Below are 114,895 nucleotides of genomic sequence, written 5' to 3'. Positions count from 1 at the left end.
AGGGAGGGAAAGAGATGCTGAGGTGGGGGAGGGAATGGGTTTTTGGACACAGAAGGCATGGACTTGGGAGAGAGGAAGGGAGGGAAATAGATGCTGAGGTGGGGGAGGGAATGGGTTTTTGGACACAGAAGGCATAAACTTGGGAGAGAGGAAGGGAGGGAAAGAGATGCTGAGGTGGGGTAGGGAATGGGTTTTTGGACACAAGGCATGGACTTGGGAGAGAGGAAGGGAGGGAAATAGATGCTGAGGTGGGGGAGGGAATGTGTTTTTGGACACAGGAGGCATGGATTTGGGAGAGAGGAAGGGAGGGAGAGAGATGCTGAGGTGGGGGAGGAAATGTTTTTTTGGACACAGAAGGTAAGGACTTGGGAGAGAGGAAGGGAGGGAAAGAGATGGTTGTGTACACGGGGAATAGAAGAAAGGAGAATTTTTGGCCATAGGGAGGGAGTGAGGTACAGACAGTGGCATACCAAGGTGGGGGCGGTCTGCCCCGGTTTTACGCCCCAAGGGGGTGCACAGCTGGCCACCTTCCAGTGTTCTCCCTAGGCTGGCAAACTGCGTCTCTTTAGCCACTTGAGTGCCACCGCTGCCATTGGGAACAGGCCGGTGCCAAGTTCTCCCTGCTTTTCCCTGTGGGGCCGACCAGCTCTCGCCACCCGCGTCAATTCTGATGTCGGAGAGGACGTTCTGGGCCAGCCAATCGCTGCCTGGCTGGCCCAGAACGTCCTCTCCGATGTTAGAATTGACGTCGAGTGGCGAGAGTTGGTCGGCCCCGTGGGGAAGAGAAGCAGGGCGAACTCGGCGCCGGCCTGTTCCCGATAGCGGCAGTGGCAGCCTATTCCCCAGTGGCGGTGGCAGCATTTTCCCAATGGTGGTGGCATAGGGGAGGGCAAGGAGAAAGAAAGAAAGGGGGGGGACAGGGAGCCAAAAAAAAAGAAAGAGGGCTGGGTGAAACAAAGAAAAATGGGGCACGGAGAGAGAGAGAAAGAGAGACATACAGAATGAAAGGGGGTATGGAGAGAGAGAAAAAGAAAGAAGGGGGCAGGGTGAAACAAAGAAAAAGTTTGGGGAGGGAATGAGGTCTGGAGGAGAGAAAGCATACAGGAGGCTGAAAAAAGGGAAGAAATATTGGATGCACAGTCAGAAGAATAAAGTGCAACCAGAGACTGATGAAATTACCAAAGGTAGGAATATAATTTTATTTTCAATTTAGTGATCAAAATGTGTCCGTTTTGAGAATTTATATATGTTGTCTATATTTTGCACTATGACTCCCTTTTACTAAACCGCAATAGCGTTTTTTAGCGCAGGGAGCCTATGAGCTTCAAGAGCAGCGTGGGGCATTCAGCGCAGGTCCCTGCGCTAAAAACCGCTATCGCGGTTTAGTAAAAAGGGAGGGGGAATATTTGTCTATTTTTGAATAGTTGTTACTGAGGTGACATTGCATAAAGTCATCTGCCTTGACCTCTTTGAAAACCCGCGGAATATAAATGATAATTAACATTTTCTCTGCGTACAGCGTGCTTTGTATTTTTAAAATTTTATTGTTGGTAGATCATTTTGACTTGGCCACAAAGGTAAGGGGGAGGGAGGGGAGCTGCTGAAAGAGTCTACCTTGACGTGGTTGCAGGCTTACAAATCTTTTGGTCAAAGAGTGCGGCGACAGAGAAAAAAGTATGTGTGTATTCGGCCCATGAATGAAATCATTAAAACATTATAAATTGCCAATAAATTGAAATGAAAACCAAAGGATTGTGAATCAAATTGATTCCAACCTTTAAAAATGATGTTACATAGTTCAGGCAACTTTATAAAGAGTTTTTAGATACTAAAATCTTGTTATTAAGGTGTAATTGACGTGCTGGCACTTTGAGGAAATCTTTGGTTTTGTGCGGCAGTTTGGGCACTCGGGCTCAAAAAGGTTAGCCATCACTGGTCTATTCTTACAATACAGGAAACTTTTTTAGTGCCTGATAGAATCGGCAGTCAGGTAACAAGTCCAATTGAAATCACAGCTTCATAGGGTCCCAGATAAAGATGCTCCCAGTAAGAACAACTTATCACTTTTATTTTCTATTTTGTGATTACAATGTCAGATTTGAAATGTATATCCTACCAGAGCTGGTGTTAGTGAGCCTGAGCTAGGACCTAACAGAGAGGAAAGGAGAAATTCTTTTTCTTTTTCCACCAGGATGGGGAAAGCATACATCTAATGAGGGGTAGCTGGAGGCAAAGGAGGACATGATGTAATTAATTTAATCCATTTTTCTAGCTAATTTTAAAGCTGTGCCACAGAAATTGAATTGAAATATCGATTAAATTGGCAAAATTGAATCAAAAATTTTTTCCCTGAATTGGACAGTTCTATTTTGGATGGGCTTTGGGCTGGCTTGCAGTGATAATTTGGGGGGGGGGGGGGGGGTCAGTGCTCAGGAGGGGGATTTGGGGGTCATTGTGGACAGTACACCAAGGCCTTCCACCCAATGTGTGGCAGTGGCCGGGATGGCAAACAGGTTGCTGGTAATTATTGGAAAAGGGACGGTTAACAACACTGAGTGTCATGGTGCCTCTATGATGCAAACTCACCTTGAGTATTGTATTACTTTCTGGTTGCCTTAGTGGTTAAAGCTACAGCATCAGCACTTTTGAGGTTGTGGGTTCAAACCCCTCGCTGCTCCTTGTGACCCTGGGCAAGTCACTTAATCCCACCATTGCCCCAGGTACATTAGATAGATTGTGAGCCCACCAGGACAGACGGGAAAATGCTTGAAGGATCTGCATGTAAACTGCTTTGAGTTTGGTTGTAAAACTACAAAAAGGTGGACTACAAGTCCCAATCCCTTTCCCTGATGTCATAATGCCTCATGCCAATAAGAGCCAACCTCATCAGTGATGTCACAATGGCTTCATTGTTCTATACTTGTCTCACTTCTGATATTATATTAGAGAGTGTGACGCAGTGGTTAAAGCTACCGCCTCAGCACCCCCACGCTGCTCCTTGTGACCCTGGGCAAGTCACTTAATCCCCCCATTGCCCCAGGTACATTAGATGGATTTTGAGCCCACCGGGACAGACAGGAAAAAATGCTTGAATGCCTGGATAAATTAATGTAAATCATTCTGAGCTCCCTTAAGAAAACGGTATAGAAAACGGAATTATTACAAAAACATAGAAATATGATGGCAGATAAAGGCCAACTGGATCCATCCAGTCTGAACATCGGCAGCATCAACTTTCTCCTCCTCTCCCTAAGAGATCCCATGGGCCTGTCCCATGCTTTCTTGAATTCAGACAGTCTTTGTCTCCGCCACCTCTACAGGGAGCCTATCCCATGCATCTACCACCCTTTTTGGGAATAAGCATTTTCTTAGATTACTCCTGAGCCTATCACCTTTTAACTTCATCCTATGCCAGTGGTCTCCAACTCCAACCCTTTGCAGGGCCACAATTTTGGGATTTGTAGGGTACTTGGAGGGCCTCAGAAAAAAAAGAGTTAATGTCTTATTAAAGAAATGACAATTTTGCATGAGGTAAAACTCTTTAGAGTTTATAAATCTTTCCTTTTCGCCAAATCTTAATAATAATATTGTAATTTATAGCTAAAGAGACATATGATCAAGAAACTGTGTTATTTTACTTTTGTGATTATGATAAACATATTGAGGGCCTCAAAATAGTACCTGGCAGGCTGCGAGTTTGAGACCACTGTCCTATGCCCTCTCATTCTAGAGCTTCCTTTCCAAATGACTCGCCTCATATGCATTTATGCCAGGTAGGTATTTAAACGTCTCTATCATATCTCCCCTCTCCCGCATTTCCTTAAAAGTATACATATTGAGATCTTTAAGTCTGTCCCCATATATGACTTATAACAAAGTCCATGCACCATTATAGTAGTCTTCCTTTGGACGAACTCCATCCAGTTTATATCTTTTTGAAGGTGTGGTCTGTAGAATTGTGCACAATATTCTGAAGGCTCCTTTTACAAAGCCGCACTGGGGCCTTAATGCGCGGAATAGCATGCGCTAAATTGCCCCATGCGCTAGCCATTACTGCCTCCTTTTGAGCAGGCAGTAGATTTTCAGCTCGCACGCTAATCCAGTGCGTGCATTAAAAACGCTAGCGCACCTTTGTAAAAGGAACCTAAATGAGGTCTCACCAGTCTTATACAGGGGCATCAATACCTCCGTTTTCCTACTGGCCATACCTTTCCCTATGCATCCTAGTTAACTGAAAACCCACCTTTTTGATATAGCTTTCAATCCTTAACCCTACTCCTCTCCCCTCCAACCCAGCCAGCTGATTAACCATTCCCCTTAACTGTATCCATGACATCCTGTTTGTTTAGATTGTAAGCTCTTCGGAGCAGGGACTGTTTTCATATTCTTTGTGACTCTGTCAGCTTTGCATGTGTCTGGTAGCACTATAGAAATAATTAATAGTAGTAGTTATCCAGCTTTTGCCATCACCTTTTCAACCTGTTTGGCCACCTTAAGATCATCACATACTATCACTCCCAAGTCCTGCTCCTGTTTGTGCACAAAAGTTGTTTACCCCGTAAGCCTAAATTGTACTGTTCCCTCTGGTATTTGCAGCCCTAATGCATAAATTTAAATTTTTTAACATTAAATCTTAGCTGCCAAATTTCAGACCATTGTTCAAGCTTCGTTAGGTCCTTTCTCATGTTATTCACATCATCAGGGACGTCTACTCTATTGCAGATCCGCACCAGCTACAGCAAGGGTCAGCAAATATTTCAACACTGGAAAAATAAAATCAGAGATGCAATTCTTTTTCTGTTGGAACAGAATACAAATGAAGTTCCAAAGAGAACCTAAAGGAAAACGACACGATGACAAAAAGTCCAATGAAAGAAGAGTCTTGAAGAAGAAATGCTTCAATGGGGAATGATTTTTGAAATGCAATCTTTATTCATATAGAACTCTATTTGTATCTTTAGGTTTAATATATTTTTTGCAACATGTTTTTTTAAAATTTTAATATTTGTTTGTAATTTCATTTGTTTGAGGTTTGTAATTTCATTTGTGCCATCAATTCGTACTCGAGTCCTAGCGACTTGACGACATTTGGTCTTTTTATTTATTTATACAGTACTCCCCCGGAATTCGCGGGGGTTCCGTTCCAGGAACCCCCGCGAATTTCAAAAAACCACGTATACGTTTTTTTAGGCAGGGGAGACAAGAGAGGGCAGCTGGAGAGGCAGGAGAGAACAGCCGGAGCGCCGGCGAGTGTATGCTCCCACCGCCTCTTCCTGTACTAAAGTAGGGCCTCACCAATCGGGAGCTGCTTTGACACCAGAGGCGGCCGGAGCGTACGGCGAGTGATTTCCTTCCCTCGCCGGCGCTCCGGCTGCCCGGTCATTCCTGGTCGGAAAATACCCCGAATGACCGGGACCGCGAACCGCAAATTTGCGGGGGAGCACCGTATTCCTACAAATCTATGCGGATTACAAATTATTCAGGTACGCAAGCATTTTTCCCTATCTGTCCCGCTAATGTACCTGGGGCACTGGGATATAAGTGACTTGCCCGAGTCCCAAGGAGCGGTGCAGGTTGTGGCTCTAACCCAGTGGTCTCAAACTCAAACCCTTTGCAGGGCCACAATTTGGATTTGATGGTACTTGGAGGGCCTCAGAAAAAATAATGAATGTCTTATTAAAGAAATGACAATTTTGCATGGGGTAAAACTCTTTATATTTATAAATCTTTCTTTTTGGCTAAGTCTTAATAATAATATTATATAATTTATAGCTAAAGAGGCATGTGATCAAGAAACTTTTATTTTACTTTTGTGATTATGATAAACAGACCGAGGGCCTCAAAATAGTACCTGGCGGGCCGCAAGTTTGAGACCACTGCCCCCCCCCCCCCCCCCAATTCAGGTTTGTTTCTGTGCATCTCTGTTTCTTTCTCCCTTTTCTCTTCCCTCCATCCCAGGAAGCAGCAGCTCAGTTTCCCTCCCCTCCCCCCCACAACTGAGCCGCAGCCAGCACAGCAGCTCCTCTTGCGTCAGAGGAGCGAGTCTCGCGCGAGTCCGGGCGGCCGCCTTTGCCGGTGCATTGTGGGAATTCCTTCCTTTCTCTGTCGCCGGCCATCTTGGAGAGGCGCGCGGGTGAGTGGTTCTCCTCGCGCCAAAGGGCTTCCGGCTCTCCTGCGGCCGCGTCTAACCGCTTCTCTCTGTCTCTGCTCCTAGCTCGGCGCTTCGGGACTCTGGACGAACCATGGTGGCTGCCAAGAAGACGGTGAGTGAGCTCGGTTCGGGCCTCAGCGCGTGCGGAGGAGAAGCGGCCTGATGTGGAGCTCTGACTACCAAATGGGAATCCTTTAGGGGCCCGACTTCGGGAACTGCTTAAGATCCTGTTAAGAACGTAAGAGTAGCCTTACTGGGTCAGATCAGTGGCCCATCTAACCCAGTATCCTGTCTTTGCGGTGGCCACTCCAAGTCTGAAGTACCTGGCAAAAAACCTGAACAGTAGCAACACTAGAGAATCCCAGAGTTGCAACATTATGGAACCCTGAAGAGTAGCCAGATTCCATGCGGAATCCCCAAAGAGTAACAACATTCCATGCAGAATCCCCAAAGAATAGTAACATTCCATGCGCAATACCCAAAGAGTAGCAAGATTCCATGTGCAATCCCCAAAGAATAGCAAGATTTCATGTGGAATCCCCCAAAGAGTAGCAAGATTCCATGCGGAATCCCCAAAGAGTAACAACATTCCATGCAGAATCCCCAAAGAATAGTAACATTCCATGCGCAATACCCAAAGAGTAGCAAGATTCCATGTGCAATCCTCAAAGAATAGCAAGATTCCATGTGCAATCCCCCAAAGAGTAGCAAGATTCCATGCGGAATCCCCCCAAAGAGTAGCAAGATGCCATGCAAAATCCCCCAAAGAGTAGCAAGATTCCATGCAGAATCCCCCAAAGAGTAGCCAGATTCCATGCGGAATCCCCCAAAGAGTAGCCAGATTCCATGCAGAATCCCCAAAGAGTAGCAAGATTCCATGCACAATCCCCAAAGAGTAACAACATTCCATGCAGAATCCCCAAAGAATAGTAACATTCCATGCGCAATACCCAAAGAGTAGCAAGATTCCATGCGGAATCCCCCAAAGAGTAGCAAGATTCCATGCGGAATCCCCCAAAGAGTAGCAAGATTCCATGCGGAATCCCCCAAAGAGTAGCAAGATTCCATGCGGAATCCCCCCAAAGAGTAGCAAGATTCCATGCGGAATCCCCCAAAGAGTAGCAAGATGCCATGCAGAATCCCCCAAAGAGTAGCAAGATTCCATGCAGAATCCCCCAAAGAGTAGCCAGATTCCATGCGGAATCCCCCAAAGAGTAGCCAGATTCCATGCAGAATCCCCAAAGAGTAGCAAGATTCCATGCACAATCCCCAAAGAGTAACAACATTCCATGCAGAATCCCCAAAGAATAGTAACATTCCATGCGCAATACCCAAAGAGTAGCAAGATTCCATGCGGAATCCCCCAAAGAGTAGCAAGATTCCATGCGGAATCCCCCAAAGAGTAGCAAGATTCCATGCGGAATCCCCCAAAGAGTAGCAAGATTCCATGCGGAATCCCCCCAAAGAGTAGCAAGATTCCATGCGGAATCCCCCAAAGAGTAGCAAGATGCCATGCAGAATCCCCCAAAGAGTAGCAAGATTCCATGCAGAATCCCCCAAAGAGTAGCCAGATTCCATGCGGAATCCCCCAAAGAGTAGCCAGATTCCATGCAGAATCCCCAAAGAGTAGCAAGATTCCATGCACAATCCCCAAAGAGTAACAACATTCCATGCAGAATCCCCAAAGAATAGTAACATTCCATGCGCAATACCCAAAGAGTAGCAAGATTCCATGCGGAATCCCCCAAAGAGTAGCAAGATTCCATGCGGAATCCCCCAAAGAGTAGCAAGATTCCATGCGGAATCCCCCAAAGAGTAGCAAGATTCCATGCGGAATCCCCCCAAAGAGTAGCAAGATTCCATGCGGAATCCCCCAAAGAGTAGCAAGATTCCATGCGGAAACCCCCAAAGAGTAGCAAGATTCCATGCGGAATCCCCCAAGGAGTAGCAAGATTCCATGCGGAATCTCCCAAAGAGTAGCAAGATTCCATGCGGAATCCCCCCAAAGAGTAGCAAGATTCCATGCACAATCCCCAAAGAGTAACAACATTCCATGCAGAATCCCCAAAGAATAGTAACATTCCATGCGGAATCCCCCAAAGAGTAGCAAGATTCCATGCGGAATCCCCCAAAGAGTAGCAAGATTCCATGCGGAATCCCCCAAAGAGTAGCAAGATTCCATGCGGAATCCCCCAAAGAGTAGCAAGATTCCATGCGGAATCCCCCAAAGAGTAGCAAGATTCCATGCGGAATCCCCCAAAGAGTAGCAAGATTCCATGCGGAATCCCCCAAAGAGTAGCAAGATTCCATGCGGAATCTCCCAAAGAGTAGCAAGATTCCATGCGGAATCTCCCAAAGAGTAGCAAGATTCCATGCGGAATCCCCCAAAGAGTAGCAAGATTCCATGCGGAATCCCCCAAAGAGTAGCAAGATTCCATGCGGAATCCCCCCAAAGAGTAGCAAGATTCCATGCACAATACCCAAAGAGTAGCAAGATTCCATGCACAATACCCAAAGAGTAGCAAGATTCCATGCGGAATCCCAAAAGAGTAGCAAGATTCCATGCACAATCCCCAAAGAGTAGCAAGATTCCATGCGGAATCCCCGAAGAATAGCAACATTCCATGCCACCGATCCAGGGCAAGCAGTGACTTCCCCCATGTCTGTCTCAACAGCAGTTTATAGACTTTTCCTCCAGGAACTTGTCCAAACCTTTTTTAACCAGCTACATTAACCACTCTCACTACATCCTCTTGCAACTCATTCCAGAGCTTAACTATTCTCTTGAGTGAAAAAATATTTCCTCCTATTGGTTTTAAAAAGTATTATTTTAACTTCATCGCAAATCCCCTAGTCTTTATAAATCTTTATGCAGTAAAAAATCGATCCACTTGTACTTTTTTCTACACTACTGTGAAACTCTTCTGCTCACTAAGGGGAGAACATGCCCTACCAAACGTTTCTTTTCAAATTATATTTATTGACTTGGACAATGCCTCAAGTTTATAATTGTTAGTGACACGATTGTAATAACTACCATTATCCATGCTTGTATATTTGCCACGCTATGCTCATCATGCTGTCCCATCTTCCCATGTTTGCTTGTCATACTGTGTTTTTGCCATCTTTGTCAGACAATGTCAAGCGATGCCATGTCTGACATCACTTAGTAGAAATACACTTTATTATGTATGTAAACTTGTAACCTGTTCTCAGCTGTTCTGGGAGGACAGCATATAAAACCAAATAAATAAATATGACTAGATACTACTTATGTTATATTCCAGTAATGGGAAGAAGGCTTCTAATATCGTTGGCTTAAAAGTTTCCGAGATATAAGTGGAGCATAATCTTCATCCTAGCCTGGCAAAATGAAAATCCCCCAGCAAGTCTGGAGGTAAACTGAAACCAGCTATCCTGGGATGCTTATTATTTCAGCAATGACTATGGCATGTATAGAGGTGTGCTTGGTTTCCTAGTGAAGGCCATTTTATGCTGCCTGTGATACTTTTAGTATAGGTTTTGTGCATCAAGTTTAATCTGAAAAGAGCAGTTTGGGATTATGTGCACATTAATGTTGTCATAATATTTTTCCAGAAAAAGTCGCTCGAGTCTATTAATTCGAGGCTCCAGCTGGTTATGAAAAGTGGAAAATATGTGCTGGGCTACAAACAGACCTTGAAAATGATCCGACAGGGCAAAGCCAAGTTGGTCATCCTTGCCAACAACTGTGCTGCACTAAGGTGAGTAGAGGGCATAGGATGACTTGGGGAAATTATAATATTACTAGTGTTTAAGCCCATTACATTAACGGGTGCTAGTAAAGCCTCCTTCCCTCACATGTCCCCAAATTTTCAGCCCCAGCTCCAAACCCAGAGCATTTAAAGGCCCGCGCCTTCCCCCCCTCCTCACAGCGAGGCGAGAAGCAAAGGGGGCCGAGCACCGTATCTGCGTTCAGCGGGCTGACGAAGGCTTCCAGCAACGGGGCGCTTTCTTGCGTTCAGCGACCCACCTTCGGGCCCACGCCAAGAGCCATGGCCAGCTCGTGCCCGGGCTCTAAGGCGCAATGTCCTCCCCCCCCCGGTCCACTGCGGGAAGATTAGAGACACTTCTCCTGCAACGCCTGGCAGGAAGGACTGAGAGCCGCCTGAGCCGCTGCCGAATACAGCCACAGAGGGCAATCGGGACGGCCAGGACGCATGCAGGGAGAGAGCTTGCCTGAGCTTCTCCAGTGGTTGGTGAGTGAGGGCAGGAGGAGGGGAGTGGCCAGAGTGTTCCCTGCCGCCGTGTTCCAAAATAGAATACGGCCATGGATCAGAAAACACGGCGGCAGGGAACACGAAACCCTAAGTGCGCATGCGCGCTTAGGGTTTTATTATATAGGATTAGTTTTTAACTTCCAATTTGCAGGTTACCTTGCTAAGATCTCTAACAGTGAGGTCATGTGTATGACATGAGTGTCTGGTCTTAGTGTGACTCAGTGTATTGCAAACTGTGTGCCATGAGATGCTGGGGAGGAGGAGAGGCGTCTATAGGATGTATCTCTCGCGGCGAGAGGCACATCTTGTAGGCAATCAGCCAGCATTAGCGCCTCTCCACGCGTCTACCCTGCTGCACTCCCCTCCCCCACTGGTAGCTCAGGGCCTGCCTTGAGGGCCTGCACATGTGCGGATGTCAGCACGATGACGTCATGAATGTACGCAACATCATCGTGTCGACATCCGCACACTTCCAGATGCCTCGAGCCGTGGCTCAGCAACGTTTGCGGGACACTGGTGTAGCTCAAGGGGTTGTAGCAGAAACGCTGTCATGCTCACAGTTTTCCATAAAAATTGAGTTTTTCCAGAAAAATCAAAACAGATCTGTGTGTGTATTTTTGTGATGACTTGCTTTTCCCTTAAAAGTACCTTTGTTGATTTATGCAGCTCTTTTATTAAGAGAAACAAATTAGCCTAATTTTGAGTATCATATTTGTAGCTACAGTACTGTATCCTTGTAAGTGTTTCTGTTGAATTGCTTTCTTCTGATTACATTTTATTGTGACTTTGTTTTTTTTTTGCATTTTATATTCTTTTGTATAGATATTTTATCTTTTAAAGTGTGTAGGGCATTTTGGGCACCACCTAGGTTTGTAGATGGTGCAGGATAAAAGATTTGGTATATATTCTGCCAGGTTAGCTACACGAACAGAAGAGGCAAGTGAGATGTCTAAATCAACCAGTGGAAATTTTATTGAGTACGCAAGCTAAGCTTAGCCACAGAAATAAACAGAGGGCCTTCTCAGTATATGTGTGTACTCTTATCTGCTCATAAGTTGAGCAATAATCATCACTTTATCTATTTAAAATAGCTTTTGTTATTGCCCTCATTAGATGTGGTGGTAGCTTTGACATTATATCTTGGTTCAGATATTAGGATATTACAGTGATAGTACAAAGCAGTGGCTCTGACCCCCATGCCCCGCCCACTACCAGGGTCATGTTTTTGTTTTATTTGGAGGGAGTAGGGAAGGAGTCTGTAATATGAGTATTGTATGTGCATAATGATGGTGGCAGGGAAGAGGAAGACCAGAGACTTGAGTGCAATCTTTGGCTTTGCAGAAGGCAAATGCAAAAAGGGATGGAGATGTGGTAGACCCTGATTGATTTTCAGAGATTGTGTTCATGAGGAGCTAGCTAAACTAAAGGTGGACAAAGCAATGGAACTGGATGGTGTGCATCGAAGGGTACCAAGGAGGGAAGTTCTGGTGGCTGTACCTTTTCAATGCTTCTCTAGAATCGGACATGATACTGGAGGATTGGAGAAGGACAGATGAGGTCCCTCTCTTCAACAGTGGAAGTAAGGAAAAAGTAGGGAACTACAGGCCGGTAAGTAAATTAATGGAAACACTTTTGAAATAGAGAATAGTGATGTTTCTGGAATCTAGAGAGTTACAGGACCAGAGGCAACATGGATTCACTAGAGGTAGGTCTTGTCAGAAAGATCTGATCAATTCTTTGACTGGGTGACCAGAGAACTGGATAGAGGGAGTATGCTAGATGTGGTGTCTCAGGATGGGTCCCAAAGTGACGGCCTGGATCAATAACTGGTTGATTGGAAGGTGACAGAGGGTAGTGGTCAATGGAGATCGCTCTGAGGAAAGGGATATTACCAGTAGTGTGCCTCAAGGTTCAGTTCTTAGGCATGTTCTTTTTAACATGTTTGTGAAAGATATTGCTGAAGGGCCGCCGGGTAAGATTTGTCTCTTTGAGGATGATGCCAATATCTGCAAAAGGGTGACTGACCTAGTGAAGATAAAGTTAAACAAGTTCCTGCTGAACCAGAAAGTACGCAGGTCAAGCTGGGCTCAGGGCACTGGTTTTTAAACCAAGGGCCGCCGCGTGTGCGGACTGCTGGACACGATGGACCACTGGTCTGATCCAGCAGCGGCGATTCTTATGGAACAATACAGTTTAGGGGGTGAAGAACTTATGTGCACAACAGAAGAGCGGGACTTGGGTGTGATTTTATGTGATGATTTTAAGGTGGCTAAACAGGTTGAAAAGGCAATGTTGAAAGCTAGAAGGATTCTAGGGTGCAGAGGGAGAGGTATTGATGCCCCTGTATGAGACTGCTAAGATCTTATTTAGAATATAATTCTAGAAGCTGCATCTTAAAAAAGATATCAAAAGGATGGCGTCGGTCCAGAGGAAAGCTACTAAAATGGTCTGTATTAGTCATAAGGTGTATGGGGACAGACTTAAAGATCCCACTTTGGAGGAAAGGTGGGAGAGAGAAGATATGATAGAGATGTTTAAATAGCTATGTGGCATAAATGCATATGAGGAGAGTCTTTCATTTGAAAGGAAGCTCCGGGATAGGAGGGCTTAGGATAAAGTTAAAGAGGTGTTAACATTTTTTTTTACAGAAAGGATGGTAGATGTGTGGAATAGTCCTGGTAGAGGTGGGGGAAGACTAGAGAATGACAAGGTGATAGAATTTGTCACCATCCCTGTTCCTGTGGATAACCACAGGAAACAATCTTGTGTCATTCCTTAGTGTCCATCTCAACCTCAGTCCTTCACCAGTATTCTTCAATGTAAGGCTTGAGGATCATTGGTTGTGTCCATTCACACTGTGATTCTTTCTCTCTCCTTAAAGAATGATAATGGGGATGGTTTCCCATAGTAATCTACAAAGATAGTGACAAATTCTGTCATTTTCTAATGGAGACAAAGACTGTGCCTGAATTCAAGAAAGGATGGGACAGGCCCACGGGATCTTTTCAGAAGAAGAGGAGATGGTGGATGGGCAGACTGGATGGGCCATTTGACCTTTATCTGCCCATGTGTTTCTGTGATTGGGTGGGCCAAATAGTTCCCTCCTCTGCCAAAACTTTTTCAGCTTTTTTTGCTCCATGTAGCAAGGCAGGAAGAGTACTGGGTGCCCATAGCTACTGCTTGTGGAAGAGGTGCTGCTACCAGTGTCCCAGGACCACCTCTAAAGGAACCAGCTGGCCAGTGAAAAGACACAACTTGATGAGGAAACAGGCTGGAGAGAAGAGAAAAAGATTACAAAAAAGACTTAAACTTTAGCAATAGGTTGATCTCTGTCTTCTTCCCTATCTCTCCACTGAAGAGGAAAAAGGGCTTCTGTGGACCCAAAAAGCTGTAGTTGCTGCCTGTGTTTTCAAAAGAGTTCAGTCCTGCTAATGAGTATATGTAGTTTTCATCATTTATGTATTTCGTTTTAGAGCTCATAACGGGTTACAAGGATACGTACACAGGAGTTTTCAGGGTCAATAACAAGCTACAGAAAATTCAGATGGTTTTCGATAACATACATGCTATGGGGAAACTAAGAACACGCATGCTATAGTGAATCTACATGCTATAGGAACAGTACACACATGTTACAGAAAATTGAGACGATTTTTTTTTTTCTTTTTTAAATATGGGGGGGTTGAGAACACCTATGCTTTAGTCGAACTAAGAGAATGCAAACTCTATAGAGTCTCAGAATGGTATCTGCTTGGCTGTAGTAGATAAGAGCACAGTATTGGCTGATAGATTCAGGTGCCCCGGGTTACGGTGTGCCGGTTCCTGGCCAGTTAAAGTTTGAGACCAGGAGCGAGTTGGTTTGTGAACAGTAGCGTCTTTACTGGCTTCCGGAAGGGCATTAGGTTGCCAATTTCCCTGATAGCAGGAGGGAGTTGGTACCATAGTTTAGGCATGCTGTATTAAGGGGTAATTTATCGAGGGGTGCTAAAAAGTGGGCTTTTATATAATTTACCTTGATTTTACCTTGGGAGTCACCAACCTGTGGTATCTCAATATTGCAAGTTGCTGACTCATGTAAAAATAATACCTAATTAAACTAAACCTTAAGTTTATATATCGTATCCTCTCCATAAAGATGAGAGCTCAGCACGGTTTATAGGTACTTTAATTAATGAGGGAACAACATAATAAGAATTAGTGGTTATAAAGAGGGTAGTGAGCTTTAAATTTTAGAGAAAAGCCAGGTTTTCAGATGCTTTCATAATAATTGGAAGGAGCCCAGATTCCGCAGCAGGGCAGGAAGGTTATTCCAAAGCTCAATAATTTTGAAGAAAAGAGATTTCCCTAATTTTCCTGCATAGATGACACCTTTTAACAAGGGGAAAGATAGTTTAAGTTTTTGGGTGGATCTGGTAATGAGTGTCAAGTCTCGAAGAACCAAGATAGTGGAATTAGGAGAGGAAGAATACCATGTAGGATCTTGAAAATTAGGCAGGTACATTTAAAGTGAACCCTAGAAATCACCGGAAGCCAGTGAAGTTTTGACAGAAGCGGGGAAACATGATCGAATTTACTTTTTGTGAAGATCAACCTAGCCGCAGTGTTCTAGATCAGCTGAAGTCTTGGAAGACTGTTTCCGAGCCAGCTCACAAGCAATGTTATTCCATTGTCCCAAGAGCATCGGCTCTCTTGTGTCTGTTTATTTGGTGTGCTATCTGTACTCTACCTAGTATTGTGTAAGTGGATTATAAAGACTATGAAATGTCTAGCATGACACTTCTGAAGCTGTTTATTTTGTTCTTTTTAGAAAATCGGAGATTGAATACTATGCCATGCTAGCAAAGACTGGTGTACACCATTACAGTGGTAACAACATTGAACTGGGAACAGCATGTGGAAAATACTACAGAGTATGCACATTATCCATTATTGATCCAGGTAAATGCAGATATGATTAGCTATCCATTGGAAGGGGAAGAGCACCATGTCAAAGCTGAAAATCTATAACATGTAACTGTTTTTCAAGTCTTTCTAGATGGCTTAATTTAATCAGGTGATGTACAAATTTCAGCATTCTTTTTGTATACATGCAAACTTACCATGCTACAGTGAAGGATTGTGTTGCTATGTTAGGGAGGCCAAACAAAATATCTACTATATCCTGTAACAGCTCTCAGATGTTTGTTAGCATTTATATACACCACTCGTCATTACATCAGTGCGGTGTACAACAAATTAAAAGGAAAAGAACACCAATATTTATAGGACAGATAATAGAGAAGAAAAAAAAATTAATAGTGTATTAGTCGCAGTGTGGTCTGTTGCCAGGGATCAAAAATTGTAAGCTTAAAAAATCATATAAAATAGCACTGTTGTCAAGTATTACATAGGGTTTAAGTTCAAAGTCAATATATTCTTTATTGTCCCAGACTGAAGGGTGTACACTCCTTTGCCAGCAGGTGGAGACAGAGAACACACTGAATTCTTACAGTACAAGTGGGCTGTGCAGTCCCTCATAGAATCAGTCTGTTCTTGGGCGGAGGTGGTAAGCCTGTGCAGGGTCTGTTGGAAAGGTTAGGCAGAGGCCTTTTTATCGTGTGTTGGGACTGAACTGGGGTCCCTTCGGGGGCATCACACTTGGATGGTCGAGTCCCTTCCCACTTTTTTTCTCTAGAGGAGCCTCAAGGTATGCCTTGCCAAGGGGGGCAAAGACTACAGCTTTGAGTGCCTGTGTGGTCTGCTCCATTAATTTAAAGTTTAATTTTTTTAAAAATCCGAGGCAGTGCTTTTCTTTCTGTGCCAGTTTGTAGGGACTGTTCATTCACATTTTTTCTCGCATTCGGCTGCTGGTTTCATTTGGCCTGCCTCACGTTTCCCAATATTGTTTGGTTATAGTTTATGAACTCATTTGTTTTTGTATCGTCTTGTAGTTTGTTTCAACAAGGCTCTTCTTTTAATTCAGGGTTATAAAGACACTTAGATTTTATCTAGCATGTCTCATGTTTCATTGGAATTGGCTAACACTCTTATTCTCTTGTGTTCATTCCATTATTGTTTTTTCCTCTCTTCAACAGCAGTGTAACTCTCCCCCCCTTTTCCCCTCACGACTCATGTTAGTTTTAATCTACAAAATGTCAGTTATTTTGTATGTCGGCACCAACTATTTGTTTGTATAGTTTTATTATATTGTACATCGCTTAGTAAATTAAATAAGCGATTCATTAAATACGAATAAAAACTTTGAAAAAAGGAATGCTTTAAATAATGGTCATGAAATTGAACACGAGGGCTTGTGGGCTCAGGCAGTAACTCATAGGTGACCAGCACCAGACATAAGTCTAAATGAGAACTGCCTTGTACATCATTTAGTCCAGTTTTGTATAATCAGATAAAATAAATAATTTTCAAACATTCACACCAGGGGAAAAGGAGCAATGAAAAACTAATAAAAGATAAGAAGTGTAATAGGAATAAATAAGTGAGCTCCCAAAACATCACAGTGTTAAAGTGCAAATACTGACAAAAAAAATCGATGCTAAAAAGGTGCTTTGATCCGTGACACACTTCCTTGTATTTCATAAAGATTCATAATGCTACTAGATAGGTTGAATGCAAAAGTTGATAAAAAGTTTGTGATTCAGTAAATAGGTATGCAGTTCATCCACTGAGTCAAGAACAGTGCTTGACCCATTTAAAGTTCACGTTTCATTCAACATATTATAGTTTTCCCCTGTTGTACATTTATTCAATTCAATTTCTTGAACCTCAGTGACACCCCTCAAAACTCAAGCTACCATTGCTTTAAGCTTTATGTATCCAATCTTCATTGGTTCGTTATTATTTAATCAATTCCTTATCTTTTATCATATAAATATTTGATATCTTTTAAATAAAGTGTTTAGTTATCTTAAACTTAGCTTAATATCTGTGGTTTTTACAGTCGGGGTTAGAATGTAGCCAACATGTTTTGCATACGCTTTTTCAAGGCTTTCCCCTAAAACCAAAAACACTATTAAACGCTTTTGTCTTTATTTAAAAGATATAGAATATTTATATGAGAAAAGATAAGCAATTGATTAAATAATAACGAACCAATGATTGGACACGTAAAGCTTAAAGAAAAGATAGCTTGAGATTTCAGTGGTGTTGCTGAGGTTCAAGAAATTGTCTTGTGGTTTGTGACATCGTAACTCACTCAGAATTGTTGGATAAATAATTAGACCTGCACTGTGCTCTGTCTCTATTCGTTATCCTCATTGAACATTGGCAGTTGGAAATGTGTCATGCCAACCAGATGCGATGCAATTGCTTTATTAAACCAAGAATCGTGCTAACATTTTTTCCTCTTTAATTTCAACCTTTAGATGTCCCATCCTTGCACTCATGGCATATGTGTTTATTATCACAGATACGTTACCCTGTATTTAAAAAGTATGAGTGTGATAATGATTTAAAGGGTTTGGACAATTTCCAGGAGGAAAAGTCCATAGTCAGTTATTGAGAAAGACATGGGGGAAGCCACTGTTTGCCCTGGATCGGTAGCATGGAATGTTGCTACTCTTTGGGTTTTGACCAGGTACTAGGGACATGGCCACCGTGAGATTGGGCTACTGGGCTTGATGGACCATTGGTCTGTCCCAGTAAGGCTATTCTTATGTTCTCTATATGCAAATATTCTGGCCAGCTTCATCTTCCTGGGTTTAAATCTTTATGTGCCATTTTCAGAACACAGTGCAAAAGTTTTAAAGCCTGCTGTATATTCTTTTTTTGTTTTGTTTTGTTTTGTTATAAAAGACTAATAACTCATTATGATAAGGTTTTTGATAATGCCACGTCCTTACTAGTAAAATAAGAACATAAGAAGTTGCCTCCGCTGAGGCAGACCAGAGGTCCATCTCGCCCAGCGGTCCGCTCCCGCGGCGGCCCATCAGGCCTATTGCCTGAGCAGTGGTCCCTGACTATTTCTATAACCTACCTCTACTCCTATCTCTATAACCTACCTCTACTCCTATCTGTACCCCTCAATCCCTTTGTCCTCTAGGAACCTATCCAAACCTTTGAAGCCCTGTAACATGTAACGTGAAAAAAATAAGCATCTGCTATGATACATTTTAAAGAGTTTGGTTGTCGGCACTTCAAAAATCTAGGCTGTGTTTTGGCGCTGGGCAAGGAGTTTCATTTTGTAGAGGTTGCTTGTTGTTGGAGGGGATCTGCAATTGCTTTTTACCTGGTTTTAACTTTCCTATTTTTCTTTCCTTTACAGGTGATTCTGACATCATTAGAAACATGCCAGAGCAGACCGGTGAAAAATGAAACTGTGCTAGAAATATTTGTTATAAATAAAACTGGTTCTAGAAAACAAAAATATTTGTGTTGCACTTGATGAGCTAAAGAAGGACTCTTCAATGATGATCTAACCTGCCTGATGTCAAAGTATTATTCCAGAAGAAACCTTAAATCACCTTTGCTGGAAATTTTTCTCAGGGATGGCGATATTGCAGTCGAGATCTGGCCATTCCTGATGTTACCAAGCAGCATATATTGTCCCCATGGGGGATTAGAAGGAGCACATGATATCGTGGTGACTTTTTAAAATTAATTGTCCCATACTCAATTGAAATGTTATACCAGTGCAGACATAGAACCTCATTCTCCGTTTATAACTGCCCTCCTCAAACTGCTATAATGTAGCATATACATTCTGCAATGAATATGCATGAGATCAATTTGCATGTACTGCTTTCAATGCATATTCATTGGGGAAATCCTGAAAACCTGATTGGATTCCGGCCCTTGAGGACCGGAGTTGCCCACACCTGGATTAGAACCTAAACTAGTGAATGAACAGGAAAATAAGTGTCTGTTGGAAATGCCTCTTAACGCCAGCAATGATGGGTGAATGTATTCCAGTGACAGTAAAATGCTGGACACATGATGGAAGGGTGTTGAAGGTGGTAGAAGTTGTAAGGATTAGCAACTGCCCAAAATGTAAGTTTTTGGAGGGGTAATGATGAAGCAAATAAGCCCCAATGATATAATGTGGCGGCCTTAACAATCCGCCAGGCCCCGGGTTCAATACCCTTGTTGAAGATTCAGTAAAAAGTGAAATTACTGACAATGACACCCAGAGTGATTGCATGAAGAATATATATTGTGTAGAAATAGGCTTACTATTACAGAAAGGCAGTGTTACAGAGTTATACATCCAGCATATACTGGGTTACAAATGTACAGAAAGAAATAGACATAAGCTTTACAAATACAGAGTGGATTCAGAGACTGCTTGTGTGTGTGTGTGTGAGAGAGAGAGAGCAGTTCACCTGCATTACAGAGTCGAGAGAAAGGGAAGGTGGGAAGGGTTGGTCCAGGCTTCAGGGAGAAAGGAATAAGCTAGAGAGAAGGGAGGGGGTGATGGTCCAGGCTTCAGGTTCCAGAGAGCGAGAGGGGGGTGTTGCAGAGAGAAGGTTGGAATCATTCTAAAAATAGAAACTATTGTATTTCCCAAATCTTTAAAGTGTTTGACACAATGGTTAGTTTAATTGATAAGGAAGGTGTAACACTTACAGGAATGGTAGATGGGATTAGTCTCTGGCTTATTATCCCATTCAAGTAGCCTATCTTCTTGATAAGCAATCCAGTCTGGCCTGATGCTTAATGTATGTGAATTCTGTGCAGGAGCATTTAGCTGGGGCTAATGTTCATCTTAAGTGCCAGACCTTAATCACTGATACTTTAGATGTAATTTTCTGAGGCTGTCTGCAGTGACATGCCCCAAGGTCAGATGTAACTGAAATGATCTCCCATAGGCCTTTGCTGACATTGATAAGGCCAGCAAGTTAAGGTTGGGCTTACAGAAGTCTGATCAGAAAACAAGACTCTTGTTGCCATATCAAAGGCAAACAAAACACAAATGATACCATTTAACAGTGGTTCACATAAATCTAAAAGCTTTTGCAGCTTTTTTAAATCGTTGAATTCAGTTGCCAGTTGTCTATGTGTTAAATTTTTACATATTGATACTAGCCTCAAGTTTTTAGAGAATGACATGGGGACAAAGTTTGTCCCTCTCCCCATCCCCACAGGCCTTGTCTCTGTCCCTGCCCCACAATTAACCATGGGAAGCCATCCCTGTGCCATTCTCTACTTTGTACCACACTTTGACTAGAACAGTACAGGAGCCTTTCCCCTGAGTTCCCTTTTCATATGGCAACTGAAAGTTGCTGCAGAGGGAAGGCCAGAGAGCTTGGGTGACTTGCTGCTGAGAAGATGATCAAGTTTTTTAAACTGTCAGTGGGCAGGCAAGGAGAGATGCTGAACCCTTGAAGTGGGGCAGAATGGAAGATGGGGAAAGAGAAAGACAGACCGGACTGGTCAGAAGGGGAGGAGAAGGAGAAAGACCCAACATTAGGAACATGCAAAGTTTATGGCCTGTATCCTGCAGCAAAAATAAAAAATAGAAGCATCACACAGGGACCCAGGAGGTCCCCAAGGGCTGCCATTGGCTTGCATGGAATACTATAAGAATGCAGAGAAATAAATTCTTATCACTAAAGGTGGTTCCTTAGTTGGTAAGGGCAGTACCACAGGTGCTGTGATTGAGATTGCCTGCTAACAGAAATGGTCCCCTGCCAGAGATTTCATTTATCAGTCTTGGAACCTGGCATAAAATTGGTCTTTGCATCACTATTCACTTTTGTTGGGGTGTATGCCAAGATGATCATAACTGGTGTGGTTCCATTAAGCAGTAATATGGTCTGACACTGCTTTAAAGGACATCGCTGATCTTTTAACATCATTCATGAATGAGGACTCCTAAACTTTGACGATGGTGCTCTCCAACAGAGAAATACAGGCCCATGAAGCCGGCATGTTGAACTTGCACATTTCTATAGTACCGTATCCAGGTAGTCGATGTGATATTTCAGTAGCTCACTGCAGATTTGTTCCATTAGGCCAACTTGAGCACCAGTCAGTACATTCTAAGTTGCAAAACTGAGTTGACTCTGGTGTTTTAATTTTCTCAAGTTTTCCAGAAGCATTACTTCTACATGCCACTGCTAGACAAAGGATTGCAAATGTAGGTCCTGGAGCTTTACGCTCAAAATGGCTGCCATGACCTCTAATGGCAATGTGCTGGTATAATGGCCACAATGTAGTATCTGGACTCCTTTACCCTATTTTAGCAAGAATCTATATCATATTTGTCCTTTAATTAAATACAAAATGCAATATCTCTGTGCTGCTTTCTCATGTAAGCACAGTTTGGGTAAGCATGAGTTTTGGGTTTGTTTTTTTTACATGTTCTCACAAGGGTCTGATACGATATTTATCTACATCCTCATTGACTTGTGAACCTACATATGCCAAGCTTGAGAAATATTTGTTAAATTGGCTCTCCGTTGTCAGCCTGTGCGTGCAGTTCCTGGGAATCATCTGTGTGTTTAGCAGAGGTCTGACCATCTCCAGTGGGCCTCGTTGGTTTGCATTCACACAACCAAACTAGTCGTCGGTTTCAGGTTCAATCGAAATCAGGTGATAAGTTTTGGTTGGCTTCTAGGGTGGGTCTTAGTTTATGTACTCTACTCTGTAAGGCAGCCCTGAAACACAAGCCATCTTATTTCAACCTCAAGTTCCTGGGAGAAAAAATGACAGCTCAAGTTATCTTCCCCCCCCCCTCCATATTACTACTGCTACCGTGATTCCCTGAAAATAAGACACTCATTAATTTTGGGCTCAAAAAAGGCAGTAGGTCTTATTTTTTTCATGTAAATGATCATCTCTCCTCCACCCCAATTCTTCCTATTTCCATTCTTTCCCCCACACGTGCAGTATCTTTCCTCCCCTCTCACCCATCCCCTTGTGCAGTATTTTTCTATCCCTCCTTCCCATCCCTTGTGCAGCAGAACTCTTGCAGCTTCTATCCCCCCTTCCACCCCCTGTGCAGTATTTTTCCCTCCCATCCCTCCTACTGCCGTTGATGTGCACCCCACACCTCCCCTGCTGAGCCTTTCATCTTTCCCATCTGAACCCTGACTGCGAGCCGAAATACCTGGAAACAAACGGCAGCACGGTCTGAATCAGAGCCTGCACTTCTCACATCTGGGTATTCCTCTGCTGCATCACTGATGATGTCATCAACAACATGGAACAACCGGGGGTGAGAAGGGCAGGCCGCGATCCAGCCTGTGCTTCCAACACTGCCGTTTGTTTCCAGGTATTTCGGTTCGTGGTCGGGATTCGCATGGGGGAGAGAGATGGAAGGATCTGCGGGGGGAGGGGGGGAAGCGCTGCTGCTGGCGACTAAGGCTTATTTTTGAGGGTAGGGCTTAGATTAAGACCTACCCTGAAAATCATGCTAGGGCTTATTTTTGGGAAAACACGGTATTCATTATTTCTATAGCGTTCCCAGATGTATGCAGTCTTGTGCATTAAACATGTAAGAGACAACCCCTGCTCAAAAGAACTAACAATCTAATTATCGTACAACGAGTGGTGGGCACTTGGAATGCTCTCCCGGAGGAGGTTGTGATGGAGACTACTGTTCTGGGTTTCAAACACAAGTTGGATGCATACCTTCTTGCTAATCATATTGAGGGATACGGGAAATCCGGGTCTCCATAAAGGAGTACCTAAATGGGCCTCCACGTGTGCGGATCGCCGGACTAGATGGACCTAGGTCTGATCCAGAGAAGGCATTTCTTATGTTCTTATCACACACAGTACAAAAGGGTGAATCTACACATGCTGCTCAGGTAAGGAATTGCAAAGGGAATGATGAGGTAGATAGGGTTAGGGACTATAGCAGGAGTGACAAACAGATAAGGGTTTGGATTGGGTTAGGACAGGGGTAGGCATTTCTGGTCCTCGAGAGCTGGGGCCAGGTCTGATTTTCAGGATGTCCACAATAAATATGCATGAGATAGATTTGCATCTGAAGAAGGCAGTGCATGCAAATCCATCTCATACATATTTATTGTGGATATCCTGAAAACCTGACCTGGCTCTGGCTCTCGAGGACCGGAATTGCCTACCCCTGGTTTAGGATATAAACACAGCTTGAAAAATGTGGATGATGATAATGAATAATGCAGCTTGGAAAGTTTCAACACAAGATACATTATTCAAGGCAGATATGCATTATTCCATTCAAGCACATTAGTAATTCCTCCCCTTTGTCTCTTAGTACAAAAGCAGGTAAATGGTGCCATGTAGCATTAAACCAGGGGTCTCAAAATCCCTCCTTGAAGGCTGCAATCCAGTCGGGGTTTCAGGATTTTCCCAATGAATATGCATTAGATCTATGTGCATGCACTGCTTTCAATGCATATTCATTGGGGAAATCCTGAAAACCTGACTGGATTGCGGCCCTCAGGGAGGAACTTTGAGATCCCTGCATTAAAATGAACTTCAGGAGTGGTTTCAAACTATTGTCTATGGCAGGGGTGTCCAATGTCAGTCCTCGAGGGCCGCAATCAGTCGGGTTTTCAGGATTTCCCCAATGAATATGCATGAGATCTATTAGCATACAATGAAAGCAGTGCATGCAAATAGACCTCATGTATATTCATTGGGGAAATCCTGAAAATCCGACTGGACTGCGGCCCTCGAGGACCGACATTGGACACCCCTGGTCTATGGGGCTCATTTTCAAATAATAAAACCGCATAAGTCAGCAGCATTTGGATGTCCGAATCATGTGCTGATTTTTGAAACCATCTATCTCAGGGGTGTCCAATGTCGGTCCTCGAGGGCCGCAGTCTAGTCGGGTTTTCAGGATTTCCCCAATGAATATACATGAGGTCTATTTGCATGCACTGCTTTCATTGTATGCTAATAGATCTCATGCATATTCATTGGGGAAATCCTGAAAACCCGACTGAATTGCGGCCCTCGAGGACCGACATTGGACACCCCTGATCTATCTGAATGTCTTGCAAGGTGTCCCAGTTACTGTGCATCCAAAACTCGAGGGGGGGGAGGGGGTGTGTTGGAGGTGTGTTTGGGCGGGCTTTGGCTTGGATGTCTTGCAGCTATAATCGAACCTTTCCCAGGATATCCAGGACAGAACATGGACAGCCAGAGCTAGATCTGTTTTAGAGGTGTCCAAGTGCCACAAAGGTACTCATACTGACCAGATGGATTAAGTAATAACTCCACACACACTCCCCCAGTGGTCACTAGCCTCCTCCTACCACCCAAAAATCTGGAAGAAACTATAAACAGCAGCATCTGGTATGGGAAATCCTCAGAAAGCATCACACAGGTGTCTTAAGTAGCCTAGTGAGCCATAGAGAGGAGGACCCAGGCCCATAATCCACTCACTACATTTATGGTGGAAAGTGTGAACTTACCAAAATTCTACTATATTGCCATATAGGTGCTCCCTACAGTCATAAGGGCTCTTGGGGTGGTAGACTCGTAGGTTTGGGGGGAGTTTTGGAGAGCTCAGCATACATTAGCGTAGCTTGTTTTAAGAAAGGTTTGGACATGGATCGGTAGCATGGAATGTTGCTACTCTTTGGATTTTGGCCAAGTACTAGTGACATGGATTGGTCACCGTGAGAAAGGGCTACTGGACTTGATGGTCCATTGGTCTGATCTAGTAAGGCTATTATTATGTTCTTATGTCAGAAGAATCATAAGAACATAAGAATAGCCTTACTGGGTCAGACATTCTTCACACTTCTCTCAAGGAATAGGGAAAGCTTCCAGGTCAGCCATAGGCCACGTGCAGGAACCGTGGCTGTGGCTTTGTGAAGAGGAGGGAGCTGGCCAAAGGAGGTAAACACCAGCAGGAGGGAGGCACGAATTTGGGATGCAGAACAGAGGGCGGGAAGGATGAAGAGAGGCACATTGGGACACAGAAGCGAGGAGGATCGTGTTGGGACAGGAAGGGAGGAAGATGGGTGTTTTGGAACAAGAAGGGAGAAGCAGGGTCATGTTGGGACTCAAAAGGGAGGGAAGAAACACAAATCAATGGAAGGAGGGAGGGAGCATGAACTTCGGACATAGGATGGAAGAATTGAGGGAGTGAGGGAAAGAGATGCTGAGGTGGCAGAGGGTCTAGAAAAAGAGAATTGTTGGGAAAGGGTGTCTGAGTGAGAGGGAAAGAGATGGTACACATGGAGAAATGAGGAAAGAGTAGAATGGCTGGGCATGGTGGTGGGAGAGGCGTGAAGTACAGATGCATGGGGAAAGGAGATGAGAGGGAGAAATGTCGGATATCGTGGTGGAGAGGGATCAGTGGGACAGATGAAGAACAAAAGTAAGTGTAAACCTCCTATCTTTTCTCTCTATTTAAACTACAGTACTTAATTTTGATGTTTCTTTAATGTTTTTATAGACTGTCCTGTACAGGATCCAAGTTACATACAAATTCAACTTAAGAATGGTTTTAAAAATGGAACTCGTTCTTAACCCGGGGACTGCCTGTACTTGCTAAATTCAACCATAACATGTCTGCCTCTCCCCCACTGAGATAGACAAGACCTGCACGCATACTATATGAATGTGAGGTAAAATACACATACCAGCTTCTGTTCCAACTAAAAGATCTGCCTTGCATCGTCCCTACTTCCCAAGAATCTGTGATACTTCTCAAGTAGACTGCTTCAACTTCTTCCAAGAATGTCCAGATGAAATCCAAAGTACTTATGTACCATTTATAGCCTAAGTCAGGGGTGTCAAAGTCCCTCCTCGAGGGCCGCAATCCAGTCGGGGTTTCAGGATTTCCCCAATGAATATGCATGAGATCTATTTGCATGCACTGCTTTCATTGTATGCTAATAGATCTCATGCATATTCCTTGGGGAAATCCTGAAACCCCGACTGGATTACATCCCTCGAGGAGGGACATTGACACCCCTGGCTAAGTACTCAAGCATGTTCCATATCTGTCCCAGTAGGCTACACTCTTCCTAGTGTTCCTGGGACAGTGGGGGATTAAGTGACTTGCCCAGGGTCACAAGGAGCAACGTGGAATTTGAACCCAAAACGTCAGGGTGCTGAGGCCATAGGCTAGGATTGTATCTAAGCAACAAAAAAACACCACTATGCTGAGTTTAGTAAGAACCACTCTTCCCAAACAATAGACAAACACCTGGCATAAATCTGGTTGACGTCTGTCTACCCACTTCACCCCCCTCCCATGCCCTCACACTTGTTTTTATTGTTGGATAGCCAGCTCGATCCAGATTCATCCAACAGGGTTAATCCAGGCCTGGGTTTACCTCATGGCATGAGGGATTTTTAGTTCTTATTTTCCCATTGCGGACCCTAAGAACATGACTACAAGTCCCTGCATGCAATGAGGTAAAACCAGGCCTGGATTAACTCTGGATCCAGTTGGCAATATTACTTTATGCCCTTCAGCATCAAAATACACTGACTAGAGTTTAATTCTTGTGAAGGGCTGAAAGCAGAGCTGCCAAATTACCCTTCCAAGAGCAAGACTTTTTTGGCCAGTTAGTCCTAGTTTTAAACTTGCCTAATCAGTGCTGTGGGTCTTATAATGCACCGGGATGAGGCTGGCAAAAATCCAGCACCTGCTATAAGGTCACCTGGAGTGGGTAACAGGGTGACTCTGCTTTCAGCCCTTTGCCCAGCAGTATGCAAATATGCAAATCACCTCATTTATTTATTGCCAACCATGTAGCGAATCTGAAGGTTTGCAAAGAAAAAAACCTGGCTTTTGGAGCTAGATCACATCCCCTGCTCAGCTATGTGCAATTTAGTCATTAATTTTCAAGGCAGCCCTCTGTAAAGTACATATTATTTCTTGATCTAGTTCTGCAGAGCCTCATCCAGATGTGTTCCAGCTCCAAAAGCCAGTTTTTAGCATGTAAAGCTTCAGGTTCAGCCTATTAGTTACTTGGGAGAAAAACTGCCTGATACGGTTTACACTTTGGCCCTTGCCAGAGCATTTTAAGGGGCTTTTCATGAATCCATTTTCATTTTGCCAGAAACATTCAGCTGAAGAGCTTAGCAGGAAAGATCTTCTTGTGTATGGAGGGGGGGGTTAATAGCTCTTATGGTAAGGTTGACCTGGGGAGAAGGAGGGAACTGGATGGACGGTTTCTGTTATTAATTGCATGAAGCTATGTTAATAATATGGAACAACTCTAAATTAATTTTAAACTTCTTTTAAAATTATTTAAACTAATAAGTGTCTTTATGTATAAGGATGGGCAGTGCTGGTCCCCTTGTTAACCTCAGTTTAATGACATCACTAAATCACTGGTTATAAGGTCTGAGCACTTCACTATTAGTTTAAATAATTTTAAAAGAAGTTTAAAATTTAATTTAGAGCTGTGACACTAGAAATTGAAGATCTTCATCACAGGATATTTAAGAGTTATCTCCCTATTAGTTTGATAAAATAATAAGGAACAGCCATGAGTCCATTTTGAGAGGAGACAAAAAAAAAAGGAAGACTCCTTGCTTGAAGAGTCATTTTGGTGACTGAAGTCTTTGCAAAGCTTGCTGGTAGATAAGGAGCCCCCTGGAGCTAGATTACATTATGGGATCTTTAAAGAACCAAAGAGGAAGATACCAAAATCCACAGCAGCAGGTGTTGATTTAAGTTTAGGATTTTGGTGTTTATGTAGTGAAAGTGGCAGAAAGCTGGAGGAGCAACTAAAGGCCCTTATCTACTGAATCCACTATATAAATTTGCATTTTCTCTCCTCCCAATGTCAAGAGAGTTCCCTTGAGCAGCTGTGACTGGTTAGCAGTTCAGAACCAGGTTGGTAGGGGAAGAGCAGTAAGATTTGGAGCAGCTCTGGTGACTATTCTCTTCTTCTTCCCTGTTGATAATAACAGTGTAGAGTGTAGCTTTCCTGTTATTTTTATGCTGTTCCTTTCTCTAGTGATTTATTTTGACCTTGTAAACTTCTGTCACTTCCAGTGCAAAAACCATAAATGATAAACTATAAGGTGATAGAATGAAGATCAATGACCGTTTTAAGTAGTTAAGAAACAAAAAATAATTTGAAGTAAAAAGCCTCACACAAGGCATGTGGCTTTGTCTTGATTATGGGGTTTTGTCCTTGAATCTTTTTGTCTTTCCTATATTGTTTCTGATGAGACAAGGATGTTGAGTCTATGCTTTTTTTTTTTTTTAAAGGCCTCATACAGGTAACCTTCCCTATTTGTTGATGATTTATGAGTTCATGCATGCATTCATAGTGCTTTCCCCAAGTTTGGTATATGTTCAGATATTTTGAAGTGGTTTCAAAGTAGTTTCAATCTGTCCAGTGGAGCCAGGTCAGATCACTTTTATCTCCTTTGCTTTTTAATTTGTACTTTATTCCTCTGGCCAGAATGATAGGATTGCTTATTTCATTTATTTATTTAAGACTTGTAATTGCTTTCATAACATCAGCTTCATTGTGTGTTGTTGGGGTTTTTTTTTTTAATGTCGGATCTAAATTACAAACTAGATCTGTTAGTGCCGTAACTTCAAGATCATGATTTATACTTTTTCATTACATTACTTTAGATATTTCTATTCCGACGTTACCTTGCGGTTTAAGGCGGATTACAAAAGATTTAAGGTTGGTCTGTTACAAGAAGAGATCAGTGGTCATGACTAGTGAAGGTAGAGAATAGGGTGGGTATTTTCAGGGAGTTAAGAAGATAGGAGGAATGAGGTAATTGTGATGTTAAGACTTAATCAGGGATTTCTTGAAGAGTACAGTCTTTATTTCTTTTCTGAATAATCTGTAGTGCATGGTCGTTATCAGCAGATTGGAGATTTGGTTATCCAATTTCGCTGCTTGGGTGGCTAGGAGGCCATTGTAAAGTTTGTTTTGTTTTTTTTTCATTTAACTTCTTTGATTGGTGGGTGTGTGAGTTTTTCTATGTCTGGTTGAGGTATTATGGATGAGTCGGTTGTTCAGGTAGGTTGGGCTGTCTCCGTAAAATTTGAATAGTATTCTTTCCTGGATTGGGAGCCAGTGTGAGATCATGAATGCTTCAGTAATGTGGTTGTGTTTCTTTAGGGAGTAGATGAGTCTTGGTGCTGTATTTTGGACTGTTTGCAGTTGTTTGATCAAGATTAACATAAGAATATATAAAAATAGCCCTACTGGGTTAGACCAATGATCCATCTAGCTGCTACTACTGCTGTGAATTATTTCTATAGCGCTACCAGACGCACGCAGCGCTGTACATAGTCGCAAAGAAGACAGTTCCTGCTCAAAAGAGCTTACAATCTAAACCAGGGGTCTCCAAAGTCCCTCCTTGAGGGCCAAGTCCAGTCGGGTTTTCAGGATTTCCCTAATGAATCTGCATGAGATCTATGTGCATGCACTGCTTTCAATGCATATTCATTGGGGAAATCCTGAAAACCCGACTGGATTCGGCCCTCAAGGAGGGACTTTGGAGACCCCTGATCTAAACAGACAAATGGGATGTCATGGATACGGTTAATCTGTTGGCTGGGTTGGAGGGCAGAGGAGTTGGGTTAAGGATTGAAAGCTATATCAAAAAGGTGAGTTTTCAATCTGCTTTTAAAGAAGGGAAGGGACTTGGCAGCTAGATGAAAGGAACAAAGTCTGGAATTGGCAATGGGGGAGAAGGGTATATCTGAGGAACGGAGTTCTCTGGGAGATGAATAAGGAAAGAGGAGAGAGATTGAGGGGCAGCAGAATGAACCCACTTGTAGGTCAGCAATAAGATCTTGAACTGTATGTGATGGCAGATGGGGAGCCAGTGAAGTGACTTAAGGAGAGGGGTGACGTGAGCGTAGCGAGGTTGGTAGAAGATGAGTCGCTCAGCAGAGTTTTGCACAGATTGCAAGGGGGAGAGGCGGCACTGCGGGCAATCAGTTAGGAGTAGATTGCAGTAATCTAAGTGCGGGTTACGAAAGCGTGGACAAGGGTTTGGGTAGTATGAGAGGAGGGGGTGAATTTTGGTGATGTTGTAGAGATAGAAGCGACAGGTCTTAGCGGCTTGTTGGATGTGTGTAGAAAATGAGAGGTCGGAATCGAAGACCACTCCAAGGTTGTGAGCAGAGGAGACTGGAACGATAACAGTATAGGTATACAATATGGTTAAAAAAAAAAAAAAAAAGAGGATGGATTGAGAGATTTGGGTTTTACTTCCATTGGAAAAAATGGTTGTAAAACCTGGATGTCTCAATCCGTCCTCCAGGTCAAAAGTACCTGGTAGAACCCCAAATAAAAACATTTCATGCTACCAAACTCGGGGCAAGTAGTGGTTTACTCCATTGTCTCAATAGCAAACTACAGACTTTTCCTCCAAGAACTTGTCAACCTTTTTTTAAACCTATCTTTAACTGCCATTACCACATTCTCTGGCAATGCACTCCAGAGTTTAACTATTCATTGAATGAAAAAAAAAAATGTCCTCCTATTAATTTTAAAAGTATTTCCTTGTAATTTCGAGTGCTCCCTAGCCTTTTTGTAATTTTTGATGAAGCAGAAATCGATCCACTTGTACCCGTTCTACTCCACTGAGGATTTTGTAGTCTTCAATCATCTCTTTTCCAAGCTGAAAAGCCCTAACCTTTGTAGTCTTTCCTCTTATGGGAGGAGTTCCGTCACCTTTATCATCTTGGTCACCCTTCTTTGAACCTTTTCTAGTACCGTTATATCTTGTGAGATACGCCAACCAGAATTGAATGCAATTCTCAAGGTGAGATTGCACCATGGAGCAATACAGAGGCATTCTAATATTCTTAGGGTTAGATTCACTAAGGGCACGGATCCGATTCGATCCGTGTCCGGGGGGCTGATTCACAAATCGCCGTCATGCAAATGAGGGCAATTGGAATCGTGCCCCAACCAACCGCCGGGATCGATCTGTAGCGATCCCGATGCATGCGCAGAAGAGCAGCGATTTTTTTCTTACTTTTTTTTAAATAGCCCAGCAAGCTTCTGGTTTTAACCTGTGGGTTAGAACCACGGGCTCACAGTGCAAGGAAGGGCAGGAGAGTCGGGGCAGCAGGAGAGATTTGGGGTGAGACTAGGGCGGTGAGTCGGGGTGGCAGGTAGGAGAGATTTGGGGTGAGAGTAGGGCGGTGAGTCGGGGTGGCAGGCAGGAGAGATTTGGGGTGAGAGTAGGGCGGTGAGTCGGGGTGGCAGGTAGGAGAGATTTGGGGTGAGAGTAGGGCGGTGAGTCGGGGTGGCAGGCAGGAGAGATTTGGGGTGAGAGTAGGGCGGTGAGTCGGGGTGGCAGGCAGGAGAGATTTGGGGTGAGAGTAGGGCGGTGAGTCGGGGTGGCAGGCAGGAGAGATTTGGGGTGAGAGTAGGGCGGTGAGTCGGGGTGGCAGGCAGGAGAGATTTGGGGTGAGAGTAGGGCGGTGAGTCGGGGTGGCAGGCAGGAGAGATTGGGGTGAGAGTAGGGCGGTGAGTCGGGGTGGCAAGCAGGAGAGATTTGGGGTGAGAGTAGGGCGGTGAGTCGGGGTGGCAGGCAGGAGAGATTTGGGGGGAGAGTAGGGCGGTGAGTCGGGGTGGCAGGCAGGAGAGATTTGGGGCGAGAGTAGGGCGGTGAGTCGGGGTGGCAGGCAGGAGAGATTTGGGGCGAGAGTAGGGCGGTGAGTCGGGGTGGCAGGCAGGAGAGATTTGGGGCGAGAGTAGGGCGGTGAGTCGGGGTGGCAGGCAGGAGAGATTTGGGGCGAGAGTAGGGCGGTGAGTCGGGGTGGCAGGCAGGAGAGATTTGGGGCGAGAGTAGGGCGGTGAGTCGGGGTGGCAGGCAGGAGAGATTTGAGGCAAAAGCAGGGCGGCCAGAGCAGGAGATCGGGGCAAAGAGCAGGGTTTTTACACAAGTGACTAGTCCTGAGCAGTCACTTGTTTTTGGATCGGCCAGCCCAGTCGGTGTGCCTGCTTTTTGTTAGTGAATTGCGGCCCTTCCTACTTTGCAGGCTGTTTCCCCTCATTTCCATGCAAGGATCGACAACGGATCAGAGGTGATCCGCCACAAGGTTAGTGAATCGGATCGGAGGAAAATCGGGTCGTAAAAGGACCGCAAACCAATCGATACACGATCGGTTTGCTTAGTGAATCTAACCTTTAGTCTTGGCGTTAGCTTTTTTTGGCTGCTACTACAGCACAAATATGCCGCACTTTGGTTATCTAGAAAAAAATCTTTCTTTGGGTTTTCTATTCTTCCCACCCCCTTTTTTTTAAGTGTAAATCAATTCCCCTCAGAGATGAAATGTGTTACTTTGGGAATTCATTGTGATGCAGTGTTGAAATTTGAAAACAATTCGTTGTAGTAACAAGATCATGTTATCTTCAACTTGGGTTAATTTGACAATTTATAAGTCCTCTTTTGTCCAAAAAAATAACCTTGTAAAATTATAAAGTTGATGCTTTTGTTGTCCATAGATTAGATTACTGTAATGCTTTGTATGTTGAAGGCTGGGCTGAAAAGACTTCAGCTAATAGACAACACTGCTGCCTGATTGCATGTCTTCTTGTAAATGATCAATCACGTTTCACCATTTTTAAGGGAGTTACGCTGGTTACCCATTTCCGTGAGCATCTCTTTCAAAATGTAATGTTTGTTTTTATAAAGCGTTTTACTTGGGGGGGGGGGTTTGGGTGGGCGGGGCTGGGGCTGGGGGGGTTCTTGGGTGTTGTAATTGGAAACTGTTGAGCTTGTCAGCCTTTTGATTGTTATCCTGTTGATGTTCTTTTTGTTCGCTCAATAAAACATATTTGACTATAAAGGGTTTTACTGTATTTGTATTAACCGTCTCACCTCTGTGGTAAACTTGTGATCCGGAAGCATGATTGAGAATTGTTCTCATCGCAACACTCTGTGCTGAATCTCCTTTCGTTACAGTTGGTCTGATTACCACCAGGATCAGAGTTTTTTTTTTCTGCTGGTTCTTCCTGCTGTCCCACCAGATGAAAAGCACGAAGGCCACCACTTGCTGAGGAGTCTTTGACACCAAAGTCCCACATCCGGGAAAATCTGGATGTTATCCTCCATCGAGCGCACTATTTTTAATGCCCCATCAAGATGAAACGGGAGCGCAAATGGATGGCGCCAGCGATTAACGAATCGCCTTTTCTCGCAGGTATTTTAGAGCCAGCTTTAAGTCCGCTCTCCGCCGTAAAGTGACCAAGGCCAAATCATGATAAAGCTTAATATCATGACTGTCCCACTGAATAGACGATTGCATCCGTGCTATGACCATGACTACCTCTTTGATTTTAAAATCTTGAAAACAGGTTATTATATCGCATGGCCTGTTAGAGCAGGGGGCTTGCAAAGCTCTATGAGCTCGTTCCAAATTAATATTCTCTGGAGCCACAGTAGAATTTTCATCAGAGAGGAACTGACTGGCAATGCCCTGAACCACCACTGCACAATCCATATAGTCAGCGGATTCGCGGAGACCGCGGATCCGGATGTTAGACCACTGACTGCGGTTTTCCAAGTCCTTGATTTTGTCGAGCAAATAGAGCTGAGTGTGCTGGAAATACATATGTTATGTATCCAAGCGGGTTTTATCTGCCTGCTGTTCCTCGATGCAGCCCTTGGAATCATCTACGCGTCTCCCCAGTTCAGAGATCTCCCCATGGAGGTCCGCTGCCAACTCGGAACAAACCATCTTTAAATCAAGTCCGGATCTCCTGCAACATGCCCTGTAGATCTGCCATAGTGTCCTCCGATGGCGAGGAAGCCAGCACGCCTAAGGTCTGAGAAGGCAGTTCTGGGGCTGGGCCTGCACGTGGCGGAGCAGGTTTTGGGCGATCTCCAGCACGAGTCTGGTAAGCGTAATCTTTCAGTGAACATTTACCCTATTGAGCCATCCAGAGTATGGGAGGATTCACAAAAGCCACACGAAGGGAAAGCAAGGCAATGTGCTAACTCAAATCAATATAGGGTACAGCACCAGAAATTCGCTATTATTCTGATGAGGAGCGTGGAGCCCATTGTTCAAGCGGCCATCTTGAATGATGACGTCAGCGCCCCCTGATTCAGTATTTGAGTTTATATTTTGCGGATCTTCTCTTGAATAGATTTTGGGGCATGAATTGTAGTGGGTATTCTATAGTGATTTGGGGTCACTGAGTTCAAAACTGACCTTAATTTTTTGGTATAACCCTCTGATTTTTGGCAAAAGAGCATTATAATGCAAAAATTAACTTTTTCACTTTTTCTAATGCTTGGAGTAAATGTTATAACAATCTCTGAAATATTAAAACAGTTTGCCTCAAATTAGATTTTTTTTTTCCCCTGATAATCTCGGCAGTGTTAGTGATGACCACGGGGAAAGGTTTCACTAGGACATCGCTAAAATGGAATAACGATATCGGGGCAGACGGAATTCATCAATGCTGGCCGACTCTTGTTGGACATTAATTAGAGACGCTCCTAATCTCGTTTATAAACGCACTTCCGACAGCAAAACGATTCTAGGAAATAATATTGATAGGAACTCATAAATCGGCGCAATGCGTTACATTATGACTTCTTGTGCTATAAATAGCAGCGATTTGCTCAAAAACTATACGTGACAGGAGAAAACTAAGGCTAGTTTCATACACAGGAGGTCAAATTCTATAAAGTAAACCTCATTTTCTGCTTGTCTCAGACAAAAAGTTAACATTTGTTGCGCAGTATGACTCTCTTATTAATGTTAGAATGCTGTTATGTGTTTTGTATTGAATGCATTGTATCTTTTTTTTTTTATGTAAACCACTTTAAAACTTTTTTTTTGTACTAAGAGGTATGTAAAGTTAAATCAAATATTAACATTCTTTTATTTTGAATCTGTTAGAAAATTATCAGATGGACTCAGGGGGGGGGAATTGGGTTTAATATGACTTTCCGATTACTAAAATATACCACAGCTCCCAGTTTTGGTGCTTCTGTACATAGTTTAGTCATGCCGGGGTTTGTGTTAACTTAAGGTATTTAGTTTTAACTTTAAATTTGTTCCCTATGATATACAGAGGATAAAAAGGATCATCAAAATGTAACAGGGTTCTGTAACTGCTACTATTATATTATGAAGAGAGGTTTAAGGAACTTGGTGTAGTACTAGAGTCCCAAGGGAAAATCGATTTGCAGAGAAATCTAACTACCTAGGGTTACCAGATCTGAAGTGCATAAAATCCTGGACACTAGGCCTCACCCTGTTCCATCCCTCAGACTCACCCACACACCGCCTCGTCACTTTCTTGCCAGGTCTGGAGGACCTCTGAGCATTTGCGGATATGTATGATGTCGTCAGCACATGTTCAGAGGCCCTTCAGATATGGCGGGGCTTTCCAAAACCCAGACAAACTACCAGGTTTGGAAAGTCTGTCCGGGCACCTGAATATGTCCTCTAAAAAGAGGACATATCTGGGTTTTCCCAGACGTCTGGTAACCCTAAGTCTAAATCTCTAATATGCAAATCTGTCATGCATATTTATTATGGATTAGTCTTTAAGCCCATTACATTAACAGGTGCTAGAAAAGATGTGTGTGTCTTTCTTTCTCTCTCTCTCTCCTTGGCCACCTTCTGTCTGTCTGTCTTTCTGTCTCTCTCTTTCCTCGGCTGTCCACTACCACCCCTTACCTGCTCCCCCTGTCCAGCATCCGGCTTCCTGGTCCGTTCACGTCTGCCCTCCTCTTCAAAGTATCCTGCTGAGGATCGCGGCCGGCTGTAGCCAACCTTGCAGGACGCTCTGCACGTCGGTAGCACGTTCCCTCTGACGCGATCCGTGCGTCAGAGGGAACGTGCTACTGAAGTGCAGAGCGGCCTGCGAGATTCACTACAGCCGGCCGCGATCCTCAGCAGAGCTGCTTTGAAGAGGAGCAGCAGTGGCGGCAGCGGTTGGTGAGTGAGGGCAGGAGGGGGGAGTCGCCGGCGTGTTCCCTGCCTCCGTGTTTGAAAATGGAATTCGGCACGGAGGGACACAGCATGCTGTCAGGGAACACGCCGTTCTAAGTGCACATGCGCGCTTAGGATTCTATTATAGAGGATATCCTGAAAATCCCATTGCCCGTGTGGATCCTGAGTCCTGGATTGTGGTCCTTGCTGTAGAGATTTTCAAAACAGGTTTACAGGACCCCCTGGTTGTCCTTGGGACTAAGGGGAAGATTCTCAGAACTTAAGGTTGCCTTTAACGTGGTCACTAAACTGGTTCCAGCCAGTTTAGCATGCCTGTATTTTAGTGGCGGATTATCAAAACGGCTTACCATGGTCTTTTCTAACATATTTCTAGTAGTCTCCAATTCTGCCATGCAAATGGGCTCATCAATATTTAAACTACTACTACTACTACTCAGGGCTGTGGAGTCGGTAGATAAATGTTCCGACTCCGACTCCTCAGTTTTTTGTACTTCAGACTCCGACTCCAGTACCCAAAATTTCCTCTGACTCCGACTCAGACTCCACAGCACTGGTTAATTTTCAGATCGTTAAAATGGAATGTCAAGTTGAGAGAAATGAGCATTTTCGACACCACCTTCTTTTTGCTTTTAATCAAGGTTCTAAGGCCGCAGAAGCTGCTCGCAACATTTGTGCTGTGTATATAGTGGGTGCTATAGCTGAAAGAATCGCTCGTGATTGGTATGCCAAGTTCAAAAATGGAGTTGGTAGATAATTGTTCCGACTCCGACTCCTCAGTTTTTTGTACTTCTGATTCTGACTCCAGGTACCCGAAATTTCCTCCGACTCCGACTCCACAGCCCTTCTACTACTAATCACTTATATAGTGCTGAAAGGTGTAAGCAGAACTGTACATTTTGACATGTATAGACAGTCCCTGCTCTGAAGAGCTTAGAATTTAACTTGGACAGACAGACAAGGTGAGAGGAATTACAAGCTGAAAGCACTCTTGAAGAGGTGGGCTTTTTAACTTGGCTGTGAACACAGCCAGAGACGGAACCCGCCATAGAGATTTGGGCAGCTTGTTCAAGCATAAGGCGCAGGAAGGTAGAAGGGACATTGTCTGGAGTCGGCTGTTGAAGAGAAGGGCCCAGATAGGCGGGCTTTACCAGCTGAGTGGAGTCCACGGAGGGTGGGGACACATAGGAGGAGATAGTGAGGGGCAGCTGAGTGAGTGCATTTGTAGGTCAGTTAGAGGAGTTTGAATTGTATTCGGAAATGGATGGGAAGCCAATGAAGTGACTTTAGGAGAGGGGAAACGTGAGTACAGCGGCTCTCCTGCAATATGAGTCGTGCAATCGAATTCTGGACAGATTAGAAGGGGAGTGAGATGGCTAAGCGAGGTGATGAGGGCGTGGATAAGTGTTTTGGTGGTGTGCTCGGAGAGGAAGGGCCAGATTTTGATAATATTATAGAGCAGGGGTGTCAACGTCCCTCCTCGAGGACCGCAATCCAGTCGAGTTTTCAGGATTTTTCCAATGAATATACATGAGATCTATTTGCATGCACTTCTTTGATTGAATGCTGGGTATTATCAAAAAAGGCATTACAACAAGATCGAAAGAGGTCATCCTGCCGTTGTATCGGACAATGGTGCGCCCACATCTGGAGTACTGCGTCCAATACTGGTCGCCGTACCTTAAGAAGGACATGGTGATACTCGAGAGGGTTCAGAAAAGAGTGACGTGATTGATAAGAGGTATGGAAAACCTTTCATATGCTGAAAGATTAGAGAAACTGGGGCTCTTTTCCCTGGAAAAGCGGAGGCTTAGAGAGGACATGAAAGACACTTACAAGATCATGAAGGGCATAGAGAAAGTGGAGAGGGACAGATTTGTCAAACTTTCAAAAACTACAAGAACGAGAGGGCATGCGGAAAAATTAAAAGGGGACAGATTTAGAACCAATGCTAGGAAGTTCTTCTTCACCCAAAGGGTGGACACCTGGAATGTGCTTCTGGAGGGAGTGATAGGACGGAGTACGGTATTGGAGTTCAAGAAGGGATTGGACGATTTCCTGAAGGAAAAGGGGATAGAAGGGTATAGATAGAGGATTACTATACAGGTCCTGGACCTGATGGGCCACCGCGTGAGCAGACTGCTGGGCGTGATGGACCTCTGGTCTAATCCAGCAGAGGCACTTATGTTCTTACCCCTATTAGAGGAAGAAGCAGCAGGTTTTAATGATTATGTTGTATCTGGGCAGAGAAAGAGAGCAAGGAATCAAAGATGGCTGGCGTTAGTTCTAGCTGCGTAGCGCGAGTTTAGCGTGCGCTAAAAATGCTTTCGCAGCTTAATAAAAGAAGCCCTAAGATTGCAAGCAGACAAAACAGGGAGGATCAGCGTGTTATCCACAGAGACACAGAGCACGTGGGTTCAGGCGGAAAGATGAGCAGCTCCGTTTTTTTTTTAGTCATATTCAATTTTAGATGTTAGTGAGACATCCAGGTAGCAATGTCGGACAGGCAGGCTGAGACTCTCCGGTCTGGGTTTCAGCAGAGAGATTTGGTGCAGAGAGGTAGATCTGGGAGTCATCAGCATAAAGGTGATACTGGAAGCCATGGGAGGAGACTAGCGCTCCACGTGAGCAAGTATGGATTGGTGTACCTCGAGGCTCTGTCCTGGGACCTCTCCTTTACTTAGTCGATAGTGGGAGTACTCCGGTCGATTCTTCATTCATTGCTGGGTGATTCTCCAAGCGTGGCGTCGGCTTTTGGTGAGCAAAAATCTGCAACTGGTTTACGGGTGCTGGTTCTGTGCCAGCACTGTGAAAAGCGCATCTCTGGCGTGTATTTCAACTGTGGCTAATGAAACGACAACAAAAAAATTACACGATTCACATAAATTATAGTAGTTGTATATGCCCTGTGAAAGGGGATAGATTCCGTACAAACGAAAGGAAATTCTTTTTCACCCAGAGAGTGGTAGAAAACTGGAACGCTCTTCCGGAGGCTGTTATAGGGGAAAACATCCTCCAGGGATTCAAGACAAAGTTGGACAAGTTCATGCTAAACTGGTGAGGCTGGACTCATTTGGAGCACTGGTCTTGACCTAGGGGCCACCGCATGAGCGGACTGCTGGGCAGGATGGACCACTGGTCTGACCCAGCAGCGGCAGTTCTTATGTTCTTATATCTTATATGTTTCTGGCTGTGGCGCATGGTAAAATTTCAAAAGATACAAAACGGCCACAGCCCGATTGATAACTAGAACATCAAGATATGAACATATTATTCCATATCTTCAACAATTGCATTGGTTGCTAGATGTGTTTTGAATTCAATGCAAAGCAATAATGTTACGACATCAATTTCTATATGGTACGATGGCTGAAATTTTTAAGAATATGATGTTATCAACCACAAAGATCCCTGCGTTCCGAAAGTGCCACATTGCTGAAAACAAAGGCTAACCCTAAATATGTGGAAACAAATGCCGTGACTTTTTCACATGTGCAGGAGTCAAGCCATGGAATGGCCTTGTTGGCCAGATTCGAAAATGTGGAGAGAGGAATTCATTGAGGAAAATGTTAAAGACCTCAACTATTTGTAGATGCATTTCTGTAAACTGTATATACTGATAATCTCCACTATATTCTGTTATCAATTGATTCCCTTGATATGTAATTCTCAAAATTGAATCCTCTACCACACCATGTAATGTACACGAATCACTGTTATGTAATTTATCTAGATAATCTTTATTACGCAATTCTTTTGGTAATTCCTATAATTTGTATTCCGCCTTGAACAATATATAATGTATAATGTATTCGAAATTAATTTTCCTATGAACTGTTTTCCTACCTTCTTCTACTCTATGTTTATAACCTAACTAATTTATTTTTCTCAAGTACTTTAGCAAGAATGTGAGCCTTTGGGACAGTCAGGGAACTCTAAGTACTTTCTCTTCATCTTAATTAATCTTACTTATTGCATTTCTTCTGTTTCTACTGTAAACCGCTTAGAACTTCACGGTACAGCGGTATATAAGAAATAAAATTATTATTATTATTATTTCTCTGAGCAATTGATTTTATGCAAGACTGAATTTGTCTGTTGTTTTTTTTTTTTTGTATAGACTCTTAATATTTTATGTATGTAACTCCTTGTAAACCATTTTGGGGAAAAAACGGTATAGAAATTTTAATAATAAATAAATAAGTTGCTTAAAGGGGACACAGGTTGAAGGCAGAAGAAACTCGTTAAATCCAAATCTTTTTCATTTTTAAATTTATAATTTTTGACAGGGTCCTCGGTGTGAGGTAGTAAGCTCCAAAGAGCAGATGACAAAGCACCCGCTCAAGTGCTTAAAGTCAAAAGCAGAAAGCCCCCTGGGTTCCTGCCGCACACCATCATAGGTACCCCGGAAATACGCTCAAATGTATATTTAACGGTGCGATAAGTGACAAAGTAAACTAAGCACTACAAAAACAATAAACCAGAGTGTCTGTGCCTCCAACCTGTGAGCCAAGGGGGGGGGGGGGGAAGGAAACAATCATCGTAAAAAAAAAAAAAAAATTTGTTCAATAGGCAGTAAATTATTACTTAGCTAGACATGCTGGAACCGTTAGTCAAAACGATGTATTCTACCATAATATAGGCCACGTTCCTCAGGCAGTAAGTTGGTTAGTCTATATTCATAGACAGGACAGTTAAATATCAAACTTGACTGCAAGCATGACAATGCCAAAATTGTGCTGGATGCCTCTTCTTATCTTGATGTTAGAAAGCAGATAAAAATTATTTAACAGGTTGGGTTCTTAACACATTTTATCATTATAACTTTTTAAATTCTTTTTTAAGATTGTTGTACCCTTTTTATATGGCATGTGTGTATTTTTCCTATATTGTATGCACATAATTTGATTCTCAATGATTTGTATTGTTTGTATTACAATTAATTGTTGTGAACTGCCTAGAACTTTTTGGGTGTGGCGGTATATAAAATAAAATTATTATGTTATCTTAATGAAGCACTGGAAAGCACTTTAGCACGAATTAAATCAAAGCGGTTTATGATACACGATAGCAAAACGCTGGACAGGACTTTAAAAACAAGATAAGAACAGTTTCCAGTATTGTTTGAATGGCATGATCGATATGAAGAACCACGCTAGTAACCTTAATAATATAAAGCTTATGGAAGGAAAGGAACAGCAAAGTGCAGTGATGGTTCCAAAATTCTTGTGGTCTGAACTGCATTAGCAATGACCTGGTGGTGGCACAGAGCACTTTACAATTATTTGTTGATTGATTTTTAGAAATTAGTTATCTAGTTATGAATTTAAATACAATAAAATTTAAATTTGTATGAGAGTGGCATTAGTAAGATATGGAATAGTCTCTAGTCATGCAGAAGACCATGTAAAAATCTGACCAAGCCCGGTTTCGAAGCTGAGAAGCCCCTTCTAGATGGGGTTGAACAACAGTGGTAGACCTCTAGTTGTATCAAGTTAGGCTACAACCTTGTATTGTAAACTTGTAACCTGTTAACTATATAATATGTGTGTTTAACCTGTTCTGAGCTCTTTAGGGACAACGGAATAGAAAACAAATCAATAAATAGAAATGATATATGAAGCTGGTGCGGTATAAGGATACAATTTGCATCTTGTTAACTGATTATCTGCTGTGTCCCTTGAATAGATTTTGGACTAAGAGCTGTTTGGATGTTTGAATATGCTGCTCCTCAGCTGGACCTTCCTCCTTTCCATGGTGCTGTCTCTCTTGCGTGCAAACTATGGGTTCTTTGGCTGGCTGAATCGCAACGCACCTACCGAGAGCCACCCTGTGCCTGCCTCACCTAGTCCCGCTCCTGACACCGAGGTCCTCCCCAGTGCTCCCTTTGAGATGACGATAGCGGATGAGAAATTCCTGGCAGAAGCAAAACACTTGGATCTCTCCCCACTGGACACTTGTCACTATAAGGTAGGATTCGGCAACTTTGTTGGTCCAGATGTGCACTTTTATGCTAGGGTTGTTGAATTAATATAAATTTGATTATGTTTATTAAACTTTCTACACCGCATAACAGCCTAAAAAAAGGATCCAAGTGGTGTACAATATATCATACACATTCATCAAGAAAGGAACTCCATTTAAAAATAGGATTGAAAAGAGTAAAAGCAAAGATTAAAAAAATAATTTTTTTTCCCTAAAATACCAAGGGCTCCTTTTACTAAGGGCATTAACGCGCGGAATAGTGCGTGCTAGAAGCGCAGGTTTAGCGTGCGCTAAAAACGCTATCGCAGCTTAGTATAAGGAGCCCTAAACAATCAGCATCTCCATCATAATTCTAATAAAAACAATCAAATCTCAGTAAACCATAATTAATACATACAGTCAAAAATTTTTTCCACATCAAAAAATAATCATTACATTAACGCAGATTACAGACCCAAACTCAATTATTCAATTTGAGAAATCCAATTGGAAAAAAAAGCGCTTTTAGATGTCTTTTAAAGTTTATATATGATGCTTCTTTTCTCAGATCTATGGACAAATTATTCCATAACCGTGGAACTAGATAAAAGAACGCACAATCTCTAGCAGACGCAAGGTGTGCCTTTGCCTTCGAGATATGACGAACGACTACCCTATTGTCATTCCAAGATCGTCATAAACGTCTTGGGGCATAAAATAACACCAAGTTGGGAAGATATGAAGGCTGTTGCTGAAATAATGCTCTATGTACCAACATCCTAAATTCTATTAGTAACCAATGGAATTTTAAATACAGGGGTGTCGCATGATCACGAATAAATGCACGGCCTAATAATCTAATTGCAGTGTTTTGCACTGTTTGTAAACGTTTCAGCTGTCCTAACTCAATACCTGCATATATTAAATTACCATAATCTAAATTACCATAATACAAAAGCATGAATTAATGTACACAATGATTTCTCATCTAAAAAATCTCTAATAGCTCTAAGCTGTCTTAATACCCCAAATCCTTTAGCAACAATGGATGAAATCTGTTCCTCAAAAGTTAGATGACAAATTAATTATAATCCCTAAGTACCTGAAGCTATTTATTAGCTTTATATATGATTACTCAAAGAAATATTTAATTGAGGTGTTGTCTTATCTCCTGAGATACAGCAAGATATAGTCTTAGACAAATTTAAAATCAATTTATGTTCATTCAGCCATTCTTCTATTCTATTTAAACCTGCTATAAGAGAACCTAAATCTAAAGTTGTAGGTGATAATCTATAGCGGGGGTGCCCACACTTTTTTGGCTTACGAGCTACTTTTAAAATGACCAAGTCAAAATGATCTACCAACAATAAAATTTTTAAAAACACAAGGCACACTGTATGCAGAGAAAATGTTAATTATCATTTGTATTTGGCGGGTTTTCCCCAGAGGTCAAGGCAGATGACTTTAAAATATACAATGTCACCTCAGTAACAACTATACAAAAATAGACAAATAAAAACATAAGCAGTGCCTCTGCTGGGTCAGACCAGAGGCCCATCATGCCCAGCAGTCCGCTCACGCTGCAGCCCATCAGGTCCAGGACCTGTATAGTAATTCTCTATCTATACCCTTCTAACCCCTTTTCCTTCAGGAAATCATCCAATCCCTTCTTGAACCCCAATACCATACTCTGTCCTATCACACCGTGTGGGAGCGCATTCCAGGTGTCCACCACCCTTTGGGTGAAGAAGAACTTCCTAGCATTGGTCCTAAATCTGTCCCCTTTTAATTTTTCCGAATGCCCTCTCGTTCTTGTAGTTTTTGAAAGTTTGACAAATCTGTCCCTCTCCACTTTCTCTATGCCCTTCATGATCTTATAGGTCTCTATTATGTTCCCTCTAAGTCTCCGCTTTTCCAGGAAAAAGAGCCCCAATTTCTCTAATCTTTCAGCATATGAAAGGATTTCCAAACCTTTTATCAGTCGCGTCGCTCTCCTCTGAACCCTCTTTGAGTATCTCCATATCCTTCCTATGGTACGGAGACCAATATTGGCCGCAGTACTCCAGATGCGGGTGCACCATCGCCCAATACAATGGCAGGATAACTTCTTTCGTTCTGGTTGTAATACCTTTCTTGATAATACCTAGCATTCTGTTCGCCTTCTTGGAGGCCACTGTGCCGACGGCTTCATTGTCTTGTCCACTAGTACCCCCAAGTCCTTTTCTAGGCTACTTTCACCCATTACCAGCCCTCCCATCGTATAACTGTACATCGGGTTCCTGTTTCCTACATTCAAGACTTTACATTTCTCTACATTAAACTTCATCTGCCATCTTTTTGCCCACTCTCCTAGTTTGTTCAGGTCCCTTTGTAAATCTTCACAGTCCTCTTTAGTCCTAACTCCACTAAATAGTTTGGTGTTGTCTGCGAATTTTATTACTTCGCACTTCGTCCCTGTTTCTAGATCATTTATGTTTAAATCATTTTTATTAAGAATAGCAAAAACTTATGTCAATACAGGTTTCAACACAATTAGATTTTCAGCATAACACCACACCAATCCCCCACCCACCCACCCCCCCTACCCACCCAACCCAGGTGGCAGCAGCGGCAATCAACTCAAGATAGAAAAGAAGTATGCAGGGGAAAAAGAAATTCTAAGCCTCCCAAAGTTGTTGTTGAACATAAGAGGTAAAAGTTAAACTAGAAGGCAGCCAGCAGAGGCGGAATAGCCGCCCCGCTTTAGAGGACATATTATCAATGTCTCTCCGTTCCAGTAACATTTGTTGTAACATTTGTGTTCTCCACTGTGCAAGCGAGGGAGGCTGCGCTGAGAGCCACTGTAACAGAATACACTTCCGTCCCATCAACACTGTCTTCCGGATGAAAGACGAACATCCAGGTCTAGGAGGATGAAGCCTAATCTGCAAGGTGAAGAGAAAGTTCGGATGTAGTCGCCAGGAACACTGCCAGAGTTGAGCCACAGAAGATACCACCTGGAGCCAGTAGGAAGATATCAAGGGGCATGACCAGAACATGTGTCCAATAGTTGCCAAAGGTTGAGAACATTTTCCACAACCATGTCCCGAACCAATCCCCATTAAATAGGCTCTCCGTGGAGCGTAGAACGCACGTAAAAGAAATTTATAATTCCTCTCCTTCTCCACTGTTGACAGAACTGCAGTATTGCCCATGCGAATACCCCTACGAAGCATCTCCTCCGAGATGGGCATCCGGAGATCCATTGTCCATTTCTGAGCCAGAGTAGCATAATCCAGGGTACCAGATAAGTCTTGTAAGAACTTATGATGAAACTTCAAAGGTATAATGTCCTGAGCCGTGAGGCCAAGAGCCTCCTGCAACTGATCATGAACTCTCTCCATCAGTATGCTCGGGGCCAAAGTTCGTAAATAATGTTGAAGTTGGCTATATGCAAACCAGTCAGTTGGACGAAGATGAAACGTCGCTTGTAATTCTGCGAAGGAGATAGGATGACCCTCACGAGTTACTGCTTGAGAGACATACTGTAAGCCCATCTTAGACCAACGACGAAACAAAGCAGAGTCCATTCCAGGTGTAAAGTCTCCATTACCCCATAAGGGAAGGCACGGCGTTGTTCGTGATGGGATCTTTAATAAGCGACATAACATCCGCCAAGCTACACGCATAGCAGGTAGTAGAGGGTGTGTAAGCAATTGAGGCACATCAGGCAAATGGAGAACATGTAAAAGGTAACTAAAGTGGTAAGGCTGAAAAGAAAAACATTCAATTTCAGGCATGGAAAAACAATCAGTATTGCAGAACCAATCATGAATATGACGTAATTGACAAGCAAGATTAAACCTATAAATACTCAATAAGCCCAGCCCCCCCTGCTCAATAGGAAGCATCAATTTGGTCAAAGATATCCTAGCCCGTTTTCCCTGCCACAAGTAAGCTGATAGGGTAGATCTGTGTTGAGATAAGTGTCGTTTCGTTAACATTATAGGGAGTGTTTGTAATAAGTAAAGCCATTGTGGGAAAATCATCATATTATATAAAGCTATACGTCCAGAAAGAGAAAGAGGATAAGTCCGCCAGTTCTTTAATGTTGTAGCAGTGCGGGTAATTAAGGGCAGTATATTAACGGTATAAAGCCTATCTAATTGTTGAGGAATGACCACCCCTAAATAAACCAGATGGGGGGATGCCCATTGTAGTGGAAACCCACCATTCCAGTTCTGGCGCACTTCTAGCGAAGTGGGAAGAGCAATTGATTTTTGTTTATTGAGAACCAGTCCCGAATATGTACTAAATTCATCTAAGATTTCCAGCGCCCGATACAATGAACATTGAGGGTTGCCCAAAGCCAGCAAAAGGTCATCAGCAAATGCCAACACCCGCAATTGAGACTGACCCTCAGGTAATCCCATAATCTCATCGTCCCTCTGCAGTGTACGTAACAGCGGGTCTAAGTAGAGAAGAAACAGGAGAGGGGACAGTGGACATCCCTGGCGCGTCCCTCTTCCAATAGTAAACGAGGGCGATCTCATGCCATTAACTAACACAGAGGCAGTAGGATCCGCGTAGAGTGCTTGTATAGAAGCAAAATAACTAACAGGAAATCCCATATATTGTAAAAGCCGAAACAAGTAATGCCAATTGACCTTATCAAAGGCTTTCGCTGCGTCAAGCCCGACTAGAAGACCAGGTAAACGCAACTGTTGAGCACGGGAAAACGCTAGGAGTACTCTTCGTACGTTCAACACCGAATGTCGAGTTCGAACAAATCCCACTTGTTCAGGAACTATAAGAGACGGTAACAGAGGGGCTAACCGATCCGCCAGGATACGGGCAAAGATTTTTACATCTACATTTAATAACGATATCGGACGGTAAGATTCCAAGTCAGTCGGTGGTTTGGCCGGTTTAGGGATAAGAGTAATCAAGGCTTCATTGGCATAGCGAGGGAACATGCGTTGTGTCTGAATAGTCGTGTAATAAGCAAGAAGGGAGCCCCCAATAGAAAGTGATAAGATCTTAAAGAATTCAGGGGAGTAACCATCCGGCCCCGGGGCGGTACAAGATTTTAAGTTCTGAATCGCCCGAAGCACCTCCTGCAGTTGCAACGGGCGGTCCAGGCGTGAGATTTGAGCAGCCGTCAAACGAGGCATACCCGCATCTTCCAGGTAATCATTCACATCGGGGCCCGTATACGCCCCCGGGGACGCATAGAATGCCTCAAAATGTTTATAAAAACTCTCAGAGATAGCCTCTGCTGAAGTTAGTATATTCCCTGTCTTATCGTGTATCATTGGGATATATCGAGAACCCTTCCAACTTTTAGTAATGGATGCTAGTAACTTCCCCACTTTATTACCATATTTATGGAATCGAAATTTACGATAAAACAATAGCTTTTTCGTACGTTCATGTATAAGGGAATTTAAGGCCACCAACGCCGAATGATACGCTTCGCGATTAGTGGCAGTGGGACTATGCAACAATTCTCTTTTTAACAACACCAGTTGTCGTTCAAGCGCTACAATACGATGTGCTATGCGTTGCGTGCGAGTAGTAATGTATGCGATAATGTCTCCACGGAGTACAGCTTTTGCTGTATCCCAAAACAACACCGGTTGATCAATATGTTGGTTATTGAAGGAGCAATAAGATTCCCACTTGTCAAGTAAGAACTTTTGAAAATGTGCATCTTGATGTAAATAAGAGGGAAATTTCCAGCCCGTCCCCGGTCCCACTGGTCCACCCACCGCCAGGTCAATCCAAATCATGGTGTGGTCGGACACCTCCAAGGGGCCTATAGTCGCCTCCGTAACCTTGGCGAATAGAGATTCTGACAGTAAGGTGTAATCAATCCGCGAGAATGACCCATGTGCCCGAGATTGGTGTGTGTAGTCCCGCTCGGTGGGGTGAAGTAAGCGCCAGGGATCAACCAGCCCCAAAGCCCGACAAAGGTAAGGGACCCCTTTAGTACGTCTCGGCGGTGCTATACCCGACGTCCCGGATCGATCCATGGCTGGGTCTAATACTTGATTTAAGTCACCCACCAGGATCAAAGGACTATCCGAATCTTGTAAGCAAATGTTAACCAAATTTTGAAAGTATGAATGTTGATATCCATTAGGTCCATAACCCACCAACAATCGAAAAGTCCCCCCAGGCCCCTCAATCTTCAGTAAAAGATAGCGACCCTGGATGTCACGTCGTTGGACTCGAACAGTGCACGCTAGGCCCTTTCGGATAAGTATGGCCACCCCAGCCCTCCTCCCAGGGGCAGATGCGTAGTATACAGTACCAACCCAGCCTTTCTGGAGCTTCTGGTGTTCTAAATCAGTGAGCCTAGTCTCCTGGAGACACGCGATGTCTGCTCGATGGTGTTTCAGTTGGGATAGTATCTTAGTTCGTTTAGCAGGGGAGGTGATGCCGGACACATTCCATGAGATTATACGTAGCGTCCGGTCACCCATGGTACACCCTACTAGAATATCGCGAAACTGTCAACCCCCAAGGGTAGTGGGTCCCAGGGTGCCCAGCCTCACCCCAAGATCCCTTGAACACACTCCATACAAACCACTCATATTTCCCCACAAAGGTAAACTCCCAACAAAAGTTTAACATCAAAACAATACCCCAAAACCATGCCGCCGCTACCACCCAAAAACTAAACACCCCCCAACCCCCCCAAACAAGCCCAGAAGTCCCTACCGAGAGGGACCTAGACAGGGTACAAAGGACACTTGGCCCGAGGCCGCCCGAATAACTGTAAAGAGCCATCAGGACTAAATAGTGCTCCAACAAACCAGTAATCTAAGCAAACAGTAATTAGTGCAATAAAGAACAATGGGCAATAGAAGCTCATAGTGCAGTCAAGATTCTCCAGACGACTGGCTTTCCAGGATTTTTATGAAATCTGCTGCTGCCTCAGGTGATTGAAAGGATTTCCAGACTCCATTATGTTGAACTCGAAGCAGCGCTGGGTAGTTAAATTGGAACCTCCGTTTAAGCTCAACAAGTTTCGTGCAGAGTGGGTAGTACGGCTTTCTCTTTTCCTGTAAAGCCACCGAAAAGTCCTGGCTTATGCGGACCGGTGTGCCATCATAGGTAAGCGCATCCCGTTTGACTCTATATTGATGTAGAAGTTCTACCTTGTGACGGAAGTTTAGCAGCTTAAGTATAACCACCCTCGGGCGAGTCTCCAAACCCGGTCTGGATCCCAAACGGTGAGCCCGCTCCAATCTCAGGGGGCCCAAAGAGGGTGGGAGGGGTAGTTCGTCCTGTAGCCAGCGTTCCAGGGTATCCAATAAAAGCCGGTCCGCAATTGTCTCAGGAATGCCCATAATCCTCAAGTTAGAGCGACGGGAGCGATTCTCCAGGTCATCCAGTTTTTCTGCTTGCAAAGAAACTTGGGCCTGCAGTGTAGATATATCTGTGCCTCTGGTCACCGAGGAATCCTCCAGTGTGGAGACACGCTGCTCCAATTCAGTGGTACGAGCCGCTGCAGCTGATAGTAAAGTTTCAATATTTGAAATTTGAGTGGAGAGAAGTTCCATCTTGGGCCCCAGGACCTGCGAGATTGCTTCCTTAATGTCCCCCAGCGCGGTCTCAGTAAGGTGGGAGACCGATGCTGCAGGGCTCGACGCCATCTTGGATTCCCCTGGTCGCACACGTTCGCGCTCCTTTCGGGCCGCTTTGGTCGTCATGGAGTCCTGGGAGCGCGTTAAGTATTTGTCCATGCAGCGACACACTGATCCCGGAGCTGCACAAGCGTCAGGGAGCACTTTCGTCCCGCGAGTGAAACGCAAAAAATCGGGCGGCCTCGGAGCGAGCGAGGAGACCTCTTCACTCTCTCATAGCGTCACGTGACCCCCCTAGATCATTTATAAATACATTGAACAGCAGCGGTTTGAGTACTGACCTCTGCGGAACACCACTCGTGACCCTCCTCCAGTCAGAGTGGTGGCTCTTCACTCCCACTCTTTGCCTCCTACCTGCCAACCAATTTCCGATCCATCTATGTACGTTTCCTTCCACCTCATGGTTCTTCAGTTTCCGCAGTAGGCGTTCATGGGGTACCTTGTCAAAGGCTTTTTGAAAATCCAAGTATATGATGTCTATGGGGGCCCCTTCGTCCATTTGTTTGTTAATTCCTTCGAAGAAGCGCAATAAGTTCATTTGGCACGATCTTCCTTTGCAGAAGCCATGTTGGCTTGTTTTCATCAGTTTATTCCTTTCTAGGTGCTCATCGAGCTGTCTTATCAGCACTTCCGCCATCTTCCCCGGAACTGAAGTCAAACTTACCGGTCGGTAGTTCCCCAGGTCGCCTCTCGATCCTTTTTTGAAGATGGGCGTAACATATACCCCACTCCCCTTTTACTAAACCGCGATAGCGGTTTTAGCGCAGGAAGCTACGCTGAATGCCCTGCGCTGCTCTTGATGCTCATAGGTTCCCTGTGCTAAAAATCGCTATTGCGGTTTAGTAAAAGGGGGCCATAGTGCAAAATATAGACAGCAGATATAAATTCTCAAAACGGACACATTTTGATCACTAAATTGAAAATAAAATCACTTTTCCTATTTTTTTTTCTGGTGATTTTCATGAGTCTCTGGTTGCATTTCCTTTTTCTGACTATAAATCCAATATTTCTTTCTTTCTGCCTTTCTTTCTCTCTCCCCCGGCCCCCAAAGCCATCGTGCCGATTTCTCCACTTCCCCGATTCTTTCCCTGCCACTACGCCGATTTCTCCCTGCTGCTTCCCAGAGCCAGGCCTGGTGCATAGAAGCACCAGGCCCACAAGACTTCACCTCCGACGTCAATTCTAACGTCGGGGAGGAAGTTCCAGGCCAGCCAGGCAGCGATTGGCTGGCCCAGAACTTCCTCTCCAACGTCAGAATTGACATCAGAGGTGAAGTCTTGTGAATCCTGTGCTTGTGCCTTTGCGATCTACTGGTTGATCGCGATTGACCATTTGGGCACCCCTGATCTATAGACTAATAAAATCTCGTCTGCATAAATATGTGTACTGATTCCTAGTTCCTGAATTTGTCGTGCCAAGGGACTCGGAAAGATATTAAATAGAGCTGGTGATAAAGCTGACTCTTTGTGTATATTAGTCAACCTATCCTGTCTGTAAGGACAGATTGCATTAATCTGTTCTAAAGAAGACTCTTATCTTCCCTTTAACGAGTGGGAATGGTCTGGAGAGACTGATAACTACTGACTGATTTAGTATAAACTAGTGGTTCCCAACCCTGTCCAGGAGGGCCACCAGCCAGTCGGGTTTTTGGGATAGCCCTAGTGAACATGCATGAGAGAGAGGTGACAGGCATGCAAATCTGCCCCATGTATATTCATTAGGGATAGCCTGAAAACCTGACTGGCAAAGTTGGACAAATTCCTGCTAAACTGAAATGTAAGCAGGTGAGGCTGGACTCATTTAGAGCACTGGTCTTTGACCTGAGGGCCGACGCGTGAGCGGACTGCTGAGCAGGATTGACCACTGGTCTGACCCAGCAGTGGCAATTCTTATGTTCTTATGGTCCTCCAGGACAGGGTTGGGAACCACTGGTATAAACAACTGTGCAGCCCAGAACCTTCCAGTATTTCTCAGTACTGGTATAGCACTTGAGTAGAAGGTGTGATTTAGCAATATTAAATATTTTGTGTTGGTTGTCTATGGTGTGTATGCTTTCAAAAAAGTTTTTAATTTTTTGTTGGAATCTTGATGATTCCATCCTGAATGTCAGTCGGAAGGTTCCAGGTCTTGGTTCCAAGATGCGTATCTGACTTGCTCTTCACATGTTTGTATTTAACCCCTTTGGGAGACGGGAGTAGCAGTTGAAGCAATTTCAGTTTTCTGGTTGATGTAGACCAGGACTTTATAAATAAGTTTGAGTGGTTCAGCAGTTTTTGCATATAAGATTTGAAACATATTATGCATGATAGTTTGAAGGTGGTGATAGGAGTTTTGACAGGCTGCCAGTGTAAGTTCGTAGGAGACGGGAGTCAAATTTTTCAGTCTGAATATTAGTCTGGCTGCTGTGTTTTGAATTAGAACAGTAGAGTTTAGACCTGCATAGAGGGAGTTGCAATAATCCAATTGGGATAGTATAATCATTTGAATTAGCACAGCAAATGGCGCTCTTGAAAAAAGGGCCTGATGAGTCTTAGTCTTCTCATATTGTACAAGGTTTTCTTCCTTAGATTGGATACTTGAGATTCATATGATAGGGTGGAGTCGAGAATGACTCCTAGTACCTTGGACGTCTTGTTGATATCCAGCGTTGATCCTGAGGTTAGAGTTCCAGTGTTATCTGCTGTCGTTTACTATGTTAGGACATTGAGCATTGCACCAATTCCCTTTAGCAGATAAATAATGGAATTATGGAAGTCCGGTTTTGTTTTATTTTTTATACTGGTTGGAGGACAGAAAAAGTGGCCTCAAAGGCTACAATTACCAGGTGGATCACAGAGGTGATTAAATGTAGCTTACATGCTCAGGGGCAGGCAGGAGTTTGAAGGTTTGAAGGCTCATTCTGCCCTCAAAGAAGCCTGAGCTTTTGTTGAATATGGCTTGGTGCAGCAACCTAGTCTACCTTCCTTCCATTCATTTGTTGAGCTTTTCCAGTTGGATGTTCGAATGAGATAGGAGGCACCTATTGAAGTTTTAGCTCAGGGACTGTCTGTGTCCCAACCTTGTTAAGTACTGTTTTTGTATTTCCCATTTGTCGGGAATGGTCTGAAGAGATGAGGGAAGAAAAATGAGGCTCTTCAGACCATTGCTGAACCCACTCAGAATTTGGGAAGGAGATGCACTATTATATTCTATGTGAGAACAGTTGAATTTCTGATGGTTATTTCCTCTTTCCACGGGTTAGTTGAGGATTTATTGTTTGTTCTCTACCATGTTGCTTTGTCAGTAGAAATACCAGCAGGCTCTGGGCTCCAAGGTGTTTGTACAGGCAGTTCCCATGTTAAGAACAAGTTGCATTTTTAAAGCTGTTAAGTCAGAACTTGTAGATTTTCAGATTCTTGCTGCTGCCCTCTGCTCCCAGCTGACAACTAGCCCCTACCACTGTTCCCTCTAAGATACAGCGGGCACAACCACACACTGTTCTTAATGTGGCCATGCATCGTTCCTGAATCTGCTGCAGGAGAAGTGTAGGAGTCTAGGCTACTGGAAATGCTGCTCGGTGAAATGAAACTGCATTCTTAAGTAAAAGTTGTACTTAAGTCAGGCGTCTGTAACTCAGGGACTGCCTGTATTATATTATCACTTGGTAGTTCTCTGTTTCCTCTCTCCTAGTAAGAGGGCACATCAGGAATGAAAATTAGCAGGCAAGATCTAATCGCTGCTTAAGAAAGGATCTTGTGTCGCTCTCCGGTATTAGACTTGACAAAAGCTACCGCTATCAAATACTTGAGACTAGGATTGACCATTGTTGGAAATAGATTACTGGGCTTGAGGGTCCTTTTGGTTCTGACCCAGTTGATATGCTAAACTTTCCCCAGTCCTGCCTCCAGGCTAACTTCTGCTCAGTTCTCTAAAGTTAAAAGGGGATAGAGTCCGTACAAACGTAAGGAAGTTCTTCTTCACCCAGAGAGTGGTGGAGAACTGGAACGCTCTTCCGGAGTCTGTTATAGGGGAAAACACCCTCCAGGAATTCAAGAGGAGGCTAGACAAATTTCTGTTGAACCAGAATGTATGCAGGTGAGGCTGGTCTCGGTTAGGGCGCTGGTCTTTGACCTCCCGCGTGAGCAGACTGTTGGGTGCGATGGACCACTAGTCTGACCCAGCAGCGGCAATTCTTCTGTTCTTGTGCACCTGCAGGCGCATACTGGAAGGATAATTCTATAAAAACCTATTTCTGCATAAAAAATGCTATAATCTTTAATTGGGTGGGGGGAGGATGTCTTAAAACAGGGGTGTCCAATGTCGGTCCTCGAGGGCCGCAATCCAGTCGGGTTTTCAGGATTTCCCCAATGAATCTGCATAAGATCTATGTGCATGCACTGCTTTCAATGCATATTCATTGGGGAAATCCTGAAAACCCGACTGGATTGCGGCCCTCGAGGCCCGACATTGGACACCCCTGTCTTAAAAGCTTGTTCTCTTGCTCTTCTTTGCTAATCTCTCGGGCTTTGACTTTTTATTATCTTCTTCCTGATAGGTTGTGAATCGGCTACAGACCTCCTGTTCTGAGCTATCTGAAGAGGAACTGGCCAAGCTGGGGGTGGCCTTGTTCAACTGTCAAGCTGAGGCTGAGAGTCGGAAGACATATCCGTGCACCAGTGAAATGGTAAGAAAACGTCTCTAGAGGTAAACGGTGGCTGCAGTAAAAGATTTGTGCTGGTATCGAAGTCTTGGGTATATAGATGGATCCAAAAAGATGACGACAATATTTACTTCTGGTGGAATTCCGCGCAACTGAACAATGCAGAATTTGGCATCGGCACTTCCTTTCTCCATCTGTGGCCCGAATCGTTGCTGGCGACATCTTCGGGTAGCCTGTACGGGCTCTTCAGGCTTCCCTCTACCGCGTTCCCACCCTCAGTGATGTCACGTCCTCTTTCTTCACAGACAGGACAGTAAGGGGGAGCCTTAAGAAAAGGGGCAGATGCAAGACTAGGGCCTCCATTGGAGTAGGTGCTATTTGGGGCAGAGGGGATGAGTGGGGGAGAGGAAAACCTTTCATGCATATATGGATTTTAGGAAAAATAAAAAAATGCTGGCTTGAGGGGGGAAGGGGAAAGAGTGAAATGCTGGTTTAGGGGGTCAGGAATGAGAGATAGGGTGATTAAATGCTGGTTCGAGGAGGATAGGTGTGAGAGATGTTGGCTTGGGGAATGGGGACAGGGGTGATATGGAGGATACTTTCCACTAGAAGAAAGTTACTAAGCAAAAAAATAAAACGAAGACTCTAGCATAGGCAGTGGAATGCTTTTTTGTTGTTGGTGGGGGGGCTCAAAAGCTCCACCCCAGACCTCCTCATCCTATATAATAAAGAGCTAGCTGCGCAAGCGCACTCCTATTTATGTGTTATAATAATAATAATAATAATAATAACTTTATTTTTCTATACCGCCATAGTCAGGCGACTTCTAGGCGGTTTACATTGTAAGAAGGCTGGACATTCAGCGAATAACAAGTACAGTACAATACTAATACAATACAATAAATCCACATATAATACAGTAGAGTGAGTCCAAATTCAAAACATACAATAAGTTTAAATACAGTACCGAATAAAGAGTCTAGATGCAGTACAATAGTCTAAATGGTAACTTACATATTAATTGGAGATCTAAGGGTAATGAATGTCTGAAAGATTTAGAACATCCGTGAGAGGGGTCTTAGTGGGGAGGGGACCGTTTTAGCCAATGAATTTAGCGAATAGGGTGGTTTTGATCGATTTGCGGAAAGTATTATAAGTCATGTTTGGTTCGTTTATGTGGTTTTTCAGCCAGGTTTGCTGTCTGTTCGCTTGGAACTGGAAGGTTCTGTCCAAGAAGGATTTGTATCTGCAGCCTGTAATCTTTGGGTATGCAAAGATGTTTTTGTTTCTGGTCGTTCTTGTGGGGTTGTATAGGGTGAAGTGAGTTTGTAGGTATGAAGGTCCAGTAATAATGTTCTGTGCGGTGTAGGTCTGTATTGGCTGAAGAGTGTCGTGCCAGTGCTGCAGGTACAGGGGGATGCTTTTGTTGGAGAGGTGTGCTGGGGGGTAGACAGCTTTGCTCGGGGGGGGGGGAGACATAAGGGGGTCAGGGAGAGGGAAAGGGGGCTGCTTTGGGGGAAGGGGTATGCTGGAAGCAGACAGCTTAGCTCTGGGGGGGCGGGGGAATGACACAAGGACACAGACACAAAGAATGACACACAGGGGGCCATTGAGAGAGACAGAAAGGAAGACATTCAGGCAGCGTCCAAGGAGAGACAGCCAGTGTCCAAGGAGAGAAAACCAAATAAACATAGACAGACAGACAGTGGCCAAGGGGAGAGAGAGAAAGAAAGAAAGAAAGACAGACACACACATCTATTCTAGCACCCGTTAATGTAACGGGCTTAAAGACTAGTCTCTCATAATGTGAGTAAAAGTGCTCATTGTAATGCAATTTCTTCCATTAATTTTTCAAATATGCACAATATAATCTTACTAATGCATAATGGTAACCACAAAATTAAACTACATAGATCTCTCTCTTTCTCTCTCTTCCACCCCTTCCTCACCCCTGCACAGCATTTCTTCCTCTCTCTCTTCTACCCCCCATGTGCAACATGTCTCCCTCTCTCATTCTCTTATTCCCTCCCTTGCTGCAAAGGGAGTGGAGAGAGAGAGAGAGAGGGGGATTCAGGATGCATCTCTTCCACCCCCTCTACTGCCACATCCACCATGTCTCCCTCTCTCATTCCCTGGACTCTGTGCAGCATCTTTTGTCCCTGCCCACAAGCACCATGCCCAACATTTCACATAGTAACATAGTAGATGATGGCAGATAAAGACCCGAATGGTCCATCCAGTTTGCCCAACCTGATTCAATTTCAATTTTTAAATTTTTCTTCTTAGCTATTTCTGGGCAAGATTCCAAAGCTCTACCCGGTACCCTCCATTCCCTCCACCACCATGTCCAACATCCTCACTCCTCTCCCTCCCTATGTCCAACAGTTCTCCTCTGTCTCTGTCTCTCTCTCTTTCTCTCTTTCTGTGTCATTCACCCATGTCCAACAATTCTCCCTTTTCTGTTCTCCACCTCAGCATCTTTCCTTCCCTTCCTCTTTCTATCCTATGTCTCACGTTCATACTCCCTTCATTCTATCATAACATGCCCCCCTGCCATGGGTGTGTATCTCTGGCTGGCTCTAAGCTGTCCAAGTAGGTCTCCTCCTAATTCCTTCCAGCCGCAATTCTTCATAAAGTAGCAGGCAGTAGTTCCTACATGCTGCCTGTGGCTAACCTGGAAGTCTTCCATCTGATGCCAGAGGGAAAGCTTCTGGGTCAGCTGTGGATAGCATTTAGGAACTGTTGCCTGAAGTGCGTTTTGAAGGAAGGAGGCGGCCTATGCAGGACTTCCATTGGCTCCATTCCCATGCCAATTTTTTGGGGGGCACACTCGGAATCTCTTAGGAGCACACAATTTGAGAGAGACTGGCTTAATGCCTAAGTGGATTACAGTAAAACATACTCACGTTATCATATGAATACATCACAAACTTTACAAAACTACTAAGTATCCTTTTAAACAAGAAAGGACAGATGTACAATTCGGAGAATCTATTACAAAGATCACTCCGTCTAATAAAATGCTAAAAAACAAACAAACAAGCGAGTCTTTAGCAACATTTTAACTGGCACATGGATACTGAATGTGTTGATACTCAACTTTTGGAAGTCGATATGGGGACAGATTAATGTTATACTTGAGTCATCAATTCCATTGACTTATGAAGCGGTCATATGTGGAACATTATTACATATTAAGCCCCCCATGGACCGATATAAATGCCGTCTTTTCCTAATTATGACCGGGATAGCCATGCAGATGATAACCCGTGATTGGAAAAGTTACGATCGCCTGAATTTTCCTTTTGGGTGGGCGAACCTATGCTCTAGTTATAGGTATGAAAAAATGAATGCTGACATGCTGGGACATAGGAACGTATTGAAACTGACATCTTATGTTACTTCTCTGTAGTTGCTTTTTGTCTTTAATTCTGTGCCATCTCCTTGCACATCCATCCAATGAGGACTACAATTTTCTCCGTTAGCGCCCCTTCGCTTTGGAAGAGTATTCCAAACCACTTACGCGAAACAACTAGTCTTGCCAATTTTAAAACAAAGTTAAAGACATTCTTATTTCTCGATGCATTTGACACCTAAACTGCCCTTTTAAGGGCGATCCAGTTTCCGGAAAGGCGTTTTACCTTTAGTTTCCCTTCCTTTTGTTCTTCCCATAAATGTTCTTTTTCTCTCTCTCAATTGTAGTTCCAACCCTCCTTTCTTTTATTCCAGTTTGTCCATCTTACTAAAAATTGTCTATCTCCCAGTTTCGTATTTAATTGTTTTGTTAACTTACTGTGATACATCGTTTTTTTGTACACCGCCTTGAAGGTATGATAAGGCGGTATAAGAAATTTTAAATAAACTTGAAAACTTGTGGTGTTGTATTATTTTAAATAAGTGTAGATTATTGAAAGAGTATATACATAGTGATTAATTGGTGGGTGGGATAAAATAATTGATTTTGAATATCTGTAAGTTGAATGTGCTTTTCTTGACTTATTATATGTTCTTATACCTGTGTATTGCACTGTTAATATTTAAAAAATTAATAAAGATTTATATTAAAAAAAAAAAAAAAGAGAGAGATACTGAATCTGTGGTTCCTCCTTGGTACAGACACTGGCAGAATGCACTACCGGAATGGATGCCGATACCTGGAATGCTTATCACATTGTCAGCAACCGTGCCCGCTCTGTGTGTTACGCTGCTCGCCAGATGCACTTCAGGCGCAGGACCGAACTTACAGTCAACACGCTGGTGTCCACTGCTGTGAGCCAGCTGGAGGCCATGAAACGACTCAAGGTACGAGAAGGTTCCCGTTCTTGTTCTGCGACGGGGGTGGAAAGTGTGCTTCGTGAGCCCCGTTAATAGGCAAAAGATTGCAACTGACAAAAGTGGACAGCTTCTAGGCTTGGCGGACAGAGGGTGCTCGTCAATCGGTAGAAGACTGCTGAATATATTGCTGTGTTTACCTCGCTCGTGTGTGTGTGTGTGTGTGTATATATACTGAGCAGGCATCATATGAATAGGGTTGCCACATGTCTGGGGAAACCCGGACATGTCCTCTTTTTGGAAAACCCTGACGAGCTCCGTCCACATCTGGAGGGCATCTGAGCATGTGCGAATGATGTCGCACACATCCACGCATGCTCCAGGCCCGCCAGACGTGGCCCGAGCATGTCTGGGAAGAAGAGAGGTTTGTAGGGGCGGGGCTGGAGTGGAACTGGGTGGGGCCAGGACATGGCCGGAAGCGGAACAGGGCAGGACCATGTGTCCAGATATTTGTGGCCCGAGAAATGGTAAGCTACCCCTGGCTAGTCAGTATTTCTCAGTCTCCAGTAGGTGGTAAGCTTCTAGTGCAACCTGATGGTCTGGCAAAACTTCTACTTCCTTTGTTGGTCATATAATAAAAAAAAGTGCTGGGGTGCCTCTCTTTCTGGCTTGAAAAAGAGATGGCATTAAGGGGTGTAACCAATGCTTTTGGTAAGAGATTAGATTTTTCTTGTTTCTGGGAAAACCTTGGAGTTGCATTTATCAGTGCTGCTTTGGTATTTATTTACCTGTGAATTATCTGGCTAAAGAGGTTGCTTTGGAAAGGTTTTGTTTTTTTGGGCTAGATTCACTAAGCAAACCCATCGTGTACTGATCAGTTTGCGACCCGATTCACTAACCTGTGTACCGATCCGATCCCGATCCGTGCATGCAAATGAAGGGAAATGGCATGCAAAGCAGGAAGGATGCGATTCACTAAACTGCTAAAATCCTGCTGTCTGCCCTGATTCTCCTACTCTGGCCGCCGTTCTCTCTGCCCCGTTCTCTGATCTCCTGCTCTGGCCGCCCTGCTCTCTGCCCTGATCTCCTTTGCTGGCCGCCCTGCTCTCTGCCACCCTTCCCCGCAGTGCGAGCTCGTGGTTTTAATCTGCAGGTTAAAAGCGGGACTGCACTGCGGGGAAGGGCGGCAGAAAGCAGGAGAGTCGGAGCGGGTTTGTGTGCCCTGGACAGTTTTCTTCCACTCCCCTCTCGGCGCATGAACTGGCTTTTTAAAGACTGCAGCGAGTCCCGTTGAAGAGATCGGGCCCGGCTCAGCCCTCGATGCTTGCCCTCCTCTTTTGTTTTGTCCTCGCTGGTGCAAGCGCATATGCAGAGCATCTAGAGGCAAAGAAGATGGTCTGAGCATGCGCCAGGATCGCTTCTCAGCCCGGCCTCGGATCGCCCACAGACCGGATCAGCTCCTTGGGCTTAGTGAATCTAGCCCAGTTATGGGCAACTCCGGTCCTCGAGGGCCGGAATCCAATCGGGGTTTCAGGATTTCCTCCCATGAATATGCATGACATCTATTTCCATGCATTACATTACATTACATTAGGGACTTCTATTCTGCCTATACCTTGCAGTTCAAGGCGGATTACAAAAGAGCTAACTGGACATTTCCAGTGAAGTTACAACAGTTTTGGGTTTGGTTTTTTTTTGGTTACAAGGGAGGAGAGGTACCTGGATTAATTCCGGAAGAGCTTGCAAATTGGATATTAAATTGACTGTACATTACTGTGTGATATAACAAATAGATTACAGTTAGAGTACAAATAAGATTACGTTACATTTCAGGGATCTGAATACTTGGTTTGTTTTTTGGGGAGGAAGAGATTATTTAAGTGGAGGTTTTGGGGGAGAATTTATCTAGGAGGAGGGGGAAGGTTTGGGTTAAGATATCTGGATAAATTTTTTGAAAAGTAGGGTTTTGATTTCTTTTCGAAAAGTTTTGAAGTCGCCCGTTGTCATCAACAGGTTGGAGATGGAGTGGTTAAGTTTTGCTGCTTTCACTGCATATTCATGGGGAAATCCTGAAAACCCGACTGGATTGCGGCCCTCAAGGAGGGACTTTGAGAACCCTGGACTAGCCCCTTATGTGTTTTCAGTAGCAACATTCAAGGATAAAAACAAGCACTTTCTGTTTCTGAGGGGCACAAAATTGGTTCCTATGGCAAAAATTAGTTCTTGCATTCCTGGAACCTTAGAACCACCACTGACTGGTGTAAATACTATGGCCTAGATACTCAAAAGAGCGCCAGAATCAGAAGGCGGCTGAAAAAAAACGGCATTGGTCGTACGTCGCTTAAACTGTGGCGCTGTTTTGAGAATCGCGATCTGTGTCGAAGATGGGCGCTGGAAATGGAGGTCTAAATCCCTGGCACCCGTCTTAAATTTAGAATCGCGCTTTGTGGTGCCAAATGTTAACCCCACCCAGCACCGGTAAGTGTCGGTGTAGACACGATTCAGGTGCCTTTTTTTTTTTTTTCCCCTCCCCTTGGTTCTTAATTGTTTTTTAATGGCGCGGTCAATTACCAAACAGTTAATGACTAATTAAAACACTTAAGTGCTGTTCAGGTGCCTACCAGCACCTTCCGAACGGCGCTGTCTTAAGATTCGGGAACTAATACTCTGCCCTTTTTTTCCCATGTGGTTATCGGTATTTAAATAAATGGACGTCCTCCAAAATAATCGCGCTGTGAGTAATTTTTCTATTATTCTGAGATTTTCCATTTATTGAAATATTAAACATGTGTCCCCTACCCGGTCCTTTCCCCACGTGCCCCACTTCCCTTCCCCCGTAGCTATGTAATGTTCTGGCATAAGCAGCAACCCCCAAGCTGCTGTCGCAGCAAAGAGTTGTGAAAGAGACCACTGAACAGAGCGCTAATTCTTTTGGGTGGTCCTGAAGCCACAAAACGATCGTCGGCCCTTATCTATGTTAAAACAGCTTGTGTCTATTTGGTAGTAACGTCGGCTCTTCCTCTGACATAATTTCCTAGACCCGTATCCAGGAAGTGACGTCGGAGGAAGAGCCAACGCTGGTGTGGCAGCTTGGGGGTTGCTGTTCGCGCCAGGAACATTAGAGGTACAGGAGAAGGGAAGTGGTGCAGGGGCGGGGAAGGAGTGTGCTGAAGTGGGGGGGAGGGGCGCCTCTCACTCTCGCTATGCCACTGGTGCTACGCAAGGTACAAGGAATCCTAAGATGTCAGGAATGTGGACTGAGTTGCTGGTTTATTACTTGGTCTTCTAGGATTTTTGCATACCTGGGCCTTTATCTTTTATAGGTGGGACAAGAAGAATTGAAGGACCTGACGGCCGAGTCACTGCAGAAGGTGGTAAGCAGTCAACAGGAGCTACTGCTCCAGCAGGGACAGCTGCAGGACAGCCAGGCGCAGATGGGATCTTCTATTGCAGACAACCTACAGCAGCTGACCCAAGAGAAGGCCCTCATAGCTAGCGGTCACCAATTAATGGCTCAGCTCATTGAGGGCATCAATGAGAAAATGGGTGAGTCTGGCTATAGAGAAAAAAATGGGTTGACTTTCTTTGTGTGTTAACATTTACCAGCTTGAGGATGCCATACAAAGACTCTTTTCCTTGCTCCCAGGGAGGATATTGCCTAACTTTCTCATCCTCCATAGATGTCGCACATCCTCTCTCGGACTTTTGCCTAAAAGGGAAATTTACTTCTGAAACTTGTCATTTATACCCCTTCAGGGCCACATCTGCAGAATCATTCTTCCTTCATTTTCTCATAGGCAGCAGAATGGGGTGTGCCCCTGGGACCATGACCCAACCAGTTTATTGACTCATGATATCTGGAATTTGTGATATTGGAAAAGCAAGGGCAAAGGCTGGTTTAGTTTGCCTGCTCTCTCCCCCCCCCCCCACCCCCCTGACACAAAAAATGCAGAGACAGCAGAATAGAATCGCCATAGTACACCTACATCTCCTGGCCCTGATATGCAGGAAAAGTTGGGTCTTCTGAGCGCCAGAAAAAAAGAATGTTTTATGTTAGAAATTCCTTCCTTGTCGCCATTTGTTACATAATCCAAGTTGTTCTTCTAAGCTTTTATGTCATTGATATTGAACAATTAACCAAACAGTACAATAGTTGAAGTGAAGAACCCAAACTTCAAATCGGAAGGATACGTGCTTTTTCAAACCCCTCCTAACTCTCTTCACAGTAGATATTACAACGTTTATAGATCCTCAGAAGTACCACCTAGCACTCAAACAAATTCATTGTGTCAGGCTTTATGTACTATTTCTTCACCGGATCTTCAAAACTTTTTACTATTGAATTTATAAATACTTTTTTCCACCTTAGTGTATAAATAGTTGAAATACTTAGCTTTTAAAATTGTGGTCATGCTTTCAGGGATTTATACCACCAACATGTTTCACCCGAAGGGGTTTTATCAAGGCTCATATCCCTAATAAGAACAAAACAAACGTTTTAGTATTCAACTATAATACTATGTTAAATTTAATTTACTATCGTATCCCACCACCGTGGGAACACATTCTTAAAGATGGCTATTGGACCTTACAGCTTAGCTTTCTAAAGCTTACCGCCGCTGTAACTGACCACTAATTCAAAATAGCCGGTGGTTGGTTACAGCGGTGTAATAAAATTTGGCCCGCCAGACACTTACAAAATTTCACTTAAGCTGGCCCGCCAGCAGACAGGTACAAGCGCTGCATCAGCTGTAGGTTCACGCGGCTTCCCGGTGTCGCATTAAAGCAGCCTGCAAAGGATTGCTGGTCAGCTGTAGTGATCCTAGTAGGCTGCCATCAGCCTCAGCAGCACATTCCCTCTGCCGCGGTCCTGTACGTCAGAGGAAGGGCAGGACCACGACAAGAAACGTGCTGCGGAGGTCGATGGCAGTCTGCTAGGATCGCTATAGCTGACCGGTGATCCTCTGCAGGCTGCTGTAATGTGAGACCGGGAAGCCGGAATGGGAGAGAGGGAAGGAACAGAGGGCCAAATCTCGGACCAAAAGGAAAGGGAGGGAAGAAGAAAGAAGGAGACCCTGGCAAGCGAGTTATCAGAAGACAACCAGAGCTTGGGACCACAACATGATTTGAATAATTACCAGACAACAAAAGGTAGAAAAAATAATTGTATTTCCTGTTTTGTGATTACAATAAATACCAAAAAAGGGGGAATTGGCTCGCAATGAAAATTCTTCCAGAAGGGAAAGATTGAAAGGAAAAAGGAAAATAGAAATGGAATTTGGTAATGTTGGGCAGGCCTATAATACATAAGCCCTTTATATACAATGGACATCAGTATGAGCCGTACGAATGGCACACAAAATGAGATTAAGGCTCAGGCAGTGACTTTACTGATGACTAGCAACAACCAGACAGAAGTCTAGATAAAGACTGCCTCATACATCACATATAATAAAGGACAACATGATGTATGAGGCAGTCTTTATCTAGACTTCTGTCTGGTTGATGTCCATTGTATATAAAGGGCTTATGTATTATAGGCCTGCCCAACATTACCAAATTCCATTTCTATTTTACTTTTTCCTTTCAATCTTTCCCTTCTGGAAGAATTTTCAATGCGAGCCAATTCCCCCTTTTTTGGTATTTAGGTTGGATTTTATTGGCTTCTGAGTCCTTAGGGTTTCAGCGGTTTAGCTATTGTGATTACAATGTCAGATTTGAAATGTGTATCCTGCCAGAACTGGTGTTAGACAGCAGGCGTGAACTAGGCCCTAAAAGAGAGGAAAAGTCTCTTATTTATTTTATTTATACCAGAGAACTGCCATGGGGTTGGAGAGGTTGTAACCCTATACTTCGACTAAGACTAAGGGGTCCTTTTTATTAATGTGTGCATTTAGCGTACCTTAATAAAAGGACCCCTAAGTATCTTAATAAAAAATTTGGCTTACGACTTAGCCTATGTTTTAGATTTCAGCCCCTTATGTGATAGAGTTTGACACCCCTGATACAGAATATGATGGGAGGGGGGATGTGAGTGGAGCCATGCTTTAGCAACTCAGACCTCATGTCTAAATTTTCTTTTATGAGAGGAGCTTTGCACAAATCCATGGGAACAGGAGTTGGACAGGGCTAGATCAAGGATACCTGATGCCCTAGGCCAGTGTCCCGCAGACTTTCTCAAGCCGCGGCACACGACCGTGGCTTGAGGCACCTAGAAGTGTGTAGGTATCGCCGTGATGACATCACGCGCATACAAGAAACCATCATGTCAATGTCCACGTGTGTGTGTGAAGGCCCTCCAGGCGGGTCCTGAGATGCCGGGAGGGGGGGGGGGAGGGGAGGGAGGTGTTGCCAGAAGAGAAGAGGGCCAGAGAGAAGGACAGGTGCTGGTGCCCATTGATTGCCTACAGGACGTGCCTCTCGCCACGAGAGGCACGTCCTGTAGGTGGTCAGCTGGCGCCTCTCCTCCTCCCCGGTGTACAGCAGCACACCTGAAATCTGAGGAGGCACGCTAGTGTGCCTTGGCAGACAGTTTGGGATACACTGCCCTAGGTGAACTTTCAGCCATGTGCACCCTCTCCTGGCCTTACCACCCTATATTCCAGTATCCACCGCTTCCTTTTCTCCTCTCTACCTCCTCCTCCATGGGGCATCTTATTTACTTCTTCCGTGCCCAGAATGTCTTTCCTCTGCACGTAGATTTGGTGCTGGCCTGGGGCCTTTAAACAGCGGCCTGTGCTGCCATGTCCCGTGTGTGTGCGCTCTCACTCTTTTAAAAAAACATTGGCTATAATTAGGGTGACTAGACGTCTGGAAAAACCCAGACATGTCCCCTTTTTAGAGAACTATCTGGGCTCCCGATCGGACTTTAAAAAAACCCGGCATTTGTCTGGGTTTTGGAAAGCCCCCCCCCCCCTCCAACAAGCTCCGGCTGCATCTGGAGGGCCTCTGAGCATGCGCTGATGATGTCGCACACATCCAGCACATGCTCCAGGCCCTCCAGATGCAGCTCGAGCTTGTCCGGAAGAAGAGAGGTGACTTTGTGGGGGTGTGGCAGAATGGGGCACGGTCATGTGTCTGTGGTTTCCCAGAGAAAAATATAGTAACCCAAGCTATAATCTGAAGTTATTCTCATAAACAGTGGCATAGTGAGGGAAGCTTGTGCTCAGAGCAGAAGTGCTTGGCATCACCTCTCCCCCCCCCCTTCCATGTGTCCTTTCCTGCAGTCCTCCCCCTGCCCATATCTCCTCAAATCTTCGCTGGGGATTGAGGGTTACAGATAGATGTAGTGGTAGGTTACAGAATTGGTCAGGAACCACTTCACAGGTCACAGACCTGATGGGCCACTGCGGGAGCAGACTGCTGGGTGTGATGGACCTTTGGTCTGACCCAGTGGTGGCAACTTCTTATGTTCTTAAGTAATATCGGAGGGAGGGATGAGGCCGGCATAAGCAACAGGTAAGAGATACTTCTTGTGGCTGGCGAAGATTTGAAGCGGGGTGGGGGGAAGAGGAGAGATAAGAACATAAGAATTACCGCTGTTGAGTCAAACCAGTGGTCCATTGTGCCCAGCAGTCCGCTCACGTGGCAGCCCTTGGTCAAAGACCAGCGCCCTACCTGCATACATTCTAGTTCAGCAGGAACTTGACTAACTTTGGCTTGAATCCCTGGAGAGTGATTTCCCCTATGACAGACTCTGGAAGAGTGTTCCAGTTTTCTACCACACTCTGGGTGAAGAACAACTTCATTACGTTTGTACGGAATCTATTCCCTTTCAACTTTAGAGAGTGCCATCTCGTTCTCCCTACCTTGGAAAGGATGAACAACCTGTCCTTATCTACTAAAGAACATAAGAATTGCCGCTGTTGAGTCAGACCAGTGGTCCAATGCTAATGCTCCTGCCAAAGTGGTGGCGCCCCCCCCCCCCCCCCTTTATTGTGTCAGTGTTCATAAAAAGGGATTTCTGTGTGTATTTAATTGTGATGAGCCTGTCGCCTGTATCCTCTCTCTCTATTCAGAGAATGTGAATAATCACTTACTGGACCAGGATAACCAGCTGCAGGAGGAACACACGGTCATCTTGGCAGACCTGATTGAGATCCAAGCCAAAGCCCATGAAATTTACTCCAAAATGGGTAACTCTGTTATTTGTGGTGTTTTTATAAGATGTCTGTAGTGTGCCACATTCTTTACTGTTGTGAAATTGGGCGAGTTCCTGATAACTGAACAGATGCCAACATATTGTATCTTAGCTGCTCATAAAATATGATATGATATCTATCTAATTTCCCCAGTCCTAATGTATTGAAAATTAAACTCAACAGTCGTGTTTGAGACCACAAGTGTACAAGCAGTTATTTAAAGCTGTTCAGCCTCCATTTTATTGGCATTTTCTCAGTTCTTGTATATGTGTTTATTCTTGGATGTGTCGGTAAAGTGTGTTCTGTGGACTTAAATTCCCAGAAAGCTTTGCTTCTCCCAGAGAGCCTGGCTGCACCTAGAGAGCATAAGCTTGCCCTTCTTTAGCTTCTGGGAGAGAACAGTAACCATTTTGTTAAGACCACATGGCTGCATGAAAACTTGGGTCTAACTTTGTCCTTTCACCAGGTTTTCATCCTTTATTTCTGCTAGCCTAATACAGTTTAGATTCAAAATCTAAGTCTAAAGCACAGTGTTATTTCCCACAAAGTGTGTGGACACACTCCCAGCTTTCCTTTGGATAGGTTGTGCTGGTAGAGTAAGAAGATTCTGTACATTAAGTTGGACTGCCTTGATATCTTCTAATTGTACGTGTTTGTTCTTTACTTCGTTATTAAAGTTGTTCAAAGAACTACAGTCTAGCTGATATTCCTTACTTTTGTAACCTTAGTGTTAACTGAATGGTACTTCTCTGAGAATCTCTATCTAATTCAGCGCATGGACATGAGGAGTCTCTGTTTTTTCAGTACATAACCTGAGGAAGTTCTAGTAAAATCTATGGTAAAACTGTTCAGTAAAGTTGTAATCTGCACAGTGAAACGGATCCAGCATAAAAGCAATGTCACAGAAGGGTACTGTTCAGAATGCACTGCTTTAGATAAGTAGAAATGATTTAAATTGTTGAACTGATAAGAAACATAATTTGATATGTATTAGAGCAGTGGTTCTCAACCCTGTCCTGGAGGACCACCAGGCCAGTTGGGTTTTCAGGATAGTCCTAATGAATATGCATGAGAGAGATTGATTGATTTGCTCAATTTTTTTAGCCTGTCCTCCCAATCTGAATATAATAGAGGTGCCAGGTATGCAAATCTTCTCCATTGAGTTCTTATGAGCATCGGGAGCAGCGCAGCTCCCCACGCTAGAAACTGCTATCGCAGTTTCGTAAAAGAGGGGGCAAGTGATTTGGTGTTTCAGTATGAAGGTGGCGGGGCTAGGAGTACTGTAAAAGTTCTTGATTTTTCTCCGCAGAGTCCAATATGGCCCTCTTTCTGGCCTACCACAACCAGACAGCACAATATTATGACACGCTGATGGAAAAGTTGCAGCGCATGAACCAGAGCCTAGCACTAGTGCTCTATGCCATGGACCACCTGCAGAGCAGTGTGGAACTCCGACTTGGACACATCCAAAGCTTCCTTGGCTGGGCAGGTGATTATAATAAGTACCCCCAGCCCTGTGATATCCTAGTGCAGTACAGGATCCTGGGGGGAGGGGGGGAGGATTTGTTTTTCTGTATCGTAGAGTCCTTTTCCCCCAAATTAATCTCCCACTTTCCTTTCAAGGCATGCTAGTGAGGCTAGAAAGAAGTCTTCAAAGGTATTTATTCTTGGCAATTTCTATTTATTTATACCGCGCCTTTCCCAAGGCAGGTCACAATAGAGTACATACACAAACAGAATCGCATACAGTACAACAAATCGAACACGAATAAAACATAACGAAGATAATGTAAAGCCTCCTAAAATTACAAAGAGGCTACCAGCGCCTTTTGTCAAAAACTATAAATCAAGTCCCATATTTCATCTTGCAGAAGAGGTGTTTCTTCAACATTTTCTTAAAACTACTCAAACTTGTTTGCTGTCATAAATATCCTGGAAGTGTATTCCACTTCCAAGGACCCACACACAAAAATATGCTGGCTCTAGACACAGCTGTTTCACTGTCGGAATATGTAGGTCGTCATAGTCACCAAGCGTAGCATGCGCTGTGGTTCATAGGGCAGAATGCTATCCATCAAATTTTTTGGTGCCTTACTGTTGCTTTGACCTGAGGGTATCTGTGTCCTCCCCTGTAATCAAATAATGTTGCTTCTAGAGTACAACCATCTTCAGACAAGCTTCCTTTTATGCAATTAGATCCACTGGACAGACCCAGAACATTAGCTTATATAGAATGTGTCGGGGCTTTCCTTATCGACCAATGTGAAGTTGAACTGCCTACAGTCTATTAATATGTTACTAACTCCTGGTCCAATTTTCTGGCTGGAAACCAATTGAGTATGGGGAGTGCTTTGCTGGAGATAATTAGTACCAGAGGTTAACTATCAATGTGCTATGTCTCTCTTCCTCCTCCACCCCCCATCAGCTGCCATCATGAAGACGGGCTCTCTGGAGGCTTCTTTCTGTCAAGAGCAAATATATGATTGAAGTCGACAAAATCCTGAGTGGAGTAGAACGGGTTCAAGTGGATCGATTTTTGACTCCGTCAAAAATTACAAAGACTAGGGGACACTCGATGAAGTTACAGGGAAATACTTTTAAAACCAATAGGAGGAAAATTTTTTTTTCACTCGGAGAATACTTAAGCTGTGGAACGCGTTGCCAGAGGATGTGGTAAGAGCGGATAGCATAGCTGGTTTTAGGAAGGGTTTGGACAATTTCCTGGAGGAAAAGTCCATAGTCTGTTATTGAGAAAGACATGGGGGAAGCCACTGCTTGCCCTGGATCGGTAGCATGGAATGTTGCTACTCTTTGGGGTTCCGGAATCTTGCTACTCCTTGGGATTGTATATGGAATGTTGCTACTCTTTGGTTTTGGCCAGGTACTAGGGACCGGGATTGGCCACTGTGAGAACGGGCTACTGGACTTGATGGACCAATGGTCTGACCCAGTAAGGCTATTCTCATGTTCTTATGGCTTTGCTCGCATATTAAATGATCTCTGTTGTGCTAGTTTCAAATGCAAACTTCCTTCCTGCTGTTTTCAGTGTCGTCATAAGAACTTAAGCAATGCCTCTGCTGGGTCAGACCTGAGGTCCATCGTGCCCAGCAGTCCACTCACGTGGCAGCCCAACAGGTCCAGGACCTGTGCAGTAATCCTCTATCTATACCCCTCTATCCCCTTTTCCAGCAGGGATTGTCCAATCCTTTCTTGAACCCCAGTACCGTACTCTGCCCTATTACGCCCTCTGGAAGCGCATTCCAGGTGTCCACCACACATTGGGTGAAGAGAAACTTCCTAGCATTTGTTTTGAATCTGCCCCCTTTCAACTTTTCCAAATGCCCTCTTTTTCTTTTATTTGTTGAAAGTTTGAAGAATCTGTCCCTCTCTACTCTCTCTATGCCCTTCATGATCTTGTAAGTCTCTATCATATCCCCTCTAAGTCTCCTCTTCTCCAGGGAAAAGAGACCCAGTTTCTCCAATCTTTCTCTCTCTCTCTCTATTTCTGTCTCTCTCCCTTTCTTTCTATCGCTCGCTCTCTCTCTATTTCTCTCTGTCTCCCTTTCTCTCTCTCTTTCTGTCCCTCTCTACTCTCTCTATGCCCTTCATGATCTTGTAAGTCTCTATCATGTCCCCTCTAAGTCTCCTCTTCTCCAGGGAAAAGAGACCCAGTTTCTCCAATCTCTCAGCGTATGAAAGATTTTCCATCCCTTTTATCAGATGCGTCGCTCTCCTCTGAACCCTCTCGAGTAACGCCATGTCCTTCTTAAGGTACGGCGACCAATATTGGATGCAGTACTCCAAATGCGGACGTACCATCGCCCGATACAACGGCAGGATAACTTCTTTTGTCCTTGTTGTAATACCCTTCTTGATTATGCCTAGCATTCTATTTGCTTTCTTAGCGGCTGTTGCGCACTGTGCCGTCGGCTTCATTGTCATGTCCACCATTAGCCCCAAGTCCCTTTCTTGGTTGCTCTCATTTAATAACATCCCTCCCATCGTATAGTTGTACCTCGGGTTTCTGTTTCCCACATGTAATACTTTACATTTCTCAACGTTGAACTTCATCTGCCATCTCGTCGCCCATTCCCCTAGTTTGTTTAAGTCCCTTTGCAATTTTTCGCAGTTCTCTTTAGTCCGAGCTCCACTAAATAGTTTGGTGTCGTCCGCAAATTTTATTATCTCACACTTCGTCCCTGTTTCTAGATCATTTATGAATATATTAAATAGCAGCGGCCCGAGCACTGAGCCCTGCGGGACCCCACTCGTGACCCTCCTCCAGTCTGAGTAGTAGCCCTTCACTCCTGCCCTCTGTTTCCTCTGTTATTATAGTACTTCTCCTTTTTCCTGTGTGAATAATTTCTTCTTTCAGTTATTCATAAGGAAATGACTTTAGTGTTCTCTTAAATGTCTAGTTTTTATATGGTAGATGTTTGTTTCGGTTAACTATGATAGAAAAGGGGAGATTGCAAATTGCACAACAGTAATTTTCCAATGAACAAATTGGTGCCAGAACAGAAAAATAAGTGTGAACTAATTTATTTTCTCATGTAATTATTATCTTAGTCCAGGAGGTTAAAAGCCTTCCTAAATAACCAGGTCTTCCAACCAGTCTTGAACTTCAGATAGGAAACTTCCTGTCAAAGTTCAACAGGGAGAGAACACCTAGTATTGGAACAATTCTTCGTTGGGTAGCATTTAGTTGATGGAAGCACCAAACAGTTCACTTCTGATGATATCGGACTTCATATAGGCTGGAACAGAAGAAGTAAAGAAGGTTATTCTCAATTGAGACAATCCGTACTTTCTGTGGGGGCTAAATTTCAGCTTAGACATCCTTGATTCATATATATTTTTTGACCCCTCTAAGTTACGTTTTTTTCTAGAGGGAAAGGGAGTAAATACCTTCCAGGGCCTCTACAGTGACGTAAGTCCATAAGAATAATGTAGAAGATGTAACATTACACTAATGATTTTTTTCTTTATCCTGGTTAAATATCAGATCCCATGATAATATAAATAGTCTCTCCTACATTGTGGGCTTCATTTGAGAGATTGGTAATCTCAGATTAAGTTTCATTTGTTTTGGTTTCTTTTTCCTTCTTAATTTGTATATAAAATCTCTCATGTGTGTGTGTATATGTATGTATAGTGGTACCTTGGATTACGAGCATAATCTGTTCCAGGAGCATGCTCGTAATCCAAAATGCTCATTTATCAAAGCGAGTTTCCCCATAGGAAATAATGGAAACTCGCTTTGATAGGTTCCCACCCTCCACCCCCTCCCTGAGGCCAGCAGCGCTGCTCCCTCCCATGAGAACTGGCATTGCTCCCCCCCGAAGGCCCACCCCCGTGATCCGGCACCCCCCTGCGATCCGGAACCCCCCGCCGCGACCTGAGGTCCCCCCAACCCACCCGAACCCTCTTCTTACTTTGATGTAGCCTCCGCACCGGCTTGTGATAATTATCAAATAGAACTTAAGCTGTGCTCTCAGATGCCTGCACCGGTGAATCATCAGTGAATTCTACATGGTTTTTTAGCAGGAGATGGTATCATTTCATTGAGCGCTGCTTATTTTATGATATAAGAATGAATATACATATAGTGCTAATCTCTTTTCAGTTCGTGAGGCATATAGTGCAAAACCAAACAAAAAGAAAGAAAGAAATCATTCAATAAAGTGACAGTAAAAAACCAGCACTTATCTTAACGCTGACCGGCGTATGAACAGCGTTAAGATAAGTGCTGGTTTTTGCTGTCACTTTATTGAATGATTTCTTTCTTTCTTTTTGTTTGGTTTTGCACTATATGCCTCACGAACTGAAAAGAGATTAGCACTATATGTATATTCATTCTTATATCATAAAATAAGCTGCGCTCAATGAAATGATACCATCTCCTGCTAAAAAACCGTGTAGAATTCACTGATGATTCACCGGTGCAGGCATCTGAGAGCACAGCTTAAGTTCTATTTGATAATCATCACAAGTCTTGATTTTATATTTGATCGTGTGACCAGTTTTGACTTGTTTCCATTGTGATATTTTTCTGAGCCTCCGCACCGGCACCAGCATGTCCTGTGCTGGTGCCGGTGCCCGAATATCTGCCTCCTGTGCTGGGCCTTGAGCATGCGGAGGCTACATCAAAGTAAGAAGAGGGTTCGGGTGGGTTGGGAGGACCTCAGGTCGCGGTGGGGGGTGCCGGATCGCGGGGGGGGGGGGAGGGTGCTGGTTCACGGGGGGGTGCTCGCAAATCGAGGCGCGCTCAGTTTACGAGGCACCAAGTTTGCAAATGTTTTGCTCGTCTTGCAAAATACTCGTAAACCGAGGTACCACTGTGGATGATTTTATGTTATTTTTGCTTATAATAAAATTGTATTTGTTCCTTAAGATTGATATGTTCAGTCCCTTCACCACTCCTTTGGTTTACCTAGTTTGTGTGTGTGTGGGTCCTTCCTTTTGGATAATCTAATACAAGAATACCTTCTTTTTTATTTATACTTTTATAAATGTACATAAACCAGTGTGTGTGTGGGCCTTTGACACGCAGCTCCTGATTGGTAAGGCCCGACCTTTAGTGCAGGAAGAGGTGGTCGGAGCATACAGCGAGTGATTTCCTTCACTCACCAGCGCTCCGGCTGCCCTCTCCTGCCTCTCCCGCTGCCCTCTCCAGTCTCCCCCACGAAAAACCGTATTCGTGGTTTTTCAAGATTCGCGGGAGTTCCTGGAACGGAACCCTCGCGAATATCAGGGAGTACTGTAGTCGGAAATGAGCCACAGATTTTTGTGTTGGTTTTTTTTTTCCGTAAGAACCCCTCCCCCCATAGAAACTCACATTAACTTCCCAGATCTTAATTGTGTTAGAATATACAGGCCCATTTCTCAAACAAATTGTTTAGCTGAGTTGGGAATGCAGGGAGAGAAGAAGCTCTTTACCCATTTTGATCCAAATTCAAATGACAGTTTGCATCAAAATGCAGTGAGTAATTGTAATTCAGTGTAAAAACCATTCAAGATATGAGGATTTGTTTGATAGATTTTAAGCCCCAGCAACTTCTTGAGCTTCCATTGAACCATTGCTCGTTGGTCGAGGGAGGACAACACTCTTTTGCTAACTCTTGTTTTCTTACTTGTTTTCCAGGCATGAACCTGAATGCCATCTATACCTGTGTTCTGCACACAGGATACTTCCTACTGCTCGCTCTGCTCATGACCTTCTTGCAGACTCCTGGCTTTTCTCGTGCCCTCTTCCTTGCCTTAGTAGTGATGAATGCACTGTCTGAACTCAATCATGGCGTCTCCTTAGGTTTTCGATCTCTTACCTTTCTCCTGATTTGTCTGGTCACAGGTAAGTGTTTCTGGTGAACATAAAAGGGGCTTCCCTACTTACTGAGGTTCCAAGGAGCTACATGGGCTGACCACATGCATGAAGGTGATTATCTGGCCAGGAATTGAGGTAGCATTCGGTGATATCTGGTCATTTTTAGGCCTTTGAGTTTGACCTGCAAGGTGAAGAGGAAAGATTCCTTTTGGATTATTTGCAATGCATGTCATCCCCAAAGCTGTAAACTAGGAATCGTAATTCTTTCACCCAGAAAACTGTACTTGGCCATGCTATGAGGGCTTATAGTGTAAGACTTTATTATAACCCTATTCCAGATGGGATAAACTAATGCATGAAAGTGACTGTTAAGGCCACACAGCCAAGCAGTGGGAGAGAAGGTGGCCTGGTGTTTAGAGCAATGGGCTGGGAACCAAAGGAACTGGGTTCAAATCTTGTTTAGGTAAGTCATTGTTTCCTATTTAGCAATTTCCCAAAAGAATATGCGACGTTTACAATTAATGCAAAATGCAGTGGTCAGACTGATCTTCGGGCTAAATAAATTTGATCACGTGACACCTTATTACCAGCAGCTGCATTGGCTACCGATGGAAGCACGCGTAAAGTTTAAGTTCGCTTGCCTCTGTTTTAAAGTATTATACGGACTAGCCCCTAAATACATAACTGACCTTTTCTCCTTCTCAGCCAACAGACACAAGAGAAGCTCACACTCGAACTTCGTTTCCCCCCCAGTTAGAAGATATAAACTGAAAAGAACACCTTCTCTCGCATCAGGCAGCATTATGGGATAAAGATCTAGAACAATTACTCTCGCCCACTACTTATGAGGAATTCAGGAAGCGCCTAAAAACATACCTGTTCCTGAAATATCTAGACAGCTGACCCGTACATCTCTTGCTCCTCGATAACGGTTCTCTTGACCTATCAACCACTTTCTTGCACCTCTTAAGTTCAATCAATTTGTACCTTTCTTTTATTATTTTGTAAACTTCATAGAACGTCACGGTACTGTGGTATATAAACTGCTATTATTATTATTATTGCCGCAGGTACCCACGAAGATTGTAATTTCTCAGGGCAGGAACACATTGAACCTGTATATGTATCACCACTGTATAGTGCTGCATATATCCAGTAGCAATATAGAAAATAAGCGTTCAGAATTAGAGGGAGAGATGGAATTGTGGGGGTAAATAAAAAAGTAAAAGCAAAATACATCTAATAGCTTTAGCAGAAGTAACTGAGCAACTGAATATACACTTCTCCCTCCGTATTTGTGGTTTTAGCACTCGCGATTTTGATTATTTGCGGTTTTAGCACTCGCAATTTTGATTATTGGTGGTTGAAGTGAATTGGGATGGAGATGGAGGTGGGTATGGAGAGGGATAGGGATATGATGTATTCCGGAAAGGCATTTAAGATCTGGTGTTAAATGATCATAATAATTACAAGTCAAAGATCTTGATGCTTTTTTGGAGTGCGTTTCTGTTTCTCTCTATGCTTATTTTTATCTCTATTTTGTTTACTTTAATTATTATTTTAATTCTATCTTTCAATTATTTATTCATTACTTGTTGGAATATGTCATTTCTATCTCTACCTCTGTCTTTTTATTTTTATTTTTCACACTGTTTGTTCAGATACTTTAGTTAGATTGTGAGCCTTTGGGACAGTTAGGGAATTTCCAAGTCCCTATCTTATTTATTTAGTTTTTATTTATTGTATCTTTAATGCATCATTTTTGTAAACTACTTAGAAACCTCACGTATATAAGAATTAAATTAAATTAAATTATTCACGGTTTTTAGCTTGTATAAGCTTTGCAAGTGGTGTTGAACTAACCAGACCCTGGCCCAACTTTTCTGCCTCTCTCCCTTGTGCTTTCCTCACAGGTACCTGCGAGATTGCGTCTACCAAATCGATGTTGGCAAGTGAGCGGTTTTCCCTCTGAATTAGACTCTTATTTTTCACCTCACTGCCATTGACAGGCAACCACGGTGGTCCCCTGCCCTCGCTCTCCGATTCTTCATTTGGCTCCCACGACTACCGGGGAAAAAGAGGTGCGAAGGCACCAAAGCGGAAGGGTCACAGCTCCTAGAACGGCCGCTACTTCTCTTTTTAGGCTGTTTTCCAAGTCTCATTCTAGCGCTGTAATGGCTTCCCTCGTGCTCTCAATGCGTTCCAAGCCTCGCGGTGAATTGCCGCCAACTTCTTTCTGCAGCATTTGACAATGATGACTTTTGTCTCAACCCTATAGCTCCTATTTCTATTCTCTTGTCTTTCTTTCCTCCCCCTTCCTTATATCCGCTTCCAAATTATTTGTGTTTTTCCCATAGTCATCCCCCAATCACCACAAATATGGAGGGAGAAGTATATCACTTTTCCACATAGCCCCCATGCAAGATGACGCATTTGTTGTATCGTTCAACTAGCTTCTGCATTCCTGCAGAGAAGAAGTTTATCAGCTGCTCCTGAAGCCAAGTGAGTACCGCTGCCTTTACTTCATCACACTTTGTCACCAGTACTATTCCAACTAGATTACTGCAATGTCCTTTATGTAGGATGCAAAGAAAAAACTACAAACCATTCAAATGTTGCAGCCAGACTTATTTTCTCAGCAACCAAATATGATGACGTGACATCCCTGTACCTTGAACTACACTGGCTCCCCTTTGAAGCAAGGTGTATTTTTAAACTATGTACACTGATCTTTTTAAACTTCCATGGTGAAACACCAGATGCCATGTTGAATTTAATTGAAATACCACCCAAAGACAAATATAACCTGATTAGCAACCGTAAAAGAATAAGAAATCAGAAAATAATGGTATATATTGAAGAACTAAGGCCAGTACTGGGCAGACTTGAGGATGGGCTGGGGAGGGCTTCGATGGCTGGGATGGTTTAGATGGGCTGAGTGAGCTTTGACGGAGATTTCAGCGGATGAAACCTAAGCACAGTACCAGCCAGAGCTTTGGGTTCTGGCCTAGAAATAGCTAAGAAAAAGGAAAATTTAAATTAAATCAGTAATTTTAAAGAGAGGGTAAGGTTGGGCAGACTGCATGGACCATTCGGGTCTTTACTGCCATTCACTTCACTGGCCTTTCCAATTTCATTAGGATTCATGACACAGGTATCTTGGTTTGTGTAGGGATATGCTTATGGTTTGGAGAGAATATATAGCCAGTCGATATTATGGGTTCTGGTATGGGTGCCTCTTCTCTGATTTGTTTCTGGTGGTCGGGGGTGAAAGGTATTTTCCAAATAGATAGGTTTTTAGGCCTTTCTGAAAGTTTAGGAGGGGTTATTCTTAATTGTGCTGGAAAAGGATTCCTCCATTTTGCTGCCAGGTATGGAAGGTTGTAGACTGTAGAGTGAATAGTTTTGTATTTGATTCCTCTAGGATTTCAGAATCTAAATAAAGTAACATAGTAAATGAAACATAGAAACATAGAAATAGACGGCAGATAAGGGCCACGGCCCATCTAGTCTGCCCACCCCAATGACCCTCCCCTACCTTTCTCTGTGAATAGATCCCACATGTCTATCCCATTTGGCCTTAAAATCAGGCACGCTGCTGGCCTCAATAACCTGAAGTGAAAGACTACTCCAGCGATCAACCACCCTTTCAGTGAAAAAGAATTTCCTGGTGTCCCATGCAGTTTCCCGCCCCTGATTTTGCACGGATGTCCCCTTGTTGCTGCGGGACCCTTGAAAAAGAAAATATCTTCTTCCACCTCGATGCGGCCCGTGAGATACTTGAATGTCTCGATCATGTCACCCCTCTCTCTGCGTTCCTCGAGTGAGTACAGCTGCAACTTATCCAGCCGTTCCTCGTACGGGAGATCCTTGAGTCCCGAGACCATCCGGGTGGCCATTCTCTAGACCGACTCCAGTCTCAGCACATCCTTACGGTAATGCGGCCTCCAGAATTGCACACAGTATTCCAGGTGGGGCCTCACCATGGATCTATACAATGGCATAATGACTTCAGGCTTACGGCTGACGAAACTCCTGCATATGCAACCTATGATTTGCCTTGCCTTGGATGAAGCTTGCTCCACTTGATTGGCAGTCTTCATGTTCTCACTGACGATCACCCCTAAGTCTCGTTCTGCTTCAGTTCTTGTTAGGATCTCACCATTAAGGGTGTAAGTTTTGCATGGATTTTGGCTTCCCAGGTGCATGACTTTGCATTTTTTGGCATTGAAGCTGAGTTGCCAGGACCTAGACCAGCGCTCCAGTAGGAGTAGGTCGTGCATCATGTTGTCGGACATTGAATTTATGTCTGTTGTGGTTTTGCCCACTACATTGCTTAGTTTGGCGTCATCGGCGAATAATGTTATTTTACCTCGCAGCCCTTCTGGATAAATCTGGATAAATCAAATGCCTATCTAACCTTCTCCTAGTCCATGCCTCCATTCTTCCCTGGGGGGCCCTGGACAGGCATAGCTCCTACAACTTTCTTCTTCTTGAAGTTTCCATTCTTCACACGCTTACAGCAGTGTCTCAGCGCATTAGCCTGGCGTCACGTTATCAATTCTTAGGTTCCTGGATGGAGTGTTCTGCTGACTGGCATTTTTTTTTTCTTTCAGCACTGTTCATTGTCTTTCCAGCACTTGTTGGTGTCCTTGAGCAAGAAATCCACACATTAGCATCTCAGCATCTGAACGGAAACCAGTTTGCACAAGCCTGTGACTAACAACTTCAGCAAACTGTAAGAATAGGTCTTGCAACCTGTAAAAGTCTCCCATAGGTTCCCGTCATCTATCTCGCCAGGCTCTTCTAAATTGTGAATCACACTGAACTCCTGGGAGATATTAGCAGTACATAAATACTGACTTATGTGTGTGCTGACGAGTAAGAGAGTGTGTTTGTGTGTGCATATGTATCTGAAGAGTGTGTGCATGTGTTTTTGTCTCTGGTGGGAACAGTCGTCTATATCGGTGTTTTACAACCTTTTTGTACCTATGGACCGGCAGAAATGGAGGAATTGTTTTGCAGACCGGCGTTTGAGGAGTGCTGGTGTGGACTCTGGTGCCGCTACTGGACTCCCAAGGGAGACTGGGGGGAGGGGGTGATTTTTCCTATTAGGCTTGGGAGGTCGCACCTCGCGCTCTGTCTTGCTGCTCCGGTTCTGTGCTGCGTGTTGCAGCAGCGGGACCTTCATTCCTTTTGGCCGGGCCTGAGAACGGGGGGAACCTTCTGCTCCTTCCGGGGAGGACCGAGTGGAGAGCGCAGGCCGGGGAGGCAGTGGCTTTCTGTGCATGCACAGCGGATGCCTTCAGGCAGCACGGTCGGCGGACTCGCCGTGTGGCGCCTGCTTCGTGCCCTTCCAGCTCTCCAGTGGCCTTTGACCCAGAGTTGCCCATCGGCCACTGCACCAGGTTCGTGCAAGCTCCCCGTTGGTGGCCCTGGCGCTGCCTGGAAGTGTTGGAGGACGGCTGCACTGGTGTGTTTGCCTGGGTGGTCCACGAGGCGATTGCAGTGAGCCACCTTTTTAACTCGGTGCTTGCGGGGGATGCTGGTTCTTCACGGACCGGTGGGAGATTTTTGCAGTCTATATCTCTGTCTTTAAAATTTTGGACTTGGGTGGAGAAGACCTATGTATACACTGGAGGGCCGCAATCCAGTCGGGCTTTCAGGATTTCCTCAATGAATATGCATGAGACATATTAGCATACCATGAAAGCAGTGCATGCAAATAGATCTCATGCATATTCATTGGGGAAATCCTGAAAACCTGGCTGGACTTTGACACCCCTGCCTGAAGAATTTACCAAGCTTAACTGTTAACGTTACTCAGGCCAATTCCTATGAAAACTATCATCATGCTGCCTCCACTCTCTATTTCCTTTCAGAAGCAGCACAAAAAGCTAAATGCATATTTTTTTCTTCCATTTATGAAGCTTTTCCCACACATTACTTTTAGACTTGTACTTTGGAAATATTGCTTTCATATCTCACTCTTTGAGGCAGTCCACCTTTCATACTCTGGTTTATATTGGAGGCAATGGAGGGTGAAAATGGCTTTTCCCAACTTCCCCTGTTCTCATCCTGCTATTTCAGAGCAGAAAATGACACAGGAACTCATTTTCCCATTCTGTCCCTGCCCCATTTCTGCAACTTCTGTCCTTGTCTGCACAAGCCTCGAACACTTTAAAATCATAAGTGCTTGAGGTTTGTGTGGTTAAGGCAGAGCTTGCAGGAATGGGGCAGGGACAAAACTCTCAGGGGAAATTTAGTTCCTGCAGGGACTGGGAAAAATTTGTCCCCGTGTCATTGTCCACTTCAAAGTTGCGAGGTTGCCCAGTTTGAGGGAGACATTTGGGCATGCAACCAAATTCCTCATCCGATGCAAAAAGCGTGTGTGCAGGGTTTCCTAATGAATAATGATAATAACTTTATTTTTGTATACCGCAGTGCCGCCCTCACTCTTTTTCGTTGGGTTCATAGAAACATAGAAAGATGACGGCAGATAAGGGCTACAGCCCATCAAGTCTGCCCACACCATCGACCCTCCCTTTTAAGTCTAATGTCCCCTTTAAGTAGAATTGTAATAATGCCATTCTACTGACCCGCTCTTTCAAGTCTATACCCTAGTGATCCTATCCTTTGGCTGACCCTCGTAGGGATCCTACATAGGTATCCCATTTATTCTTGAAGTCTGGGACGCTGTGTGCCTCTATCACCTGCACTGGAAGCTTGTTCCAATGCTCAATCATTCTCTCCGTGAAGAAGTACTTCCTGGCGTCTCCACGAAACTTCCCTCCCCTGAGTTTGAGCGGATGACCTCTTGTGGTCGAGGGTCCCTTCAGGAGAAAGATATCATCTTCCACCTCAACCCGTCCCGTGATGTACTTAAATGTCTCCATCATGGGTTCCTGAAGAAGGGTTCTTCCCCGAAACCAGCTCGGTTGAACCTGTTTTTCGGACGCGTTTCATTTTGAGTCTCAGAGATGAGTTCCTGCTTTACTTTTCTGTTAAGTTACCTTTTCTTGATTTTTTTTTTGATTTGGCGTTAGGGTTCTAGCTGGTAGGGTTCATCCAGGGGTCGCTCAGGTTTCACCTGTTATTCACTTAGTTAATTTACCTGCTTTTGATTCGTGAACGTTTTTCACTTGATTTATTGCACGCCTCGGGGTGCTCAGTGATGGTGTGCGGGTGGGGGGTATATCACCTCTACCTGAGTTATGAAGTATTGGAGCTAGTCTCCCCTTACTGCTTGCTCACACTGAGAGCACCCTTCACACTTGATATTATCTTGTTAGCCTTCACGCGGCTTGCGTGGTGCGCACAGTTTTGGTTCCTGAGCGCCCCCCCTTTGTGAACCCTTTTTGGACTATTTCTGCCTTATTGTTGTGTTGTTACCGCAGTACCATGGCAGTTCAGAGCGGTTAACAGAGGAAGAGACTACATTTACAGCGATGTTACGTGCAAGATAATAGTGTTACAAACAAGACATTCAGTTAAACTTGGCACCAGGCAGAAGAGAAAAAACAAACCACAGGAAGGTACCAGACTAATTGCATTAATACTGTTACCGCACTGTGAAGTTCACCCATGACTTAAGCTCCCTAAATGGGCCTGTGATTGGCAGGCATTATCGACATCTCCCAGGAGAGAGAGAAAACCATGCTAGGCTGCCCCAAAAAGAGTTGGCCATAATAAACCCAAACCCACCGAGCCATCCTCCCTTACTGTGCATTCTGTTGTATAAAGATGCAATCTGGGGACCGGTCTAATGGTTCAGAGAGTTCAATTTATAAGCCAGATCTTAAATGAAAAGGAATTTAAGCAGAGAGAAGAGACTCATCTGTAGCCACTGAACCATCAATATCTGACAGCACTTAACCAGACAGTTGACGTTGAGTATTGGTACAACACAGCCATGTCAAAAGCGGGCAGGGAGGTGCTGACACTGAATGAGCTATCCTAAATTTGCTCAGGGTAGCCAGGACCTGCATAACAAAAATGATATTGTTGCCCTCCAATTTCACCTCCCACTCCCCTGACAAGGCCCATAGCCTCCCCTCTCACTTACCCTCCCCAGAGGGCCATACCTCCTTCCCAACCCCAGGTTGGATTTGTGTATTACTGCAACCCCCCCTTTCCTATTCTATTTTGGAGCATGATTTGAGAGTCTGGTGGGCATGCTTCGCTTACGACGACCCCACTGTTCTCTCTGAGCCAGAAATCCAGTGTGTGGTGTTCTATTAAGTCTGTGATCCGAGTTCCCTTCCTATTCATGGATCTCTTGTTTCGTAGGCCTCCTCTCCATGGCGTATTTTGTTTTTGTGCTTGCTGGTTGGAGTGTGTGTGGGTTGTGTGTTTTTTCTTTTTGTGTACTCCTTTTTGGCCATCCCTCTCTCTGTTGGTGTTGATCTTAAGAGTGAGTCTGTGACAGTAGGTGAGATAATAGGAGGGGACTGAATTACATTTGGATTCGGTAGACATTTCTCTGTCCTTGGGTGTAAGTTTGTACCTGTGGCAATGGGAGGGTAAAGTGACTTGTCCAAAGCCACAAGGTTCTGAGCTCAGGTCACTGCTGTAGCCACTAGGCTCTTCCTCCATTCCAGCAGTAGTTGGCCCCTAGCGTTGCATGTGCAAACACCTTCACTTGCGCTGGACCTGCTATTCTGTTCATACAACCTTTGCAATCCTATTTATGTGCTGAATTGCATTCCAGCACACGGGCAAGTCAAAGTGCCATTATACGATGTTTGTAAATAGCAATTTTATCATCGGTCAGCGTTTTTGTTCTAACTCCTTTTCAATAAAGCCAAAAAAAACCCCAAAAGTTGTAGGTCCTGTACGCTTGCGATAAAGAAAAGCTTCACTGGCACTGACTGCAGAAGAATGAGCTAACTCTCTGCTCATAAAGAACATAAGAATAGTCTTACTGGGTCAGACCAATGGCCCAGTAGCCCGTTCTCATGGTAGCCAATCCAGATCCCTAGTACCTGGCCGAAACCCAAGGAGTAGCAATATTCCATGATACCAATCCAGGGCAAGCAGTGGTTTCCCCCATATCTTTCTCAAAAACATACTATGGACTTTTCCTCCAGGAACTTGTTCAACCCTTTCTTTCGCTCTTACCACAACCTCTGTCGATGCGAACGCAACTATTCTCTAAGTGAAAAAAAAAAATTCCTCCTGTTGGTTTTAATAATAATAATAACTTTATTTTTGTATACAGCAATACCACAAACAGTTCAGAGCGGTTTACAATGTAAGAGAGACTGTACATACACAGCGAAGATACAATGCAAGGGAATGTAATATGCAGTTGAGCGCAGTTTACAATGCAGGGGACTGCATTGAGTGTCCCCTAGTCTTTGTAATTTTTGACGGAGTGAAAAATCGATCCACTTGTACCCGTTCTACTCCACTCAGGATTTCATAGACTTCAATCCTATCTCCCCTCAGCCGTCTCTTTTCCAAGCTGAAGAGCCCTAACCGTTTTAGTCTTTCCTCATACGAGAGGCGTTCCATCCCCTTTATCATCTCGGTCGCTCTTCTTTGAACCTTTTCCAGCACCACTCTATCTTTCTTGAGATAAGGAGACCAGAATTGAACGCAAAAGTCCAGATGAGGTTGCACCATGGAGTGATACAGGGGCTCCTTATGCATCACTCGGTCTTCTCTGCATCTGTGTAGAATAGCTGATAGTTTGAATTGTGCCGTGTGCTTTCTGCATAGTTAGCTCGTATGTAAAACTTATTTTTATGCTAGGAAAGCACTCGCAAAAATGCGTACTACAGCCGAGCTAACCTGTGCGCAAAGCCTAGGGTACTTTACATTGCGTTGCCCTCGGTGTGCTGTTTGAAGACCTCGATTCTGCCCATCTGAAATTGGCACTGCAGTTTCCCAGGTTGTGAGAGACCCAGGACTTGCCGAAAATCTCTCCCTCTTGGAGCTGAGTAACTTGGTAGCTCTCTGGCTCTAACCTTTCAGTCCATTTGAAGCATGTCACTGCAGCCATGTCCACAGTCGGGCTCTGTACTTTTCCCTACAATTTTATTTAAGGTATTTATACACCGCCTATCACGGTTATCTAAGCGGTTTACAATCAGGTACTCAAGCATTTTTCCCTCTGTCCTGGTGGGCTCACAATCTATCTAAGCTACCTGGGGCAATGGAGGATTGAGTGACTTGCCCGGGGGTCACAAGGAGCAGTGCAGGATTTGAACCCACAACCTCAGGGTGCTGAGGCTGTAGCTCTAACCACTACATCACTTCTTCCTCCTTCTGGATGGGTGAAATATGGGGGCGAGGCTACGAATGAAGTTTCAAGTTTCAAGTTTATTAAAATTTGATTGATCGCTTATTACAAGCTAAGCGATTAACAATTTATATAAAATAAGTAGGATTTTAAAAAGTAAAACAATAAATGAGGTTCAGATACAAACAGACAAAACAGACTAACATGATACATAAGGAAGGAGAAAAATGGAAGGGAATAGTTACAATATTTAATCAAGAAATGAAAAAAGAGGGGGTAGGAAAAGACATACGGAAAGGGAATGTGAAAAATTGGATGAATAGTAATTAAGTATAGAGCATTCTTAAACGTTAAAAGCGTCTTTAAATAAAAAAGGTTTTAAAATAGTTTTAAATTTATTGAGATCTTTTACTTCTCTTATATATAGTGGTAAATTATTCCAGGTTTGGGGGGCCATTACAGAAAATATGTCATACCGTCTGGTGCCAATTATCTTCAAGGATGGAATCATTAATTGTCCTTGCGATGAAGAGCGGAGGGATCGTGTTGCATTGTAAGGAATGAGTAGCCTATCTATGAATTGTGGTTCATGCGTAGTTAATGTTTTAAATACTAATAGAGAAATTTTGTAAATTATACGGTGGTTGATAGGCAACCAATGCGAATCAATAAGGAAAGGAGTGACATGATCAAATTTTTTGCCATTATGAATAATTTTAACTGCGGTGTTTTGTATTATTTGTAGTCGTTTCTTTTCCTTTTGGGTAATATTCAGCAATAGTGAATTACAGTAGTCGAGCTTCGCGATCACTAAAGAATGTATTAAAATATTTAAAGATTTGGGTTCCAAGAATTTTGACACGGATCGAATCATTCGTAAACGATAAAAACAACTTTTGACAATGAAGATGGTGGGAAACCCCCCCCCCCCCCCCGGGCAGGCAAAGTGAATGGCTTTGGAGAGGGTGAGAAAAAAAAGTAAATGAGGGTCTATGGTAGGGGTAGTCCACAAATGTATATTTGCCTGGGACCTTATATAGGGCCAGATTCACTAAACGCACTGATTGTGTCCTGACCGGTTTGCGATTTTTTCCCCCGACCCGATTCACTAACCTTGTGCCCCGATCAATCTCCCGCCTGATCCGCCCATGCAAATGAGGGGAAATGACCTGCATAAATAGGAAGGCAGCGATTCACTAAGCAGAAGAAGAAACACCGATTGGGGTTTCCCAATCCACTGTCTTTGCTGACACTCCTGCTCTCTGCCCCCAAATTACTCCCCCCCCATATTTCTGCAAAAAGCGCGGCGCAGTGCAAGCCCGTGGTTTTAACCTGAGGTTCTGTTATGGATAAAGCGTGTTCTGTTCCATTCCACACATGTAAAACTGCAGCCACCCCTCCCCACCTTTATTTTGACCTCGCTTGTGCCGAGAGCAAGCGCCTGCGCGGATCGTATCTACAGCCATCCGGGATGGTCTGTGCATGCGTCATGATCGCTCTGCAGCGATCCATAGGGGTCGCTGCGGGGCGTGCATCCGATCACATTAGTTTGCATGAGGACTGGTAGTGAATCGGCCGCCCAAGACTCGCCCATGGATCGCCCAACAATGGTGAGTTAGTGAATCTAGCCCAAAGTGTTAATCTGGCCCTGTAATGGGGAAAACGCCTGCTTTCTGTTGCTGGACTTGATTACAATAACATACCCAGTTGTATCCACCTTCATTCAAGTTTGTTAGTGTGGAGCCCGTGAATTCGGGGGCCCGTTCAAGCTGGACTTCAGTTTTGACTGTTTTGATTTTATTTTCACTTCTTTTTAGTTTGATATATTTTTTAATCTCACTTATTGTTTTACCACTTGTTTTGTTTTATCATTCAAATTTCATTTAAATTTCTCCAGAATTCTATTGCTTCAACGGTTCTCCGTCTGCATCTATTCCTATCTTCCCTCTTTTTAACCTTTCAAATTCCTCTAGATCATTGTAATCTTATTAGAATGTTTATTTTCTTATTTTTCTCCTCTATCTCTATTTTCTTTCTTTATTATTCTTCTAATTGTCATTTTTCCTGGTACTTTAGTTAGATTGTGAGCCTTTGGGACAGTAAGGGAATTTCTAAGTACCTATCTTACTTATAATTTTAATGCACCAATATATTCATTGTAACCCATTCTCGGCTCTTGTGGGAGGACGGGCTAAAAAATCGAATAAATAAATAATAAATTAAAAAATTTTTGCGCAGTATAAATTTATTTAGAGAATTAGAAGAATGCGTGATTAATTATTTTCTTGGGTGGAGGCTTTTTTCTGACCAGTGATGATAACAGATTGTTTGGGGTACCTTGTGGCCCGGCAGTCACTGTATTGAGGTCTGGTTTTCTCCACTGTTTATGTGCTTATGATTTCAATGTCGTGAAGTCTTGTTTGAACGATTGTGGTTCCTCCCCAACACTTACTAAACAGTGCGTTTTTCACTTGTGAAATTATTTTTGTGTTTGCTCTACGGCTGTTTCCACTTTGGAAAACTGGTGCAGGACAGTGGTGAGGAGGTGAGGGAAATGTAACTGGCAAGGAGGAGAGTCGTCCACACCAGCTGACTGCCTACGGGACGTGCCTCTCGCGGCGAGGGGCACGTCCTGTAGGAAGTCAGCCGGCAGAGATGACACTCTCCTGGCTGGCGTCTCTCCTCTTCCTACACTTCTGGGTGCCTTCCGGCCAGGGCACTGGATTTAGTGTGCCGCCGGCTGGAAAGTTTGCAAGACACTGGCCTAGGAGCTGCTCCTTCAGCTGAGTGGTATATTTATGATGCAGAAGGGTGATCGAACCTTTTAAATTGTAAATCCTTGACTGGAAAAGCAAACTTGCAGGAGAATTGGAAAGCTTAGAGCAGACGTTGAGATATCGTTTCTTTAAAATAGGGAACTGGATGTTGGCGACTCTTCTTCGTAACATCATGAAGATGAGACGCGTCAAGGCCATCGCTGATCCATCCCCTATTCTGCCTGTCCCCATCTTGGTGTCCTCTAAGGAGGAGTCGCATGGCAAATACTACCGGTCATCTACCCCTGAGAGGTAGGTGGGAGAGCTGATCCTGTAAATTGATCCTGAAAACTCTGTAACCCATTCTGGGCTATAAAGCTAAATAAATTAAATAAATAATCCAAGAGGTAGGAATAATGTAAGAGGGAGACATACCACACCCCCCCCCCCCACCACCAGTCCTGCCAAAAAGGCCTATTATGCCCCATGGATGAAGGCAGGAGTCTGAACACGGCCAGGTCTGGTACTGGCGTCGCAAAGATCCCTGAAGTCTCTAATAGATTTCTTTTTCCCTTTCAGGAAGCTTAACATGACTTCATTGAAAGAAGAGCTGAAGAAGCTGGAGTCCTCCACAAGCTCTCTGGAAGGTGAGAGGGTCCATGATCTCAGAGTAAATGATCCTTACACTTTTAAGCAGATGGAGAGGAAAAAGTGCGTTCCCCTTCATTATGCCCAGAATTAGTGACGGTGCCTTTTGCCTGAACATTGAGGTTTAGACCCAAGCGAGTCGGGAGCTTTACTGCCCTTGAGTAATGGGTTGGTTCGCACTTTGCATCTTTGTTTATTTAATCAGATTTTCATCCCGTCCTCCCAGTAGCTCAGAACAGGTTACAAGCAGACATTCACAAGTGGAATACATTTGGACAGTACAAAGACTAAACAGCAACTTAGTACAGGTCAGGAACGGCGAGGAGGGTGCTGAAAGGAACAAGGGGGTCAAGGGATGATTGCAGTTGGAATTTCAGTTGAAGAGGAGGGTTTTTAGCACTTTCCGGAAGGTCATCAAAGAGTTCTGTAGTCTTTGCAGGGGGAGTTGGTTCCAGAGATGGGGGATGAAGTGGCTGTAGGAGTGCTTGTGGGCAGTTTCTGACAGGAGGGACCTTCCTGGGGGGATGCATAGGCGTTTCTCCGTTTCAGAGCAGAGGAGGCGGGTGGGGGTGTACAGGATTAGCTTGGATCCTATGTAGGCTGGGATGGTGGCATAGATTCTTTTATGACACGCAGCTCCTGATTGGTGAGGCCCGACTTTAGTACAGGAAGAGGCAATCGGAGCATACCGCGAGTGATTTCCTTCACTCGCCCGCGCTCCAGCCGCCCTCTCTTGCCTCTCTGGCTGCCTTCTCCTGTCTCCCCTGCTAAAAACCGTATCTCGGTTTTTCAAGATTCATGGGAGTTCCTGGAATTTGTCCTCTGGTTTTTCCAGAGAAAGGAAAATGGTAAAACCAGAGGACATAATTTGAGGTTGAGGGGTGGTAGATTCAGGGGCAATGTTAGGAAATTCTACTTTACGGAGAGGGTGGTGGATGCCTGGAATGCGCTCCCGAGAGAGGTGGTGGAGAGTAAAACTGTGACTGAGTTCAAAGAAGCGTGGGATGAACACAGAAGATTTAGAATCAGAAAATAATATTAAAGATTGAACTAGGCCAGTTACTGGGCAGACTTGTATGGTCTGCGTCTGTGTATGGCCGTTTGGAGGAGGATGGGCAGGGGAGGGCTTCAATGGCTGGGAGGGTGTAGATGGGCTGGAGTAAGTCTTAACAGAGATTTCGGCAGTTGGAACCCAAGCACAGTACCGGGTAAAGCTTTGGATTCTCGCCCAGAAATAGCTAATCTAGATAAATTCAAGATCAATCTGAAGACATTTCTATTTCAAGATGCATTTGCCTCTTCTTAGTTTTTTTTTTTTGTTTTTTTCTCTTTTCTTCCCATTTTCTTTATTCTTAAACTCTTCCGATTCCAATTCATGCAACCAACCGCTTTAAAAAAGCGATCCTACCCAATATGTTTTTTCCCATCCCCACTTCTCCCTTTCTTCTCTAAAATATGTAACTTTCCCCCTCCCTTTCCCTCCTATCCGCACGTTCATGTCAGTCAAACTATGTCTTTAATGTTCACTCACTACATTTTATATTTAAAATTTTTATAAATCTTATTGTAAACCGGCCAGATACTTTGTGATGGTCGGTTTATTAAAAAGTTAATAAACTTGAAACTTAAACTTGAAACTAATAAGAAAAAAAATAAAAAATTTAAATTGAATCGGGTTGGGCAGACTGGATGGACCATTCGGGTCTTTATCTGCCGTCATCTACTATGTTACTATGGAATGGAACCCCCGCGAATATCGGGGGAGTACTGTACTGCCTTCAAGCGGGAAAGCCATTGAAGTGGTGCATATTCAGGTACTGCAGATATTTTTCAGTCCCTGAAAGTAATGGTGACCTTAGTCCCCTAGTTCTAAAACTGTAGTGCCATTTTCATGCTAAAATAATAGAATATTGATGCATTAATGTTACATTCGTGCACATGTAAATGCTACATGCACACTCGGTTGCACAGCTTATAAATGCAAAATTGTGCTGTTGCAGAGTTGGCGAAAACCTTTGTATTACTGGAGATTAAGGAGAAATATATTTTACCTTTCCCATATTGTTGCCCATTGTAGACTCTAACCTGGAGAATGAGTTCCCGCTGAAGAGTGATCCTTTCCCGGTGCCACCGCTTGCTCCTGCAGCTCGGAATGGGCAGAACAATCTAGGTTGGATATCGAGTCTTCAGCTCAGGCGGATCAGTCTGACTAACTCCTCCAGGCAACAGGTATCGGAGATGCAGGCGGGTATCAGTAAGTAGAGAATGACACGAGGACAAAGTTTGGCCCCATCCTGTTCCTGTGGACTCTGTCCTCATCTGCACAAGCCTTGAACGCTTATGACTTTATATTTAAATCTTTTTACTAAAGTCTACAAAGGGACAATATGCTGTACAACTGTTTTATAAATCACAAATAGAGCTTTTCATTTTGATCTGGTTTTGGTACAACCTTCCCAAAGATTCGGTTGCCTGTGTTTTTACATCACCTGGGAAGGTAATTGGATTGTCTTTCAGGCATGGATGTAGAAGAGAACCTAAACTGTGCAGTGGATGAACAGAAAAATAAGTGTCTATTAAATGTTGGAAATGTTCCTTGATGTCAGCAACGATGGATGAATCTGTTGTAATAACAATAAGATGCTTGAGCAATTGGAAGGATGTTGAAAATGATAGTAATAATAATAATAATAACTTTATTTTTCTATACCGCCATAGTCAGGCGACTTCTAGGCGGTTTACATTGTAAGAAGGCTGGACATTCAGCGAATAACAAGTACAGTACAATACTAATACAATACAGTAAATCCACATATAATACAGTAGAGTGAGTCCAAATTCAAAACATACAATAAGTTTAAATACAGTACCGAATAAAGAGTCTAGATGCAGTACAATAGTCTAAATGGTAACTTACATATTAATTGGAGATCTAAGGGTAATGAGTGTCTGAAAGATTTAGAACATCCGTGAGAGGGGTCTTAGTGGGGAGGGGACCGTTTTAGCCAATGAATTTAGCGAATAGGGTGGTTTTGATCGATTTGCGGAAAGTATTATAAGTCATGTTTGGTTCGTTTATGTGGTTTTTCAGCCAGGTTTGCTGTCTGTTCGCTTGGAACTGGAAGGTTCTGTCCAAGAAGGATTTGTATCTGCAGCCTGTAATCTTTGGGTATGCAAAGATGTTTTTGTTTCTGGTCGTTCTTGTGGGGTTGTATAGGGTGAAGTGAGTTTGTAGGTATGAAGGTGCTAGTCCCCAGGCTTGTTTGAAACAGGTGCAAGCGAATTTGAATAGAATTCGCGCTTCTATTGGAAGCCAGTGTAGTTTTTTGTAGTAGGGGCTGATGTGATCGTTTTTCCTTAGTCCAAAAATTAGGCGAACGGCGGTGTTTTGTATTAGTCTCAGTTTTATTATTGTTTTTTGTGGGATGCCTAGGTAGATGATGTTGCAGTAGTCAAGGAGGGATAGGATCAGTGCCTGTACCAGCAACCTGAATGAAGAAGGGTTAAAGTATTTTTTTATGGTTCTTAGTTTCCATAGCGTGTAAAAGCATTTTTTCACTAGTGAGTTTGTGTGGTCGGTCATAGTTAGGTGAGTGTCAAGAGTGATGCCCAGTATTTTTATGTTTTTGGAAATTGCGTATTCGTGATTATTTATTTTTATCGATGTTCTCGTAATTTTGTCATTGGGACTAGCCAGAAAGACTTTTGTTTTTTCTGCGTTTAGTTTTAGTTTGAAATTAGTGGTCCATTTATCGATTTCGGTCATTGTGTTTGAGAGATTATCTACAATTTCTTTTGTGATGTCGTTTAAGGGTATGAGGATGATACCCGGCCAAGGATTGTTGATGTCATCACATCAACAATCCTTGGCCGGGTATTGCGGATTGCAGCTTTCTCTAGAACCTAGGATGCATGCACTCCATGTCCGACCACTAGGTATCGGACATGGGAGTTATGGGCTGGGTTAAGGGTGACATTATGTAACAAGATAGAAAATCAATCGATGGGAGCCCAAAGAAGCAAGAGAAAAGTGGTGGACTTAAATCACAGCAATTCTACAATACTCTTATCAAAAGAATAATATTTTTCCTTTCAGTTTCAGGCCAGGCTCGGATTCAGTGCCTAAATTTTGATAGGCACTGGAGTGTTGCCATACTGCTTTCATCTGGGTTGCCTTGGCTTTTTCACAGCTGCCATGTTGGCAGTTGCAGGGAGTGAAGTAAAAATTGAATATGGGACCTGCCTGCCAGGCCCGTCAATGTCCTGCTTCTCGCACAGATTTCTATGGTAATGGAAAACCTGGAGGAGAGGCCAGGGTGCCACAGGGTCTGTTGGAGTACAAATCAACAATCTCTTAGTATCATTCTTTGTAACCATGGAGGGGGTCTCTCCTGGTAGTAGCAACTATCTCCCCCATCCACTTGTGATCCATAATACTCCTAAATTCCGTTTGTTCCTATGGACAGCAAACTAACCAAGATCATTTTGAAGGCTGAGGCTGGGACCAGCCTCATTATTTCCTGTTTTAATGTACCCTTTGCTTGTTGATGCTGGGATGCAGAAGACATCTGTCCATCTGAGCTAGCAGAATCTAAAGAATGGTCACAAGACGGACGCATTCTTCCATGGAGGAAATCTCCTCTCCAGGAAAATTCTATTTAACTTCAATGAAAGAGACCAAAATAAAAAGGTCAGTCGGAACCTCTGGCATTGCTAGAAACGGTCTCTGGACCAATGCTTGCATTTAAAAAAAGTGATATGTCAGGCTCCATCCTAAGTCCCTCAATGTACCACTCTGTGCTTAGCTTCAGTCTAAAAAAAAAAAAGGGCACTCCCTGAGAAAATATGATCATATGACAACTGCCTTCCTAGACTCTCACTGGCTACCTATGCAAGCACGAATTCAATTCAAATTCTACTGTCTATTATTCAAAGCATTAAACGGCTCCACCCCCCCCCTATCTAAACAACCGCCTAAACCAGATCCTCACCTCAACACAAAGAAGAACTCTGAACCCTTTTGCCTTCCCTCCACTCAAGGGCACTCAGCGCAAAAAGATGTTTGATAACCTTCTGGCGACGCAAGCAGCAAAACTTAACCACTCCATCTCCAACCTGTTGACGGCAAAGGGCGACTTCAAAACTTTTTGAAAACAAATCAAAACCCTACTTTTCAAAAAATTTATCCAGATATCTTAACCCAACCCTTCCCCCTCCTCCTAGATAAATTCTCCCCCAAAACCTCCACTTAAATAATCTCTTCCTCCCCAAAACACCAACCAAGTATTCAGATCCCTGAAATGTAACGTAATCTTATTTGTACTCTAACTGTAATCTATTTGTTATATCACACAGTCAATTTAATATCCAATTTGCAAGTTCTTCCAGAATTAGTCCAGCTACCTCTCCTCCCTTGTAACCAAAAAAAAACAAAAAACCCAAAACTGTTGTAACTTCACTGGAAATGTCCAGTTAGCTCTTTTGTAATCCGCCTTGAACTGCAAGGTATAGGCGGAATAGAAGTCCCTAATGTAATGTAATGCAATATCATTGGCTGGAGAAGCAAATGGTTTAGAGCGCTGATATCTGTCCAGTCACAGCTTTACAGAGCTCGATGCTTTGTTCTGTTCAAGCCAGGCCTAGTTTCCTTTCCATGAGCAGTCGTGCTAATGATTAGTGTATTCTTTTCACCACAGATCATGTCTGACGTAATCCCCCAGCGTCATCTGGGGGTAGCATCGTCTGTCACACTTTCAGCGTGCAAGACCATCAGCCCTAACCATTCAATGGCAAGCAACATGTGAGTACAGAGTTCTGCTCGTTGGATCACTTCAGTAAAGCATTACATCGCAATATTAGGGATGGGTGGCCAGAACAGATTCATTTTATGGTTTCAATGTCTTGTGGGGGGATTTTTCTGTTTTGTTTAGTGCCCCCCACCCACACAATTTTTCTGCACCTCTCTCCTGCAGCCTACCTAAATCCCTGCTTGGTCTAGCAGGGGGTTCATTGGGGCAGGAGTGATGCCTACTCCCTCCTGTCCGTGATCACAGCTGCTATATTGGATGCAGCAGTGGCCATAGATAGCAGCAAGTGGACATCACTACTTCCTCTACCCCAGTGGTTTCTGATATTTTTCATGTAAAGGGCCACAGGGTGACTATGAGAGAGCTCTGAGGGCCATCATAAGATCTGAAGCTTACACACTTAAATACATCATTGAAAATTCTGTTTTCATCGAGCACTCTTGTGGATTTTAGCAAAACTTTGCGCTGAACACAAATGTTTCATGGCCTCTCTAGCTTTGTCATACCACTGCAGTACACGTGTATCTAAATATGAATCCTGACCTCTGACATGTCCTATGGCCATATGTATATATGGCACAGGCATAATAAATCCTACACCTATCCTACGCTGACCTTTGTCCATACTTGACCTACAACAATCCTTTTTTGGACATGACTGCACTATCTGAGCAGGCAAGACTGAACTTAATGAATGTGCAGGACTTGAGGAATATTTCCGCCAACTGTTTTAGGGCCACAGCGTAGCAGTTCAGGGGCCACAAGGAGACCACTGTCCTACCCCAACAAACCGCTGCTGGACCACTAGAAATTGAGGTAGGCCTGGGGGAAAGAGAGGATGTCATTGCGAAAAGAAACTCTGCCTGGTTTCATTTGCAATGATGGAAACCACCAACTCTATTGATGGGAGAGTGTGTGGTTTTGTTTTGTTTTTTTAAACGATCAAGTGGGGTTAGGAAATGTGCACATCAATCCAGGGTAGGTCAAGTGAGTCTATATTTATTAAAATATCAATGTAACAGTCTTTATTATATATTCACTGTTTGTCATGGACCCGACATGATCCATATTTCAGCTTAGAAGCTTGCCTCAGGGGTACAATCGACATCCAGCAGATGGCGCTCTCATGTCATCAAAAATAACTGTGGCAGTAAATCGGAAACAAATGAGGTTTTCAAATGCTTTCCTGATACAGCATATACTGCTTAATTTTTCTGCATATGAGTTTTTTTGTAAACTAAACTAAAACTTAGCTTTGTATACCGGAGTCTTCAACCAAAATTGAGCGCGACTCGGTTAATAGAAACTAAAAGAAATATGAAGAAAAAAAAGAAAATAACAGTCAAAAAATATTAATGTGACTGATTTCCAAAGTGTTTAGCAAATAAAATAATTTTTAAAGATTTGCGAAAAAGTTGAAAAGGACCAGGACCCCTTAAGATAAGAGGAAGTTCGTTCCATAGTTGAGATAATTTGAAGACCAACAATTGACTGAAATTCTTGACTCCTTTGATTCCTTTCACTGAAGGGAGAGTTTGAATTGTTGGATGCCTCTTTCATAGGAGAATCTCTAAGCATCTATAATAATAAAACGCTAAGCGCGCATGCGCACTCGTGCCGCGTGTTCTCTGATCCGTCAGGATGTGGAGGCATGAGTGCGCATGCGCTAGATGACGTGGAGTGAGGGGCCAGGACTTAGGGGAAGGAGAGCAGGCCCGGGATTCGGCCGGCCCTGGCCAGGCAAGACCCCCCTTCCCTGCCGCACCCAGGCCCCGGCGGTCCCCACCGGCAGAGGCAGAAAGAGATCTATGCCCACAACTCCGTTCCTTTTGTAATCCCCAGGGGGGGAGGCGCGAGGCTGCTGCGGCCTTCCTCCCCAGGTTCTCCCACAGTGATCGGCCTCAGTGTGTGAAGAGAACAAGCAACGCTGAGGGTACGAAGTGAAGAAGCTAACATGTGAGAGATGGGGGGAGGGGTAGCGGGGGGCATGTGAGCTGACTGAGCGAGCGAAGGAAGCCTCAGTGACACTGAGCCGCGAGGGAGAAGGTGAGCGGAAGGGGGAGCGGCGGAGAGGCGGGGCCGGCCGAGAGTGGTCCTGGAGACCGCAGCGGCCTGGAGGCTCTTAGGTGCGTGTCTTGGGCAGATCCCCGCTTTCCCTGGTGAGGAGCGAAGGCCCGGGTAAGGGCTGTCTGTTGTTCCCGCAACGCTAAATTGACTTCACTCCTTCGCCCGGGCCGGGTTGCAGCCAGGTGGGCAAAGTTTACGTGCTCCGGTCGGAGAACAGGCGGGTGGCGGCTGCTGCCTCTTGGTGTGCTGTCCAGTCTACCCGGTCCTATCCTCTGACTCGGATCCTATATTTCTTCCCGGCAACTGGCAGGAAAATTCGTGTCACTAACTTACTGCCTGGCCATATGTCTGTTGCAGTTTCAGTTGGCTTGCAGATGGGAAATGACTGGTTCGGAAAGTTTTTGGGAAAGCTGCACCAGTGTCCTGGTTAGAAATGTTGAACAAAATAAATAAAATAAAAATTGTGCATTGCTCTGCAGTCCCCTCAGGCGCCGTCTCCATCCTCACTCCGAATCCATACAGCAAGCTCCATCTCTGACAGTGTTCAAGGCCCAGTTAAAAACCCACCTCTTTTTAGAGTACTTTCAATTCCTAACTCCTTTCACCTTGGGTTCTGCATCCGCAACCCTATATGTTATATCTGTCTGTCCAAGTTAAATTGTAAGCTCTTCTGAGCAACGACTGACTATAAATGTCAAAATGTACAGCGCTGCACACACCTTTCAGCACTATATAAGTTATTAGTAGTAGTAGTTTACTGTTTAAGCAAGAGGCTTAATATGGAGGGCAGACACGAGAGGAGGTAAGGGGTGCTGCTGGACAAGGGAAGAGGTGCTGACAACAGGGGGGGGCAGAAAAAGGAAGGGAGGCGTACTGCTGGACAGGGGGAGCAGGGATGGACAGGTGAAGAGGTGCTCATGGACAGGGGGGGCAGAAAAAGGAAGGGAGACGTACTGCTGGACAGGGGAGCAGGGAAGAGGTGCTGATGGGCGGTGGGGGAAAGGAAGGGAGGCCTTCTGCTGTACAGGGGGAGCAGGAAAGAGGTGATGATGGACAGGGGGGGAGGTAAAACAAAGGGAGAAGGGCTGCTGCTGGATAAGGGGAGCAGTGAAGGGGTGGTGGTGGACACAGGGGACATAAAAGGAAGGGAGAACGGACAGGGGGAGCAGGCAAGGGATGGTGGTGGACAGCCAAGGAAAAAGAAAAAGAAAGACAGAAATACAGAAAGCGGCTAAGGAGAGAGAGAGAGAGAAAGAAATAGACAGACACACACATATATGCTAGCACCCGTTAATGTATCGGGCTATAAGACTAGTTCCATAATAAAGGGACAAGAGGAATGAAGATACCATATAGAATTTTAAAAGTAATACTTGCACATTTATAGTGAATCCTTAGATAGACCGGAAGCCAATGAAGGTTTAGAAGCAAAGGAGACACATGGTCAAATTTTTACTTTTTCCAAAGATTAATTTTACAGCGGTATTTTGTATCAATGGAGTCTTTGAAGGCAGGTCTTTGTTGTGCCAAGATAGACAGCATTACAGTAATCTAACCAGAATAACATGATAGATTGGACCAGGACAGAAAGGTGTTGTTGATGAAAAAGAGCTCTGACCTTCTTCAGCATGCAAAGGCTAAAAAAGCACTTCTTGACAAGAGTTTATTTGATCCTAAAAGTTTAATATCTTGGAAGAGAACTCAATCTGCTGGAGAAAGACAATCCAATTTTGGGCCTAGCCATAAAAGTTTTGTTTTTGCAGCATTTAGCTTCATTCTCTCGGACATAGCCCAGGCTTGGAGTTTGGAGATACAGTGATTTATTTTAAAAGGCTAGTTTGAACGTACCTCTGTAATTCAGAACAATTGAAACAGAGGTCATTTAGAAGAGTGCTTCTCAGTCCTCAGGATACACCCAGCCAATCAGGTTTTCAAGATATCTACAATGAATATGAATGCTTAAGAGGCAGTACCTGAAAATCTTTCTCATGCATTTTCATTGCGGATATCCTGAAAACCCGGCTGACTGTCTGTATTCCAAAGACTGGGCTGAGAAGCACTGCTTTACAACACTGCATAATTCTGGAGAGGAAGAGATCAACTGGATCTTCATACTGATGCCTGTTTATGCTCACCTCTTTCAGAATAGTTTGCCTGGGATTTTCTCACTAGTACAGCAAGTTCCTTCTTTCCACGTGCAATTAGTTCCCAAAACAAACGGCAATCAACTAATTACTAAGAAACATCTGGCTAGCAGATGATGACTGAGATATCATCTAGTCTCCATTGAGGGCTAGACACTTCCTACCCTGTCTTTCCTGAACATAGCTGACAAGGATAGCTGCTGAGTCCATGGAGGCACACGTGGTAGCCATATTGGATATGGTACAAAAGGAAGTGGGAACGGACAATGAGCACTCCACTGATGTAAAACCAACTTGGAACGGACAATGAGCACTGTGTTTCGGCGTCTGAGGAACGCCTGCATCAGGGGTCAATAAACATAATAACATAACACAACATATTAAATCACATCATATAAAAAGTACAAAATTTTTTATAAACCATACAAATACATCAATACTAGAGGCCAATCAAACAAATAAATACAACGAATGATAAATATGTCAAAGAGATGTATATGTGACAAAGAAAACATATACATTATCTGCTTGTGTCCTTTTCTAAAATAAACAAGTTGGTTTTACATCGGTGATCTTCAGTGGAGTGTTCATTGTCCGTTCCCACTTCCTTTTGGACTTTTTGGTGTGTACTTGGACTTCAAGCCATATCGGATATGTCATCTGTGGGCATATTAAGGAGTATTACTATGATGTTTTGGAGATGACTCATCGCCATTTCCTACGACATCGTTGTAATATAAAGAAATAAAAAACAAAATAAGGTAATAAGTATCTCAATGCATTTTAAGATGAGCTTTCAAAGGTAACCTTTCAGATCAGAAATAAGCATCATTAAAATAGGCAGCGTGGGTAGTTGGAAGTATGGCTTAAGGAAAGGCATGAACATGGGCTGAAAAGGCAGGAAATAGGTAGGCTTGATCTGGAAGCTAACTGTGGCTGCTTTCACCCGTCCTAGTGAGATAATAAATGCTATGCAACTTGTGCTACTCTGGTTGATTTATAAAATTACAGTATACGTCTATAGTCTTGGTGCGACGTCTATAGTTTTGTGTATTTTTAGATGCCAGCATAAGAATGTCCACACCTATGTGGGATTTGCAAAAACCTTCTTCCTTTTCCAGTAACATGACCTTGGTGGTCTCTGTTTCCCATCTTCAGGTCTGTCTCTTTATCGTCACCGCGACAACTGTGCCTGGCCACTACCAAGGCAGGAAATCCCTGCAGAAACAGAGCGGTCACCAGGCAGGACTTCTGTCACATCCACTCCTCAGGGCAATCTTCCTACATCTCCAGCTCTGGTGAGGCAGCAGGGGTTGCTGCCTTCAATCTAACAGAATGCCCAACCACCGCAGGCTTTACTGGACCCATAAATCCAGAGCCAGCCTGGAGATAAGTTCCAGCTTAATGGACTGGGGGAATCTATTTTCTCTGAATAGAATGTTAAAAAAAAATCTTAAATTTGGGGGAGATACTTAATTAGAAACACTAAGCACGGGATTTTTAAAGTGAGGATTCTAGCCAGTGGAAAAAGTGCTGCCAGCCTGGTGTTAATAAATTGAATTTTTTTTTTTTAGCTTTGTGAATGAATGATCTTAAAGAGTTTTATTTAAAATTGACTTTAACATAACCTTAAATTGTGTGCCAGTTTTAACTTCTACAATTCATAATAAAATATTTGCTAAGAACCAATTGTGTGCGTGTGATATATTTGATGAAGGAAAGTCTGTTACGGAGAACATACCCTCGTGTCCCCCCCCCCCATCCTTTGATAAGAACATAAGAATTGTTGCTGCTGGGTTAGACCATTGGTCCATCATGCCTAGCAGTCCGTTCACACGGTGGTCCTCTGGTCAAAGACCAACGCCCTAACTGAGTCTAGCCTTACCTACATATGTTCTGGTTCAGCAGGAACTTGTCTAACTTTGTCTTGAATCCCTGCAGGGTGTTTTCCCCTATAACAGACTCCGGAAGAGCATTCCACTTTTCTACCACTCGCTGGATGAAGAAGAACTTCCTTACATTTGTAAGGAATCTATCCCCTTTCAACTTTAGAGAGTGCCCTCTCGTTCTCCCTTTGGTAGCAATGCCAGCAAATGGTCTTCAGGTCCTCTCGGTATAAAATTGTTCACTTTGATCAAAGCTAAGGATCAAGCTAAGTGATGAAACGGAGGGTGATATGGTTTGGGAATGAAAGCCTGACAGGGTTTTAAGTGCCCCATCCAGAAGTACAATGGGAAAAACCAGGGCCGCCATCAGGGCAGTACTACCAGTTGCTGCCTGGCTGGGCGGAACTTCCTCTCCGACGGCAGAATTGACGTCGGGGAGAGGAATGCTGGTCGGCCCGAAGCAGGGAGAGCATGCGTCGGCGTCGGCTTTGGGGCCTGTTATCCATTGGTGGGTCCTGTTCCCCAATGGCAGTGGCAGTGGCTTGGGGAACGGCAGGGAGAAAGAAAGAAAGGGGGCAGGCAGGGAGACAGAAGGAAAGAAGAGAAACAGAAAAAAAGAAAGGGGGCATGAAGAGAGGAAGAAAAAGTTGGGGGAGGGAATGAGGCGTGGAGGAGAGGAAGCATACAGGCTGAAAGAAGGGAAGAAAGATTGGATGCACAGTCAGAAGAAGAAAGTGCAACCAGAGACTCATGAAATCACCAAAGGTAGGAAAAATTATTTTATTTTAAATTTAGCAAAGTGGAGGCAGTATTACCACAGTTTTCAAAGGAATTTGCCCAAATAATTTAATAGTTAACTGGGTAAATTCCCAGAGATGAAAATTTCCCTTCACTTACTATGCACAGTTCTGAATTTATATCTGCTGTCTATATTTTACAATATGGTCCCCTTTTACTAAACCGCAATAGTGTTTTTTAGCGCAGGGAGCCTATGAGCGTCAAGAGCAGTGCTGGGAATTCAGCGCAGCTCCCTGCGCTAAAAACTGCTATTGTGGTTTAATAAAAAGGATGGGGGGGGGTATATTTGTCTATTTTTGTATGGTTGTTACTGAGGTGACAATGCATAGAGTCATCTGCCTTGACCTCTTTGAAAAAAAACCAGAATAGGAATGATGATTAACATTTTCTCAGCGTATAGTGTGCTTTGTGTTTTTTAATTTTATTGTTGGTAGATCATTTTGACTTGGTCATTTTAAAGTAGCTCACAAGCTCAAAAAGTTTGGGCACCTCTGAGTTAGAGCGTTGAAACTGTGTATTAATATTTTATCCCCCCTTTTACAAAACTGTGGAGTGTTTTTTAGCGCCAGCCGTGGTGGTAGCAGTTCTGATGCTCAGAATTCTATGAGCGTCAGGGCTGTTACCACTGTGGCTAAAATCCACACTACAGTTTTGTAAAAGGGGGAGGGGTTAGTGTGTGATGACATATTCCATACTAGGCGAAGGTGTTTTCTGTGTTCTGTGTGTTCGAAAGACATGGTTTTCTGTTAGGATTGACGGTGTAGGATTGATCTGTACTAGTCTGGCTTGTTTAGTTTTACTGCAATATGTAAGATGCTGCCTTTTCCTAGGTACTCATATGTGACGTGTGGTTTGTTACTAAATTCATGTTTTTCTTACAGATGGGGGGGGGGGTGCCAAAAAATGATGGGCCCCGGGTGTTACATATGCTACGTACGCCACTGTATGTAAAGATACCAGAAAGCTGGCGTGGCAAAAACTTTAAGTAAATTGTTATTCTTCTAAGTTTTGAGTATTTAACCCTCCCACAATCTCACGGGCACTCGTTTCAAGTTTATTGAGATTTTAATTTAAACGCAATATCAAATATTTTCAATGCGTATAACAAAAATAAATTTGGGGAAATAAATAAAACCATTTGAACAATAAACATACAAACATATCCATAGATGATTAAAAATACATAAGGAGTACAAGGATAAACTACATTTGTTTAAAAATGCGTTCTCCGCGCCTGCTCATAAATTTATTGACTGGAAGGATCCAGCAATGTGGCCAGATGTCATTCAGGACAAAGACAGAGAAAGAATTGTGCAATTTGGATTAATGATGGAAGATGATTTAAAGCAAGTGGCACAGTCTATGAGTAAAGATCTTGACGGACGTTCTTTTTATGAATATCTCCTCTATGCCAAATCACCCAATGGACGTGAGAAGATTTTACGGGACTGGCTTAGGTGGAGCATTAGCAGAAAAGTATGTGTGTATTCGGCCCATGGAAGAAAGGGGTAGGGGGTGGGGGGTGGGGGGGGGGCCCCAGAAATTTCTGATGGCGGCCCTGGGAAAAATAACCCAGCCTCCAAACATCCCGAATGGAGCCAACTGGTCAGAACATCAGCCTCTTACATGCACTTCAGAAAGCTCCTAAAAACGCTCCTCTTCCCCATACAGGACGACCCACCTCCATGAAAAGGCCCACGATCCACATTGCTGCTCTAAGACTATGAACATCCTTACCTCCCTTTCTCCATTGCTGTAGCTCGCTGACTCTCCTCAGCCATTTTGCCTGTAAACCACCTTGAACCAAAAGGCTTTCGCGGTATATGGGATGGCATGTGGGATCTCTTCATGGAGGTAGTTAGGGGGTGGGCCATTAGTGTGGGCAGACTAGATGGGCCGTGGCCCTTTTCTGCCGTCATGTTCTATCTATATATATAAAATCGGAGGTATGTATGTGTGTGTGTATGTGCCGCGATCACGCAAAAACGGCTTGACCGATTTGAATGAAACTTGGTATGCAGATCCCTCACTACCTGGGATGATATGTTCTGGGGGTCTTGCGGCCCACCTGCACACGTGGGCGGAGCTACAAACATAAAATCAGATTTCACCCATTCATGTCAATGGAAAAAATGTAAAAAGCTGCCATTCTCACAGTATTTCAAAAACGGCTTGACCGATTTGAACGAAACTTGGTATGCAGATCCCTCACTACCTGGGGTGATATGTTCTGGGGGTCTCGCGGCCCACAACTCTATGTTGCTTGCTCAAGGCTGGGTTCACCCAAGAATTTATATGTTCTTGCTCCAGGAGGTGAAACTAAAATTGTTGTTTATAATCACGTTTTGCGTTAGTTGTATTGTATTCATGTTGTCAAATATTTCACATTATAATTTGAATATTGTACTTTTTATTAAGCTGTAAAAAAATAATTTCATTCACCACTATAAAGTATCTTTATTTGAATCCATTTACAGTGTTATTGCTATAATTAAATACCCGTGCAACGCCGGGGCATCAGCTAGTGTTTCTATATAAAGATTTATGTTATGTACTTTTTAATGATCCTGATCTGGCCCAACTTCGAATGATTAGTTATTCCCCACCACCTCTCCAAGTCTTGTTAGACCACACTGAACAGCAGTAAATGGAAAAAATTTGCTGCCTCTCTTGGGTTTTGCCCCTAAATATTACACTGCTTCATTGCTAATTGAAATGAGAAATGTTACTACTTATTCCTTGGCCCTTAAAATCAAAGAGCTTAATTAAGATTTACCTATATTTAACCTGCCGTTACTCCCTTATTTCTTGCATAAGCATTACTAGAGGCAACAGGGGCTGAGCTGTGGAGAACACAAACCACTTAGGACCAGATTTCTCAAAATTTAAGGTTGCCTTTAATGCGGTCGCTAAACCGATTCCAGCCAGTTTAGCGGGCATGTATTTTAGCGGTGGATTATCAAAATGGCTTACTGCAGTTGATTCTGAGCTTCGTAGCAGTCTCCGACACTGCCATGCAAATGGGCTTATCAATAGTTAAATGAATACTTCGGTCGATTCTTCAACATTGCCAAATGATTCTCCAGGCACGATGCCAGCTCTTGGCAACCAAAAATCAGCGACTGGTCCATGGGTGCTAAAACTATGAAAAACCCATCTTTGGTGTATGTTTTGACTGTGGCTCATGGGGGAAAAAAAACACACAACATGATAATAAATTATAGTTTGTTTTTACTTTTTGTGGGGGGAGGGGGGTGTGGTGGACAAAAGCACGTTTTCTTGAGTGCGTGTATTATAGCTGTCTCTTATGTGTTTCCAGCTGTGAAATTTGACATTAAAAACAACAAAATTTATATGAATTATAGTAATTTGGGGGGGGAGAAAAGGCATGTCTTATGTGTGCTTGTTGAAAGCAGACGTTGCATCTCCCCTCCCTTCATCCAGTAGTTCTGGCACGCCTATGATTTGAAATACTGCTTACAACGTACCACAAAGTTTTGAGAATTTGGTCCTTACAGTCTTAATATTTTTAGCACCTAATGTTCTCTTTAAAGGGTTCCATACCAATTGTAAAGAGTAAGGGTGAGAGAGGACCCCCATCCGCCTTGTTCCCTTCCCAACGCAAAACAATGCTGAGCAGCTTGCATTGATGTGCATGTAATTATGTCCAAAAGGCAGGAGGCATTCAGTCTACCTGCACAAGGGATCAGGCTTGTACTGTCTCCCAGAGGTCTTAGGCTACACCCAAGGTAGGCCCTGAAGTGTCGGTTAAGCTAATGCCGATAGCCTGATTAAAGGATCAATATTCAGATGGCAGTGATTGGTGTTTTGCTGGCTGCCAGTGGTGGTAAATTCAGACATTCCAGGCTGAGGCCATGTTTTGGCACTGAATTTCCGGGTTTGTGGAGCTGGCTATCATGTTGATGATTAAGTACGATTAACATAGAAAGCCATAGCCAGTTTTCTGCCATCAAAAATTACAAAAACTAGGGGACACGTGATGAAGGTACACGGAAAAACTTTTAAAACCAATAGGAAGAAATATATATTTTTTTAACTCAAAGAATAGTTAAGCTCTGGAACACGTTGCCAGAGGATGTGGTAAGAGTAGTTAATGTAGCTGGTCTAAAAAAAGGTTTGAACAAATTCCTGGAGGAAAAGTCCATAGTCTGCTATTGAGACAGACATTGGAGGAATTTGATGATTGCCCAGGATCGGTAGCATGGAATACTGTTACCATTTGGGTTTTTGTCAGTTATTTGTGACTTGGATGGGTCACTGTGGAAACAAGATACTGGTCTAGATGGACCATTGGCCTGACCCAGTATGGCTATTCTAAGGTTCTTATAGAGGCGGTACATGGTAGGGCTGCTTCTTCTTTGCTCCTGTTCACCTGACATACATTTCTCACTACTCCTGCCTAGATTTTTGTTTACTTCTGAAACACCACATCGGGATCTTCTCTTCCCATAAAAGATAGATTTATACCCTCGCCACAAGCACTAACATAGTAACATAGTAGATGACGGCAGATAAAGACCCGAATGGTCCATCCAGTCTGCCCAACCTGATTCAATTTAAATTTTTTTTTTTTTTTTTTCTTCTTCTTAGCTATTTCTGGGCGAGAATCCAAAGCTTTACCCGGTACTGTGCTTGGGTTCCAACTGCCAAAATCTCTGTTAAGACTTACTCCAGCCCATCTACACCCTCCCAGCCATTGAAGCCCTCCCCTGCCCATCCTCCTCCAAACGGCCATGCACAGACACAGACCGTACAAGTCTGCCCAGTAACTGGCCTAGTTCAATCTTTAATATTATTTTCTGATTCTAAATCTTCTGTGTTCATCCCACGCTTCTTTGAACTCAGTCACAGTTTTACTCTCCACCACCTCTCTCGGGAGCGCATTCCAGGCATCCACCACCCTCTCCGTAAAGTAGAATTTCCTAACATTGCCCCTGAATCTACCACCCCTCAACCTCAAATTATGTCCTCTGGTTTTACCATTTTCCTTTCTCTGGAAAATATTTTGTTCTACGTTAATACCCTTTAAGTATTTGAACGTCTGAATCATATCTCCCCTGTCTCTCCTTTCCTCTAGGGTATACATATTCAGGGCTTCCAGTCTCTCCTCATACGTCTTCTGGTGCAAGCCTCCTATCATTTTCGTCGCCCTCCTCTGGACCGCCTCAAGTCTTCTTACATCTTTCGCCAGATACGGTCTCCAAAACTGAACACAATACTCCAAGTGGGGCCTTACCAATGACCTGTACAGGGGCATCAACACCTTCTTCCTTCTACTGACTACGCCTCTCTTTATACAGCCCAGAATCCTTCTGGCAGCAGCCACTGCCTTGTCACACTGTTTTTTCGCCTTTAGATCTTCGGACACTATCACCCCAAGGTCCCTCTCCCCGTCCGTGCATATCAGCTTCTCTCCTCCCAGCATATACGGTTCCTTCCTATTATTAATCCCCAAATGCATTACTCTGCATTTCTTTGCATTGAATTTTAGTTACCAGGCATTAGACCATTCCTCTAACTTTTGCAGATCCTTTTTCATATTTTCCACTCCCTCTTCGGTGTCTACTCTGTTACAAATCTTGGTATCATCTGCAAAAAGGCACACTTTTCCTTCTAACCCTTCAGCAATGTCACTTACATACATATTGAACAGGATTGGCCCCAGCACCGAACCCTGAGGGACTCCACTAGTCACCTTTCCTTCCTTCAAGCGACTTCCATTAACCACCACCCTCTGGCGTCTGTCCGACAGCCAGTTTCTGACCCAGTTCACCACTTTGGGTCCTAACTTCAGCCCTTCAAGTTTGTTCAACAGCCTCCTATGAGGAACTGTATCAAAGGCTTTGCTGAAATCCAAGTAAATTACATCTAGCATATGTCCTCGATCCAGCTCTCTGGTCACCCAATCAAAAAATTCAATCAGGTTCGTTTGGCACGATTTACCTTTTGTAAAGCCATGTTGCCTCGGATCCTGTAACCCATTAGATTCAAGGAAATACACTATCCTTTCTTTCAGCAACACTTCCATTATTTTTCCAACAACTGAAGTGAGGCTCATCGGCCTGTAGTTTCCTGCTTCATCCCTGTGACCACTTTTATGAATAGGGACCACATCCACTCTCCTCCAATCCCCAGGAATCACTCCCGTCTCCAGAGATTTGTTGAACAAGTCTTTAATAGGACTCGCCAGAACCTCTCTGAGCTCCCTTAGTATCCTGGGATGGATCCCGTCTGGTCCCATCGCTTTGTCCACCTTCAGTTTTTCAAGTTGCTCATAAACACCCTCCTCCGTGAACGTCGCAGAATCTACTCCATTTTCTCGTGTAACTTTGCCAGACAATCTCCGTCCTTCTCCAGGATTTTCTTCTGTGAACACAGAACAGAAGTATTTCTTTAGCACATTTGCTTTCTCCTCATCACTCTCCATATATTTGTTCCCAGCATCTTTTAGCCTAGCAATTCCATTTTTTATCTTCCTCCTTTCACTAATATATCTGAAAAAGTTTTTATCTCCCTTTTTTACATTTTTAGCCATTTGTTCTTCCGCCTGTGCCTTCGCCAAACGTATCTCTCTCTTTGCTTCTTTCAGTTTCACCCTGTAGTCCTTTCTGCTCTCCTCTTCTTGGGTTTTTTTTATATTTCATGAACGCCAACTCTTTCGCCTTTATTTTCTCAGCCACTAGGTTGGAGAACCATATCGGCTTCCTTTTTCTCTTGTTTTTATTGATTTTCTTCACATAAAGGTCCGTAGCCATTTTTATCGCTCCTTTCAGCTTAGACCACTGTCTTTCCACTTCTCTTATGTCCTCCCATCCTAACAGCTCTTTCTTCAGGTACTTTCCCATTGCATTAAAGTCCGTACATTTGAAATCTAGGACTTTAAGTATCGTGCGGCCGCTCTCCACTTTAGCCGTTATATCAAACCAAACCGTTTGATCGCTACTACCCAGGTGAGCACCCACTCGAACATTAGAGATACTCTCTCCATTTGTGAGGACCAGATCCAATATCGCTTTTTCCCTTGTGGGTTCCGTCACCATTTGTCTGAGCAGAGCCTCTTGAAAGGCATCCACAATCTCCCTACTTCTTTCCGATTCCGCAGACGGAACATTCCAGTCCGCATCCAGCAGGTTGAAATCTCCCAACAGCAGAACCTCCTCTTTCCTTCCAACCTTTTGGATATCCACAATCAGATCCTTATCAATTTGCTGCGATTGAGTCGGAGGTCTGTAGACTACACCCACGTAGCTGAGAGGGAGTCCTCCAACTGTACTGTTGCCAGCGGGAGGTGGTGCTTGTAGTAGAGAGGGACACATGGTGGTGAGAGTAGAGAGGGACAGATTCTTCAAACTTTCAAAAAATAAAAGAACAAGAGGCATTTCGGAAAAGTTGAAAGGGGACAGATTCAATACAAATGCCAGGAAGTTCTTCTTTACCCAACGTGTGGTGGACACTTGGAATGCGCTTCCAGAGGACGTTATAGGGCAGAATACAGTACTGGGATTTAAGAGAGGATTGGACATTTTCCTGCTGGAAATAAATAGAGGTTACTGCTCAGGTCATGGACCTGTTGGGCCGCCATGTGAGCGGACTGCTGGGCAAGATGGACCTCAGGTCTGACCCAGCAGAGGCATTGCTTATGTTCTTATGTTGTCAGCCCTGTCTTAACTTGCTGGCCTTACCAACGTCAGCAAAGGCCTATGGGAAATCATATCATTCATATATGTCAGTGCAAAAAGCCTCAGATTGCCTCAGCCTAAATTATGTCAGTGCTTAAAGGTAACACAGGACCTAGGTACAGCGAAGAAGTGCTAAAGACAGCTAAGATGTGTTAATGTCTGGTGCTTAAGATATACAATAAGTCCGGGTGCATGGTCTAACACAGTAGGTAGGTTAATCGGAAACCATTCAGAGTGAAACTAGAAACTACATTTGACTCCTTCTTCAGTCTCTCACACCCCACTCACCTTATTCACCATTGTTTCAAACAGTTTATAAAAGCTAGGGGTACTTAACTTCAATAGATTCTATTTTTAGAATGACTCCAACCCTCTCTGCAACATCTCTCCCTGGAACATCACCCCTCCCCTCTCTTTTTTTCCTTTCCTCTGAACGGCAGGAAAACTGTCTTTTCTCTCTCATTAATTGTAATGCTTGATGTATCTTTATGAATCTTGCTTTTCTGTAATATTAAGCTTAGTTCTACATTATATTCTCTATGTAATCACTTCTGGCTGTGCTTGTCATTTGATTTTACTTCCTACTGAATCTTCTGTGAGGGTATTGAACCCGGGACTTGGCGGATTGTAAGGCCGCTTCAACGTTACCCCTCCAAAACCTTACATTTTGGAGGGCTAAACCTTATAGTGCTTTAATACTGTGTTTTTCAATTTCTAGAGAAGTTATGTAGAGCTTTCCTGTCTCTCACTATTAAATGTGATAATGAAACAGCACCTCCCACTGGAAGGACTATAGATGGAGGAGTCTTGCTCGGCTTTGAAGGAACAGTGAACAGGCTAAATTCCTCCCTCAGTCTTTGCCGGAGTTAGGGGCAGAACCAGCCCATGAATAACTTTTGGGCTGATTCTAACCCACCCCCACTTCCCTGTACCTTAACCGGTAGTCTTTCGGGGCAGGAGCGATCTTCCTATGCTCCTGCCCTGTGCAGATCACTCATCCAAAATGGCCGCCGTGAGGTCCTGTAGTCTCTCGGGGAAGGAGGTGGGGGTGATTTCAGTTTTAGGAAATCGTGAATAATTGAAATCGCGAGTCCTAAAACCGTGACTCGGAAGAGGGAGGTGTACTTCTCATTCAGGGCCCCCCCTCAACCTGTTTGCTTGCTGGGGAGGGCATTTGCGCATGCACTGGTGTGACTGATGCTGCTGCTAGCTGGAAGCTTTTTAAAACCCGGACAAAGTGCTGGGTTTTGAAAAGCCATCCGAGGAAATCCAAACATCTGGTAACCCTACACCAGGGGTGTCCAATGTCGGTCCTCGAGGGCCGCAATCCAGTCGGGTTTTCAGGATTTCCCCAATGAATATGCATGAGATCTATTAGCATACAATGAAAGCAGTGCATGCAAATAGACCTCATGTATATTCATTGGGGAAATCCTGAAAATCCGAATGGACTGTGGCCCTCGAGGACCGACATTGGACACCCCTGCCCTACACATAACTAGCTATGTAAGGGACAGTTGCTCTGGACCAGGGCTGCCCAAGTCCGGTCCTCGAGATCTACTGCCAGGCCACGTTTTCAGGATAGCCAGAATGAATATGCATGAGAGAGATTTGCATACCAAGAAGGCAGTGCAGGCCAATCTCTCTCATGCATATTCATTGTGGAGATCCTGAAAACCTGACCTGCCAGTAGATCTCGAGGACTGGATTTGGTCAGCCCTGTTCTATAACCATAAAGCTCTATGACCTCACAATGCAGGTGTAAAGAGCCTTAGCCAATAGGAAGAGGAGATGCAAATGCTAAGAGCCTTAGCCAATAGGGACAGGAGAAGATAGTGGATGCTCTGGATGGGCCATTTGGCCTTTATCTGCCATCAGGTTTCTCTAACCATAAAGCTCTATGACCTCACAATGCAGGTGTAAAGAGCCTTAGCCAATAGGAAGAGGAGATGCAAATGCTAAGAGCCTTAGCCAATAGGGACAGGAGAAGATAGTGGATGCTCTGGATGGGCCATTTGGCCTTTATCTGCCATCAGGTTTCTCTAACCATAAAGCTCTATGACCTCACAATGCAGGTGTAAAGAGCCTTAGCCAATAGGAAGAGGAGATGCAAATGCTAAGAGCCTTAGCCAATAGGGACAGGAGAAGATAGTGGATGCTCTGGATGGGCCATTTGGCCTTTATCTGCCATCATGTTACTATGTTTCTATTGTCACTATGTTTCTATAACAGGGCTACCGAAGTCCGGTCCTCGGGATCTACTGTCAGGCCAGGTTTTCAGGATAGCCACAATGAATATGCATGAAAGAGAGATTTACATACCAAGAAGGCAGTGCAGGCCAATCTCTCTCCATATTCAAATTGTGGAGATCCTGAAAACCTGGCCTGCCGGTAGATCTTGAGGACCGGATTTGGGCAGCCCTGCTCTGGACCATAGATAATGGTGTGTCTTTGGGTGAAAATGTAACTTATTCTAGGACTCTCGCTGTCCTTACGCCCTGGATTTCCAATGAAAATGGTTCAGTAGGTGCTCAGGATGTAATGACAGGAGCAGAGTCACCAAGGTTGAATAAGCCCAAAGCAGCAATAATTTGCAACCTGTCCAAGCCAAAGGCAAGAAAGGCCAAGGGTTTTCTAAACATGTGCAGCAATGTTTTTCATCATCCACTGCATCCATCCGTCTTGGTGCGACCTGTTGAGGGGAAGTTGATTGTATGCACAGGTAGTGCTGCATGTTTAGATTCCTTGCCCTCATGCTACTACATTGGGGGGAAAAACCAGACAGGGATGCAAATCTCTCATGAATATTCATTGTGGATATCCTACATAAGAATTGCCATACTGGGACGGACTGAAGGACACGTGATGAAGGTACACGGAAAAATTTTTTAAACCAATAGGAAGAAATATATATATTTTTTTAACTCAAAGAATAGTTAAGCTCTGGAACACGTTGTAGTCCACTAGGGATACAGGACCCAACACGGTCTGCGTTTTGACAAAAAGTCTTCTTCAGGGGTCCCTATAAAGGTGAGTATGTGGGAAACAATTGTGTGGTGAGCTGGAACTTTGACACTTTCAAATAAAGTCCATTTAGGAACATCGTCACTCCACAGAGTTTTTTTTGTTTTCTTCAGGGTGAGCTTATACAATATGCTTATTGTTCCATGTTGGTTGTATGTTTTTCAGGTCCTCCCACTTTATTTGACTTCTAAGGATGAGCAGCGCCTGGAGCATATGGTTGAGCGGTTTCTTTGGGCAGGTAAGCATGCTTATTTGCATTATCGACTGGTGGCTTCCCCTTGGTATAAGGGCGGTTTAGGCTTGCTCAATCTTTGTCATTTGATGGTTGGTTGTGGTATGCATCACATTAATGATTTTTTTCGGGGTACTGCCCATCACTAATACTTCTTTGGAACTCTCTTGTTTCACCAAGACTCACTTTACTGCCTATCTTTATTCTGTTCCTTCAGCTCAGCCTGAGCTCCTTCCTCTTAAGGTTTTACATCACCCTTTGCAGAAGGTTTGGCAATGGGTCTGTAAATTTCACTCTCTCAATTCTACTATTTCCCCCTTTTTGCCTTTACACTTTAATGGGAATTTTCTACCTGGGGTGGATGAGGCCAGCTTTGTTCATTGGGAAGCAGGGGGGATTCACTATGTTTCAATTGCTGGAAGACGATGGTCAGATTAAATCTTTTGATAAGTTATATAGAGAACTAGCTGATGCCCCGGTGTTGCACGGGTATTTAATTATAGCAATAACACTGTAAATGGATTCAAATAAAGATACTTTATAGTGGTGAATGAAATTATTTTTTTACAGCTTTATAAAAAGTACAATATTCAAATTATAATGTGAAATATTTGACAAAATGAATACAATACAACTAACACAAAACTTGATTATAAACAACATTTTTAGTTTCACCTCCAGGAGCAAGAACATATAAATTCTTGGATGAAGAGACCCCCAGAACATATCACCCCAGTTAGTGAGGGATCTGTATACCAAGTTTCGTTCAAATCGGTCAAGCCGTTTTAGATTTACTATGAGAATGGCAGCTGTTTACATTTTTTGCATTGACATGAATGGGTGAAATCTGATGTTGTTTGTAGCTCCGCCCACGTGTGCAGGTGGGCCGCGAGACCCCCAGGACATATCACCCCAGGTAGTTGGAATTACTGTGAGAATGGCAGCTTTTTACATTTTTTCAATTGACATGAATGGGTGAAATCTGAATTTCTGTTTGTAGCTCCGCCCATGTGTGCAGGTGGGCCGCGAGACCCCCAGGACATATCACCCCAGGTAGTTGGAATTACTGTGAGAATGGCAGCTTTTTACATTTTTTCCATTGACATGAATGGGTGAAATCTGATTTTCTGTTTGTAGCTCCGCCCACGTGTGCAGGTGGGCCGCGATACCCCCAGAACATATCACCCCAGGTAGTGAGGGATCTGCATACCAAGTTTCGTTCAAATCGGTCAAGCCGTTTTGGAATTACTGTGAGAATGGCAGCTTTTTACTTTTTTTCCATTGACATGAATGGGTGAAATCTGATGTTCTGTTTGTAGCTCCGCCCACGTGTGCAGGTGGGCCGCGAGACCCCTAGAACATATCACCCCAGGTAGTTGGAATTACTGTGAGAATGGCAACTTTTTACATTTTTTCCATTGACATGAATGGGTGAAATCTGATTTTCTGTTTGTAGCTCCGCCCACGTGTGCAGGTGGGCCGCGAGACCCCCAGAACATATCACCCCAGGTAGTGAGGGATCTGCATACCAAGTTTCGGTCAAATTGGTCAAGCCGTTTTTGAATTACTGTGAGAATGGCAGCTCTTTACATTTTTTCCATTGACATGAATGGGTGAAATCTGATTTTCTGTTTGTAGCTCTGCCCACGTGTGCAGGTGGGCCGCGAGACCCCCAGAACATATCACCCCAGGTAGTGAGGGATCTGCATACCAAGTTTCGTTCAAATTGGGCAAGCCATTTTTGCGTTGGCAGCATTTTACATTTTTTCCATTGACATGAATGGGTGAAATCTGATTTTCTGTTTGTAGCTCCGCCCACATGTGCAGGTGGGCCGTGAGACCCCCAGAATATATCATCCCAGGTAGTGAGGGATCTACATACCAAGTTTCGTTCAAATCGGTCAAGCCGTTTTTGCGTGATCGCGGCACATACCTCCGATTTTATATATATAGATTTGATCTCCCTCATGCTGATGGCTTTGCTTATATGCAACTGCATCATTACATTACCTCTTTACCACTCTGCCATTTGACAGCTTCTTGTCAGGAGCTATTGTCCACGGCTTTTACCATTGGATCTCAGCTCCCTGTTCCTCTCAAATTTCATCAGACACTTGAAGGATGAGCCCCCCTCCCCCCCCCCCCCGTTTGACCATGTCGGATTGTGGGCTGCTTGGGCTCGTGATCTTTCTGTAAAACTGCCTGATGATGTTCTCTGTGCTGTACGCAAATTACCTGCTTTTCGCAAATATACTACCTTTTGGGAACAACATTACAAATTGGTCTTGCGCTTATATTTCTCTCCTTAAAGGGCTCACCTTTTGGGGTTCCGAGCATCTGCTGCTCCTGAAGCTGGTTTGGGACATATGTACTGGACCTGTCCTGTCATCCAGTCCTTTTGGGATGCCATTTTTCTTTTTGTGGAAAGTATCTGGAATGTCACTATTCAACGTTCCCCCTTGCTTCTTTTTTGGCGTCCCCCCTCCATTTTTCTCCTCGCAGACCGGGGACTGCTGCATTTCTTCGGTGGACTGAAGTGATAGCCTTCAAGTGTATTTTGCTCAAGTGGTTAGAGATGGAGGGTCCTGACTATTCACTCTGGCGGTGTTGCCTGATCACCCTTCTGATGTGGGAACGCAGAGATGTGCAGGATTTTTCTTCCCTACTTGGGCGCACCTTTCAACGTACCTGGGAGCCTTTTTGTAACACTATGATTCCGTTGGCTCGTAGCCGCCTCCTGAATTGTTGATCTGCTGCTTTGGACTTCTTACTACACCTGTTGTTTGCTATGGGTCTATTTGTCTCACTTTCTTGATATATTCTGGGCTGGGCTTGAAGGAGGACTAGGGAAAGGGGTGGGTTGGGAGGGGGATGATATTTGTGCCTAATCTGAGCTACTCATGTTATTTGGCTCTTTTCTTGTTACTGGTTCTTGGTCAGTTTTTTACCTGTATCTGCGTTAGGGGGATTGAGATGGTGGGTGTGGCAATATTGTGTTTAAAAACTTCCAAAAAATGAACTTGTTTTCTGTATTTCTTTTGTGGAGCTCAATAAAATATATTTGACAAATTTATAGTTTCCTTCTGTCTATTTCTTATGTAATATGTTGTACCCTCACTTTTTGCATTCTGTAATTCGCCGATTGTTCAGCCCTTTTCGCTGTGAACCGCCTAGAAGTCATCTGACTTTGGTGGTATAGAAGAATAAAGTTATTATTATTAAATTATGAAATGACCTGCCCAGTTCTACCAGAACAGAACTCTCCGCTTCAAAATTTTTAAATATTTTGTACAAGGCTTTGTACTTTTGGATAAGCGTTTAATCAATATCTTAAATAAAGATAAAACCACCTCTGAAAACATTTTTTTTTTTCTTTCTTGG

At 43.9% G+C, this 114,895-nt stretch overlaps 2 protein-coding genes across 8 annotated transcripts; both read left to right on the top strand.

The window, feature by feature from the left end:
* Positions 1–6,025: 6,025 nt before the first annotated feature.
* LOC117355619 (60S ribosomal protein L30-like) lies at positions 6,026–18,775 on the top strand. 2 transcript variants are annotated; one of them, XM_033934456.1, is made up of 5 exons: positions 6,026–6,133; positions 6,215–6,263; positions 9,749–9,894; positions 15,218–15,348; positions 18,674–18,775. In XM_033934456.1, the coding sequence occupies exons 2-5, from the start codon at positions 6,243–6,245 to the stop codon at positions 18,721–18,723; spliced, it is 348 nt and encodes a 115-aa protein (XP_033790347.1). In that variant the 5' UTR covers positions 6,026–6,133; positions 6,215–6,242; the 3' UTR covers positions 18,724–18,775. The 2 variants fall into 2 exon arrangements, with proteins under 2 accessions (XP_033790347.1, XP_033790348.1); XM_033934457.1 differs by lacking the exon at positions 6,026–6,133 and having other exon boundaries at positions 6,205–6,389.
* Positions 18,776–27,182: 8,407 nt separating this feature from the next.
* LOC117353889 (protein brambleberry-like) lies at positions 27,183–99,563 on the top strand. 6 transcript variants are annotated; one of them, XM_033930383.1, is made up of 13 exons: positions 27,183–27,250; positions 41,918–42,199; positions 54,365–54,493; positions 58,586–58,771; positions 62,065–62,287; positions 66,760–66,876; positions 68,192–68,371; positions 74,027–74,233; positions 87,367–87,520; positions 87,788–87,855; positions 89,934–90,085; positions 93,553–93,656; positions 99,033–99,563. In XM_033930383.1, the coding sequence occupies exons 2-13, from the start codon at positions 41,951–41,953 to the stop codon at positions 99,265–99,267; spliced, it is 2,004 nt and encodes a 667-aa protein (XP_033786274.1). In that variant the 5' UTR covers positions 27,183–27,250; positions 41,918–41,950; the 3' UTR covers positions 99,268–99,563. The 6 variants fall into 6 exon arrangements, with proteins under 6 accessions (XP_033786274.1, XP_033786272.1, XP_033786273.1 ...); XM_033930381.1 differs by lacking the exon at positions 27,183–27,250 and adding an exon at positions 27,289–27,442; XM_033930382.1 differs by lacking the exon at positions 27,183–27,250 and adding an exon at positions 27,786–27,979.
* The last annotated feature ends 15,332 nt before the right edge of the window (positions 99,564–114,895 follow it).

Source organism: Geotrypetes seraphini, chromosome 2 (genome assembly GCF_902459505.1).
Source record: "Geotrypetes seraphini chromosome 2, aGeoSer1.1, whole genome shotgun sequence".
NCBI lineage: Eukaryota > Metazoa > Chordata > Amphibia > Gymnophiona > Dermophiidae > Geotrypetes > Geotrypetes seraphini.
The sequence above is the reverse complement of the archived record's forward strand: the minus strand, read 5'-3'. Positions and strand labels throughout refer to the sequence as shown.

What these genes read in the sequence shown, in the direction of transcription:
- LOC117353889 (XM_033930383.1), top strand. Translation starts at nt 41,951, where the DNA reads ATGCTGCTCCTCAGCTGGACCTTCCTCCTTTCCATGGTGCTGTCTCTC. An exon ending in AGGCCATGAAACGACTCAAG is followed by an intron (nt 58,772 to 62,064) that starts GTACGAGAAGGT and finishes TATCTTTTATAG; the next exon opens with GTGGGACAAGAAGAATTGAA. An exon ending in GGGCATCAATGAGAAAATGG is followed by an intron (nt 62,288 to 66,759) that starts GTGAGTCTGGCT and finishes CTCTCTATTCAG; the next exon opens with AGAATGTGAATAATCACTTA.
- LOC117355619 (XM_033934456.1), top strand. Translation starts at nt 6,243, where the DNA reads ATGGTGGCTGCCAAGAAGACG. An exon ending in TGGTGGCTGCCAAGAAGACG is followed by an intron (nt 6,264 to 9,748) that starts GTGAGTGAGCTC and finishes ATATTTTTCCAG; the next exon opens with AAAAAGTCGCTCGAGTCTAT. An exon ending in ATTATCCATTATTGATCCAG is followed by an intron (nt 15,349 to 18,673) that starts GTAAATGCAGAT and finishes TTTCCTTTACAG; the next exon opens with GTGATTCTGACATCATTAGA.